Source organism: Bombina bombina, chromosome 6 (genome assembly GCF_027579735.1).
Source record: "Bombina bombina isolate aBomBom1 chromosome 6, aBomBom1.pri, whole genome shotgun sequence".
NCBI lineage: Eukaryota > Metazoa > Chordata > Amphibia > Anura > Bombinatoridae > Bombina > Bombina bombina.
The window spans coordinates 833,861,730-834,005,908 of NC_069504.1; the positions used below are offsets into that span (position 1 = coordinate 833,861,730).

Below are 144,179 nucleotides of genomic sequence, written 5' to 3' on the forward strand. Positions count from 1 at the left end.
TTTATTCAAGAACACTAAAACCAACATGAATTATGAAACTTTTACATTCCATTGTTCTTCACAAATGTTCTATTTATTCTTAAAAAAAGATAATTAACAAAAATAATAATATCCTATATAATAAAAGGCCAGGTCAGATGCAGTCATGCACAGTAGAGACTGCGCGAGGACAAACAAACCTGGCCTTTAGGATCAACTTCAGACATCAATATCAGATCGGCCGTTGCGGGGTGTGTGGTCGTGGTCGGGCGGAGCGGGCGTGATGAGGGGGCGTGACCGGTGAGAGTGCCAAGATGGGGCATGGCCAGCCAGGAGTGGGCATGGCCTGATAGCGAAAAAGAGGGGGGAGAGGTAAAGAGAGCAAAATAAAGGGGGGAGAGAGAGCAAAATAGAGGGGGGAGAGAGAGCAAAAGAGATATGTTTATAGATATATATTTATTTATTTATTTATATATATTAGCGCTGCGGAATCTGTTGGCGCTCTACAAATAACCGATAATAATAATGTATATATATATATATATATATATATATATATACCACCGCCTCTGCCATCTCATAACAGGTAATATTTGTAATCGTCATGTAACAAAGCATCAAGAATTGTAAATAACTTTGTCCCTTTGCTTTTTTCAAAGATATATAGCACAATATATAGATCAATAATTAATGATTACCGGCACTTTTTTTTTTTTTTTTTTAGCAATAAACACACTGTGTATATATTTATTTATTTATATATGAATATGCAAGCATATACACATACCATAAGTTCCATACAATAAAAAACAAAACAAAATGTGAATCAAACTACAGTATTTACAACATTAAGAGCTAGATTATGAGTGGAGCGTGTTAACTCCGCTAGAGGTTAACTTTTTGCGTGCGTCGTATTGCGCTCATATTACAAGTTGAAAGCAAAATGAAACCCATCGCACAAAAAGAGTTGGACTTCAGATATCACAACCACATTAATGTATTCTCCCCATAGACTTCAATGGAGCGAACAAAAAAAAAAAACTAACACCTATACTCGAGCGCTAACCCGCACCAAAACCAACATGAATTATGAAACTTTTACATTATAATGTTCTTCACAAATGTTCTATTTATTCTTAAAAAAAGATAATAAAAAATAAAATAATATCCTATATAATAAAAGGCCAGGTCAGATGCAGTCATGCGCAGTAGAGACTGCGCGAGGACAAACATGTGGCCATGGGCGTGGTCGGACGGAGCGGGCGTGGTGAGGGGGCAGGACCGGCGAGAATGCCAAGATGGGGCGTAGTCGGTCTGGGAGTGGGCGTGGTCGGCCGGGAGTGGCCTGATAACGAAAAAGAGGGGGGAGAGATAAAAAGAGCAATATAAAGGGGAGGAGAGAGCAAAAGAAAGGGGAGAGAGCAAAAGAGAGGGGAGAGAAAGAGCAAAAGAGAGGGGAGACAGAGCAAAAGAGAGGGGGAGAGAGAGCAAAAGAGAGGGGGGAGAGAGCAAAGGAGAGGGGCAAGAGAGAGCAAAGGAGAGAGGGGAGAAAGATCAAAGGAGAGGGGGAGAAAGAGCAAAGGAGAGAGGGGAGAGCAAAAGAGAGGGGGGAGAGAGCGCAAAAGAGAGAGGGGAGAGAAAGCAAAGGAGAGGGGGGAAAGAGAAAAGGAGAGGGGGAGAGCAAAAGAGAGGAGGGAGAGAGCAAAAGAGAGGGGAGAGGGCAAAAGAGGGAGGAGAGAGAGAGCAAAAAAGGGGGGTGAGAGAGCAAAAGAGAGGGGGAGATACAGCAAAAAAGAGAGGGGAGAAAGCAAAATAGGTGGGAGAGAGAAAGCAAAAGAGGGCGAAGAGAGAGCAAAAGAGAGGGGGAGAGAGAAAGAGAGAAAAAGAGAGGAGGAGAGAGAGCAAAAGAGGGCGAGAGAGCAAAAGAGAGGGGGGAGAGAGAGCAAAAGAGAGCGAGAGAGCATAAAAGAGAGGGGAGAGATAGCGCAAAAGAGAGGGGGAGAGAGAGAGCACAAAAGAGAGGGGGAGAGCGAGAGAAAGCAAAAGAGAGGAGGAGAAAGCGCAAAAGAAAGAGGGAGAGAGGTGCAAAAGAGGGGGAGAGAGAGAGCAAAAGAGAAGGGGGAGAGCAAAAGAGAGGGGAGAGAGCAAAAGAGAGGGGAGAGAGAGCAAAAGAGAGGGGGAGAGAGAGAGCAAAAAAGAGAGGGGAGAGAGAGCAAAAGAGGGGGGAGAGAGAGCAAAATAGGTGGGAGAGAGAAAACAAAAGAGTGGGGAGAGAGCAAAAGAGAGGGGGAGAGAGAGAAAGAGAGCAAAAAAGAGGGGGAGAGAGAGCAAAAGAAAGAGGAAGAGAGAGCAAAAGAAAGGAGGGAGAGAGAGCAAAAGAAAGGAGGGAGAGAGAGCAAAAGAGAGGGGGAAGAGAGAGAGCAAGGAGTGGGACCACAGTACCACAAAAAATGGCCCGTTTACAGGCTTTAGGACTAGTATATATACAGTATCTCACAAAAGTGAGTACACCCTCACATTTTTGTAAATATTTTATTATATCTTTTCATGTGACAACACTGAAGAAATGACACTTTGCTACAATGTAAACTAGTGAGTGTTCAGCCTGTATAACAGTGTACATTTGCTGTCCCCTCAAAATAACTCAACACACAGCCATTAATGTCTAAACTGTTGGCAACAAAAGTGAGTACCCCTAAGTGGAAATGTCCAAATTGGGCCTAAAATGTCAATATTTTGTGTGGCAACCATTATTTTCCAGCACTTAACCCTCTAGGGGATGGAGTTTACCAGAGCTTCACAGGTTGCCACTGGAGTCCACTTCCTATCCTCCATGATGACATCACAGAGCTGGTGGATGTTAGAGACCTTGCACTCCCAAACCTTCCGTTTGAGGATGCCCCACAGATTCTTAATAGGGTTTAGGTCTGGAGACATGCTTGGCCAGTCCATCACCTTTACCCTAAGCTTCTTTAGCAAGGCAGTGGTCGTCTTGGAGGTGTGTTTGGGGTCGTTATTATGTTGGGATACTGCCCTGTGGCCCAGTATCTGCTTCTTACTGCTTCAGTATGTCACAGTACATATTGACATTCATGGTCCCCTCAATGAACTGTAGCTCCCTAGTGCCGGCAGCACTCATGCAGCCCAGACCATTACACTCCCACCACCATGCTTGACTGTGGGAAAGACACACTTGTCTTTGTACTCCTCACCTGGTTGCCGCAACACACTCTTGACACCATCTGAACCAAATAAGTTTATCTTGGCCTCATCTGACGACAGGGCATGGTTCCAGTAATCCATGTCCTTAGTCTGCTTGTCTTCAGCAAGCTGTTTACAGGCTTTCTTATGCATCATCTTTAGAAGAGGCTTCCTTTTGGGACAACAGCCATGCAGACCAATTTGATGCAGTGTACGGCGTATGGTCTGAGCACTGACAGCAGTGGCGGATCCAGAGCCTGGTCTCGGGAGGGGCACTTCCAGATTTTTTTGTGGCGGCGGACAGAAAATAATGAGTGCTTATAGAACAGACTATTTTATTTAACCTATCGTACAGCTCTAACCTTATTTATAAACAGTCACATTTGTCTTTCCAAATTATGGATTTAAAAAATTAGAAACAGGTGACATTTAACCACATATAACTTTATTATTTAACAGTTTTGTAGACTTTTTTTATCAGGAGTTTGTATACTGATTATAGAACAGAATATTCACAGACTAACAAACCATACACAATTATGTGCAAAAAGGTAGAAATATACTGATAACAGTGTCACTTTCCAAACACTAAAAGCAACAGACACATAACATTTTTACATTAAATAACAAATTACAGAATCAGCTCAAGTCTTTGTTTACCTTGCTTTGCAAACAGCTCAATGATTCGGTCAGTATTCACAGGAACATCTCTGTGAATGTAAAGCAAACTCAAACCATTTAATCTGTCTTCTGACATTCGTGACCGAAGCCATGTTTTAACACGACGGAGGGTTGAGAATGATCTCTCTGCAGAGGCCACACTTACAGGTAGAGTTGCCAAGACCAGAAGTAAACTTCTTATGGTTGGAAAGAGGTCCTGGTCACACACATCTAAAACTTCAAGGACTGTTTGTGGAATTTCCTAGTTTTGGGATAACTCGCTTTTTCATGAAGTAATGTCTCCACTATCCTCTGGCTACCATCAGCTAGAAGAGGGTGGAAATGGTTTGATAATGAGTGGATAGCAACAGGATCCATGGTTTCCATTTTGTTTTTTACAAGTACTGGTGGCATCAATATCTGAATCTGGAAACACTGCATCGAGTTTTCTGGCAAACGAGCTTTTAAATCGTTAATAATGTTATCCAGCAAAGGAATATACAAATATTTACTGTAGAATTCTTCAGTTGATCCTGCATTGTAATTTGATCTGTGCACTTGTCTTCCTACAAGACGTGGCAATTTTAGTTCCACTCCAAGTTCTGAGGCCAATTCTGTAGCCTCCATATGCAAAGTGGAAAAAGTATGATCAGCGTTACATCGCATATTCTCCAGGGTTCTCATGGTGACATTCAGATGCGCTTGTCAAATCAAGTGTGGGAGATTGAAGAAAACGACTCAGAGGTAGGGTTACTTTCAGAACATTGATAAGTGAAATCAAGGACAAGATAAATTCTGCACTGCACAGAGAATGGATGAGAGAAGAGGCTGATGAACTAGAGCTTGAGCATTTCCATTGAGATATTGCTGATAGTGCACTCACCACTTTAACTAGTCCATCCCTAAATCTTATTAGAGAATCATGGCGCTCCATCCATCTAGTTTCACAAAGACTGGTCAGTTGAGAGCCTAACTCCTGCTTTAAAACAAAATGACGCTTTGCTGATTGATTAAAAAATTAAATGGTTGATTTGACCACTGCTACTGCGTTGCAAACTTCTGAAACTTGTGATGACTTTGAAATTGAATTGTGCAGAGAATGGTTATAGCAAGGACATCTGCAACTGTTGGGTGCTGCTCTAATAATTTCTGAAACAGCACCAGCCACCTCTGAAGACATAACACTGCAACTGTCTGTTCCAATGCCAACACAATGAGTGATGTCCAGGGAGAGGTCTTTGATTAGTTGAATTACCATCTGGCCTAAAACCTGTCCTGTAAGCCTTAGTTCTGAATCTGAATTATCCAATCCTGACTCACTCTGAGTTGCAAATTCATAGGCATCTACGAATTTTATGAAATCTTCACGAATAGATCCATTGTAGACATATCTAAAGTTAAGTGAAAGTTGTTCTATACGTGAAATATCTGTAGTTTCATCAAATATTACACTAAAATAGCAAGCCTCTTTAATTCTACCAACAATGATATTGCAGATTTCATCACCACAACACTTGATTAAACCATTTTGTGTGGATTTTGAAATGTACGTAGCACGTGAAGATGCAGTAAGGAGGTGCTTCTCTAACATTTTGTCTCCAGATGAAACGCGGTATCTCAGCAATTCCCGAAAGTTCCCTTCATTCACGTCCGGTGTGGAGTCATCCATTAATGCACCATCATCTCGGTGGCCACGCAGAGGTATATTTTGTCTACCCAAAAATATAATGGACTCAATGATAGGACGAATTCGCTCTTGGTTCTCCTTCACCTTCTGAAGACGATGAGAATTTATTTGATTGACAATTTCATTGTCAATCAAATAAATAGGTTTTTAAAAATGCTTTTCCTTCGATTACACTCTCCTGGTGATAAACAAGTCTTGCATGGACTTCCAAATCTCCTTCCTTACCCTTAAGCTTTTTAAAATTTGTAAGGGGCTCAGTTACCAATTTTCCAAGGTCCATGCCTTTGTTATGACCACCTTTGTGATGTTGTGCAAATAAAGCACAGTACTTGCAAAACAAACCCTTCTTAACAGCTGAATATACGAGCCATGGAAAACTGTCAATATGTTGTTTTGACAAGTATTGTTTGATTGTCCGAGTTTCTTCATTTTTGGAAGTTATGTTCTGAACAGAGAAAGGTAGCTCATATCCAGGAGGAGGTTGCCATGGATTTTCCAGTAACATGCATTTGGTGAAATCATCAATTGTTTTCCCAAGATGTGTGCCAATGTCATTCATTAGGATACTGAAAGTTTGAGGTGGTATCAACAGACAGTGGCAACACAGAATCAGTTTGACAAGGTATTGGCTCTACGTGTGTACCAGAACACGAAGGGAAGCTAGTGTCAGTTTCTATAGTTGAAGTGCTTTCTAGTACAGGCTGTGCTCCTGTTGACTTTTTTGCACTAGTACTGAAGAAGGAATCAATAGTCCTGCTATTCACCCTTTTCTGGCTCATTTTGCACTTTCTACAAATAAAGCACAAAAGAACACATCTTGTGAAATAATTGGTTTGCTAGGACATCATGCCCACATCCATTATGTTATATCATGATACTTAAATGCAACAGCACCTTGTTTAAAGCACAATAGAGCTAGCCTTCTAATGTAATTAAAGGATCACTATAGTGTCAGAAAACCAAAGCGGTTTTCCTGACACTATAATGCCCTGAGTGTGCCCCCACCGTGGTGCTGAAGGGGTTAAAACCCCTTCAGTAACTTACCTTAATCCAGCGCCGGGCTCCATTGGTGCTGGTGACCTCTCCTCCCCGTCCGACATCAGCGGTTTCTCAATGCTTTCCTATGGACGCTCTGCGCGATGGAGGCGAAATATAGAAGACAGCCACAAGAGGCTGGACTAACCCCAAATGTAAACATAGCAGTTGCAGAGAAACTGCTATGTTTGCATCTGAAGGGTTAAAACCTGAGGGACCTGGCACCCAGACCACTTCATTGAGCTGAAGTGGTCTGGGTGACTATAGAGTCCCTTTAATTTTGCCAATAAAGCTTGCAATCTACTAATTATGCAAACCCTTTAACTGACATAATGTATAGATTCAAATCAAATAATAAAAGCAGGGTCATAATCTTAAATAAAATGTTCCAGACGAATGCCCAAATAAACAGTATTGCATAATTGCTGTTACTTGGCAGTCTGGACACTACAGTATAGAGTGATAACAGAGAATATAGAATATAAGCAAAAAACAGACAGCGCTATATAGCACCATATATAAATAAATCAGAATCACACAATCTATACTTATCTATAAAATATATAAGTTATTAGTAAGTTGAATGAGGACGTCAGAAATGTCACCACTGCATATCAAATATTGCTACACAAATTCAGTGACCTAAACACAGAGTGTAAACAATATATATAATAAGTCACATAGAAAATGCTTACAAAATATCGAATCGAATTTAAATTATAAATATAAACACAATAAACGTAAAAATTAATGATAAGAATTACCTCCAAACAAACACTATCAAAATAGTGTACCTGGCAGGGAAAACAGAGGCTAAGGCGCTTCAAAACCAACGCCTCAGACAAATCACGCTAGCACGGCTTACGGTGTCTGCTAGCACGGCTTAATACCGTGCTGAGTCTGAGCGCCGGCGTGTGACATCACCGGCGCTCAGCAGTGCCACGATAGCTGACAGCCCGCACGTTACCCTGGCGGCGGCGCGCCGCCAGCGGAATAGGAAATAGGGAAGCCCTCTCTCAGTATATTCTCGGGGGGGCAATTGCCCCGTTGCCCCCCCCTGGATCCGCCACTGACTGACAGGCTGATCCCCCACCCCTTCAACCTCTGCAGCAATGCTGGTAGCACTCATACATCTATTTCCCACAGACAACCTCTGGATATGACGCTGAGCATGTGCACTCAACTACTTTGGTCGACCATAGCGAGGCCTGTTCTGAGTGGAACCTGCCCTGTGAAACCGCTGTATGGTCTTACCCACCGTTTTGCAGCTCAGTTTCAAGGTCTTGGCAATCTTCTTATAGCCTAGGCCATCTTTATGTAGAGCAACAATTCTTTTTTTCAGATTCAAGTTCTTTGCCATTAGGTGCCATGTTGAACTTCCAGTGACCAGTATGAGAGAGTGTGAGAGCGATAACACCAAATTTAACACACCTGCTCCCCATTCACACCTGAGACTTTGTAACACTAACGAGTCACATGACACCGGGGAGGGAAAATGGATCTTTGGGCCCAATTTGAACATTTCCACTTAGGGGTGTACTCACTTTTGTTGCCAATGGTTTAGACATTAATGGCTGTGTGTTGAGTTATTTTGAGGGGACAGCAAATTTACACTGTTATACAGGCTGTACACTCACTACTTTACATCGTAGCAAAGTGTAATTTCTTCAGTGTTGTCACATGAAAATCACAGCTTTTTTGGAGTGCTATTTAGCACCCAGGGCTGGATGTTACTGAGTCACAGGATGTGTACCTGATCCGGTCTTGGAGTGCAGTTCCCTTCCATGTTTTGTATTTTCTATGGGTGATTACAGCCACCTGTGCACCCCTTCTTTGTTCTCAGTTTGTTTAGCTTTGTGAGCTCGCATGATGGTGTGCCTGTGTTAGGGACTCAGGCTAAGGAAAGGACCTTGACGTGGTGCCTGAGCTTTCCCATTTGGCCAGATGCGGTGACTAACCTTTCCAGTTGTGATTTTATCTTAGCTGTGAGCTAGCTGGTGAGTGCTGGGTGTTTCTATGTGTTTTATATATATATATATATATATAAATATAAATATCTATTTAAATATCTTTAAACCCTTATAACTTTTTAAATAAATATATATATATATATATCATTATATATATTTTCACATTTTTATCAGACAGTGTTTATATAAGTGTAACTGTACTTTTAAATATATTTATGTTGTTTAATGCAACTTTTTTTCTTCCCCTATGCTTTACACGAGCTCTCAATGAGCGTAAATGACGATTGTGCTCGAGTGAACACGTTTACTTTTAACATGTAATACTCTCAATGTTTCCATCACACACAAAAAGCCAAGAAAAACCTGATATCACTGCCGCACAACAGTTATCCTAATAGAGTAGAATAATCTATTGATCCGCTGGTCCATATGTATCATTACACACTCATCAGAGTGTAATGCCCGTCACTTCATTTGCGCGACCAATATTAGAGGAGGCGGATAGTGTCTTACATTGCGGGAAGCAGGTATGCTGCTTCGTACATGGAGCCCTATGAGTGTTAGGGTTCATATGAGTAGAGTCAAGGTCCTATAAAGGTGAATTTGGAATGCTAAAGTCTAATTTTAACTTCAATATTGTTACAGGGTTTTAATGAAGATAAGTGTTTATCTTTTGCCATTATTATTGCCTCAGGTCAAAGCAGACATGATATATTGTGAGTTTGTATTCAGATACATGAGTTTTACCTAATTTCCATCTAACAGGCAGTTGGGGTGGGCATAGGGGAAGGAGAGGAGAAGAAAAAAACAAAAAAAACTTAATTTTAATCTATTTATATGAATAGGGTAAGTCACAGTCCCCCTATATCTACTCTCATTGTCCAAGGAACATCATGGATGGAGCTCCAGCCAGGGAGACCAGATGTTATAGAAAAGGTAAAGTTGATTGCGTTGTCTATATGCGTATTGTTCCATGGACCTAATGTAGTTCATAATGATAAAGATTTGGGGGATGGAAGGGATGTCTCTGCTCTTTCAATTTCTTGTCATGGCCAATTTAGTAGCCATCATGAAGTAGATCAAAAGTAGTTTGGTAGGCTTTGCCATTGTGGGGATTTCCAAGTGCAGGAGACTCAACTCAGGACAAGCAGGGAAATGAATCTGGAGGGAATTAGCAAGTATAAAAATGTTGTCCCAAAGAGGCTTTATCTTGGGTCAACTCCACCATATGGTGTATGGTTGACCCAGGTGATCTATAGTCTCTCCAGCACAGAGGAGAGGCTCACTCAAATATCCAATGCAGCATTGTTGGGACCAAGTGCCATCTAACCACTATTTTGTAGTGTAACTTCCACATGGTAGAGCAGTGGAGAATTCTTTATGTGAATACAAGTTCTTTGAACCAAATATTAGGCTCCACTAGGCTACCTAGATCTCTTTCCCAAGCTATATGTGGTCCTAATTTAGTCTGTTTCAGGTTAGTAGTAGTAGAATGCTAGGGGTCTACGGAGATCTCCCTTCATCCACTTCTCTTCCCATGAGGTTAAGTTCCGAAGGTCGGATTTAAGGAATCCCCAGGAGTATGTCAAACTTTGTTTGTTGTTATCATATAGATCTTTCAAGTAAGTTATTTGTGAGTCTGATCATGAGTGGAGGTCTATCTCAGGAAGTATAAAAATTGCGCTCATCAATGTGTGTGTCGGAGAAGGCGTGGTGAAACTTCTGGGTGTTGATGTATATGATCCAAAATCTTCAGGGTATCCAATACGATAGGGTGAGAGATTCCCAGGGTTCTACGACTATAAGTCTGGAGCCATGGGAGATCAGATAGTTATATTGCCAGCAGAATAAGGACCTGTTCCACCTTCTGCCATCTGTATAATGTGTTAGTCAGCTCCCATCTTGTAAGATAGTGATAGTGATAGTCTGGCAGTGTCATGGTAGGTTATAAGATTCTGGAGCGCTAGACCTATGTTATGCGTGGGCCTTTGTAGCGTAATTCCCAATATTTGAGGTCTGCGGCCTTTCCACACATAAGAGGACATCATGCTTTATAGTTTTTTTGAGAATGGATCTAGGGACAGAGATGGAGAAGCAATGGATAAGGTATGTGAGTTTGAGAAATTACATCTTGATGGCAGCTATGCAACCTGTCCATGATATTTCCTTAAAGTCCCAGGAATTGAAAAGGTTACAAAATTTGGGTATACGTTCAGCATAATTCCTTTTAATGACCAGGGAGAGTTAATGACTAAGATAAGGCCCTAAATGTTTTAGGAAACAGTATGACCATTGGAAAGGATATAGTTTTTTGCAGACATCAAAAGCTGTCGGCATTTATCATTGCACAAGCATTTCTAGAGAAATGCTTGAGCAATGCTGCCCCCTGCAGATTCTCTGCCAATCGGCCGCTAGCAGGGATTGTCAATCAACCCGATCGTATCCAATCAGGCTGATTGCTGTCCGCTGCCTCAGAAGTGGCGGACGACTTAAGGAGCAGTGGTCTAAAAATCGCTGCTTCTCAACTTATGTTTCAGCAGAAACTGAAACTATGGGGGGTAGACTGAAGCATCCGCTGCTTGTTAAATCTACCCCTATGGATCTGATCTGCTTATTCAAACTTTATCTATATTGTACACAATGTTTTATGTTTATGGTCATATTTATTTTCAATAAAAAGAAAAAAGTTACAGAATCCTTTTTCTGGTTCCTCAAGGGAGCATTAGATAAACATACTTTTAAAGGGATATGAAACTCAAAAAAAAATATTTGTGATTCAGACAGAACATACAATTTAAAAAACCTTTAGGTCTCTATGGCAGCAGTGTGTTGTAGCATAGTTTGTAGCAGTTTTATGTATAAGAAACAGTAATGTGAAAGGATTTTCAGAAAAGTTTCACAACAGACCTTCACAGAAGCAATAAATATGCAGTCGATGCAAACGTAAAGTTTGGCAGTTGATTCAATATTGATGATGACTGCTTAATGTGATTTAATGCAGGTTTTTTCACTTAACCAATAATATCAATTCATGACATATGCGAAATGCCATAACAATTACAATCATAAATTAACCTTTTGGCTTTCTTATTGTGTACAAGTTTCATGGTTTAAAGTGTAATTTCAGCTATAAAATGGTTTAAATCTCAACCTCAATAGGGAACTGTAGAGATTGCTAGTTCAATGTTTAGCCTTGAAGGATGGAGACAAACCAGATTTTTAGAATATTTTTGTGTCTTAAAGGGACACTAAACACAAAGTTTTTCTTTCATGATTCAGACAGAGAATACAATTTCAAACATTCCAGTTTACTCATATTATCTAATTTGCTTCATTTTTTTAGATATCCTTTGTTGAAGAAATATCATTGCAGATGGGTGAGCCAATCACACGAGCCATCTATGTGCAGCCACCAATCAGCAGCTACTGAGCCTATCTAGATATGCTTTTCAACAAAAAATATCAAAGAATGAAGCAAATTAGATAATAGAGGTAAATTAGAAAGTTGTTTAAAATGAAATGCTCTAGGTTCCGGTGGAGGAGGAGCAAGCATGTGTTGCTGAGCTGTCTGCTCCAACCCTACAGCTGCTGGCGGTTGTCTTCGCGCCATACCCTAATCCAAGGGTTAGCTACTGGGATAGCCTGAGCCATTGCTTTTGGAACCAGAACAGCGGAAAATGTCATCTCGCTGTTAAAGCAAGAGGGAATGAATGGAAGCAGAACCCCCAAACCAAACAACTGATATCTAAAGTGTCTCCTGGTACAACTAGCATATAAAGTGTTTGAACAAGGATATAACCCGCTGGGTAATTTACAGATTCTCCACTGGTAATGGAAAGGAAGCAGAGGATAAGCTAAGGAGATTCCGCTGAAACCCTAAAAGATCCCCCTGTTCCCCCCACGACAGAGTCAAGATTATACCCATAAGTCCTATAGAATACGGCGGACATTAAGGAGCTTACAGGAGCTTGGATCTTACCTCCCACTGCCAACCGCGGCCCACGTAAGCTGTCCGGGAATCATACCTGGTGAGCGCACGCTGTTCTTTCTTTCCCCTGGGTGCGGTGGAGCGAGCAGAGGTGAGGACGGGTCTTGCGATGCTGGAAGAGTAAAGGCATCTAATCTAGTGCAAGTAAGCCGGCCCTCCGCGGTCAAAATTTTTTCTGCTTTCTACTTACTTACCTGAGTAGCGTGTGTGGGTCTCTCCCCCCTGGGCGGTTCAGAGCCGTGCTTGGTTTTCGAGGGAGTCCTTCCCCCTGAAGTGACCCGCTGAGGCTTGGCTGCCGTGTTAACTGACCCATCCCCCTCCCACCGGTGCTGCGTGAGGGGGACTGGAGTCAGTGCCATTTCAGTGGAAAGTCGTGAGTCAAGGAAGAGGCCCCTGCGTTTGAAGGGTTGGCTCTCTCACTTCTCCCCCCTCTCTCCCACCGGTGCTGCGCGCGAGAGAGGGAGATTATTAGGCGGCTGAGGCAAGGCATTGAAGGTGGGGAACTAAGCAACAGAAAGCAGCCGTTCACCGCACCTGTAAGGAACCTCACCCTATACGACAACCTAAGCCGCGGAGGGCAGTTGGTGAAGAGAGGTGAGTCCATTCTATGCATAAACTTAGCTGCATACTCCAGGAAAAAAATTAACGCTACAAGCAGCTGTGCAGGCGAAAAAAGGTTAGTAGAGGGGGCTATGGTACAGCTCCTACAGTAGAGATATCAGCCCCTTCCTAGGAAGAAGAGAGAGAAGAAGGGGGGAAGGAAAATTTCTGCATTAAAAATCAAGTGGATTTTCTAATACTTACACAGTATGGGGAAATGTGAAGCATAGCATAGTTCACTCAAGGAGAACATTGTCTTTAGGCCGCTTCTATTTTCTCTAACTGTTGCATTAACTTTTGAAAAAGACCACTCGAATAAGAAAGAACTCTATGTTTGCTATTTAATGAATGTGCTACTAATTTCTCATTTCTATCTTCAAAGAGCCCTTTCTAGCTTTTACTTCTCTTTTTTTTTTTTCTTATTATTATGGTCAAGGATGTGTGTTTTTGCTTGAAAAATAACAAGCCAACAGCTGGATATTCTGTCACCCATTAGAATTGTCTTGCTCTGTACTGGGAATTGATAAGTTCCTAGGAAATTAGAATACCTGTACAATTTGGTTTATTGTCTAGGAATAAGGATGTGCTTCTTTTCTTTTTCTGTTTCGCTAAACATAGGCTGCAATTAATTATTCTGTTCATTTTTTATTTTTATTTTCTTTCTCTAGTCAAGTTTCCTTCCCTATAATTACTATTCTGGGCAAACCTATCATCTGCCATTCTACTCACAATTTAACGTTTCTATCATTTGTTCATAATGGGCCCAGAGGAATAAATTCACAAAGTACTCCTTACTAAAAACATACCTAATTTGCCCAACTTTCCCCAAACAATAAGAAAGAAAATGCAAATAATGTGTTATTAATCTTCATCGGTTGATGCTACTTGATGTTTCTAGACTAGCAAAATCTTTTTAGGACTGTTTTTTTATGTAATAGAAATAGAAATTGAATTGTCTTGTTGAAACATTATTATATAGTCTCAAGAGTCTCAAGATATATAGCATAACTTAAATTAAGGCTCTTCTATCTTAGACACTAGAAAATGTTAATCTTAAACGGGCCTGACTAGGGAACCCCAATATTACCAGAGAAATAGTAGGCTATTTCTTCAAAAACTGTGAAGGATTCAGTCTTAATATAAGCAGGGACCAGCCGGGATCTATCCTCAAGACAAGTCTCTCCAAAGTTAAATAACGTGGGCTCTCTGACTGACGTGGGGACTCTTGTACACAGAATCTATATTTATCACCCTACTAAAACGAGCACGCACTCCCTTTACCCTCACCTTCTCACTCCCTTCACTTCCACCCCATTACCCCCTCTCTATTGAATTCACCGAACCCCCACTACCCACTACCACCACCACTCCTTTTTTTTTTTTTTTTTTTTCCCGGCATAAGCGGATCACTACCTAGACTATTTTTTGGCACATGGACAAATTTCTTCACAGTCACTCGCGGACTCCCCCGCCAGCCATGGCAGCAAAACTAAGAGAGAAAAAAAATAAAAATACTACAGAGACGCTTACTGAGACACAGTCTATTCCCACTAACACTTCAGCCATCAATGAAGCCTTTAACATGCAGGCTTTAGTAACAAGTATTGCAGAAGCCTTAAACCCCAAATTTGATGCCCTTAGAGAAGAGATCAAACAAGAGATCACATTGCTGTCTCAAGAACTGAGGCATTTTACCAGCAGAATTAATGAAGTGGAATAAAGGGTATCTGATCTCGAGGATCTCACTATTACTCACAGTTCAAGTATAGAATCTACAGCAGCTACTTTATCTAGAATGCAAACTAAAATCGAAGATTTAGAGAACAGGGCCAGAAGAAACAATATCCGTATTATTGGAGTGCCAGAGGGAAAACAACCTGAGAATTTAAACTTATTTATCACAGATACCCTAGTACAGCTACTCAAGCTACCACCCAGCAATTCTCAAATAGTGGTAGAGAGGGCCCACAGAATAAGGAAACCACAGGTTGATAATAGAGGCAATAATAGACCTAGGCCAGTAATAGCCAAATTGCTCAATTTTAATGACAAAGTAACCCTTCTTCAATATTTCCGCAAGAATCAACCTATTATGTTTAAGGAGAGCAAGATTCTCCTATTTCAAGATTATTCAGCAGAAACGTCATCTAAGAGAAGAAATTTGGCTCCAGTCTGCTCCAAATTTATTCAGCAGGGTTATCAGGCCCTAATTAACTATCCCTCTAAACTTAAGGTTTATTAAAGGAGAAGTTTATTTGTTTGAAAATGCACATGATGCAGAAAAATTACTGAGCCAATTAAATTCTAGTGAGTAAATGGAGAGGTTATCTGGGATCTTTTCACCCCTGTTGTTATTTTTTTCTAAGTAATGGATTATGGGGAAATTGGCTAAGAATATTAAAGCAGTTTTTTTTTTTTTTTTTTTTTTTTTCTGTTTTGTTTTGTTATGTTGGTGGTCCCCCCCCCCCCTCCTCACCAGTATCAATCTCACTCAATACTAATTGAAATAAATGGCGAATTTTAAAATAGTATCCTGGAACGTAGGAGGTATCACCACTCCTATAAAGAGGAAATCAATTATCACTCAATTAAGAAAAATGAAGACAGCTATAGCTTTCCTCCAGGAAACGCATCTTAATTCAGAGGAGGTATTAAAATTAAAAACATCATGGGTCAAGGAGGTAATTGCCTCATCAGGACAAGGGAGGAAGAGAGGGGTAGCCATTTTAGTGGGGAAAAAGATCAATGCAGAAATACTGCATGTTGGGGTAGATCCAGAGGGGAGGTCGGTGATGTTAAAAATTTAAATTAATAATCGTATGTTCACTATGTGTAATGTCTATGCACCAAACACTCTTGATCCAGACTTTTGGAACCATTTGCAGACTGAGATACTCTCTATACTGGAAGGCAATCTTATTCTCGCAGGAGATTTCAATATGGCTCCACAGTGCCCACTTGATAGGCTGAGACTAGGTGCTAAACAAAAAAAGCATAAAAAAGATAATTTGGAAACTAAATTACTGACCAGACTTATGCAAAATCTGGGCATCAAGGACATATGGAGGATGCAAAATCCTGATGTTAGAGAATACACCTGCTTATCCAAAGCTCACAAAACGCTATCAAGAATCGACTTTTTTTTGATAGACGAGAAATTGTGTACATTCGAGATGAAAGCAAAAATACTTCCGATATGTTTATCCGATCACGGACCGATTACTTTGGATTTCCAGGATAAGCAGCCTAAGTTTAAGCTGAATCGTTTTTTTCCCCCCATGTATTTAGCATCAGACTTGAAATTTAAGAATTGGCTAAGAGCCAAGTTCAATGATTATGATCTCTGTAATTCAGAGTATAGAGACCGTCCTGCCATATTTTGGGAGGCAGCAAAGGCGGTAATAAGAGGCGAAGTTATAGCCTATATGGTCACACTAAATAAAAAGATGAAACAAAGAGAAAAGGAATTAACAAACGCAATAATAAATGCATACAATAGATTTCTCCTCGACCAAAACTCAGACAACTGGGCTAAGTATAATAGAGCAAAATATAGGGAGTGCAGAATTATTAGGCAAGTTGTATTTTTGAGGATTAATTTTATTATTGAACAACAACCATGTTCTCAATGAACCCAAAAAACTAATTAATATCAAAGCTGAATAGTTTTGGAAGTAGTTTTTAGTTTGTTTTTAGTTATAGCTATTTTAGGGGGATATCTGTGTGTGCAGGTGACTATTACTGTGCATAATTATTAGGCAACTTAACAAAAAACAAATATATATCCATTTCAATTATTTATTTTTACCAGTGAAACCAATATAACATCTCAACATTCACAAATATACATTTCTGACATTCAAAAACAAAACAAAAACAAATCAGTGAGCAATATAGCCACCTTTCTTTGCAAGGACACTCAAAAGCCTGCCATCCATGGATTCTGTCAGTGTTTTGATCTGTTCACCATCAACATTGCGTGCAGCAGCAACCACAGCCTCCCAGACACTGTTCAGAGAGGTGTACTGTTTTTCCTCCTTGTAAATCTCACATTTGACGATGGACCACAGGTTCTCAATGGGGTTCAGATCAGGTGAACAAGGATGCCATGTCATTAGATTTTCTTCTTTTATACCCTTTCTTGCCAGCCACGCTGTGGAGTACTTGGACGCGTGTGATGGAGCATTGTCCTGCATGAAAATCATGTTTTTCTTGAAGGATGCAGACTTCTTCCTGTACCACTGCTTGAAGAAGGTGTCTTCCAGAAACTGGCAGTAGGACTGGGAGTTGAGCTTGACTCCATCCTCAACCCGAAAAGGCCCCACAAGCTCATCTTTGATGATACCAGCCCAAACCAGTACTCCACCTCCACCTTGCTGGTGTCTGAGTCGGACTGGAGCTCTCTGCCCTTTACCAATCCAGCCACGGGCCCATCCATCTGGCCCATCAAGACTCACTCTCATTTCATCAGTCCATAAAACCTTAGAAAAATCAGTCTTGAGATATTTCTTGGCCCAGTCTTGACGTTTCAGCTTGTGTGTCTTGTTCAATGGTGGTCGTCTTTCAGCCTTTCTTACCTTGGCCATGTCTCTGAGTATTGCACACCTTGTGCTTTTGGGCACTCCAGTGATGTTGCAGCTCTGAAATATGGCCAAACTGGTGGCAAGTGGCATCTTGGCAGCTGCACGCTTGACTTTTCTCAGTTCATGGGCAGTTATTTTGCGCCTTGGTTTTTCCACACGCTTCTTGCGACCCTGTTGACTATTTTGAATGAAACGCTTGATTGTTCGATGATCACGCTTCAGAAGCTTTGCAATTTTAAGAGTGCTGCATCCCTCTGCAAGATATCTCACTATTTTTGACTTTTCTGAGCCTGTCAAGTCCTTCTTTTGACCCATTTTGCCAAAGGAAAGGAAGTTGCCTAATAATTATGCACACCTGATATAGGGTGTTGATGTCATTAGACCACACCCCTTCTCATTACAGAGATGCACATCACCTAATATGCTTATATGGTAGTAGGCTTTCAAGCCTATACAGCTTGGAGTAAGACAACATGCATAAAGAGGATGATGTGGTCAAAATACTAATTTGCCTAATAATTCTGCACTCCCTGTACAATAAAGATGACTTTTTGCTATATAAAGAAACTCAGAAAGAATTAAAATTGCAGTCTAAATTATATAAATATGGCAATAAATCCGGGAAACTGCTAGCTAAATTGGTCAAAAGCGGAAAAAAAACCCTTGTTAATTGAAAAACTAGTTTTAGGGAAGAAGGAAGTATTTAAACAAGAGGAAATAGCGGACGAATTGGAAAAATACTATCAAGAAATATATTCCTCTAGACCATCTGACCCAGTCCAAGCGGAGGATTTCTGGAGCAAAATATCAGCTCCTAAAATATCCGCTGAGATAGCTGAAACTCTCAATACTCAAATTACAGAGGAAGAAATTAAAAAAACTATCTCAGATCTTGCCCTGAATAAAACTTCTGGGCCGGATGGGCTACCTAACGAATTTTATAAAATTCTATCTTCAGAGATATCAGTACATCTTTGTAATTTATATAACTCTATTTATATAAATGGAGGAGAGGTGACAAAATCTTTTTCATCCTCCTACACAACTTTAATACTGAAAAGCGGGAAGGATCCAACCCTAAGGGAGTCATATAGGCCAATTGCATTATTAAACTCTGACTATAAGATTTTCACATCAATTCTTGCCCAAAGGCTTCAGAAAATACTAGGTGACATCATTCAGAGAGATCAAGCCGGGTTCCTAAATTCTTGAAACTCTGCAGCAAAAATCAGAGAGGTCTTGGTAAAATCGGAATATTTTTTCCATGAGTTGGAGGAGGGGGGGAAGGGGGGAAGAACCCCACCAGTTGACGCTGAGAAGGCCTTTGACTCTGTTCAATATGATCATCTTTTTTCCTCTTTAGAAAGGTTTGGGTTCAAAGGAAGTTTTCTTGATTTTTTTAAAAATTTATATAATCAGCCTCATACAAGGCTGATTGTAAATAACTCACTCTCCTCCCAGATTGTACTGGGTAGGGGAACTCGCCAGGGTTGTCCCCTTTCCCCCCTTCTCTTTAACCTCTGTATTGAATCCTTGGCAATTGCAATTAGGCAACAACTTGAAGGTATTAAAATAGGGGATTTTGAGATAAAGCTAGCTTTATATGCAGACGATATTCTTATATATTTATCAAATAGCAAAATTAATCTTCCTAAATTGCTGCAAATCATTGGCCAATTTGGTTCCTTTTCGGGGTATAAAATAAATACTACAAAGTCAGAATTATTTTGGCTCAGGAAAAACAATTCCTCTCCTAGTAATATTCCTTTTCGTGTAGTTACGGATTCATTCAAATATCTGGGTATTAATGTTCCGAGTGACCCCAAAGATCTATATAAGCTTAATATCTTACCAGTTATATCAATATTTAGAGAAAAACTTAGAAGATGGGAGAGCCTGCCACTCTCTATCTCTGGACGGATAGCACTATTCAAGATGGTCCTCTTTCCTAAATTGCTTTATGTTTTACAGAATACAGCGATAATGCTTCTAGAAAGAGATATACGAGTAATAAACAGCCTGCTTAGGAAGTTTATTTGGCAAAAAGTCAGACCCAGGATCTCATTTAATAAATTAACTTCTTCAAAAATCTATGGAGGCTTTGCATTGCCAGATTTAAGGTTGTATAACTTGGCTTTTTTGGCACGAATTGCAGCCGATTGGATTTTCTCTAAGGATTATGTATTGAATAATAAACTCGAAAAGGAAATATGCTATCCATACCTACCTACAGCCTTATTACACTGCGAATTTAAAGAGTGGCCAATTAATATCAGAGCACTTAAAATGTTCCTTAATCCTCTGAAGGCTTGGAGGAAAATAGGAAAGATTCTGGACATAAACTGTCAGGTATCACAATACTTACCCTTAATAGGTAACCCTAAATTTCAGGCAGGCTTGGACTCACTTGTGATTAAAAACTGGCACACCTCAGGACTGGATAGACTTATATATTTTGTGGATCAAGAGAGAAAATGTATCAAAGCGTTCGATGAACTTAAAAATAACTTTAATCTTTCAAACAAGGAGTTCTTTGCGTATCTACAAACAAGGCACTATATCACAGACATGATGAGGACAGCTAAGTGGCGATGGGACCTAGGCAGTCTGGAGGGGTGGCTCACTTTGGTAAAGAATGGGTTGATGTCAATTTCCCCATGTTGCCATGTACTGGGAGACGGTAAAGGGAAATATCTTCTTGAAAAATTGGCTCAGGACTGGAATCCAGTTCTGCAAGACCATATTGATAGTCAATTCATAAAAACTTCTATCTGCAGAGTGTCTCAGGCTACAATTTCAGCCACCTGGAGGGAGGCCCATTTAAAACTTATTCATAGATATTACTACACCCCTGAAAAAGCATTTAAGCTTAAGAATTCAAATTTTGATAGATGCCCTAAATGCTCTATGAAGGCTGCAGATCTGAGACATATGAACTGGGACTGCCCATTGATTAGACAGTGTTGGTTTAAAATGGAATTCTGGGCAAAGACGTCACTTAAAATCTCCCCTCTGGATCTTTCACTAACCCAGGTTGTATTTTGTTTAAATAACCAAGAAGAACATCGGCCTAACGGAAAATTAACTATCTCAATTATCTTAGCAGCTAGACACTTAATCTCTAAGAAGTGGAAGTCAAGAAACCTACCAACAGTTTCAGAGATTAAGAACTTTCTTTGTTGGTGTTTTTTGTGTTTTGTTTTTGTTTTTGATTGTATACACATATGCTGGAAGGGGAAGAGGGAAGGAACGCTGTTGGTCCATACCCTGGTTCTGTTCTTCTTAGTTTTTATTTTGTACAGAAAAACACGGGGAAGGGGGGGGGAACAGAAAAAGTATAATTCAGCAGGAAAATATTTTCTACTTTTTTCTTTTTGTTTATAGGCATAACATTTTGTGGATCGACTACTGATGTTTAGTTTCTAGTTATTGTCTATTCATTTTCTTTTCTTTTTTTTTTTTGTCTTTTTTTTTAAACTATATGAAAATGTATAAACCTGTTGAAATATAATAATAATAAAAAATTGAAATGCTCTTCCTAAATCACAAAAGAATTGAAGTATTTTTAAATTGTATTTTATACATAGTTTCCATTAGCAACTAAGCAATGCATTGTAAAATATCTGCTTGTAAAATAAATATTTTAAAATAATTAACTGTTGTTACCAAAATGTGCATTTTTCATCCTTACAGTGTATATCTTTTGAAAAATTCACATTGTCTTGCAGTCCAGTTGCATAGCCCTTGAAAAGTATCTTTAATATAGTGATCTTATATCATTTGCCATGGCAATTAGGGAAATAATTAAACTAACTCCTGCTTTTATCAAGCAATAAAAATACATAATACTGCAGGTTTTAATTTCTAAATACAAGCATGGTGTACACCAGCTTCTCAGGGGTCAGTTAAAAAAGCAAACAAAAACACTACATTTCCAAAAGTAAATTACAAAAAAAGCTGGCAAAATAAAGAAAAAAGTACATTTTTTTTTAACTGTGCAAAATTAAAACATTAATGGAGACTTTAAATGTGAGTTTAATATTTTTGTAATTTTCTTCACAAGATAGCACAAAAATCTGTGTCTCCAGCCATGAGGGACAAAAATTAGACAACCCTTCTGTATGGCCAAGTCTCAAACAGAAGGCCCTGTCACGTTTTTTCTAGCTTTTATTTAGTATCTATTTAGTATCTAATGTGTTAGGCCCTGCAAGTGAAAAAAATTTTACTATGACACTTCATAGAATGATAAGATAGATGCTTGATTTGTCAGGCTATACAGACCTACACATACACATTGCCCATAGTAGCAAACATTTTATGGGTTTAACACCTTCACCCAATATGACATATATATATATATATATATATATATATAGAAAAACAACAAGCTTGCACTCACTGGTCTTTTTGTGAGATAATTTAATGAAAAACTGTGACGTTTCGAGGACAAAAAATCCCCTTCTTCAGACAATGTGTAAAACAAACAGCAGTGACTTTATACAGTGTGTAAAACAAAACCCCTCCCCTCAATTAGATAAAAAAACCGCCAAAATGGTAGCCATGGTGACCCATGAGTCACATTGTAAACAAACAAATACTATCATATATTAAAAAATATATATACATGAGCCATCCTGGCTCTAACGTAATAGTGACAGCCCAAGTGTGCAATAGGAGAACTGTGAAGCAATGGAGGCAAACATGAAATACAGACAGATCACAGATTAAATAGAGTGACAGTTTCCAATCAATCATTCATACCGCCATTTACTGCTCAGTATTGTATCTAAGGAAACTTAAAGAGACCGCGGTTAGTAACTCACCAAGTGGAGACGCATATCAGAAACTCTGTGGCTATTCACTGCCGCATCGGTACACAATGCCGGGTAGAAAACCCGGAACTGTACAGGGCTCTCACGTGGGGGGCAATCGGCCAATCACCTCAATTGTTTACCGTTGCCATAGTGATTGCCATATGCTGCTCAGAATTATATCAGGGACTGACAAAAATTCAATTCTGCATGCTACCAGTAACCATCCAGTTGCACTTCTCAAAGCAATCCCGAAAGCCCAACTTTGTCGGACCGTCAGGAATAATAGTGACATGACTAGAAGAGATCAACAACTTGGGGAAATGCAACAACGCTTCACACAAAGAGGATACAATCCCCGCCTGATCTATCAGAGTAGAGTGCTAGCTGAAAATGAGGATAATACCCCGACTACTTCCAGGAACAAGGATGAGCAGAGAATGACTTTCACAACCATTTATAGTCCACTAACAAGATCTTTGGGGAAGTCACTAAGAGAACATTGGCACATTGTACAGGGCGACCCATCATTACCGTTCAATGATTGGCAGCATCCTAGAGTGGGGTATAAACGTGATAAGAACCTTAAAGATCTCCTGATGTTAACTGATCCGATTCACTGCTATACCCCAGAGACATGGCTGTCACGTAAAAAGAAACCAGGATGCTACAGGTGCTTAGGATGCACGACCTGCAATTCTATGATTCCAGGGGCCACCTTTGGCCACCCTCACCGTAACCAGAGATATAAGATCAGACATGTGTTGACCTGCACCACCACTCATGTGGTATACCTATTAAATTGTAGCTGTGGGCGTTTCTACGTGGGTAAAACCACAGACGATGCCAGAACTCGGTTTGCCAACCATAGGTCTTCAATCAGGACAGCCCTTAAAAAGGGTTCGAGTGATCAGCCAGTAGCTAGACACTTTGTGGAAAATGGACATGGACCCCAGGATTTAAGATTCACACTAATAGACCTTGTCCCCCCACTGAGACGAGGGGGTGACAGGGATACACTCCTTCTACAAATCGAGGCCAAGTGGATCTTTCGATTAAATACCTTACAGCCTCATGGACTGAACACAATGTTTGACTGGCATTGTTTTCTATAACCTAGCGACACCTGACTGAAGTTCCCTGCCTAGTGTCAAGTCTTTGGACTCCACATAGATGTATTGGGAGAGTCCACTTATCATTCAATCAACTTTCATTCAATCTCTTTAAGGCCTTTTAGTCTTATCTATATCCCCTATTGGTGATTTGGGCTTCCAACTATGCATATGTCCTTTCTTTTCATTTCTATTTTGAATGTGCCTTGAATGGAAGGTTTATTGAGAGCTTAGGAGATCTTACTTGTAGGTTATAAACTACATTTTCGGTACTTTTGAATGTGAATGTGGATACCTCTTTCTGATAGCGAATATGATTTATGGATGTATGTTAATCTTTGACCATGTTGATTGGTCCCATGAAGTGTGTAGTCTTACTTTACAGCATTTTTAACTCCACAGCATTTTTCTCTTTATTTAAGGCCAGTATACTATTGTAATTGATTATTTAATGCTGTGTGTATCCCTGTGCTGCAGGTCTCATGTGTAACTTGATGCTATTGGTTACTACGGCAATGGTAAACAATTCCGGTGATTGGCCGATTGCCTCCCACGTGAGAGCCTTGTACAGTTCCAGGTTCCCTTCCCGGCGTTGTGTACCGATGCGGCAGTGAGTAGCCACAGAATTTCTTATATGCGTCTCTACTGGGTGAGTTACTAACCGATGTTCCGATTTTGTTTCTCTAAGTTTTATACCATCCCTGATATAATTCTGAGCAGCATATGGCAATCACTATGGCAACGGTAAACAATTGAGGTGATTGGCCGATTGCCCCCCACGTGAGAGCCCTGTACAGTTCCGGGTTTTCTACCCGGCGTTGTGTACCGATGCGGCAGTGAATAGCCACAGAGTTTCTGATATGCGTCTCCACTTGGTGAGTTACTAACCGCGGTCTCTTTAAGTTTCCTTAGATACAATACTGAGCAGTAAATGGCGGTATGAATGATTGATTGGAAACTGTCACTCTATTTAATCTGTGATCTGTCTGTATTTCATTTTTGCCTCCATTGCTTCACAGTTCTCCTATTGCACACTTGGGCTGTCACTATTACGTTAGAGCCAGGATGGCTCATGTATATATATTTTTTAATATATGATAGTATTTGTTTGTTTACAATGTGACTCATGGGTCACCATGGCTACCATTTTGGCGTTTTTTTTTATCTAATTGAGGGGAGGGGTTTTGTTTTACACACTGTATAAAGTCACTGCTGTTTGTTTTACACATTGTCTGAAGAAGGGGATTTTTTGTCCTCGAAACGTCACAGTTTTTCATTAAATTATCTCACAAAAAGACCAGTGAGTGCAAGCTTGTTGTTTTTCTATATTGATTCCTACTAGCACCCTGGCAGTTGCGACAAAGTGAGAGTGCACATCTCTGCTACTGATATATATATATATATATACTGTATATATTTATATATACAACATGCAGTAAGTACAATGCCCTTCGTATTGCATAATGTATCTATACGTTGCAGCTTTAGGAGCCTACAGCAGGCTCAGCTGTAAGCTGACAGCCGAAACTGCTGTTCCTGAAGCTGCAGGCATTTGTCTGGATATGGAAACAGAGCTTTATCGTGGCTCTGTTTTCATATGAAGACAGATGTCAGATCGTTACACACAGTGATAGTCTGTGTCACTGTGAGTAGCGATCATCTGCTAGTGCCGGCGGGAGGTGTGGGAAGGTAAGTAGTAGGTGGGTGGGTGGCAGAGCAGTGGAAGGGGGAGGGAGTGGGAGGGACCCGTTCTCTGATCTGATGCGGTTGGAGGGAGGGACCAGCTCTCTGATCTGATGCAATGGGAGGGAGGGAGGGACCAGCCCTCTGATCTGATGCAGTGGGAGGGAGGGACCAGCTCTCTGATCTGATGCAATGGGAGGGACCTGCCCTTGATCTTATGCAGTGGGAGGGAGGGACCAGCCCTCTTATCTGATGCAGTGTGGGGTGGCAGGGAGGGACCAGCTCTCTAATGCAGTGGGAGGAGGGACCAGCCCTCTGATGTGATGCAGTGGGAGGGAGGAACCATGCTTTTATAGGATGCTTGGGAGGGGTGGGGGGATTTGCTCATATAATGCTTGGGAGAGAGGGACCATGCCCTCATATGATGCTTGGGAGGGAGGGACCATGCCTTCATATGATGATTGGGAGGGGGAGGGATCATGCCCTCATATGATGCTTGGGAGGGGGAGGGACGGACCATGTCATCATATGATGCTTGGGAGGGAGGGTAGAAAACGTGCTCTCATATGATGCTTGGGTGGGACCATGCCCTCATATGATGATTGGGAGGAAGGAACCATGCCCTCATATGATAATTGGGAGCAGAGACAGAGAGAGAGACCATGCCCTCATATGATGCTTGGGAGGGGGGAGGGAAGATACCATGCCCTCATATGATGCTTGGGAGAGAGGGACCATGCCCTCATATGATGCTTGGGAGGGGGAAGTGACCATGTCCTCATATGATGCTTGGGAGGGGGAAAGAGACTATGCCCTCATATGATGGTTGGGAGGGAGGGAGGGACCATACCCTCATATGATGCTTGGGAGGGGGATGGGTGGGATTGCCCCTCACACTGATATTTGGACGGGAGGGAGGGATCCTGATACACTGATGCCTGGGTGGGAGAGACCCTCCATATAGGAATGATGTTTAGGTGGGAGGGACCCTACATAAAGAAAAACATGTTTGGGTGGGGGTCCTACCTACAGTTTTTAGAGCTTCAGCCATTATGTCATTCCAAATGGGCCCTGAACCCTTTGCTATAATGTGTCTAAATATCCTATTTTAGAAGTGCGGTGCACAGGTGCAATTAGCGTCCTTCTAATTACCAAAAGCAATGGTAAACCCATAAATCTCTGCTAATTCAGAACACTGGGGACCCTAGAGAAGTCTTTCCAAGCATTTGTCCAATAACTGCACAAGTTATGTGTACATTATTTCTGTGAGAAACCCAAATTTTGTGAAAACGTTAAAGGGCCATTAAACCCCAAAATTTTCTTTCATTATTCAGAGAAAACTATTTTAAAAAGTTTCCAATTTACTTCTATTATCAAATTTGCTTTGTTCTCATGTTATTATTTGTTGAAGAGATACCTAGGTAGGTAATGTGCACATGCCTGAATCACTACATGACAGGAAATAGTGCTGCCATCTAGCGCTCCTGTTAATGTATAACAGTTGTTAAACTGCTGCCATATAGTGCTGTAGACAAGTTCATAATGATACTCGTAAGCTTACATTCCAGCTTTTCAACAAAGAATAACAAGGAAACAAAGAGAATTTGATAACAGAAGCAAATTGGTAAGTTGTTTAAAATTGTATGTTCTATCTGAATCATGAAATAATTTTTTTTGGGGGTTTTATGTCCCTTCGCCCCTTGAGTGCTAACACTCACCTACCTTGAAAGCAATCTGGGGGCTCCCATCAACTCCCACCCCGGCGTTCGAGCCTGTATAGTGACAGGCATCGCCGGGGCTTCCCGTTATGTGCGGTAATGTCACGCTCAACTTTATTTAAAAATTACAATGGACAAGATAGGGAAAGGGGGAAGACTGCTTAGAAGCCTGTATCTCAGGCATCTAAGCAGCTACAGACCCCCAAGACCCACTGTTGGAAATGTAATCGCCTAACCTTTCCAACGGTATAGGTCTTAGGGATCTGGGGTAAAAAAAAAGTCAAAATAGTAAAAAACAAAAAATGAATAAATTCAGCTTAGCACTCAAAGGGTTAATGATTTTTTTTTTATATGACCGTAATTTGCAAACATCTAACTACCAAATAGTTTCATGAAATATACCAAATTGCCCTAGATCAATACTTTTGGTTGTCTACTTTGAAAAAATAAAAATAAATATATATATACATATATATATATATATATATATATATATACAGTTTTGGGGGGTCAATTTTAGGAATTTGGGCAGTTCTGCTGTACCAAAAGAGAGTAACCCCATTGCATCATTTTAGAACATGTGACATAGCTGCAGATAAAAACCTTACAATTATCAAAAATAATGCAAAATATATATGTGTGATGAGGATGCAGATGAACAAATTTTTAATCTTTTTTTCTACAGTTAGAAAGCTACAGGTTTTTTTGGCCATGTGGTAATTTATATTTTATATACTTTTTGGGGGGTTAATTTACAATAATTTCTTAATTATGTGAATAAATAGCCACTGAAAGCTTTTTTTCATGCCAAAAAATAATATATATATATATATATATATATATATATATATATATATATATATATATATATATATATATATATACTAAAAATTCTCTGATACTTTGAGCAAGTTTTCCTCTAAAATTCCTGGTAGTGAAGGGGTTAAACAATTCCAAAGACCATTTTTCCCCCCACAATGTGTGTCTCTCAGTACCAACTGGCAGAAAACACAAATCAGTCATTTATTATTGAAAAAAACAGTTCCTAACTTCTCATTAGATGTGCATATGTGAATAGTATATACAGTTAAAGAGACATGAAACCCAACATTTTTCTTTTATGATTCATATATAGCTTACCATTTTAAACAACATTTCAATTTTCTTTATACAGTATAATAACAATATAAAATATGAATAATAATAATATAAAATATTTGATATGTTCTCTTGGTATCCTTTATTAAAAAGCATACCTAGGTAGGCTCAGAGCAGCAATGCACGACTGGGAGCTAGCTGCTGATTGGTGGCATTAGCTTCTAGTAGTGCATTGCTGCTCCTTCAACAAAGGATACTAAAAGAATGAAGCATGTTTGATAACAGAAGTAAATTTGAAAAGGTGTTTAAGTTGCTCTATCTGAATAATGAAAAAAGGGCTGTATATCCTTTTAAATTAATTATTAGAAATGTTTTTCCTATGTAATTTTAAATAAAATAGTTATTATAGTCTAATTTTATTTTGAGATGTTATCTTTTGCATAAGTGTGAGTATAATGCAATCTAGTCCCTGGCCAATCCTAATGATGGGCCTTCCATATAGAAGAGTTTGAATGCCCCTAGTTAAAACATTATTATTTATTTATATTGAATACACCACTATATGTACACAGATACATATATTATCAACATTTCATTTGTATATTTTGCAATATGCATATACTGTCTCTTGTACAGTTCCAGACACTGTATTCCAATTCAGTTTTAGCTGAGTAATTCTCCAACTGTGATAAAGATTATATATATATTTTTTTTTTTTATTTTTTTTTTTTTTTTTACAAAACCACTTGTACAGTAACATAGGCATCTCCAGGGGTCTGGACATCCTTCATAATGGGAGACCCCTCTCACTATAGACATGATTGAAAAGAAATATTAATGACCCCTATACTTGGAATTCTGTATGCCCTTATATATGGTTCTTGGAGACGCCTCTGTACAGTAATATCCTGTAACCTTGTATTATGCAAGTAGTGTTGGTTATCTGCTAAAAACAGCTGATCATGTGCACAGCCCAGGAGCACAGCAGCAGAGACTGGTTGGGTTTGGATTCTGGAGTGTGCTGATATATACTAATGTATCAGTCACTCCTTTTCAATGGCAGGTCTCTTATCATTTCCAGGATACATTACTTGGCCTTAAAAGTGTAAAATGGAAGCAGGACAGCCCAGTCCATGCAAGCTCAGGGGGGAAGCTTCAGCGTCAGTCACACTCTCCCAAGAATTTGACAAATTTGTGGCTCAGTAAAAATAACGTGAAGGGGGTTGGTTACTGCACTCTGACACCTTCTTATCATGAGGGTACGTCGCTGCAGGGCTGAAAACATGGCAGGTGACACACAGCAACATGAGATAAGAGATAACTCTAAGGTTCTGACAAGAAGAAAAAGACAAAATAAATATCTTGATAAAGATAAAATGAAATAAAAAAAAGCTAGCAACATAGCTTTAGACTTTCTTTATTAAAGCAATCCAATATCTCATAGAATACCTTGCATTACCTATAAGCCAAGACATCCCATTTTCCTTTAAAGGAACATTAATGCAAAAATGACATACTCTAATTAGGTAGTGCAGGTTAATTTTTCATTACTGACTCAAGCTTACCATTTGTTTAATCCCCACAAAGGGGTTAAACGGCTGTCCTGCTGTTCCAAGCTGTTGATTGGCGGCTACACAACAGCTCCTAACCAGGACACATGGTGATTGGCAGCTAGGTTTCACAGTCATTACTGATTGGCTTAATGATTATTTTCTGCTCAGAAATGTGCACATATTCTGAGCAGCCCTTTTACCTATTTGTTTAATCCCTTTGTGGCGGTTAACCTAAAGTAAGGTTCAGAGATGCAAAAATGACATGCTCTTTCTCAAGAATTAGGACATGTAATTTTACATTACAATGTTTCTTTAAAGTGATGGTAAATCCTAGCATTTAAAAAACGCTAGGATTTACCAGCACTAAAAATGAAGGCGACCTTCATTCATCAGTTTCAAACAAAACTGTGTGAAAGTTACCTTTATTTCACCGTTGCTTCAGCGGTAAACTCCAGCTGGCCACGCCACAGCTCAGTTTTTTCAATGAGGTGAGATTTTCACCTCTTAGCCAATAGCAGTGCAAGCTGTATGGTACTGTGCTGTATGCTAGCATGGCTATTGGCTAAAAGGTGGAAATTTCACCTCATTGAAAAAACTGAGCTGTGCAGTGGGTGGCTGGAGGCAGTTAGGTTAGCACTGAAGCCACAGTGAATTAAAGGTAACTTTCACACCATTTTCTTTAAACTGATGAATGAAGGTCACCTTTATTTTTAATGCTGGTAAATTCAAGTGTTTTTGAAATGCTAAGATTTACCATTACTTTAAAGGGACACTGAACCCAATTTTTTTCTTTTGTAATTCAGAAAGAGCATGCAATTTTAAGCAACTTCTAATTTACTCCTATTATCAATTTTTCTTCGTTCTCTTGCTATCATTATTTGAAAAAGAAGGCATCTAAGCTTTTTTTTTGGTTTCAGTACTCTGGACAGCACTTTTTTATTGGTGGATGAATTTATCCACCAGTCAGCAAGGACAACCCAGGTTGTTCACCAAAAATGGGCCGGCATCTAAACTTACATTCTTGCATTTCAAATAAAGATACCAAGAGAATGAAGAAAATTTGATAATAGGCGTAAATTTGAAATTTGCTTAAAATTTCATGCTCAATCTGAATCACAAAATAAAATTTTTGGGTACAGTGTCCCTTTAAGTAGCATTAATTTATACATAAATAATAGTGCTTTTCTTTTAATAGAGAAAAAATACCAATAGCTGAATGACTAGTTCATAAAACATAATCACCTAGATAACAAGTTTGTGCGTTTGTCTTTTAAAGGGATAGTTAACCCAAAAAATATTTTACCATTTTTCAAAACATCTTTTTCTGTTATTGCATTCAGTTAATGACACCTATTAGCCATTTTTTATCATTTACATGCAATTTACAAAAGAAAATATAAATGCTGCCAAAGCCCTTTTTTGGATTATTATGCAGCCAAATCGCAGAGTTCTACCTAGGTAGAACAAATATGGCGTCACGCATGCGCATTTTCAGGAACTACTTACAACAGATGCACATATGTTAATTGTCTTCTGCTGCTTCATCAATATTGAACTGGATGCTGACGAAGAGGCGCATGTCGTAGGACTGGGCGTGGCACACTAGATGGCTAAAGATTGAGGGACGCTGTGGTATCAGTTGTCAATAACATATGCGCATTTGATATTGCAGATACACAAAAATGGAAGACTGTAACTTCACAGTGCATTGCGCATGCGAGTGCTCACAAGTTACAGTGCGCATGCCGAGACTGAGGACCGTCACTTATTTAAATATTAAAATTACAATATCATTGTTGCAGCGCAATTTAATGAAGGGCTCACATAGAATATCTGAAGCTACAGCCTACATTTATGGGCGGGCGTTAAGGCCTTTTTCAGGGGTAAATAAAATATATTTTTTTAACTCATAAAAGCTTTGTTTCAAGGTAAGAAACAGTACTTTATAACCTGACACCTTAACTAAGGGATTATGTATTTTGTACTACGTTCCAAAATTAAAGATTTCTAACCCTTTAACGCTGAAAATATGGTATTTTCAGCGTTAAAAAAGCACCGCCGCCATTACAAGTCTTGTCGATATAGCTGTACTGTAAGCCTTTTAGCCTGTACCGCAACGTCAGTCCCGCATTCCTAAAAATTACATAGCGCCGGTATTACGAGTTTTGCGGTGAGGCTAAAAAGCGAGCATTACCGCCTAAAATGACAAGATATGTACCGACATCAAAAGTCAGTTGTTATGAGTTTTACATTACAAACCCGTAGCATAAAATTCATAACTAAAGTGTTAAAAAGTACAGTTACACCCATAAACTACCTATTAACCCCTAAACCGAGGACCTCCAGCATCGCAAACAGTATAATAAAATCATTAACCCCTATTCTGTCGCTCCCCGACATCGTTACCACTATAACAAACTTATTAACCCCTAAACTGCCGCTTTTCTGCATCGCAAACACTATTTAAATATTATTAACCCCTAATCTGCCGTCCGCCCACATCGCCCCCACTATACTAAAGTTATTAAACCCTACACCGCCGCCACTATAATAAACTTATTAACCCCTAAACCGAAAGTCCCCACAACAAAATATACTAAACTATTAACCCCTAAACCAAAAGCCCCCCACATCGCAATAAACTAGTTTAAACTAGTAAGCCCTAAACCTAACAACCCCCTAACTTTATATTAAAATTACAATTTCCCTAGCTTAAATTAAACTAACATTTACCTGTCAAATTAAAAAAACTAAATTTAAACTAATATAATTATTAAACTAAAATTAAACTAACTACCAATTAAATAAAACTAAACTACACATTAAAAAATCCTAACACTACTTTAGTATCTAATTATAAAAAAAATACTAAGTTACAAAAAATAACAAACACTAAATTACGGAAAATAAAAAACGAAATGATCAAAAATAAAATAGAATTAGACCAAATCTACTAGCCCTATCAAAATAAAAAAATAGCCTACAATAAGCTACCAATGGCCCTTAAAAGGGCCCTTTGTGGGGCATTGCCCCAAAGATATCTGCCCTTTTACCTGTAAAAAAAACACATAGACCCCCCAACAGTAAAACCCACCACCCAACCAACCCCCCAAAATAAAAAAAACTATTTTTAAAGAAAACCTAAGCTACCCATTTCCCTGAAAAGGGTATTTTTATGGGCATTGCCCTTAAAAGGGCATTTAGCTCTTTTTATTTTTTTTTATTTTTTATTGAGGTTGAGAACAGACTACAACATACATGCTATGTTACAAGAGGTATACCAATACAGAAAAGAACAAAAAGCAAAATCATATCTGATATACATTTAGGGATATAGCCATAGCCATTGTATCACAGAAAAAATTTAACCATACAGGATAAACACCTCACATTTTCAGATTTAGTTTTGCTTATAAGACATTCTACAGATATGCATGACTACTTTTATAACAGAGAGAATTAAGGGGTCCCCTGACATCTTGGAACATTCTAGAAATATATACCACTTATGATACAGCATAAATGAATTCAAGAAAAACTACATTAATAATTAATACTTGTAAAACTTAGGGGAAACATTCTATAGCCATGCATAACCAGCTTTGCAATAGAAAAAAAAAATGACATATATAACTTGTGTTACAGCATAAATGAAATAAAGGGATGTCACAATAATACTTTCAATATTTAAGGTTGCGGTACAAATAAGATAGACCTCTTAAGTAGCCCTTCCAAACAGGAAGGTACATTATATGGAAATGGGGGGGGGGGTGGTCATTTAGGCATGGTAGATAATGTAGACTAAAAGTTATGGCAGTGAAATAATAGATGATAATAATCATTAATAAGGATAGAGCTCCTCCTACAAGCAAGCTAAAATGGTCTATAGTATGAGTGTATACCTTATGATAGGATAGAGGAAACCAATTATAATAAAAGTTTACAGTGAGAACTTGACGGGACAAATCGGGCTTAAGTTTATGAGAATATGTAAAAATGGGAACTGATTAAATGGCAGCACATTGGATATGAAGTGGAGTAGCATTGGAGACATATGTATTTGCCGTAACTACTTGACAGCCATATATAGTACATTGACACCATTCCTAGAACCCTGTTACAAGATAATAGCATCACTTATATAGGGTAATTGTTATTGCGATGTGAAGCTAGGTCCAGAACTCTTCCATAGAGTCATACACTAATATAATACAGGCTTCACGCTGCCCCGGCCGCAGACAGCAATGCGCCCCATTTAGGAGCTATATCCAAGCTCCAGGAAGAAATGTAATACATAAAATTTTCTTTGAAACAGTGACCTAGCTAGGGGGGTGGTATTCAAACCTTACATAAGTCAGCATAAATTCATATTTAGATAGTGCTAAATTTAAGTTCCATTAATATCACGATGTGCGCTAATAAACTGTAAATAATGCCAACACAGGTAGCCTCGACCAAACAAAGTAAACATTATCATAAAGAAACTTTTAAAAAAGGTCCCGGTGTCCACATATACATGTCTCATTGCAAGCACGGAGGCTATGTCCAGATTAACCAATGCCTCTTCGATGGCCACATGGAACATATTGCCCTTGCTGTACATGTCCCAGCAATAACCTCCACTCAGCAAGGGAATCAAAGCCTAAAGTGCAATGCACTAATGGTCTCTCACATTTATGGTACTGCATCTCTTGGCCGGTCCTCTCCAGCATATACATCTAGAAGCGCCATGAAATGGAAAACAGTATCCTTTTGCCAGTGTCAGCTAATTGTCCTGTCGCCTGTAGAGTGACATAGATCTCGTTCTCGGCCATCAAACTTCTATGTCGTGTGTCTGGTATGCGATTGTTAGGAAGTTGCAGACCAATTTGCACCTCACAAATGTCGGGCTCCGTTCCTGATTTTCTGGCCTCCCTTGTGGAAAGAAGAGTTCCGCTCTGAGCTGAGTTGTCAGGTTGCACCAGTTTGTCTGAGAGCAAACCATCCCGTGCCACTCGAGCCATCACTGGAGGACCTATAGTAGGTACATCTAGAGCCGCTTGCAAAGACTCTGTAAAAGCAATCTGGTAGCTCAGTAGTAGCTCCCTGATGTCATCTAGTAAATGGAAAACAAGCTCTGTATTAATCCTGGGCGCCATGATGCAACGACTCTCCGCCATTAAGTGCATAAAAGAAGAGGGACTAGGGCTCAGTTTTTGTATAGTGAAGCCTTATGGTGTCTCCGCTGCCAGTAATTTAAGTCAGAGGCTTTCGGTACTTACACCGTCGTTACAATGTGGTAGATCTTTGATGCTTATTAGGGTCTTTCTTCTCATATAGTTAAAAGATGGCCGCTCTCAAAAAGGCCTCACCCCACATCGGCACCAGAGCAGGCTGGATTCCTGTAATCCTCGATGATCTTTTAGCTGCAGATTTTGTAGTTGAGGTCTGTGGGCTATGAGATGCCCGGTAGCTGTTAAATGAACTGAGCTGAACGGCCAAATATAAGAATATTAACAATAAATAGCAGGAGCTATAACCTCTTGCCACCGTTCAGGCTCAGCGCTAGCTCCACCCCCGGCATTTAGCTCTTTAACAAGCCCAAACCCTAATCTAAGAAAAAACCCCACCCAAAAAAACCCCCTTAAATAAAGCCTAACACTAACCCCCGACGATCCACTTACAGTTTTTGAAGTCCCGCTTGAACGATCTTCATCCCGGCAGCGACGTCCTGATCCAAGTGGCGAAAAGTCTTCATCCAGACGGCCTCTTCAATCTCTTTGCATCTTCTATCTTGATCCCGGAGGCGCGGAGCAGGTCCATCCTGAAGACATCCGGCGCAGAGCATCCTCTTCATACGGTTGCCGCCGTACACTAAATCTTCAATGCAAGGGACGCGATTCAAGATGGCGTCCCTTGCATTCCTTTTGGCTGAAAAATTTGAATCAGCCAATAGGAATTAGGGCTGCTAAAATCCTATTGGCTATTCAAATCAGCCAATAGGATTTAAGCAGCTCTCATTCTATTGGCTTGTATAGTGGGGGTTTGTATAGTGTTAGGGGGTGTTTGTTTGTTTTTTGGAGCAAAAGAGCTGTTTATCTCAGGGCAATGCCCTACAAAAGGCCCTTTTAACGCCCCCCCCCCCCCAAGGGCCCTTGGTAGTTTATTCTAGATTAGGCTTTTTTATTTTGGGGTGTTTTTTTTTTTTAAAAGGGTATTAGAATAGGAATAATCTTTAATATTTTGGATAATTTCGTTTTGTTTTTTTGTAATGTCAGGTTTTTTTATTTTTTGTAATTTTAGTGATTTTTTTTTAATGTTAGGTTTTAGTGTAAGGCAGGTTACGTTTTATTTCACAGGTACGTTTGTATTTATTTTAGCTAGGTAGTTAGTAAATAGTTAATAACTATTTACTAACTAGTCTACCTAGTTAAAATAAATACAAACTTACCAGTGAAATAAAAATAAAACCTAAGCTAGCTACAATATAACTATTAGTTACATTGTAGCTAGCTTAGGTTTTATTTCACAGGTAAGTATTTAGTTGTAAACAGGTATTATTTAGTTAATAATTGTAAATTTAATTTAGATCTATTTTAATTATGTTAAAGTTAGGGGGTGTTAGGGTTAGGTTTAGGGGTAGGGTTAGGTTTAGGGGTAGGGGTTTATAGTATAATTTAGGTTGTTGCGATGTGGGGGGGCTGGCGGTTTAGGGGTAATAGGTTTATTTAGTTAATAATTGTAATTTTAATTTAGCTATATTTTAATTATGTTAAAGTTAGGGGGTGTTAGGGTTAGGGTTATGTTAGGGTTAGGGGTTAATATAGTTTAATTTAGGTTGTTGTGATTTTGGGGTTTAGGGGTTTATAGGTTTATTTAGTGGTAGTGATGTGGGAGGCCAGAGGTTTAGGGGTTAATAACTTTATTTTGTTGCAGCGATGTTGGGGAGTGGCGGAATAGGGATTAATAACTTTAATATAGTTTGCAGCGATGTTGGGGTGCGACGGAATAGGGGTTAATAACTTTAGTATAGTGGCGGCAATATTGGGAGCGGCAGATTAGGGGTTAATAGTTTTATTTAGGTGGCAGCGATATCAGGAGCGGCAGATTAGGGGTTAATAACATTATGTAGGTGCCGGCGATGTTGGGGGTGGCAGATTAGCGGTGTTTAGACTTGGGGTTTATGTTAGCGTGTTAGGTTTAAACTGTATTTTCTTTTTCCCCATAGACATCAATGGGGCTGCGTTACGGAGCTTTTGTTTCCGCAATCGCAGGTGTTAGGCTTTTTTTTAGCCGGCTCTCCCCATTGATGTCTATGGGGAAAGCGTGCACGAGCACATCAAAACACTGCTTGTATTTGGGTGCGGCATGGAGCTCAAAATCTCCATATCGCACACGCAGCGCTATAGGGGGTTAAATAACGCCACTTTTGTGGCGTTCTTTACTTTCCCTATAGCGCTCAAAACTCGTAATCTAGGTGAGTGTGCATTATTTATGACCTGTATATGTGGCTTGAAACTACAAAAGTTATTTTTTTTTCATAATTCTTGGCTATTATCTCTGTTATGTGTTTTTGTTGTATCTGCTATACCATTCTGTATCAAATATTTCCACATTTATTTCAATCAAGTAAATATTTTGAAAAGGTTATGTGTTTTTTCCCCCTAGTTTCCCCACCCCTGTATTTTACAAAGTGGTGAGAATTATATGCAAATCCTTGGGTGAGCATCTGTATTACATTATCTAGCACAATATAAATGTAATTATACTGCTGACAAACAGAATACACGTGCGTAGCATCTTTGCTGTAGAGCATTTAAACTGAAAGGAAAAATAGAACAATCCCATTTGCTGGGTAGGAGGTAGCCTGATAAAAAAAAATCAAAACTCTAGGGAAATCACTGCAAAAGCACCAAAACTAACAAAAAAATGTAATGGTTTATTTTGCAGTTGTTTCTTTGATAACTGTATTTTTTTTAGACTTTTTGAAATCACTTGTATAATGCTAAATATAATGAAAATAATGAATTTACATGCTCTTTTTCTGATTAAAATCCTCAAATCACAGATTATCTTGGTGTATTTTACTGGAAATATAATGGGTCTTTGGTAGATACAATCCCAGATATGTGTGGGTGTTAATAAACCCTCAGATGAGGCAGTAGAAGGGTTAATTGTTACCAATTATTCAGATTGATTTATTGGTCCCAATTTATCAAAGGTATTGCGGACCTGATCCGACACTGCGGATCAGGTCCGCAAGACCTCGCTAAATGCGGAGAGCAATACGCTCTCCGCATTTAACATTGCACCAGCAGCTCACAAAAGCTGCTGGTGCAACGCCGCCTCCTGCTGACTCGCGGCCAATCGGCCACCAGCAGGGAGGTGTCAATCAACCCAATCGTATTCGATCAGGTTGATTTCCAGCGATTCCTGTCCGCCTGCTCAGAGCAGGCGAACAGGGTTATGGAGCAGCGGTCTTTAGACCGCTGCTTCATAAGTTGTGTTTCTGGCGAGTCTGAAGACTCGCCAGAAACACGGCCCTTCAAGCTCCGTACGGGGCTTGATAAATGGGCCTGATTGACACCGTTCTTTGACATTACTAAATAGCAGCCTATTTTGGCATAGCCCAGCTATGGGCTAGACTACAAGTGGAACACAATCAATAATGAAGAATAGTTTTATAAATGTATGGTAAACAAGGTTTACAAATAAAGCAAAGATACTTAACACGGCCAACATTTCAATTTTAATGGACAGCACAGGGGTCATTAATAATGCTTGTATTACAAGTGATAGTGCTGAAAAATAGTGCTCTTTAGGGGGCCTGATTTAAAGTGTTTATGCTTAAAAATATGTATAACAAAACTTCAAAATATATTAAAACAATGTATTTCATTTATATTAATGCATATTGAATGCAAAATAAAGTTTATTATTGAAAAAAAAGTGATTTAAAGGTAAATGAAACCAAAAATATTTATTTTATGATTCAGATACAGAATACAATTTTAAACAACTTTCCAATTTACTTCTATTATCTAATTTGCTCCATTCTCTTGCTACCCTTTGTTGGAGAAGCAGCAATGCATTACTGGGAGCTAGCTGAACACGTTGGGTGCAGCCACCAATCAGCAGCTCCTAAGCCTACCTAGGTATTCTTTTCAACAAAAGATACCAAAAGAACAAAACACATTAGACAATAGAAGTAAATTGGAAAGTTGTTGGGTTTCATGTCTATTTATAGAGATATGGTTCATGACAAGGTGTGGGACTGGGAAGGCCTCAAATGTGTGTATAATTTATATACATGTGTGTAGTGTTTAATTCATGTTTCAACACTATAATATATAATTACTTAATTTGAGGTTTAGCACACCTTTAGATTAGTGCTTTTGAAATAGTTCTACAGCGTGACCCCATTGAAGTCTGTTACGTAAAAGTGCTACCCAACATCCAGATATTAGCGAACCCAAGACTTACGCTAGAGTGATAATGAAATTCTTTCAGCTTGCAATATGAGTGCAAAAATAACAACATTTCTGGTTTAACTTGAGTGATCTTTGCCCTCTATTTTGATGGATAATTATATGGCATTATGATTTACAGGTCCTAAGGTTACCAGCTGATTTATTCATTCATTTTATTGCTGTTCAAAAAATCCCTGGTTGTCTAGTGGGGGTGCCATGTGTCACTGAACTGACCTATCAGGAAATAGTTCACAGACCAAGGGTCCGTGGTTGAGTAGGGATCCACAACTGGTCTTAGATTAATGTGAAATAGACGCAAGTTTCTATTTTACATCAAACATGGCTGCTTCTAGATGTCAATGTGGCGACCATCTTTAAATGGCCCTGCAAGTATTTTAAGGAGACACAGCTGGCAGGTAAGGGGATTGGGTGAAAGTCTACCCCTGACACTATTGCTCGCTATTGCTTATTATGCAACGTAGAGCTATTGAGACGAGGTAAGTTTGTGATCTACTTACACATGTGCTAAACATAAGAAAATCTAAGCTTGTATGTGAAATTTATCTTACTGTAACAGGACATAATATAGAAGCAGTTTTGCAACATATTTGTGCTATCACTGTTTAAGCGGCATACACACATATGCTGATAATAACCTAATTTGAACACTGTTGCCACTCAGAGAACAAGTAATGGTGACTACTGTACCAGCAAGTGTAGATCATATAAGTCACCTCTGATTCGCTAAGCAGGCGTAGTGTTTGAATGTTGGTGTGCAGAGCATTCACAGCATATGTGCATATACCACTGAAAACAGTAATTACTTTCATTTGAAGCATTTTGTTAATACAAATATATTACATAGATACATCTATTCTATGCTCATTTCAAATTTGACCAAAATTTGACTTGTGCTGAATCCCCTGTGGTGGTGCAGGATATAATTGTGCAAAACATATTTTTACATTTATTTGAAAGTTGTATGTAAGTCAAAATTGAACTCTCATGTTTCAGATAGAAAATGCAATTTTAATAGGCTTTTCAATTTACTTCTATTATCAAATTAACTTAATTCTCTTGGCATACCTATGTAGGCTTAGGAGCAGCAATGTACTACTGGAAGCAAGATGGTGATTGGTGGTTAAGCACATATGACTCTTGCCATTGGCTCACCACTTGTTTAGCTAGGCCCTAGGGGGCCGATTTAACAAATGTAGTGAATCATGTCCGCCTGACATCGCTAAATGCCAACAGCATACGCTGTCAGTATTTAACATTGCACAAGCATTTCTGGTGAAATGCTTGAGAAATGCCGCACCCTGCACATTCGTGGCCAATCTTACGACCGTTGCTTCTTAAAGGGACATGCCACCCACATTTTTTCTTTTATGATTTAGAAAGAGAATGCAATGTTAAACATCTTTCTAATTTACTTATATTATCTAATTTGTTTTATTCTCTTGATATTCTTTGATGGAAAGCATATCTAGATATGCTCACTAGCTGCTGATTAGTTGCTGCACATAGAAGCATTATTTGATTGGCTCACCATGTGCATTGCTTTTTCTTCAAATAAGGATATTTAAAAAATGAAGCAAAATAAATTATGGAAGTAAATTGTAATGTTGTTTAAATTTCTATTCTCTATCTGAATCATGAAAGAAAGATTTTGGGTTTAGTGGCCCTTTAACTTCTGTTTCCGGGAAGCCGGAAACTTCGGGTATAGATTGCAGCATCCGCTGTTTAATAAATCTACCCCTAGGAGTGCATTCTAGCTAGTAATATGTAAGCAATAATACAATAACCGTCTAACATATTAGAACATTTTCATTTGGAATGCTATGTGCCTTTATCTTAAGCCCATACTATCACTATTTGAGAGGGAAATTGCAAATCACACAGTCTTGTGGTCTTCTGGCCAATGCTTAGATGTCTAGTGAAAGAGCCCTTTATATCTTTCGGACACACCTGAGTAAGTCATAATAAAGATAAAAATATGTGGTGCTAGATGCAAGCAAAGCTAATTTTAAAAATGTGAAAGAAAAGTACCATTAAAGACTGCCTTTCACAAAGCCACAAGCGCAATGCGCGTCAGGCGTTTTGTTTGTGTCTCCCCTAATTCGGTTTGTATTGTGCCTTTGTTTTTTTTATGTAATCTTGCAACTGTTTTGCTGTTTATTTTTTTAAATAGCTTTTTTAAATAAATGATTGTGTCTTGATACATCAGACTAGTTAGTGGCCGCCCAATTTGGTTCCTTATTTTAGGGATATTTAACAGTCATTGATTGTGATTTGCATAGCATTTTTTATATTCATGTTGTAGGTGCCCATTTAGATGTCTAGCTCTCTAATTGCTTAGGTTCAACATAGATTTTTTTTTGTGGCTATATATTATTTGCATGCACAAGTAATGAGACTTATAATAGATACTGTTTATTCTGGTAAAATGTTGTATTTGAAACCATCAACATTTTAATTGGTTGCTATTTAATGTTATGTTTTAGTTTCACACTCAGTGATATTGTAGTATATATAAGTTGTTATAGAGATTACATTTGATTAAAGTGCCCTTAATGTGTTTCCAATGACTAGTTATACCAGAAACAGAGTATAAAATATATGAGAATGTGCTCTTTAAATTTTATTTTTTATATATGAAATAGCTGGCATTGTTCTTTTATACCACAACATATTAAAATGAACTGAGCTTGCCAGAAACTCAGATCTCCTTATTTTATAATTTTTTCTACACACGTTTCATTATCTTATCTTTGTCTGTATAGCAAAGCCCAATACTTAGACAGAACTATTAAAATTAACATCTGCTACTAGGAGTGTAACTTCTGCTGGCCATGTTTACATATCTTGGGGTCGATCCGATAAAAATCGTCGCCCGCAAAAGCCGGCGACGCCAATATTTACGCTGGTTTAGTATCACATATACGGCGTAACCTAGAAGTTACGCGCGTATATTTCTGCCGTCGCCCGTAGTTTTTTGGGCCATAGGCAGGTATACCAAACCAGCGCAGTTTGGTATCCAATATGCAGCGTAAGGACTTACGTGGCAAAAATGGAGAAATCTTACTCCATTTTCACCTCACCACAAAAAGCAGCCGTAAGAAGCCTTACGCTGACTATTGGAGCCCCGTAACTCCCTAAACTAACTAGAAAAGAAACCTAACACCTAACGCATGCGCAATGTCTATCTACCTGTCACCCGCGATCTGCTAAATAAAAACCTAACACCTAACGCATGCGCAATGTCTATCTTCCTGTCAACCGCGATCCCCCCCCCCCCCCGAAATCCCTAATAAAGTTATTAACCCCTAAAACCGCCGCTCCCGGACCCCGCCGCCATCTACATAAATTAACCCCCTACTGTGAGCCCCTAAAACCGCCGCCATCTACCTTATCTATCCCCTAATCTGACCCCTTACACCGCCGCCACCTATATAAAAATTATTAACCCCTAATCTTATCCCCCTATACCGCCGCCAGCTATATTAATATTATTAACCCCTAATGTAAGCCCCTTACACCGCCGCCATCTCTATTAAAATGATTAACCCCTAATTTAATCTACCTACCCCGCCGCCAGCTATATTATCTATATTAACCCTAAGTATATTATAGTTAGTATAGGTATTACATTATATATATTAACTATATTAACCCTAATTATATTAGGGTTAATATAGTTAATATAGTTACTATAGTATTTATATTAACTATATTAACTCTATCTAACCCTAACACCCCTAACTAAATTTATATTAAATTAATCTAATTCATATTATAAACTAAAATATTCCTATTTAAATCTAAATACTTACCTATAAAATAAACCCTAAGATAGCTACAATATAATTAATAATTACATTGTAGCTATGTTAGGGTTAATATTTATTTTACAGGTAAATTGTTAATTATTTTAACTAGGTATAATAGCTATTAAATAGTTATGAACTATTTAATATCTACCTAGTTAAAATAATTACCCAATTACCTGTAAAATAAATCCTAACCTAAGTTACAAATACACCTACACTATCAATAAATTAAATAAACTACAAATATCTATCTAAAAATACAATTAAATAAACTAAACTAAATTACAAAAAACAAACAAACACTAAATTACAAAAAATAAAAAAAAGATTACAAGATTTTTAAGCTAATTACACCTATTCTAAGCCCCCTAATAAAATAATAAAGCCCCCCAAAATAAAAAAAATTCCCTGCCCTATTCTAAATTAAAACAAGTTCAAAGCTCTTTACCTTACCAGCCCTTAAAAGGGTCTTTTGTGGGGGCATGCCCCAAATAATTCAGCTCTTTTGCATTTAAAAACATATACAATACCCCCCCCCATTACAACCCACCACCCACATACCCCTATTCTAAACCCACCCAAACCCCCCTTAAAAAAGCCTAACACTACCCCCCTGAAGATCTCCCTACCTTGTCTTCACCACACCGGGCCGAACTCCTAATCCGATCCGGGCGATGTCTTGCTCCAAGCAGCAAAGAAGAATTCTTCCTCCGGCGATGTCTTCCTCCAAGCGGCAAAGAAGAATTCTTCCTCCGGCGATGTCTTCCTCCAAGCGGCAGCAAAGTCTTCTTCCTTCCGGCAACATCTTCCATGAAGCGGCATCTTCAATCTTCTTTCTTCGCTCCGCCACCGCGGAGCATCCATCCCAGCCGACGACTGAACGACGAATGAGGTACTTTTAAATGACGTCATCCAAGATGGCGTCCGCCGAATTCCGATTGGCTGATAGGATTCTATCAGCCAATCGGAATTAAGTTAGAAAAATCTGATTGGCTGATTGAATCAGCCAATCAGATTCAAGTTCAATCCGATTGGCTGATTGGTTCAGCCAATCGGATTGAACTTGAATCTGATTGGCTGATTCAATCAGCCAATCAGATTTTTCTAACTTAATTACGATTGGCTGATAGAATCCTGTCAGCCAATCGGAATTCGGCGGACGCCATCTTGGATGACGTCATTTAAAGGTACCTCATTCGTCGTTCAGTCGTCGGCCGGGATGGATGCTCCACGGTGGCGGAGCGAAGAAAGAAGATTGAAGATGCCGCTTCATGGAAGATGTTGCCGGAAGGAAGAAGACTTTGCTGCCGCTTGGAGGAAGACGTCGCCAGAGGAAGAATTCTTCTTTGCCGCTTGGAGGAAGACATCGCCGGAGGAATTAGCTTAAAAATCTTGTAATCTTTTTTTTATTTTTTGTAATTTAGTGTTTGTTTTTTTTTGTAATTTAGTTTAGTTTATTTAATTGTATTTTTAGATAGATATTTGTAGTTTATTTAATTTATTGATAGTGTAGGTGTATTTGTAACTTAGGTTAGGATTTATTTTACAGGTAATTGGGTAATTATTTTAACTAGGTAGATATTAAATAGTTCATAACTATTTAATAGCTATTATACCTAGTTAAAATAATTAACAATTTACCTGTAAAATAAATATAAACCCTAACATAGCTATAATGTAATTATTAATTATATTGTAGCTATCTTAGGTTTTATTTTATAGGTAAGTATTTAGATTTAAATAGGAATATTTTAATTAATAATATTAATATTAGATTTATTTTAATAAGAGTTTAGTTAGGATGTTAGAGTTAGATAGGATTATTATACTTAATATATATATATAATTATAATAACGATATTAACTATATGAACCCTAATATAATTAGGGTTAATATAGTTAATATATATAATATAACTATATTAACCCTAATATAATTAGGGTTAATATAGTTAATATAGCTGGCGGCGGTGTAGGGGGATTAGATTAGGGGTTAATACATTTATTATAGGTGGCCGCGGTGTAGGGGGATGTAGATTGTAGGCAAAAGAGCAGTTTACTTTGTGACAAAGCCCCGCCAAAAGCCCTTTTAAGGGCTGGCAAAAGAGCTGTTACTTTGGGGCATGGCCCGCAAAAAGCCCTTTTAAGGGCTGGTAAAAGAGCTGTTACTTTGGGGCAATGCCACGCAAAAAGCCCTTTTCAGGGCTATTTGTAGGGTTAGACTTAGGTTTAGTGGTAGGGATAGTTTAGTATTTTAGGGGTTAAATAATTTAATACAGATGGCGGCGGGGTAGGGGGATTAGATTAGGGGTTAATAATTTTAAAATAGGGGCGGGGTAGGGGCTCACTTTAGGGGGTAGGTAAGGTAGATGGCGGCGGTGTTAGGGGCTCACTTTAGGGGGTTATAGATTTAACATAGCTGGCGGCGGTTTAGGGGTTAATACATATTTTATTGTTAGGCTAGTGAGGGGGGATAGCGGATAGAGGGTTAGACGTGTCGGGCTATGTTAGGGAGGCGTGTTAGACTTGTCGGGCTAGGTTTGGGAGGCGTGTTAGACAGTGCGGGTGATTTAGACTTTAGTCAGGTTTTGTAGGCGCCGACAGTTTCTAACGTGCCGTAAGTCACTGGCGACGCCAGAAATTTGTACTTGAGCAGATTTCTGGACATCGCTGGTTTGTCAGACTTACGGCACGTTAGCATCTGACGGCGACTTATATAGGATAGCTCGAGTTGCGAGCTGAAACTGCGGGCGACGCCGGTTCCCTCGCTTGCGCCGCAAACTACGATCTATATCGGATCGCGCCCCTTTTTTATAGCTAGTACTTAAGCATTTAAATGTTCAGGAGAGACAGGGATACCACAGGCAACATCAGCTATGTGAAATACCAAAATAAAGGTAGAGATATTTTTTACACAATTTAATACACCCCAGAAGGTCAAATGAATGACTGGGATCAAATTAAAGGGGGAGGATTTTTTACAGCACACTGTCCCTTTAAACTTTCATGATTTCGATAGAGCATTGAACCTTGAACAACTTGCCCTTTTCCTTTTACTTCTATTGTTTAATTTACTTTGTTCTCTTAATATCCTCTGTTAAATAGCAGACATATGTAGGCCCAGGAGCAACAATGCACTACTGGGAGCTAGCTGATGATTGGTTTCTGTATGTATATATATATATATATATATATGCCTCTTGTCATTGGCTCACCTGATGTATTCAGCAAGCTCACAGAAGAGCATTGCTGCTTCTTCAACAAAAGATAACAAGAGAACAAAGCACATTTTATTATAGTAAATAGTAATAATAGTAAAGTAAATTGCATATTTGTTTAATGCTGAATCATGAAATAAATTAAATGCATTTTTGAAGTTTTATATCCTTTAAGGAGCGGTATGGGGGTGCTACAATTTATTTCATATTTATTTTGTCTGAATGAGATAAACATAGAACAGTGTTGCCCTTGGTACAAATATGCTAGTCATTAAAATAAGATCTGCTAATGCTCTCAGTGACAAATAGAGCCATACAGAACTGATTGAACACACAGTATAGGATCATCTATATGTGTTTTGCCACAATGACCTTGCAGAATTTGTAACGTTATCATTATTGTGTATTAATACAGCAAGACCAATTTGCACATCATTTAGCATGCAGCACTTTCAATATTCTATTTGATAATATTAACCCAAGGACCAGTGCCAATTTAACATGAATATATCCAATAAAATTCAACTACAAACACATTTAACAGCAGGCTGTTAATATTTCATTAATATAAACTTCTGCTTTCAAATGCCACATAAAAACATTTTAATTTGTTTCAAAGCTTTATCAAGCATTAGCTGAATTTACTTTTCAACCACCAATGTGATATGTACACATACAGGGTTTTGCACTGAGCTATAAATAAAAGAAAGATTTGTGTGCCAAAATAAAATGAAACATTACAAACACAAGCAACAGCTGGTCACAAAAGATTTATATACATCACAGTTAAAGTGATACACATTGGATTTGTTTGCTACTTAGCATATTGCTGTTGGTTTATTTAATGCCATATCATTTATATTATATCCAGTATAATCACAGTATAATCACATGATTTGTCCAGAATTGATGGATTTAATGCCATATCATTGATATTATATCCAGTATAATCACATGATTTGTCCAGAATTGATGGATATGGAGGTTTACTCATATTTGTCTTTATTGAATAAAAAAGAGCATTGCAGAAGTTAAAATTCATTATCAACAGTGGGACTTAGTTCCTGAGTGCATTGTAGTCCTGAACTGCTATCTAAATCAGTCTGCTTCCAAATTGTTGGGTGGCATATATGAAGAAGATTACTAGCAGTTTAGCCTGTTTATAAATGTATCATCATTATGAAGCTGTATTTTACAATAGTGCACCTTACAGTTCACATCTTGATTTAATTAAAGGCACGATTTGAACTCTATTAAACAATTTTAAAAACATATATTATCTGTACACACATTCTTAAATAAACTCTTTAAATAAGGAAATACAAAATGTACATATTTACACAAAACAAAAACTTGTGTACACATACTTTGTTACTACTATCTGCAACCACACTCTGACACTACCATGCCTTCATATTTGTACTTGTAGGTAACCACTCCTGCATCCAAGTAGAGAATGGATATTGGGTCGAGTTTTGTTGCAACACAACAGGCTTTTGATGCCCTCTGCGCATTCTTCATATGGACTAGTGTCTGCACTATTGCGTGTTTTGTTGGTGTGACATGTTCCGTTAGAGGGTAAGAGCAAACACCTCGGCACTCATAGGCCTCATATCCTGATGGGGCAATAATCCAGGAGTCCCATCCAATCTCTTTGAAGTCGATGTAGAGTGAGGTCTTTTTGCAATAGTTACCCTTGGCATTCCTCCTGATTCGGGAGCTGGCATCATAAATGATGTTGGATCTCATCTGCAGTAATGACTCCTCGCTGGGCATATTGCCTAAGTTTCCAAGATTATCATTATCCTGACCAAGTTCCTGTTCATGACTGATCATGTCATTTAATTCCTCTTTTTCTTCTTTCCGGTCACTGCTTTGGTCATCTGAAAAAACAATAAGTAGTGGTTCTTGCTTTGTCTCTGGCCTTATATCTATGTCTAGGTTCCCGTCTCCAGTTGCTTCTATATCAACATCTGAATTTTGTAAATGTATTTCTAACTTGTGAGTAGTCAATTCTGATCTACTCCAGCGTCGAACCACCTCTGTGATATCAAACATTTCCCATTCACTTTTGGTTTTGTAGACCAACCTAGATGCCAGTTCAGATGCCTTTCTCGTACCATCTTGTTCAATATGTATTTCATAGATGGTGACTTTCCTGTTCACACCATCATACTTCATCCTGGCATTTGGTACAAGCATGTAGAGTTTCAATTCAGCCATTACCATTTCCTCATGGTGTGGAATAGACATGTTAAAAAGCAAAGGGTATTTTCTCACCCCAATTACATCGCTGTAGGACATGGAGAAATCTGCAAAAAAATAATAAAAGCAAAATTAATTATTTTAATTATATAAAAACTTGGTCATACAGTTTAAAACATAACTATATAAGTAGATCTTTTGGGTCACTCTTTTCTATCTGGGTTATTTCATGAACACTCCACTCAGTTTGTATTATCTCTACCCCAAACAAATTTTCATTTTTATTTAAATGTTAGTCTTTTCCACAACCCTATAATATATATATATATATATATATATATATATATATATATATATATATATATATATATTATTTTTTTGTATTATTTTTTTGTATTATTTTTTTGTTTAATTAAATTGAATGAAACATTAACAATAACATAACTATGCCAGAAAATGTCATTCTGAAGAGAAGGGAAAGTATTTCAGCTATGATAAGAACTAGAACAGTGGGTTATATTATGTGGACATTGATTGGCATGCCTAGATGGAAAACCAGGAAGTCTCTGGACATTTAAAGAGTTCTAAATGAATATGTCCTCTGGAAATGATAATGAAAATTATAATAAATATATAAAATTAAATGAATGTCAACCTGTGTGTGACAGATACATTTGTTGATATATAAAAACAACATTGTGTATGTAAAGCAAAGTTATAATCTGAGATGTAATACTTTTCCACAATAAAGAAATATACAAAAGCAATATATAATATAGATAAACAATGGTAAATATGTTTATTGATGTTTCAAGGATGGCTTTTACCTCATCTAATCTCTCATCATATTATACACACATAACTCCCTACTCATCTCCTTCCCCCCATACACATCTTTTTAGTTGTTAAGAACATATACCCTGAAATAGACCTGCTGAGTATTATATATACCAGCTGAGCAGGGAGGTCTGCTTAGCGTCTCCTCACACTGTTTGCAGTTCAGTCCCGTGCTGTTAGCACCTTTCCTGCTTGGGAACTTGTGGTCAGAACATTCACACACTTGTCTGAAGTGGAAGAATATATGAATTTAGAACATAACGTGAGACTAAATCAGGTTAAGCATCTAAAGACTGCTGTTTAAATGTCAGTGGCATAAAATTACCTACCAAAAATTGGTTATTTTCAAAACTTTATTTAAAACCTCTTCATTAACGTAGTAAAGATTAATTAAAAGAACAAAAATATAGTGAAAATAAATTAGCTTTTTTACAATTGGGTATTAGAGGGTATTGCTTAGGGATTTTGGGGAGAATAAAAATATAAGTGTATAAAAATGGGGTATAAAAAAGAATATGAATCGGTTTAGTGAACGCTGTGTGTTATTTTGTAAGAAAACAATGCATAATTAACTGAGAATAGTTAGTATTCCAGTTAATGTTTGCAATTATAGTTCACATTTCACCACCTTTCTAAGTGCAATTAATGTCATATGTATTTGTTTATCAATAAAGTTAATAACAACAATGTCTTTATGTCACTGTTGATTTTGCTGACATACCACAAAAGCCCAGTCTTATGTTTGTTACATATATTATCTGGAAGTGATTGTCAAAAACAATATACTATTGCAATACAAAGTGCATTAAAAAAAAAAAAAAAAGGTTTAATTAATAAGCTTTTTTTAAATGGGACAAGTTACTTAACATAAACTTTAATTTATTCTTGAAGCAGCTATGAGAAAGTCTTATGATATTCTTTATACCTAGGTTTTTCTTTATATAAAACTAAAATCAACTCACCAGGGTAAATATAATGTAAGCAATGTTCTTTATCTACATGGTACAAAAACAGCCAATCAGCATTACAGCAGAATTCACACTTTGCTTTACTGTGATCGAGAGGGACTTCATCATATGTTCATGGGATTTCACCATGACCTTGTGTGGTTTCATAATAAACTTTCTTAAATATGTGCATTGTCTTAGCGCCAGTCTTTGAGCTTACAATGGAATTAATTGATGGGTACACAATATGCACTAGTTTGTTTTTGTAAATCCTGCTAGTACTCAGTAGCATACCTAACAATCAGTGGGTAAATACACTCTCAGGCACATGGGGGAGTTTTAGAGGTGCAGATTTCAATGTTAAAAAATGTCTAAACCATTGTAAAATTATTTGTAATAATAAACAGTGCATATACGGCACACTTAATTTATATGTGCTAGAAGCATTTAAAGTGATGGAAAATCTGAGCATTTAAAAAAATGCTAGGATTTATTACCATCACTAAAAAAAAAGAAAAGAAACATAGATATTGATGGCAGATAAGAGCCATAGGCCCAGCAAGTCTGCCCGATATGTTTATCCCAGGCATGCTTAAAGTACCCCACAGTGTTTGTCATTACTACCTCTTGTGGAAGTTTATTCCATGAATCAATCACCCTTTCTATAAAGAAGAGCTTCCTCAAATTACTCCTGAATATACTAACCTTCAGCTTGAGATCATGATCAGTGATCACTCAGTAAAAAAAAGGGTACTAAACTCACCCTTTAAGTGCCACAGCTCCTCGCTAAAGTTAGAGGCTTCGGCCACCCACGGCACAGCGCTCTTTACCAATGAGGTGATGTTTCCACCTCTAAACCAATAGCCATGCTACCATACAGAACACTGTAAGATGACTAGCAAGGCTATTGGTTTAGAGATGGAAATGTCACCTCATTAAAAAAAGTGCGCTGTGCTGTGGGAAGCCGGAGGCGCTGATTTAAAGGCGCCACGGCACAGAAAAGGTGGGTTTAGCACCATGTTTTTTTTTACTAAGTAATCACTGAAAGTCCTCTTTTAGTGATGGTAAATCCTAGCATTTTTTATACGCTCAGATTTACTGTCACTTTAAGGCACATGAAGTTCAAAATTATATTTCACATAAAGGGCTAGATTGCGAGTGGAGCGTATACTTTGCACCCGAGTATTAAGGGGTTTATCATGAGGGTTTACGCTCATCGGGCTTACTGCTCGTATTACCAGTTAAAAGTAAACGCGATCGTGTTAGTGCAATTGCGATATAAACTAGAATGATTACCGTGACTTCAGAGCCCTGGTTAACTGTTTTGCAAAACTAAAACGTTGCACAAAACAAATCAAAAATACATTACAAAGTATAGTTACACTCATAATGACACTGTCTAATAATTCAATAACAATATTGCACACAAAAGTTATAAAGGCTCAAAGATAGGAGCACTAAGCCAGCTTTAACATTGAGATACATACATACATATACATATATATAAGTCTACAAAACACGGAAGGGAACTGCACTCTCATACCGGACCGAGTACACATCCCATGACCCTGCAACATGCTCAGCCCTGGGTGCCACTGGCACTCACAGGAAGCTGTGCTGTCCCCAGAGCCACAAGCAGTTAACCCCAGACAGGTCTGGGTGCAAGAACCATAGGGAAAATTACAAAACAAATTAATACAACACACAGAGAAAACCCAGCACTCACTTACAAGCTCTCAGCTAAGATTTAAAAGCAAAAATGGAAAGGTTAGTTACTGCATCTGGCCAAATGGGACAAGCTCAGGTACCACGTCAAGGTCCTTTCCAATACCTGAGACCCTAAAACAGCCACACAATGCAAGCTTTCAAATCCAAACAAACTGAAAACAAAGGAAGGGTGCACAGGAATATGTAATCACCCTAGACATATACAAAACACGGAAGGGAACTGCACTCTCTTACCGGACCGGGTACACATCCCATGACCCTGCAACATGCTCAGCCCTGGGTGCCACTGGCACTCACAGGAAGCTGTGCTTTCCCCAGAGCCACAAGCAGTTAACCCCAGACAGTTCTGGGTGCAAGAACCATAGGGAAAATTACAAAACAAATTAATACAACACACAGAGAAAACCCAGCACTCACTTACAAGCTCTCAGCTAAGATTTAAAAGCAAAAATGGAAAGGTTAGTTACCGCATCTGGCCAAATGGGACAAGCTCAGGTACCACGTCAAGGTCCTTTCCAATACCTGAGACCCTAAAACAGCCACACAATGCAAGCTTGTAAGTGAGTGCTGGGTTTTCTCTGTGTGTTATATATAAGTCTATATATGTGTACATATGTATTAATAGGTGTATATATGTATTTACAGACAAATAGACACATATAAACATATAAATTCATATGTATACATATACATATAGAAGTGCATTGGAGCCTTTTGCAGTTAAGTAGATGAAAACATGTAAAAGCATAGTTATGCAATATTCATATTTAATAAAGGTTTTAGCTATGTATTTACTGTAAATATTTCACATTCCAATGTTCTGCAGATAGAATCTGTTCTATGTATTTATTAATAGATATTCCTATGTATATTTCTGTATTTATCTATACCTATATATAGTTATATATATTTTCATATATATATATATATATATATATATATATATATATATATATACTGTGTGTGTGTGTGTATATATATATATATATATATATATATATAAATAGGTAGAGATATATTGTATCAAAAAACATCAGATATATGAAGAAATATTGATTTACGAATGAATAGAACATATATTCATATTTTCATGATGGGTTAGCACAAATGAGAATATGCGATTGTGTTTGTGCAAGAGTGGGGTATTGTTTTTTTTTTTCTTCAATGGCTTCTATGGGGGCATACGTAAAGGCGCCAGCGATATTCTAACTTAGGATTTTTGTGCTCATCGGGTTACCGGTAGATCGAAAACAGTTTACTTTCAACTGATAATATGAGCGCAACCCGACTAGGGAAAAAATCTTACTTCTAGCGCAATTAATGAGCAATCAGGAGCGTTAATTTGCTCTCCACTCGTAATCTGGCCCAAAATGTTTACTTATGTATAGTGAAAAAAAATTCAAATACCACATTTTATATTTTGACAAATTTTGTGTGTAATATAAATCTGTAAAACTAATGTTTTACCATGAATTTTGTGTGAGATGACTTCCATATTATATATAATCTGCTTTACATTATCCTCAATTTCCATAAATAGACCATGTTTTTAGAATACTTAATATAGGTTCATCAATCAAAAAGGATGAGTCACTGGTTAAGATGGGAAAGGTATTAATGATTCCAAAAATTGGACATGGCACATAGACCACACAGTAACTACAAATTCTTTTATTTTTGTCAAGCAATTACACTGTCTAGATACATTTATTATAAGTTGCAGTTTTCTATTTGCCAAACAATCATACAAGCACAGCAATTAGCTGCAGGTAATTTTAGAAACAAACTCTTATATTAATAACAAGTGCTTTGGAGATAATTCACCACTATATCTCTAAATCAAATCACATTAATTAATGACAAAGTTCCCATTACAAAACAAAAAGACAGGGTCATTCCTTGTTTCAGTATTCTCTTAAAGGGAGATAAAAACCAAAACATTTTCTTTCATGATTCAGATAGAGGAGCAGTTTTAAGCAACTTTTCTAATTTACTCCTATTATCACTTTTTTTTGTTCTCTTGGTATCTTTATTTGAAAAGCAGGATTGTAAGCTTAGGACCGGGTCCATTTTTGGTTAAGCATCAGGATAGCGCTCGCTGATTGGTGGCTAAATGTTTATATGTATGTATATCTATATGTCTATATATGTATTTATATGTGTATATATGTATTTAAAGACACATATAAACACATAAATACATATGTACTTATATATAAATATATATATATATATATATATATATATATATATATGTGTGTGCATTAGAGCCCTTTGCAGTTAAGTAGATTAAATATATTACATTTCATTATTGCATAAATAAGATATTACAGAAGCATTATAGTGTTTATTTACTGTAAATATTTGACATTCTAATGTTCTGCACATAGCAGAATATGTTCTATATATTTCTAAATACGTATTCCTATATATATCTGTGTATATCTATACATATATATATATATATATATATATATAAATAAATATATATTTATACATCAGATTATGTATTTATGAATAAACAGAACATATTCTGCAATGTGAAGAACATTAGAATGTAAAATATTCATATGTTCATGTCAAGTTAGCGAACTTGAGAATATGCAATTGTGTTTGCGTGCAAGTAGGGTGTTACACACAATATTCTAAGTTCGGCTTTTTACATGCGTCGGGTTTACAGTTTACTTTCAACTCATAATACGAGCACAGTGCACAAAGCTTACTTCTAGCGCAGTTAACGCTCGAGTGGGAGCGTTAAATAGCGCTCTACTTGTAATCTGGCCCTTAGTGAGATAAACAGGTCTCATTCTAAAATGTACCTTTCTAAAATTCATTGAGGGACCTCATATTACTCTCGAGAATTCTTAGATAATCTCACCAGATAGGAGATAATTGGACTATGATACATGATTATTAAAATAAATAATCAGCCTCTATTAGGATTTAAATATGTGACACTCACCAGAGTGTTATAACTCCTATATTAGTTTACAATTTCATAATTGTATCACATAGGATAAAGGTGTTCTCTAAGCAAATGATATAAAATATGTTTGTCTCAAATGTACAAATAATACCTTCTTTAGCTTCTATAAATCTTACATTTCTACATTCCCTACATTAAAATTAGAATTGTATTAGCATGAAATACCCTAGGCTCTCTCTGATGTATATTCACCCACTTTTAGCGGCTATATAAGCCAACATTTTTATTATTCTCAGATGGTCTGTCCGCATCATGGCAGGTCTCTAAAAGTATGCAATTTTTTTTATATTGCATTTAGTCTACAAAAAAGACTATCTACTATATTACTATGGAGCTGTAATCAAATTAGATTTGTATAGGTTGAACTCAATGGACTTCTGTTGTTTTTTTTCAACCTCATCTACTATGTTACAATGTTACCATGACAATACAGTATTAAAATATTTTTTTTGCATATTTGTGCACACTGTTATATAGCAATTGTGATGTTTCTAAACTAGGAATCCTTTTCCCTTAAATGAGCCATCTTTCTGACACATTTGATTAATCTGATCACATGACTATTTATTTATTATTTATTGACTTGCATTTTAGCCAATCAATGCAGTCTCATCCACAACCCACGGGCATGAGCACAATGTTTTCTATATGGCCCACATGAACTATTAGTCTCCTGTTGTGAAAAGTAAATAAAAAAGCAAGTGATAAGAGGCGGTCTGTAGTGGCTTAGAAACAGGCAGACATTTAGAGGTTTAAATGTTATAAAGTATATTAATATATCAATGTTGGTTATGTAAAGTTGGGGAATGGGTAGTAAAGGCATTATCTATCTTTTTAAGCAATAACAATTTTGTTGTTGACTGTCCCTTCAAGTTGCATTAGGCTTGGTTGTAGCCTTATTTAAAAAATATCTGCTCTCTCCCATTTTAAAATTGGATTTTGTAGAATAACAACTAAAAAACCGACTGAACAAATGTATTTTTAAACTGTTGACATTTGCTATATAAGCATACTACAAAATGCATTATTTCAGCCAAATTAATTAATCTATTCTTTAAAAGGTTGTTTTAAACAACTTCCTGATTTACTTATATTATATAATTTGCTCGGTTCTCTTGGTATCATTTGTTGAAATCATACCTAGGTAGGCTCAGGACCAGCAATACACTTCTGGAGGCTAGCTCCTGATTGGGGGCTGTGCATATATGCCTCTTTTTCATTGGCTAACCCTATGTGTTCAACTAGCTCCCAGTAGTGCATTGCTGTTCCTTCAACAAAGGAAACCAATATAATGAAGCAAATTTGATAATTCAAGTAAATTGAAAAGTGGTTTAAAATTGTATGCTCAATTTGAATCATGAAATATTTTTTTTTATCTAATTTGCTTCATCCTCTTCATATCCTTTGCTTAAAAGCATATATAGATAGGCTCAGTAGCTGCTGATTGGTGGCTGCACATAGATGCCTTGTGTGATTGGCTCACCCATGTGCATTGATATTTCTTCAACAAAGGATATCTAAAGAATTAAGCAAATTAGATAATAGAAGTAAATTTGAATGTTGTTTAAAATTGTATCCTCTACCCGAATCATTAAAGAAAAATGTTTGGTTTAGTGTCCTTTTAAATCTCCCTAATTCTTGAACAATGACGTTGTCAAAATTTGGTAAATAGTGCCAAATACATAACTGGCAAAAATTGGAAGAGTAAAGATCTTCCATATGTGTAGCAATGGAGCCTTAGGGGCTGATTTATCAAGGGCCGCTTCTCCATAACTGGTCCGCCTGCTCTGAGGCTGCGAACATCAATCTGCCCCATCCTATACGATCGGGCTGATTGACACCCCCGGCTAGCGGCCGATTGGCCGCAAATCTGCATGGGGCGGCATTGCACAAGCAGTTCACCAGAACTGCTTGTGCAATGTTAAATGCCAACAGCGTATGCTGTCTGCCTTCAGCGATGTCTGTCGGACATGATAAGCTGCAGCGTATCATGTCAGACAGACATTGATAATTCGGCCCCTTAGGGTGTCCAATTTGATTGAATTTGCTGAATTTCATTATCAGAGGTAAAACACGATATTAATTTGCAGAATTTATGGGAAAATTATCTTGCAAAGGAGTTTCTTTCTTCAAAACTCCACAAGCCTTAAGGCAATTTAGCATATTAAAAGCTTGTATTGTGGATCCAAATAAATTAGCTTGGCAGAGAGAGTGTGTGTTACATCTTTTGATAATGATTAGACAGAGCTTTATATTACAGATTGGATTCAGGCCATTTAATAACAACATAGGAAATACAAATCTGCTATTCAGAGTTAGTCAATGAGAATGTGATGTCATATTATGACTGTTTTTCCTATGTTCTAAATTATTTGAACTTCAGTAAAGCATTTTTTATGTGTGATTACCAATAATATCATTAATGACATAACATGAATTAACTACATCATAAATATATTCTGACATCACCAACCGCATCATCAGTGACATAATTGCTATCAAAATACATTATGCAGTAAAAAAATAGTACCATTGCTTATGTACAGCAATAGAAAGAGAATAACTTAAAGGGATAGGAAAGTCAAAATTAAACGTACATGATTCAGATAGAGCGTGTCATTTTAAGACACTTTTAAATTCACTTCTATTTTCAAATGTGCTTTGTTCTCTTAGTATCCCTTGTTAAAAAATGAATATGCACATATCATACATTATTGGGAGCTGCTGCTTATGTTCTGTCTGAATCATAAAAAAAAAAAAAATTGGGGGGGCTTTACTATCCCTTTAATACTTTTCACTTTGGTAAGCAATACAATATTTTTAGTTAGGTGTACCAATGTTAACAGAAAGATTCATGAAACTTATAACACACATCATATTCAATAATAAAACAAATACTTATAGAATTAAAACATATTAAAGAAATAGTAATAATTGCTTAAATTATTTAATTTAATTGTATTTATTTATTTAGCAGAAGCTACTAATAATAATATAAACCTTATAATATATATATATATATATATATATTTAAAAAGTAATAAATTAATAAAAGTATGCTAACGGCATGATATTACATTTTGATGAAGGTTTGAGCATGCCATCCTTTAAAGGGACATTCCGGTCAAAATTTAAATGCACATAGATTAATTACATCTTTGAACAGAAACATATTTGCAATATACATATATTGGCAAAAATGCTTCTAGTAAAAGTTAGCACTATTTCAGTGTTAGCATTTTTCTCTGCATGTGCATGTGAAGTATACCTAAATATTCTCACTGCACCTACATTTTAAATATTGCAGGTGCTCAGATCATTAGTGAGATCATTAGTGACGCTTGTATCATGTCAGCAATTAACACATTGGGGGGTAGTTATCAAGCCGTCTACTTTTCTGCCTTCGCCGGCCCAATACGCCCGCCTAAGCTCGCCTACCTTCGCCGCCGCGGACCTTGAATACATTCGCCTAAGTTATCAAATAAAGCTGTCAAAAAGCCGCGGGGCGATGAGCAGCGGACTGTGAGAGTTATCACTCATCCGATCTCGCTGCTCTTCGGCTTTTTCCCAGCTTTATTGCTAGCCTGTCACTAAGCACCCACACTAAACTACACTGTTCTATCCCTATACCGGCGCCCCCGGAGCCTCCCACAACTCAATAAAATTACTAACCCCTAAACCGCCGCTCCTAGACCCTGCCGCAACTCTGATAAATGCATTAACCCCTAAACCGCCGCTCCCGGACACCGCTGCCACCTACAGTATACCTAGTAACCCCTATCCTGCCCCCCCATACCGTCGCCCTCTATAATAAAATTATTAACCCCTATCCTGCTGATCCCGCACCTCACCGCAACTAAATAAATAGTTTAACCCCTAAACCGCCGCTCCCTGAACCCGCCGCAACCTATATTAAACTTATTAACCCCTAATCTGCCCCCCCTACACCGTCGCCACCTATAATAAATTTATTAACCCCTATCCTGCCCCCCACTACGCCGCCGCCACTGTAATAAAATTATTAACCCCTAAACCTAAGTCTAACACTAACCCTAATGCCCCCCTAACTTAAATATTAATTAAATAAATCTAAATAATATTTCTATTATTAACTAAGTTAATCCTATTTAAAACTAAATACTTACCTTTAAAATAAACCCTAATATAGCTACAATATAAATAATAATTATATTGTAGCTATCTTAGGATTTATTTTTATTTTACAGGCAACTTTCAATTTATTTTAACTAGGTACAATAGCTATTAAATAGTTATTAACTATTTAATAGCTACCTAGCTAAAATTAAGAGAAATTAACCTGTAAAATAAATCCTAACCTAAGTTACAATTACACCTAACACTACACTATACTTTAATAAATTATTCCTATTTAAAACTAAATACTTACCTGTAAAATAAACCCTAATATAGCTACAATATAAATTATAATTATATTGTAGCTATCTTAGGATTTATATTTATTTTACAGGTAACTTTGTATTTATTTTAGCTAGTTAGAATAGTTATTAAATAGTTATTAACTATTTAGTAACTACCTAGCTAAAAGAAATACAAAATTACTAACCTAAGTTACCATTAAACCTAATACTACACTATCATTAAATTAATTAAATAAACTACCTACAAATAACTACAATTAAATACAATTACATAAACTAACTAAAGTACAAAAAATAAAAAAAGCTGTTACAAAAAATAAAAAAATAAGTTACAAACATTTTACAAATATTACAACAATTTTAAGCTACTTACACCTAATCTAAGCCCCCGAATAAAACAACAAACCCCCCCAAAATAAAAAAAATGCCCTACCCTATTCTAAATTAAATAAAGTTCAAAGCTCTTTTACCTTACCAACCCTTAAAAGGGCCATTTTTGGGGGCATGCCCCAAAAAGTTCAGCTCTTTTGCCTGTAAAAGAAAAATACAACCCCCCCAACATTAAAACCCACCACCCACATACCCCTAATCTAACCCAAACCCCCCTTACAAAAACCTAACACTAATCCCCTGAAGATCATCCTACCTTGAGTCGTCTTCACTCAGCCGAGCAGCGATGGAAACGAAATGGACATCCGGAGCGGAAGAAGTTAATCCGGGCGATGTCATCTTCCAAGAGGCGCTGAAGAGGTCTTCTATACGGGCGATGTCATCTTCCAAGCCGGGTCTTGAATCTTCCTCCCGCCGACGCAGAACATCCTTCTTCACCGACGGACTACGACAAATGAAGGCTCCTTTAAGGGACGTCATCCAAGATGGTGTCCCCTCAATTCCGATTGGCTGATAGGATTCTATCAGCCAATCGGAATTAAGGTAGGAAAAATCTGATTGGCTGATGGAATCAGCCAATCAGATTCAAGTTCAATCCGATTGGCTGATCCAATCAGCCAATCAGATTGAGCTCGCATTCTATTGGCTGATCGGAACAGCCAATAGAATGCGAGCTCAATCTGATTGGCTGATTGGTTCAGCCAATCAGATTGAACTTGAATCTGATTGGCTGATTCCATCAGCCAATCAGATTTTTCCTACCTTAATTCCGATTGGCTGATAGAATCCTATCAGCCAATCGGAATTGAGGGGACACCATCTTGGATGACGTCCCTTAAAGGAGCCTTCATTCGTCGTAGTCCATCGGTGAAGAAGGATGTTCCGCGTCGGCGGGAGGAAGACATCGCCCGGATAGAAGACCTCTTCAGCGCCTCTTGGAAGATGACATCGCCCGGATCGAAGACTTCTTCAGCGCCGCCTGGATGATGACTTCATCGTATGGAAGATTTCTTCAGCGCCGCTTGGAGGATTAACTTCTTCCGCTCCAGATGTCCACTTCGGTTCCATCGCTGCTCGGCTGAGTGAAGACGACTCAAGGTAGGATGATCTTCAGGGGATTAGTGTTAGGTTTTTGTAAGGGGGGTTTGGGTTAGATTAGGGGTATGTGGGTGGTGGGTTTTAATGTTGGGGGGGGTTGTATTTTTCTTTTACAGGCAAAAGAGCTGAACTTTTTGGGGCATGCCCCCACAAATGGCCCTTTTAAGGGCTGGTAAGGTAAAAGAGCTTTGAACTTTATTTAATTTAGAATAGGGTAGGGCAATTTTTTATTTTGGGGGGGTTTGTTGTTTAATTAGGGGGCTTAGATTAGGTGTAAGTAGCTTAAAATTGTTGTAATATTTGTAAAATGTTTGTAACTTATTTTTTTATTTTTTGTAACTTAGCTTTTTTTATTTTTTGTACTTTAGTTAGTTTATGTAATTGTATTTAATTGTAGTTATTTGTAGGTAGTTTATTTAATGAATTTAATGATAGTGTAGTATTAGGTTTAATTGTAACTTAGGTTAGGATTTATTTTACAGGTAATTTTGTATTTATTTTAGCTAGGTAGTTATTAAATAGTTAATAACTATTTAATAACTATTCTAACTAGCTAAAATAAATACAAAGTTACCTGTAAAATAAATATAAATCCTAAGATAGCTACAATGTAATTATTAATTATATTGTAGCTATCTTAGGGTTTATTTTACAGGTAAGTATTTAGTTTTAAATAGGAATAATTTATTAAAGTATAGTGTAGTGTTAGGTGTAATTGTAACTTAGGTTAGGATTTATTATTATATTATATTATATTAATTAATATTTAAGTTAGGGGGCGTTAGGGTTAGTGTTAGACTTAGGTTTAGGGGTTAATAATTTTATTACAGTGGCGGCGGCGTAGTGGGGGGCAGGATAGGGGTTAATAAATTTATTATAGGTGGCGACGGTGTAGGGGGGGCAGATTAGGGGTTAATAAGTTTAATATAGGTTGCGGCGGGTTCAGGGAGCGGCGGTTTAGGGGTTAATACATTTATTATAGTTGCGGGAGGCTCCGGGAGCGGCGGTTTAGGGGTAATAACTTTATTTAGTTGCGGCGGTGTAGGGGGGACAGATTAGTGGTGTTTAGACTCGGGGTACATGTTAGGGTGTTAGGTGCAGACATCTCCCATAGGAATCAATGGGATATCTGGCAGCAGCGAACTTGTACTTTCGCTATGGTCAGACTCCCATTGATTCCTATGGGATCCGCCGCCTCCAGGGGTGGCGGTTTGAAAACCAGGTACACTGTGCCGTAAAAGTGCCGAGCGTACCTGCTAGTCATTTGATAACTAGCAAAAGTAGTGAGATTGTGCCGCACTTGTGTGCGGAACATCTGGAGTGACGTAAGAATCGATCTGTGTCGGACTGAGTCCGGCGGATCGAAGTTTACGTCACAAAATTCTACTTTTGCCGGTCTCGAGCCTTTGATAACTAAGGCGAATCAGCCTCGCCACAAATACGCTGCGGAATTCCAGCGTATTTGAGGTTGACGGCTTGATAACTACCCCCCATTGAGTCATTATCAGATGGTACATGCATGTTAGGCAAGTCCTGTGTTTAAAATGCTGGTGCACGGTGCATACTTAAATAGTCTTTTGAAACAGCTATAGTTTTTATTAGAAGCATTTGCGCTAATGCATGTTTATTACAAAAATGCTTCTGTTCAATACTGAAATGCATCCATGTGGTTTTCATTTTTGGCTGGAATATTCCTTTAAATTATTGCATCAGTATTTTGTGGGATTTCGTCCAGCCATTGAACGTTTCAGTGAGAATTTAAAGGGACCATAAACTCCAAATTGTACTATTCAAAAAACATTTTAATCATGCACAGTGAAAGAAAAAACAAACTTTCCAAAGTAAATCTGAAATGTGTTGTTTTTCACTCCCCTGAGGAGCAGGGCATTCTGTGGAAATTCAGAACCTGGCCCTTGTAAATGCTGAAAATGGACTGGTTAAAGGGGCATTAAACACGGAATAAATGCTAGATAGAATGATGCATTCAATAAAATGATTAGTCTGAGAATATAATGTAGATGTATTTTTTTAAGTTTCATTTGATGTTTAAATATTGACAAAATAGGTTTAATCTTTTAGTGTTTATATAACAATGGGAGCTGCCATGTTGTAACTTAGGTTACCTTCTCTGCTGTGGCCAATTAGGGACAGTTATAAATAGGTCACTAGAGTGTGCAGCCAATGGCTATGTGGAATATAACAGTGTTCTGCACTTCCATTTCTAACAGGAACTAAAAAGCTCCCAATTTCAGGATGGAATTACAGGAAAAGGGGACAAAATAAATAATAAAAGTATATTGCAGAGTTTTTTTTATATATACGATTTATTATTTTATATTACCATCTCAAAGTGTTTAATGTCCCTCTAATATATACAGGAGCTCACTAATATCTGTTCCTCTTTGGCCACAGCAAAGAAGAAGAAAAATAAACTATCAAGAAGCTTTTTTGATCACAAAACAACAATTTGAACTGTTTTAAATGCAAGTCTTTTAAAGTACAGTGATAAATGTATAATGCACATATACAACATTATTTAATTGTACCCCTTGGGTACAATGCATTATTTTTTACTTTGCTCTTTCATTGCTTGTAATATACTTCCAGTTTGAAGCACCCAGCAATGCTATTACAATCCATTAGGAAAAAAACTAAATGTTTCACATGGATTTTAATAGGTTATTCAGTTTTCTCATTCAAAACCAACACTTGTTACATATTCTAAATAAATGTTGGTAATTTCCTTCCCCCCCATACCAACCTATATGAGTTTGCCAAGCAAAAACATTGTATTTAACTGAAGTGGTTTTTCATTTCTTTTTTTTTTATGGCAGTGTAATTAATCATCACTGCACCAATTTGAGTTAAGAGAAAAAAGATTAGTATGCAAATATAACAATAATAATTATGATCTGCAGGGCCTCAAATAAACCCGGAGTATGGTTTTTTGGGTATTGTCAAATACTGGAAAGTCCATGAACAAACGTTCAATTAGATAAGTATCTTGTCATGGATTCCTGGAGTAAAGCAGTGTTTTTAAGTCTCTGGTAATGAGGCTGAGTCCAGACAGCTAAGTAGAAAGTATCAGTACTTATCTTATCCCTTCAGCTGCGTGCAGGAAAATCGCAACGGTGGCGAGTATATAGATCGTTAATCCCTTCTATGTATCCGATTGGTACGTCTGATGTACTGTGGAGTGGACAACTTCTGTAGGTGGTCACGTTCTGGCAAGGAAGCCCTCTGGTCCCATCCGCAGGAAATATCCACTGTAAGCAGTCATGGTCCGTGATCGCAGTAGACATGCCACTCTCCTCGCACGTTGCAGGACCTATCTGATGTCAGCATGTACCGTGCCTGTGATAGGCATCAAATCTTGGGGTCAGCTATAGTAGTAGGTGAACTGCATCGGCCAGCTTCAGGCCGGACTTAAGGCTTCTGGTAGCAAATAGCGGTATTTCCAACTGCTTTGTCAGCTATAGTATCCAAAAAGGGAAGCAGAACAGGAGCCAAAAGCTTGGATTCAGGTGGTTTATTCAGCAGGTGTTAAACAGGTATAGGGAAGACAATCACAGACACCTGAGGCTAATGATTCTAAGAGCATAGAGGATTAAATAGGGTGAAACAGCCAATCGTATCTGTAGGTGATTTCACCAATAGTAGAATAATGTGGAAAATGACCATTATGGGAGGCAAATAAGCCCTATGTAAGATTTAAGCAGACAAGGGAGGAGCCATTATACTGTTGAATAAAATAGATTACATTTCAGAAGTATACTCACAACTCAATGATACTAATTTATACACCAAACTCACATTCAACCCCACCTCCTCATTTAAAAACAAACTATCACATTTATTAGACCATGCAGTTGAACACCAATTTATAGACAAAGACCTAGCTGACTACCTACAAACTGATGAACCAACTACCCCATACTTTCGGATAGAGCCAAAAATCCACAAAGCCTGACAAAACCACCAGGCAGGCCCATTGTGGCGAGCAATGGTTCACTGTGCGAGAGGCTGGGGGGTTGGCTTGACCATAAACTTCAACCAACTATGCTAGCCCTTCTGGGCTATATCAGAGACAGTGCACATCTAATTACCCAATTGAAAGAAATTGATGGAAGGATACATATACTTGGGTCACTTGACGTAACAGCACTTTATTCCAACATACCACACAACCAAGGTTTGGAAGCTATCAATTACATGCTACATAGACATACTAACTATAATGATGACTTCATTCTGTTCATAGTCGAAATAACTGAATTCTTGCTGAATCACAATTTCTTTATGTACCAAGGTGAATACTTCCTGCAAAGATGCGGTACAGTCATGAGGCAAAATTTGCTCCAGCGTATGCTAACATCTACATGGGCTGGCTAGAATTTAACCGCATCTTTGCAGAGAGTTTTCCCTACAAAACGAACATGATTTTATACGGTCACTATATAGACGATATTGTGATTATATGGCAGGAAGACAATTCACACACTGTTCAACCTTTCATAGACTTCAAACAAAACTGAACAAAATAACAGCAGTATAGATTTTCTTGATCTTAAATTAGAAGCTAAAGATAACAGAATAGTGACATCCACTAATCGTAAACCTTTAGCCCGCAACAAAATACTAAGAGCTGATTCCTGTCACATAACACATTCGAAAAAGGGAATCCTGAAAGCACAATATCTGCGGCTACGCAGGAACTGTTCCGATTTATCTAAATCAGGAACAAGCACAAGAATTAACTTCAAGACTCTCAGAGCGAGGTTATCACATAAAATCTCTTAATAAACTAGAAACAGAGGTTGCCCAAATGAATAGACAGGATCTTCTCACTCAATGTACTAAGAATAAAAATAAACAAAAAAACAGTATAAATCCCAATACAAAAAAATGTGTTTACAGATAATATTCTATTTATTACGCAATTTAGTAGACAATACCAACAAGTGTGCAATATAATAAAGAAGAATTTAATGATCCTAAAGGACGATTACATTTTGTCTTTTGACTAAAATTATTTCAAATGGAATAAAATGTATAGCAAAGAGGGAACCCACTCTAGCCCGATATCACGAGAAAGAATTTTGCTGGAAAACCTCAGCCCAAACTAAACTGGCTAAATTCAAAAACTGGCTCCTTTAAGTGTGAGCATGTAAAAGCTGCCATTACACTTCGGCAACCAACACCTTTACTTCACACACCACAGGCCAAACATTTTACATCAGAAATAGAATAGACTGCACCTCTCAATTTGTAATTTATCTGATCATTTGCCTATTTTGCTCCCAGCAATATGCTGGTATCACAACCCGACTTCTTAAAGACATAATTTGTGAACATCTGCTATCTTTAGATGAGAACGAACCAAGAACCCCAGTGGCTAAACATTTTAGGTCACATGGATTAGGAGCCAAATATTTCTCATTTATTGCTATCTATTGCATTAATAAACATCCAAGAGGGGGTGACAGATTATAAAGACTTCTTAAAAAGGAAGTCTTTTGGATAGTAAACCTGCAGACCAGATACCCAGATGGCATGAATAAGAGGATGGATGTAGATCTCTTTATCGAGTGATTAATCTAAAGTTTCCACACTTATATACATCATGAGTTCCATACTATTTGAATATTATGCTGATATAATGAATTTTAATCATGTTCAGACTTTTTAGCTTTTTCTGAAATAATTACTCTGTCTTGTACCAATAGGGGATTTGGACACGATTTAATGACATTAGCTTCATTTTAGGGAATGAGTAATATACTGACATTTCATCAGGCAGATATTTAAAAGGCCTGACAATATCATACATTTGCAATATTGTTATAGCAGTTTTGGTTTACTGATTCCCTATTTGAATATCCCCAAGTATAATATAGGATTAACATTCTATATTTACACTCATTATTATGTGCAAATAATTGTATCGAGTCACATTTATATACACTTGTATTTTCTTATGAATGCAAATAAAATATTTTTACTTATGTATACTATTAGCGTTAAAATTTGTTCTTAGCATTTATTATTTTTCATTTATTCAATTATATAGGGGGAGATAAAAGGCGAGTTTAAAATCCTCCACTACACACAAAATATAGAAAAAATAACTCATTGTGTAGTTCATTAACAAATCTAGACAGGCCCAGAGGCTTGTTTTCCCACAGAAAACCTCTGAATTACATTGTTTCCAATACAGCAAAGGATTCTGGGTAAGATATGCAAATTAAGTACACAATGACACACCTTTTTACTTCAGTCTGCTTTTCAGCAGGTTCCCTTTACGCCAAAGTATCGCTGTTCACACAGCTTATAAACTTAGCTAGGGTTAGTGCAGTGATTCATAACCATCCCAGGACAGACTGTTTCATGTTTTTTGCCACTCATCAGCTGGGAGAAGGTTAGAATCACTGCTGGGTGATCTAGATTTGTTAATGAACTACACAATGAGTTATTTTATATATATATATATATATATATATATATATATATATATATACAGGGAGTGCAGAATTATTAGGCAAGTTGTACCAGCCCAAACCAGTACTCCACCTCCACCTTGCTGGCGTCTGAGTCGGACTGGAGCTCTCTGCCCTTTACCAATCCAGCCACGGGCCCATCCATCTGGCCCATCAAGACTCACTCTCATTTCATCAGTCCATAAAACCTTAGAAAAATCAGTCTTGAGATATTTCTTGGCCCAGTCTTGACGTTTCAGCTTGTGTGTCTTGTTCAGTGGTGGTCGTCTTTCAGCCTTTCTTACCTTGGCCATGTCTCTGAGTATTGCACACCTTGTGCTTTTGGGCACTCCAGTGATGTTGCAGCTCTGAAATATGGCCAAACTGGTGGCAAGTGGCATCTTGGCAGCTGCACGCTTGACTTTTCTCAGTTCATGGGCAGTTATTTTGCGCCTTGGTTTTTCCACATGCTTCTTGCGACCCTGTTGACTATTTTGAATGAAACACTTGATTGTTCGATGATCACGCTTCAGAAGCTTTGCAATTTTAAGAGTGCTGCATCCCTCTGCAAGATATCTCACTATTTTTTACTTTTCTGAGCCTGTCAAGTCCTTCTTTTGACCCATTTTGCCAAAGGAAAGGAAGTTGCCTAATAATTATGCACACCTGATATAGGGTGTTGATGTCATTAGACCACACCCCTTCTCATTACAGAGATGCACATCACCTAATATGCTTAATTGGTAGTAGGCTTTCGAGCCTATACAGCTTGGAGTAAGACAACATGCATAAAGAGGATGATGTGGTCAAAATACTCATTTGCCTAATAATTCTGCACTCCCTGTATATACTTATTTATCTTTCTCTTATTCATTTTTTTCTTTGCCATTTTTTTTTCTTACATATCTTTGCTCTGTTACATAACGGAATATGTATCTGATGTGCTATCTATTGTTCTTTTATATATTTTGAAATTAGATACTCTGTTGAATAATAATTCTGAAGTGTTAATCCTTATTTCCACTTCACTTTTTTTTGTTGATTGCTCATCAGACTGTAAATATACATAATATTTTATTGTTAATATACATGTTTATCAGTGACTTAATCAGTTACAATTGCTGTATCAGAAACTATTTGAGCATAAATCTTACATAGGGCCTATTCACCTCCCATAATGGTCATTTTCCACCTTATTCTACCATTGGTGAAATCACCTACAGATATGATTGGCTGTTTCACCCTATATACCCTATTCACCCTATTTAAGCCTCTATACTCTTAGAATCATTAGCCTCTGATAAAGTGCATGTGCACATGCGCAAAACGCATCAGCTGCCTGTGATTGTATTCCCTATACTGTTTAGCACCTGCTGAATAAACCACCTGAATCCAAGCTTTTGGCTCCTGTTCTGCTTCCCTTCCTTTTGGATACTATAACCAATTTGAGTTAAGTAAGATACCCCTGCACAAATTTAAATTACACAAGACACCTAAATTGAGCATCAGGTATAACTGCAATTCATAATTTAAATAAAATAGAAGCTATAAAACAGAGTTTGCTAAGGCTTATTGCACTAGTCAAGGCTATTTCTTAGATACAACTAAAACACATTTGAAGTGTGTTTTCTAAGAGATTGGAATGCTCTCAAATTTAAAAAAAAAATCTCAAAAACTACCAAACCAATTAATGTTGAATCGTCTAATTTGTAGTGATTGGTTGACTAGGTTAGACTAAGGGCTAGATTGCAAGTGGTGCGCTAACGTTAGCGCGCATGACATTAAAATATCGTGCCCATTTTAACTTGCGTGCATATTACAAGTTGAAAGTAAAAGCACATGAGAGCAATCCAATTTTGCACTTGGTGAGTTAGCACAAGTGAAGTCCTCATTTAAAGGGTTAGGGCTTAAAAAAAAGTTGCACCAAACACAACATAAATACATGAACTATCTGATAAAAATGATATATATATATATATATATATATATATATATATATATATATATATATATATATATATATCCAATTAGCAGATCCACCCTCTGAGGGGCAGCTACATGGACTCTCAGGAATTAAGGATAAAATAGAGGTCAAATATTTATTGACGCTTCAGGGAAATTTACATCACCGAAACATCAATAAATATTTGACCTCTACTTTATCCTAAATTCCTGAGAGTGCATTTTATTTTATATATATATATATATATATATATATATATATATATATATATATATATATATATATATATATATATATATATATATATTAATAAAAAAGTTATAAGGGTTCAAAGGTATACGGTATATGACAAGGTGTTTGACTGCAAAGGGCTTTAATAAATATATATATATATATATATATATATATATATTCATACAAATGCATATCTAAATATGTGCATGTATGTATGTATGTGTATATATATATATATATATATATATATATAAATCAATAAAAATTGTTGCATAGGAAATTAGCACATCTAGGCAAGTATCCCCGGTTGCTTTTACCCAGGTAAACTTCATAAACACTGTTACCAATGCACAAGAGGATTCTGGGTAAGATATGCACATTAGATATCCAACATCTCTGATTTTTTGCTTCATACTGTGTTAGCACACAGCTATTCCCAAATAGGGAGAGTGCAGCAAATTAGGGAATTTTTATTAGGGAATCGCTACATTATTAGGCAGAAATGAGAATAGAAATAGTAAATATAAAACAGTGCCTTTGAAAAGTTGCTGTTTAGAAATTAAAAAAAAAACACCTCATTATATTAACATTATTTGATGCTACTAAGTGGGAACTAAGATTTCATCTATCCATCTATCACTTATATAACATTACAGTTTATTTAATCTTTAGAGTAGCTTTTTAACTTATTTAATCAAAATTCTTGACCATTTTTGTTGTTAAATTAAGCTCTTTGGAGCAAGTGTAAGTGTATATTTGTTACGGGTAAATTAAGAAATCTGGGTCATCCTAGGATTACCCGGGTAAAATGGACAATACCCAAGCAGCTGTGGGTAAAGCCTGATGTACTGTAATTCCCCCCCTACACTATCTCTTTTGCTTCCGCCTGGGGGGTTCAAGGAAGGCGCCCCACCGATCCTCTGGCATCCACACCTAGTGAACCTTGGGAAATTAGGTTTACAAGGGGGGCTTCGCCCACCTTAAACCCCCCAGATGGAGGCAAAAAAGTAGTGAAGATGGGGGAATTACAGTGCATGCTATATATGTTTGATGCAGTGACTCCTCACTCTGAGGGGATTTATGATCATACATCGGGCTTTACCAACAGCCACTATATATATAAACAGTTTTAAACACCAGTTCTAATTAAAAAAAATTGTATTTTGATGGCTGTTATAAAGTATAATTTTTGATGATGAAGACCTGTAAGTGGCTATCTATGGACTGGTGTTTTATATAAAGTATTTATTTGATAAGGCCACCCAGGCAGATGTGTATTGGAGCAGTGAGTTCAAGATACATCATAATTACAGAATATATATATATATATATATATATATATATATATATATATATATATATATATATATATATACAGGGAGTGCAGAATTATTAGGCAAATTAGTATTTTGACCACATCATCCTCTTTATGCATGTTGTCTTACTCCAAGCTGTATAGGCTCGAAAGCCTACTACCAATTAAGCATATTAGGTGATGTGCATCTCTGTAATGAGAAGGGGTGTGGTCTAATGACATCAACACCCTATATCAGGTGTGCATAATTATTAGGCAACTTCCTTTCCTTTGGCAAAATGGGTCAAAAGAAGGACTTGACAGGCTCAGAAAAGTAAAAAATAGTGAGATATCTTGCAGAGGGATGCAGCACTCTTAAAATTGCAAAGCTTCTGAAGCATGATCATCAAACAATCAAGCGTTTCATTCAAAATAGTCAACAGGGTCGAAAGAAGCGTGTGGAAAAACCAAGGCGCAAAATAACTGCCCATGAACTGAGAAAAGTCAAGCGTGCAGCTGCCAAGATGCCACTTGCCACCAGTTTGGCCATATTTCAGAGCTGCAACATCACTGGAGTGCCCAAAAGCACAAGGTGTGCAATACTCAGAGACATGGCCAAGGTAAGAAAGGCTGAAAGACGACCACCACTGAACAAGACACACAAGCTGAAACGTCAAGACTGGGCCAAGAAATATCTCAAGACTGATTTCTCTAAGGTTTTATGGACTGATGAAATGAGAGTGAGTCTTGATGGGCCAGATGCATGGGCCCGTGGTTGAATTGGTAAAGGGCAGAGAGCTCCAGTCCGACTCAGACGCCAGCAAGGTGGAGGTGAAGTACTGGTTTGGGCTGGTATCATCAAAGATGAGCTTGTGGGGCCTTTTCGGGTTGAGGATGGAGTCAAGCTCAACTCCCAGTCCTACTGCCAGTTTCTGGAAGACACCTTCTTCAAGCAGTGGTACAGGAAGAAGTCTGCATCCTTCAAGAAAAACATGATTTTCATGCAGGACAATGCTCCATCACACGCGTCCAAGTACTCCACAGCGTGGCTGGCAAGAAAGGGTATAAAAGAAGAAAATCTAATGACATGGCCTCCTTGTTCACATGATCTGAACCCCATTGAGAACCTGTGGTCCATCATCAAATGTGAGATTTACAAGGAGGGAAAACAGTACACCTCTATGAACAGTGTCTGAGAGGCTGTGGTTGCTGCTGCACGCAATGTTGATGGTGAACAGATCAAAACACTGACAGAATCCATGGATGGCAGGCTTTTGAGTGTCCTTGCAAAGAAAGGTGGCTATATTGGTCACTGATTTGTTTTTGTTTTGTTTTTGAATGTCAGAAATGTATATTTGTGAATGTTGAGATGTTATATTGGTTTCACTGGTAAAAATAAATAATTGAAATGGGTATATATTTGTTTTTTGTTAAGTTGCCTAATAATTATGCACAGTAATAGTCACCTGCACACACAGATATCCCCCTAAAATAGCTATAACTAAAAACAAACTAAAAACTACTTCCAAAACTATTCAGCTTTGATATTAATGAGTTTTTTGGGTTCATTGAGAACATGGTTGTTGTTCAATAATAAAATTAATCCTCAAAAATACAACTTGCCTAATAATTCTGCACTCCCTGTATATATATATATATATATATATATATATAAAAGGCCTCTCTTCTCTCACATCGACTATAAATTGGAAAGTCATAAGTCAAGGGCATTAAAAAAAAAATAACAAAGCAAAACAACTCACAATATTTTCTATGCACTGCTATTCTGTCCCTAAGGTAACTTGTCTGCTTTATTGACGCAATGCAGGGGCAACCTAAGGTAACTCCGAATCTCTTGGACCTCATGAAAGGCACAGTCAGTTAAACAATGGTATAAGTACAAGCATTTAGAGAGCACATTTAGGGCATGATGATATAAACTTCTCCACTCTAGCAAGATGATCTAACACGTCTTGTCAGTACTGCAAGGTCCCTCAAATACTTTTAAAAAGGCCAACTTTACTTATAAAAGGTTCTTCGACCGAATCTTCAAAGATGTCCAATTTCCCCACTCCTTTTTAAGCTAGCTATTGAACCCTTGGCTATAATACTTAGACAAGTGCTATGGGGGATACCTCTGGGAGGTAAAACGCTTAAAATTGCTGTTATATGCAGATGATCTCCTCTTGTTACTTAATAATACGAATTTAGAGATACCCAAGATCTTAAATATTATCTCTGAGTTTTGTTCCTTTTCCGGTTACAAAATGAATGCTTCTAAATCGGAAATCCTTTGGATTAAGAAATCATCACAAGCTGATGTCTCCTTTCCATTTAAAACTGCTTCAGATTCCATTACATATCTTGGGATAAAAATTAGCGCAAACTCTTCCAACTGGTATAAACTAAATGATCCCCTTCTAATAGGGAAAATGCTGTTATATGCAGATGATCTCCTCTTGTTACTTAATAATACGAATTTAGAGATACCCAAGATCTTAAATATTATTTCTGAGTTTTGTTCCTTTTCCGGTTACAAAATGAATGCTTCTAAATCGGAAATCCTTTGGATTAAGAAATCATCACAAGCTGATGTCTTCTTTCCATTTAAAACTGCTTCAGATTCCATTACATATCTTGGGATAAAAATTAGCGCAAACTCTTCCAACTGGTATAAACTAAATTATCCCCCTCTAATAGGGAAAATGAAACAGGACCTTATAAACGGGTCCAGTCTACCAATCTCTATTACTGCTAAATTCAATCTAGTGAAGATGATTGTTTTGCCCAAATTTCTATATTTAATGCATAACATACCTATTCTTATAGCTATACCTATTCTTATAGCTAAACAAGATGTTAAGGCCCTGGATAAATGTATTAGGGCATTTATATTGGGGTCAGGAAGAAGTTGCGTATCTTTGTCAAAGATCTCATCTAAGACAGTATGGAGGGTTGGCGCTTCCCCTAATCTCCAATTATAATAATATTTGTTTAGTTAAAGTAGCGATGGACTGGCTTAGCGGTGGAGAATATGTTCCTTTTCTGGAAGCGGAACAAAGATTAGTCTATCCTTTTACTTTAAGTGTCTTACTACATTGTCCTATTAGGCTAATTCCCCAAAAAATTAAAAAATGATATACTATATTGCATATTATTAAAGCCTGGCAGAACATTAGACTAGACCTAAACAGTAACCCATATATTTCAGATCTCGTACCCATTGCGAATAATCCGTATTTTATCGGGGGGTATAAATAACAAACTATTTAATCGATGGGCCAAGTGTGGATTGGTTTATGTGTGGCAAATCAATGAAGTGGATACATCTAGAGTATTTACCTTCGAAACACTTAAAGCGCAGTATGGTCTAAGGAATTCAGATTTCTATGCATACCTGCAGGTACGGCACTGGTTTTATAAACTAACTAAGGATTTTAATATGGTATGGTCGCATTTAGGTTTAAAGATGGGCTTATCTTTGTTTAAAATGGGCAAACACTCTATTAACTATTGGTATAATATGATAGTATTTATTTATAAAATATTTTACCGGGAAGGATACATTGAGATTTCTCTCGTTTTCAAGTATGTATTATCTAATAGGGGGGGGGGAGTGTAATCTCCTAGATCTTGGTCTAAAATGGCGGGCCGTCTCGGAGGTAATAGAAGTTGATAAGGTGAAGCGTAGTATTACAAATGTAGAGAATGCTACTCTTTCTGCGGCATGGCGTGAGTCTCACTTTAAATTGATTAATATGGTATATCACCCTCCTTCTCGAATAAACAAATGGTATCCTTTAATGAATAATTTATGCCCTCGGTGTAACCAGGCCGACCTGGTTCACATGTTTTGGAGCTGTCCCAAAATACAACAATTCTGGCAACGCATACAATATTGGCTAAGGAAAGTCTTAAGATTTAATATTATAATTGAGATGAAACATATATTTTTTCTCTATGATAGAGAGAACGATTGTGGAAATATTGATTTCATAAATACATCTATTTTAGCGGGGAGATATCTTATTCTTAAGAACTGGAAGAACAAAAGAGAACCAACTATTAATAATCTAACTTTTTTGTTACAAACTCAGTATATAATTGAACAGTTTGATAGCTCCAATGGCATAGAATCTTGGCAGGATACGTTTTGTACAAAGTGGCAGGACTTTATTAAAATATATAGGAGTAACTCCCAGAGGCAACTCATGACTCTGTTTTCAAACTTAGGGATTAATGATTAAGATGGGCAATACGCGTCAGCTCCTAAAGAAAAAAAAAAAAAAAAAGGAGAAAAGGGGAATTCGAAAGAAGGAAGGAAAGTTTCTATATATATGGAGGGGTTTAATTTTTTTTTCTTTCTTTCTTTTTTCCTCTCTCTTTCTTCTGTTCTGCCCTTTCTCTGAATTATAAAAATGTGGTCATAATATACAAGCCTTCACTAAGGCATTAAGGTATTTTTTCTCTTTGTTTATTCTGATGGTCTACTTATGAAATACATCTAGAGGTATATATTTTGGTTATGATTATACTTATAAATATGAAATTTGGTAAAATTAATTTATATTGTTTTTTTCTTTTTCCTGATATGTTATATATGAATATCTCGTATTTATTGTATATTTGTTTTTTGATGTCTTTTTGTAAGTTCATTTAAGCTGTTTTATGATGTATGACCACAATAAAAAGAAAAAAAAATACTTTTAAAAAGGCTTCTGGATGAGAAGGGGAGACACTTACATTGCAAAATAATTCTCAAAAAAGCCCCCAAAAATTTGGCAAAGATTTCTCTTCATGCTCGCGAGGTTTTGATCATTAGGTCCTTAGAGAGTATAAAACACAGGCATTTCCTATGCCTGTGAATTTATTAAAAGTTTGGGGTTAAGGACTTCTCTTTTCTTCATTTCAGTGTAAGCCAAGACAGATAATTAACTCTTTGAGTTTTTTTTTTTTTTGGATCCAGGCCAGTCTGGAATCAAATAATAATCCCTAAAAAATATTTCTTTATACTGAAACTATTGACATAAAGCAAAATTAAAACATTAATTTACATTTGACAATTCTGAAAATTATAATCCTTTATTTTAAATCATGATCTTATTGATATTGTGAAAAAATAGTGTGAAAAATGGTTGGGTTTTTCTCTTGTGTTTATTGGGTTGTCTGACCTAAAATCTATTAGGACTCTCCTTGACAATAGCATATGCTGGTGTTGAAATATTGACTTAATAAACACTGAATCTGTTAGTGCTGGCCCCTGTGATATTGGACTCCAGTATCTGCTAGCACTCTATTATAGTTTTAGTGATAACATATGGGTTATTTGAGAGTAAAAACTATTTTATTTGGTTTAATTTTTAAAAAAATATATGAAATAAAATCTTAATTGATGTACGTCAATTTACAATGAATAATTATAACATTTTATTTTTAAACAAATTCCTGTCTTTTAGTATGTGCTCCCTCAAAAGGGTTAGGCACAAAATTGCACACCTGGAATCGAATGGAGGTATTCTATTTTATTCCAGAAGAAGGTATGAGCAGTGATTTGAGTTTACACGTGCCCCTGTGGCACTCTAGATGATGATAAAGCTGGTGAGCCATTGATAAGCAGGAATACCACTATGACTACGTATTTAACCACTTTGCAAAAGCTAAAAACAATGGTCCCTATTTATAAAACTGTGAAAGCAGTTTTTGGGGCTGTTTTGGTAAAGGCGAGCTGAAAGCTTCTAAACATAACTGTAAATTTATAGGCTGTGAATGTCAAACATTTCTAACTCATTCTTCTGGGTGACTGGCAAGACCTTGTCTCGCACAATTGGTTCTGCAACAGCAGAAAGCAGGGCCATTTAAGTGTTTGCTTGTGCAACCATTAATTCCAGTAGCTAATGCTGAAACAGAGGCCCTGTGAACAGGTTTTCTATTTGGAAACATTGTCCTCATGCACCATGATAAATGGGGGCCATATTACAAGAAAGCAATTTCCCTTTATGTTATTGGGTACACCAATGAGAACAATTATAAGTTAATAACGAAAGAAAACGAAGAAGCAGAAAGGAAACATATACTGTAAGCAGATTCAATATATTGAGTCTTCATGTTCCAACCAGGAGTACCATATTGGTATAAAAATGCTGCGGTTTAATGCTGCACATATAATAGTATAGAATGTGATCATTGGGGCATTTCCATGGATAGTTTCAATTTATGAGCAATACATAATTAGGCAGAAATGAGAATAGAAATAGTAAATATAAAACAGTGCCTTTGAAAAGTTGCTGTATATAAATGGAAAAAAAAACCTCATTAGTAACTATTTTAGCGGGGAAAAAAGTCTAATTTTGTGTTCTAAGACTGTAATGCCCAGGTCTTTATTGAGTTGTGGCCACCTTATTTGCCCACCCACTGGAAATTCCAAAGCACAATTTTAGTATTGCATTTTTCAGGGGCCACAAACTCATGTACACATTTTTGGTTCTGCATTTTCCCAGGCTGCAAAAGTTAGTGCAGAGGGAAGAACGTGGCCCTCAGGTCACTAGTTGACCAGTAATTTTTCCAAGTTTTATAAAATTGGGCAACTTAACTCCTTTCGATCAGAATTTTCATGTGCAAATATTGTAAACAAGCTCAGTAGATGTTTGCCTCCTTTTCCTAATTAATTCAAATCCATTAAAATATTTGAATGAATAAAACTGCTCATTGTATTTCAAAGGTTTGTCCTCCGGGGGTTTTCAAAGAGCTACTTGGAAGCAAAACACAGCCAATGTGAATATAAATGTTCAATAAGTATTGATAATGACTGCATAATGTGTTGTCAATGGTTATGTGACAATACACATGTTATAAAATTAATTTTACAATTGAGCACATTCATTTATTTTTGTTTTGGAAAGTGCTATATCCATGTGATACACTCCTTTTAGCATATTCTGATCAAAATCAGACCTGTGAGATCTTGAAAGCTTATGGAATACAAAACCTTGATTTTGTTGGTCCATTAAAAGGTATCACAATCTACTAAAAGGAACCTTCTCTGTAGGACCAATATGGCTATAACCCTTTTTCTGTTAGCATTTGATAGAATCAACTCAGTACATAGACATGTAGAAATCACATGATAATCAAGTTGTCTTTTAAACTGACTGGAAATTATGTCAGTTTTGACTCCCCCCCCCCCCCCAAATAAAAAAATAAATAAATAAATAAATGTATTGACTTTATCTCCTTGACTAGTATTATTAAAAATATGGACAAGTAAAATACATTTCATAACTCTATGCCACTCACTGATAGAGATCTATAAAGTATCATGGAACATGTCAAGTTGCTGCTTCATAATACAAATTACCATTCAACATAAGGATAGCCACAAAAGACTTATTTTGAATGTTATACACTAGTATGTGTAGAAGCATAATGGTTTGGATCCTGTTGACTTAATAGTTGTATAAAACCTGCTTGAATTGTGGATGCTTATTACACTTTAGCTCTGTATTTATTTAATTTTTCTCAATACTATTTGTCTGTAATTCAGTTTCATCCAAAAATATTTTCTCAGAAATTGATTTGTAAAGAGGGATGCTGTTAAAATAATAAAGTATTAGCACATCATTTGTAATACAAGTAATAATATTATGCAATAGTATTAAACATGTTTTTTAAAACGCAATGTAAGATCATCTGGGAATATTGCACTGGAAAATTTCAAGACATAAAATATAAGGATGACTTGGATATTTAAACTTTAAAGTTGTACAAAAGTGATTTTTAAATAAAAAAAATAAAATTGTAAGTTTCAAAAGAGCTTTATTGTAATAAAGTAAATATACATTACAGAATAATGTAATAAAACAATCTTTAACATTAAAGTGAATGTAAATTTTGATGCTAAAGTGCGCAGTGTTTAAAAATTTGATTAAAAACAGGGGCACTTTAATTCATCAAACTTTACATTTCACTTGTGTTGTGAAAAAAAACCTACCTTTTAAACTTGACAGCAGCTCCAGCTTCCTCCGGTCGTTGCAAGCCATTTTTGATGTCAGAAATGATGGATAGGTCATCCTCCAATCACGGCTTCCCCCCCCCGGGGGAATCAGTGTTTGATTCAATGCCGTGATTGGAGGAAGCCGGATTCGTCATTTTAGACCCAGGAAGAGGCTTTGCGATGGGTGGAGGAAGCTGGAGCTGCTGTCAAGAGTAAAAGGTATTTTTTTTTCACAACAGGAGTGAAATGTAAATTTTGATGAATTAAAGTGCCCCTGTTTTTAATCAATTTTTCAAAAACCTGGCACTTTAGCATCAAAATTTACATTCACAAGTATAGATAGAGGTGGATAATAAACCAATGTCCAAATGGTTTAGTTAGTGGTTTGGAATATCTGGAGTCCAGTTTGAAAGTCTCAGAATGTTACTTCAAGGTCCATTTTGGGTAAATTCGGTATCAATACAATAAGTATTGCTCTATAATCTTATATAATTTATAAGAACAAATAAACAAATAATCTGTGCAATAACATATCCTAATAATGTTCAGCTTAATGATACATTCTAAAATAGTACAATGGTTTAAATTTATAGTTAATAATCAAAAGTGTTTGAAGAGGCTTCAAGAGGTGAGGCAGGTAGGGTTTTACTAACCCGTGTATGTCTCGGACATATTCATTGAATAGGTCATTTTGTTTGTTTATCCCAAGTTGTCTAGAGAAGGCAGGGAATAGATATATTCATCCCAAATTATACGAAGGGATAAATAGTCATCTAGTTTCTTTAATCTTGAGTAGTGATATTGTTCTAATTCTATAGCGGTAGTAACTCTATCTCTCCAGAATTGTTATGTGGGTAGGGTAAGTTTCTTCCAGTTACATGGGATAAAGCATTTGGCCGTGTTTATTATGATGGTTAGCAGACGGAGACGAAGTATGGATTTTTGAGGGGGGGGGGAAGTTAAATAGGAATGTCTATGGTTTGAAGGGAAGGGGGTATTTATGAATATTTCTATTTATTTTCTAATGTTTAACCAGTATTGTTGTGCTATCGGGAGGAAAGTCAAAATTAAACTTGCATGATTCTGATAGAGCATGTAATTTTAAGACACTTTTAAATTCACTTCTATTTTCAAATGTGCTTTGTTCTCTTGGTATCCCTTGTTGAAAAAGATTACGCACATATCCTACACTAGTGGGAGCTGCTGCCTGCACACATTTGTCTTTTGTGATTGGCTAACTAGATGTGTTCAGCTAGTGATCGATAGTGCAATGCTGTTCCTTCAGCAAAGGATAACAAGAGAATGAAGCAAATTTGATAATGGAAGTAAAGTTGTTTAAAATTGTATGTTCTATCCAAATCATTAAAGAAATGTTGGGGTTTTCTGTCCCTTTAAGAACGCAAGTAATGTTCAGCATGCATATTCTTAACATTAAAGTGACTTTTCTGTAGTCTTACAATGAATTACCTTACCAGCTGCTTTATTTGGAGCTGCCAATCCAGATTTATTACTTGAGTAAATAAGGCTTGATATGGTCATTTTTTTAAGCAAAGCATTGTTATGTATTGTATATTATTACAACGGCAAAGGTCAATTAGGGACAGACATGTAACAGTGTTAGGCTTGTTGTGAAGTCTGCAGAATGCAATTCTAATTCTCAGAATTGGAAAACCCAAAATTTCCAGAGTTAAATTAAAGGAAAAGGGGGAAAATGAATAGTGAAATTTATTGCAAATATTATTTTACTTTATATAATACCCCCCCCCCCCCCATTTATCAATTGAGGAACAGACAAGGTTCCCAGCTAAGGAACTTGTCCTCCCATCTTCACAGACAGCTGACACATTGTACAAGAAACTTTGTGCAGTGCAACATAGTGGTATAATAGAATCAGTAAAAGTAGACTTAAGTTTGCTTTTTCATTATGATCATGTTCATTTTAGCCTTTATATGATGCTTTACAGAGTATGGAATTTATGCAGTTGCTTTTTTAAGCTTATGATAAGTACTCTCTTTTTATTTTCTTTAGTTTTAGAAAAACCCTGTAATTAAAAACCTCTCAGCACACCAGATGTTGGCTATTAGATACATTATATGGCCAATAATATGTGGATACATGGCCATTGTTGTGGGAGATCCCATTCCAAAACCATGGGCATTAATATAGAGTTAGCACCCCCTTTGTGGCTATAACAACAAGCTTTCCAAAAGTGTTTGGAATGTCTGTAGGAATGAGTGGCCATTCAGCCAAAAGAGCATTTGTTATGGAGGCACTAATGTTGGATGTGAAGGTCTGGCTTGCAATCTGCATTCCAATTCATCCCAAAGGTGTTCAATGGGGTTGAGGTCAGCGTTCTTTGCAGGCTACTTGAGTTCCTCCACTCCAAACTCATCAAACCATGCATTAATGAACCTCGCTTTGTATACAGGGGAACAGTCATGCTAGAACATTCCCCAAAACTGTTGCCACAAATGTTGAAGCACCCAGCTGTCTAAAATGTATTTGTATCCTGTAACATTAAGATGATACTTCGCTGAAACTTAGGGGTCTAACCCAAACCCTGAAAAACAGTCCCTTTCCATTATCCCTCTTTCAAAAAACATTACAGTAGGCACTATGCACTCTGGTAGGTAGTGTTCTCCTGGTATCCATCACACATAGATTCTACCATCAGACTACCAGATAATAAATCACGATTCAACTTGGATCTGATGTTGCTTCCAGAGGCAGTTTGGAACTCTGTAGTGTGTAATGCAACAGCTGATGGGCATTTTTTACAGAAGCTCCACTCTGTAAGTTTGTGTGGTCTAACATTTTGTGTCTGGGCTGTTTTTGCTTATAGATGCTTCCCTTCACAATAGTAAGTTCAATATTCCACAGCACCAAGGGATTAAACCATTTTCTCTTCACAATAGTAGCACTTACAGTTGCAGTAGACACTTCACATATTTTATCGATATATTTGTGATTTCAGTGGACTCTTTGAGGTTCAAGTGTTTTTAATATCACGTTGCTGGTATGAATGGTTTTGTGTACTAATAAAGATACAGTATGAATGCATTTTATTAATAAGCCATATATTATCCTTGTTAATACCTTTATGGAACAGTAGTCTTTAACGTTCCAACCCAGGGGTGAGCTATACATTTTGAGTTATATGCTCTTTTTATAATTATATGACAATTAAAGGGACAGTCTAGTCCAAAATAAACGTTCATAATTCAGATAGGGCATGTAATTTTAAACAACTTTCTAATTTACTTTTACCACCAATTTTGCTTTGTTCTCTTGGTATTCATAGTTGAAAGCTAAACCTAGCTATGCTAATTTCTTAGACCTTGAAAACTGCTTCTTATCTGAATGTATTTTGTCATTTTTTCACCACTAGAGGGTGTAAGTTCATGTGTGACATATAGATAACACTGTGCTCATGCACGTGGAGTTACCTAGGAGTCAGCACTGATTGGGTAAAATGCAAGTCTGTCAAAAGAACTGAAATAAGGGGGCAGTTTGCAGAGGCTTAGATACAAGGTAATCACAGAGGTAAAAAGTGTATTAATATAACTGTGTTGGTTGGGCAAAACTAGGAAATGGGTAATAAAGGGATTATCTATCTTTTAAAACAATAACAATTCTGGTGTAGACTGTCCCTTTAAAAATACACCAATTATTTTATAACAGCAATAGAAATACTTTACAATTTATTCCTATACACTAATCATTTTGAGTAGAGCTCAATTTTATATGTTACACTCAGAAATCAGGCTCAGTATAGCAAAGTAAGATTTGATAGCAATTAATCAAAACATTGCAATAGTTTTAATTTAATACATTTATCATCATGCAACTCAGCGACCTAATAAACTGTATTACTTGTTGATCTACTTTGTCGATGCCTGAGGGCAATAATGTGTGAAGCATATGAGTTGTTTGTGCTGCAAGTGATAGCCAATGAGGAGCATAAGTATGGATCATCATTACACATTGATATTAAAGGGACATGAATCCTAAAAATGTTCTTTCATGATTCAAATAGAGAATTTAATAGAGAATACAATTTTAAACAACTTTCCAATTTACTTCTATTTTTAATTTGCTTCCTTCACTTGTTATCCTTTGCTGAAAGGTGTATCTAGGACAGCTCAGGAGCAGCAAAATAAGCTAGGTTCTAGCTGTTGATTTGTGGCTGCATACTATATATATATCAATTGTCATTGGCTCACCCATGTGTTCAGTCAGCAACCAGTAGTGCACTGCTGCTTTTTCAACAAATGATACCAAGAGAATGAAACTAATAAAACAATAGAAGTAAAATGGAAAGATGTTTAAAATAAAGGTCAATTTTCATGTGAAAATGCCTGGTTTTTAAAAAAAATATTAAAAACAGGGGAACTTTCATTCATGGAAATTGACATAGCACCGTATTTTAAAAATACTTACCTTGTTCTTCTGAAACGCCGGATCGCCGTTCTGAAACGATGCCCCGCCTGCTTCTTCCTGGTTTACTTACCCAGCAATGACAAAACCGGCTTCCTCCAATCACGGCGTTGCCTCAGGCAATGATTACCCCGGGGGGGGGGGAAGCCGTGATTGGAGGATGCCGGAATCGTCATTGCTGACGTATGAAGAGGCTTGTGACGGGCCGGTGAAGCACTGGAGCGGCTTCAAGAAGAAAAGGTAAGTCTATTTTTAAAAAAACGGCTGTCAATTTTCATGAATGAAAGTGCCCTTGTTTTTAATAGTTTTTTTAGTTCACATGAAAATTGACCTTCACTTTAAAATTGTATGTTCTACATAAGTTATGAAAGAAAAAAATTGGGCTTCATGTCCCTATAAGATTCTGCTATTTAAACAAAAAATATTGCATTTTATAACATTTCCTGTGATATCTAAACATAAAACAATGAAAAATGCAATACTACTAACTACATATACTGTATGTTGCTTTAGTTGGCCTATTGGTAACTTTTAAAGAAGCGCTACAGCGAAAGGGAAAAGGACAGACTTTGTGTAACACGATATAATGTCAAGTGCTTTGTTTTTAAAGAAAGCATTCCTTAGCAAAGTGGTTTACAATTCTAACCATCAAAGACTGCAATTTAAATAAAAATGTGTTATAAAGGAACACCAAAAAAAGAAAATGTTGAAGGGATATGAAACGAAAAATCCGTCTTTCATGATTCAGATAGAGCATTCAATTTATAACAACTTTCTAATTTTCTTCTATTATCATTTTTTCTTTGTTCTCTTGGTATCTTTTGTTGAAAAGCAAGGATGTATGCTTAATAGCCGGCCCCTTTCTGAAGCACTATATGGCAGCAGTTTTGAAAGAGCTCTAGATGGCAGCAATATTCCCTGTCTACCTAGGTATCTCCTCAACAAAGAATATCATGAGAACTAAGCAACTTTGATGATAGAAATAAATTGGAAACTTTTTTTAAATGGCATGTTCTGTCCAAATCACAAAAGAAAAACATGTTGGGTTTCATATCAGTAAGCTTGAGAGGCACAATGTTTAAAGGGACAGTCTAGGCCAAAATAAACTTTCATGATTCAGATAGAGCATGTAATTTTAAACAATTTTCCAATTTACTTTTATCACCAATTTTGCTTTGTTCTCTTGGTATTCTTAGTTGAAAGCTTAACCTAGGAGGTTCATATGCTAATTTCTTAGACCTTGAAGCCCACCTCTTTCAGATTGCATTTTAACAGTTTTTCACCACTAGAGGGTGTTAGTTCACATATTTCATATAGATAACACTGTGCTTGTGCACGTGAAGTAATCTGGGAGCAGACACTGATTGGCTAGACTGCAAGTCTGTCAAAAGAACTGAAAAAAAGGGCAGTTTGCAGAGGCTTAGATACAAGATAATCACAGAGGTTAAAAGTATATTATTATAACTGTGTTGGTTATGCAAAACTGGGAAATGGGTAATAAAGGGATTATCTATCTTTTAAAACAATAAAAATTCTGGTGTAGACTGTCCATTTAAAGCTTTATTTATTTTATCCAAATGAGAGTTTATTTCTTGAAAAACAAATAGTACTATGCTGAATAAGCCCACTTTTAAAAGGCATGTATAGAATTGTCTCTGTCCAGCACTGCAGCAGGAATTGTTGTTATTAGCTGTTTCATTTTAAGAACTTTTATTAAAACTTTAACATTTCTACTTCATGTATGTGTAACTATATATATATAGTTTTGCCTACGAAATGATAATACAAATGATTAGAGATGTGTTGCTGAGCAGAAATGCTTTATAAAAATTGTAGAACATGCAACGTGCTGATATCACTGTCATGTGCCAAGTTTTATGTAAACCCCAGTCTAAAAGATTTTGCTTGGTCAAACTTTTAGTATCTAATCCTAAAAATGCATTTAGTCAGAAGGTCACATGTATGAAATGAGAAGTTACTTACATGGATATAATTACAAGTAGGCTCGGAGCTAAGGCAGAGAGGCTCTGTGTTGTAATTGTTTATATACATATTCATTTTCAAACCAGTTGTATCACTCTAAACTTAAAGGGACATTCCAGCCATTCCAGGTATTGAACAGAAGCATTTTTGTACTATACGTGTATTAGCAAAAATGATTCTAATAAAAGCTATAGCTGTTTCAAAATTGTAATTAAATATGCACTTTGCACCAGCACAGCACTTGCTTGTACCATCCGGTAATGACTTGATTAGCTAATTACTGACATAATACGAGTCTCACTGGTGCTCTAAGCAAATGCAGGTGCACTGAGAATATCTAGCTATGCTTCAAAAGCACATGCAGAAAAAACATTTTTGCCAATGCATGTTAAATCTATGTGCATTTAAATGTTGACCATAACGTCCCTTTAAATTATTAGCAGGACTGTGTGGATTTAGACAATAATTATCAAAATAGGACTGAAGTGTATATTTTAGCTTCTGCTTTAAATCCCTTTAGTCATTGCTCATACTAACTAGTGTTATTTGTGATTGTGTTAAAGAGACAGTAAACACATTGTAATTATAAGACATTTATGTGGTGCTGCTAAATAATAACATATCAGCTTTAACATTTTTTTTAAAACAAATTAACATCCTTTTATTTTACTGCAATTATTTTTCAATAGCTAAAATCCACCGACCATTTGCTTTATTTGGAGGAAACAATCTGGGCTACAGTCCACAGACAACAAGGCTAGCTACAGGCATAGTTAGAATATAATACATTGCTTTGCATTTGCTATATGATAAAGCCTATTAGGGATATGTATGTTGCAGAGTTAGCCTTGAAAAGACAGCAGGGTGCATTTCAGGTCATGAGAATTAGAAATTGCTCAGTTTTCATAGCTAGATGACATGAAACATTAATCTTACTCTGCTTCTGCAGCCTAATACCAGTCCCAATCTTTTATTATTTATTTATTTTAAAAAGTAAACTACAGTCATTATTCCCAAAGGCACCATATTGGTGTTGGTTGCCTCAAGTGAGAGAGAGAGTCACTGCACGTGAACTCCCTAAAGATGACAATCGTTTGAAAACGTGTGGTATTTTGGACCTTGGACGTAGGGATGGGCGAATGTGTTTATATTCAAATTCAAATATTAGAACGAATGTTATTGTAGAAATTCGATTTACATAATCGAAAGTTGATAAGAACGAATATTCATAAAAATTCTATTATCAAATGTTATTTACAGTTTTCGAATGTGACATTTAAATGTGACATTCAAATTCGAATATTACATTTATAAAACACAGTATTAGACTAGAAATACTATTTTGAATTTGAATGTGACATTCGAAGATGACATTCGAATATTACATTTATACAACACATTATTAGACTAGAAATACTATTTTGAATTCAAATGTTACATTCAAATTTGAATGTAGCATTCAAATTCGACTATTGCATTTATAAAACACATTATTAGATTAGAAATACTATTTCAAATTAGAATGTGACATTCGAATTCGAATGTAGCATTCAGATATTACATTTATAAAACACAGTATTAGACTAGAAATACTATCTCGAATTCGAATGTGACATTCAAATTTGAATGTGACATTCGAATTTGAATGTGACATTTGAATTTGAATGTCACATTCGAATTTGAATGTAGCATTCAAATTCGAATATTACATTTATAAAACACAGTTGTAGACTAGAAATACTATTTCGAATTCGAATGTGACATTAGAATTTGAATGTCACATTCAAATTCGAATATTACATTTTGAAATTGAATGTGATATAAAATACATAGCTAAACATTTTATTATTCAAACGAACATTTTTGAATGTTATTGAAAAATTTGAAAACGAAAATTCGAAAATAGAATGTTATATAAACATTTGAAATTCGATTTGAATGAACAAATGTATCAAAATTCATTTTAAATTTCGAATTTTTAGAAACATTCGCCCATCCCTACTTGGAGGCACCCGTAGCACAGAAAATGCTTTTTCACTTTGAGATACTTTGGGTTTCATATACACTTGTTATATATGCAAATACCTCATTGTCTTGGATACCAAAAGCTGCGTAAATATTGTAAACAAAGCAGCACATGTACAGCTCAATATTGTGAGTTGTTTGTTCACAGAGTACTGTTGATGGTACATATTATATAGTAGACGTGCATGTCTGCATTCATTCACAACAAGAAAGTCAAAATGAATTTCAAAATGGCACTTGGCTCTTTTGGGCATTGGATATATTTTTAAAAAGTTCAACACACCTATCTAACTTTGTGTAAATATTTGTGTTTTGTATTATTTTAAGAATATATCTGGAACCAAATTCTGTAAATTGTAGCCATTTTCGGCATTTATTCACAAAACATAAAAAAATGCATATCTATTATTTAGTATTAACTTATAATTGTAGATTGCCAGAATACCATCTGTACCTAATATATGGTGTATAAAAAGTCATCTAAAACATTTATTTAAAAGACCATTAATGGGACATTAAGCACTTTCAGATGGTAACATAAAATGATAAACCATATATAGAAAAAAACTCAGCAATATATTTTCATTATTTATTTTGTCCTCTTTTCCTCTAATTCCATTATGAAAATGTGAGCTTTTCAGTTCCTGTTAGAAATGGAAGTGCAGAACACTATTTATAAATGTCCATAATTGGCCACAGCAGATAAGGTGATCTAAGTTACAACATTGCAGCTCCCATTGTTTTATAGACACTAAACATTACACTTATTTTGTCAATATTTAAACAGCTAATGAAACTTTAAAAAATACATCTAGATATTATTCTCAAACTAATTTTTTCATTGAATGCATCATTCTATCTAGCATTTATTAAGTATTTAATGTCCCTTTAAATACAGTAGAATTGCATAATCAATACAGGCATACTAAAAAGACAATGCAAAAGCACTTAGTTAACAAAAGTTAGTTCCATTTTCCTTCCCCTTGCATCATGTGACAGCCATCAGCCAATCACAAAATACATGTGAGCTCTTGCACATGCTCAGTAGGTGCTGGAGCCTCAAAAACTGTGCATAGTAAAAGATTGTGCACCTTTTGATAATGGAAGTGAATAGGAAAGTTGTTTAAAATTGCATGTTTTATCTGAATCATGAAAGTTTAATTATGACTTTATCAATACTTCTTTAACTATTTATAAGTAACAACCAAAGGAGGAATTTTCACAAAAGTGGACATGTCACACCCTTTCCATGTGAAAGTCTTTTTTTTTACAAATCAATCTGTTGTTAAAAATATTAAGGTATTCATATTCATTTATTTAATATTTCATTTGTTCTCCATGCCCTTTTTTCTTTTGAGCTAATTCTCAATAGGTTGATGTCATTAAAATTAATGGCTTGGATACTATGGCCTATAATATACATAATGCATCACTCCTATATAATCTAAGGCAGCTATGGTCACTTGGCAGCCTGAGGAATGGATACAGCCCTCTGCATTAATTCCTGCAGCCCCAGGAAAAGCAGAACATTATAACCAATGCAGTGATTAAAGGGACACTAAACAAATGTTTGCACCTCCCTCAAATCATGGGTGCTGCCATTTTGGAACCTAGGTTAAACTGCAGGTATCTGAAGGAGAGTTGCTGCACATGTGCAAACAGGTCAGCACTGCAATGAAATGAAAGATAGATTTCAACATGGCGGCATCCATGACTAGAGGGAGGTGGGGAATAACCACAATACTATGCTTAATATTTAGTGTTTAATGTCCCTTTAAGTGTCAGACATCTCAACTCTCCCTGAAGTTCAGGGAGTCTCCCTGATTGTAATAGTGGCTCCCTGATGCCAGCAAATGGAGTGCAATCCCCCTGAAACTCCAAGTACCATGAAATGTGTATGTGAAAGATGGATCTTATTAATTAGAAAATAATCTCTAAAAATTAAAAATAGATGTAAGACCAGAAATTGAGTTGTCACTTAAACTGATTAAATACTGATTAGACAGTGCATAATGACTAATGTAATACTGTCTGTCTGACTATCCATTTATTTGCCCTATATATTTATATCTATGTACAAGCTAAGCACACCCACAAATGTTTAACACAGCGAATGTAATAAAATGTGCACACATTGTTTAGGCCAAATAATTGTAAATGCCTTCCAATGATATTTGCTTACTCATTTATGTGCACTTACTTTCCAAAAATTATAGGGAACATTTGTCTGGCCAGGTGTCAGCCTATATAGCACAGAAACATGGTATGCCCTACTTTTATTTATGAAGAATATGATTACAAGGAAACCCATGAAGAACACATCAAATAATGAGAAAAATAAAGATGTTTGAACAGACTAGTCACAGTGGAATCATTATATTTTGATCTGTATTCTTCTAGTCATATAATCTTTTTTTATATTTTTTGGCTCTGCTACAACAATCCAAGATGGCAGCCAAAAGAAGAATATGCTCTAACTTGTGGAAGCTGGAAAAACTCATCTCCTTTACTCATGTTTTATTAAAAGACAACCTGTGCATATTAAGCAATCAGTTTGCATTTTTTAGATGTGTGATGAGAAAGGATGGCCCCATCAATGGGAAACGACATGAATTTGCTGTCTAGTGATATAACAATTCCAGATAACACCTCATCCAAATTCAAGGATTACACGCCAACTTCTTGCAAATGAATCCATTGTTAATATGATGATCCTGACAGAATCTGACAGAATGTCCTGTTACTATTAAAAAGAACTCATTGGGAATAAAGTAGAATGATTATACTTTGTTCCTCACAATTTCCCAAGTCCTTTAAAATGTAAATTAATGAGCTGCAAACAATATCTCTATTACAGAAACCAGATTTGAAGCCTCATCCCTAGAGTATAGATTCATTTAAAAAAAATATTATTGTGTGTAGGGATGTCACTGAGGTACTGTAGATAAGCAAAACAAAAAATAGTAAATCCCAGTTTTTAATCAAGACTATGGACCCAATTTATCAAGCTATGAAAGCAGCTTCAGGGCAACAGGGTTTCAGGCTTGCGATAATGAGCCTCAAGCGCTTCTTAATCTCTTCACAACTAGAATGTGGCAGAGTGAAATCATCCTGATCCGATTGTTTGCACGCAAGCAGGGGCATCATTGCAGTAAGGCCAGTCGGATAGGTTTGAGGTAGCACACCTTGTCTGTTCGGCCATTAATAAATGGGATCATAAGGCTCCTATTTATTATAGTGCATGCAGACAAGGTTTCCTAAAAGGAAACTTGTCCGCATACCTTTTGGGTCCCCAGTGCAGAATCAGCTGTCAGAATTAAATATTACACAAGTGATTGCTCATGCAGCCATGTCCCTTACTTTATCTTTAACCAATTGCATTTAGATCTTGTGTATAATATTAGACAATCATTCCAGGAAGTTTGGCATCTACAACCTCTGATATTAGGGTTATCAGTCACCTCTTTACTTTCAAAGCAAACAGATGGCAAGGGGGCCTCTAAGTGCAGTATGATAATGTAGTGTAGCGCCAATATAACACCAACACATCCAAGTGCTAATACTGCATGCAGAGCTATTATAGTGGCCCAGCTCACTAAACTTCAGTAAGGCAGTATAGTCCAGAACTGTTCATTACATGTCGGTTAGATCAAAAGACTACAAAAAATACCGATAATGAATTAGTGGTAAAAAGTTCATAGTTGAATAAAAATCAAAGGTATTACAATTAAAAGTAATGCACATAAACAACATATGGGACTCTAGTTATCAAAGTCTGAAGGACCTGATCCGACAGTGCGGATCAGGTCCGCCAGACTTCGCTGAATACGGCGAGCAATACGCTCACCGTATTCAGCATTGCACCAGCAGCTCACAAGAGCTGCTGGTGCAACGCCGCCCCCTGCTGACTCGCGGCCCGCCAGCAGGGGGGTGTCGATCAACCCGATAGTACTAGATCGGGTTGATTTCCGGCGATGTCTGTCCGCCTGCTCAGAGCAGGTGGACAGTTTATGGAGCAGCGGTCTTTCTGACAGCTGCTTCATAACTACTGTTTCTGGCGAGCCTGCAGGCTCACCAGAAACACGGGGCATCAAGCTCCATACGGAGCTTGATACATATGCCCCATGGAGTCTTATTTAAACACAAACTATATGCCTGAGGAAATGGTGCAGAGATGCCGAGAAATGCGTTGTAGCTTATGTGCATTACTTTTAATTATTGCTTTTAATTGTAATAACTTTGATTTTTATTCAAATATAAACTTTTTACCACTAATTCATTATTGGTATTTTTTTGGAGCTTTTTGAGCTAACCGACATCTTCTAAACGGTTCTGGACTACACTGCCTTACCGGAGTTTAGTGAGCTGGGCCACTATAATAGCCCTGCATGCGGTATTAGCACTTGGATGTGCTAAACAAAGTGTGAGTATATCATCTCTACTTGTTATTATATTGGGGCTACACTACATTATCATACTGCACTAAGAGGTGCCCTTGCCATCTGTTTGCTTTTAGAGTCTGTTTTTGACCTTCGGAATTGAAAGGAACAGCCACCATATGAGTGCAGTGCGCTGAGACACTGAAAGCTATCAGCCTGTGTGTCTAGGCATTACCTCTGCCTTTGGAGATTGTGAGTATTTTTTTCCATCTTCACAAAGAAATCACTTGATTGGCTACACTAGGAGGCGCGCTTCCTGTCCACTTTCTTGTTGTTTCAGACTTCTTTACTTTCGGTTGCAGGCACGCATGAGTACTGAAAAAGTGCCAGAATCTGCTTATGCAGCTTCATAAATGGGGTCTTTATCTACACATAATTGCATAGATTAAATAAAACCTGTTTTTGAAATTAATATCTAATAAAACATCACAGCTAATTGCCCCCTCATCACATCCGCAAGTTATGACTGACTCCATTATACCTAAAAGAGAAGCAACTATCTCATAGCTGTTCACCTCTCTGCTCATAAAATGAGCTCCACTGTGAACGCTACCAGCACCACAAAAACATGAGACTACTATTTTATAGGAAAACAGATATGCAAATATTTTACACTCACATTTACTGTGTTTAAAACATGTTTCTGAAATTGTTGTGGTTGTAATTGTTAAAACTGCTTAGCAGGAACTATTCGGTTCATGTGCAAGATATCATGTATTTGGCCATTAACAATGTTAATGGCAGGATTACCAATTAATAAATCTGTAGAACGTGTCTTCAATACAAGGCTCGTCTGCAATGTTACAAATGTTTATGAATCTAGGTCAATATTTTTTTTCTTGATATTAGTGGCAAATTCACTGAACAGACTTCAAGAAAAAGCACTGTAAATTGGGCAGATACCAAGGAAAAAGTGGTAGAAGGATGAAATTAATTTAGGACAGACACAACTTTTTTTTTTAACGGGGTGTAGCTTAGTCTTCTACTAGAGGCTAAAGCCCTGAGTGTTATTTAGATAAGCCACAGATTCCATAAGGCACTCCGCAGCCTGCAGGCGCATTATGATGAGCTATTCTCGTCATGCAGGGTGATCGCTGTTAAAATACTGTTTTCAGGAAACGCCCTTGGGGGTGTGTCGCTGATGTCACCATGTACGCGCATGATGACATCACATAGGGACTGAGCCAGGAAGCTCAGTGTAGCTGCTACTGAGCTGGATGGGGGGGTCTTCAAACCCCTCAATCTCAGCTCTCATAGAAGCTACAAACCTCCAAGACCACTCATTTGAAAGAGAATTGCAACACATGTTTTAAAAATAAAGTAAAATAAAACACATGGGAACTTGATTGGAAATGGGATATTATATACATAACAGAAAAAAATCTAGTATGTCTAGAGACCCCAATAAAGTTAATTTTCTAGTAGACAAGTCCCTCTCTTAAAAAATATATTTATTTTGTCTGTATAGTCAGGTGAACACTGTAGTAACAGTGAATACCTTGCAAAAAAACATGCTTTTATTTCTGTACTGCACAATGTGCCTCTCTAATCTATATTATAACCCTAAAAGCCTATATGGGCCCCAATTTCAATGATGACAATTTAGTAAGGTGATTACAGAAACAGCAGTGGTCACTGGGCAATTTTCAATATTATTTACTAAAACCTAGGCAGCAATTATACATATTTCTTTTACAGTTTTTGCTGCAGCTATCTCACATGCCATGAATTATAAATATAATCATGGCATACTATGAATCTGCTGGGCCTGCTTAAAAAAATATATATATATATAATTTGTGTGGGTCACTCACTGAAATTCGACTTACAATAGGGTTTAAATGTGGGTAGCCAAAAACATAGAATTTGATGGTAGATAAGAACCAAAAAGGCCCATCAAGTCTATCCATATTACTTTTTCCTTAGGATAGCCTTATGCATGTCTCGGGCATTTTTTAATTCCTTTACAGTCTTTGTGTTAACCACCACAATTGGAAGCTTGTTCCATAAATCACCACCCTTTCTGTAAAAAAACGCTTCCTCACATTTCTCATGAATCTGCTACCCTCTATTTTAAGATTGTGACCCCTTATTTTGGCATTTGTTTTTTTTTTTTTTGTGGAAAAAGCTTTCATCTTCCACTTTATTAAGTCCTTTCATATATTTGAAGGTTTCTTTCATGTCACCTGTTTCCCTTCTCTCCTGTAAACTGTACATATTTAGGTTATAGAGCCTTTCTTTGTACGTTTCATATTTTAGACAGTGTACCATTTTAGTTGTCCTCCTTTGGACAGTTTCTAGTGTATTTATATCTTTCTGAATATATGGTCTCCAGAACTGTCCAGATGTGGCCTAACTAATGATCTGTAAAGTGGCATTAGAACCTTGCTATTTCTGCTACTAATACATCTCCCAACAAAACAATGTATTTGACTGGCCTTACTGGCTGCACTGCTGCATTTTGTACCATATTTTAAATCATCTGAAATAATCATTCCCAAGTCCCGTTCCTCTTTGTTACAGTCAGTAATGTACCATTGAGACTATAATCAGCCATTGGGTTTTTGCATCCAATATGGATAATTTTGCACTTAGCAAAACAGTACGAAGAACTGACCCTTTGGGAACACCACTAGTAACTTACTCCTTATTTGAATGTACTCCATTAATTGAAACCCTTTGCCTTCTATCCTTAAAGGGACATAATACTCATGTTAAATCACTTGAAAGTGATGCAGCATAAGTGTAAAAAGCTGACAGGAAAATATCACCTGAGAATCTCTATGTAAAAAAGGAAGATATTTTACCTCACAATTTCCTCAGCTCAGCAGAGTAAGTGCTGTGTAAACAGTTATACTTCAGCTGCTGTCTTGCTGCAGGTAAAAAAAAAAAGAAGGAAGAAATGAACAGCAGCCCATCAGCATCAGCAGTGCTGAGGTCATGAACTCTTTTACTGTGATCTCATGAGATTTCACTTAACTCTCATCAGATTTCATAATAAACTTCCTTAAACTGAATAGGGAAATAACATGAGTGTGCATAAGGCAGGCTCCCTTGCAGGTCCCGGGACAGGCATACTGATTTGCTGCTTAAAGTCCTTTACAATTGGGTGTGAATACTTAGGACGTTTTGAGGTAAAATATCTTTCTTTTTTACATAGAGATGTTCACATGATATTTTCTAGTCAGCTATTTACAGCTATGCTGCATCACTTTCAAGTGTTTCAACATTTGGGTATCATGGCCCTTTAAAACAACATTCTACCCACTTTCACTTAACAATCTTAGCATCTACTCCAAGGCAATACATTTTGTGAATGTTTGTTGTGTGGGATAGTGTCAAATGCTTTGCTTAATTTCATCCTTCTACCACTTTTTCCTTGGTATCTGCCCAAGTCTAAATATGCAACATCTACGGCTCCTCCCTGGTCTATTAGTTTAGTTACATGGTCAACAAAATCAATTAGATTAGTCTGACATGATCTTTCAGCAGTAAAACCATGCTGTCCTTTGTCTTCTAAGTTGTTTTTCTGAAGGTAAGACACAAGTCTTTCCTTTAAAAGATGTTTCATTAATTTCACTGCAATTGAGGTCAAAATGACTGGCCTATAACTAGCAGAATCTTCCCTACTACAAATTTTATGAAGAGGGACTACATTAACAATTTTCCAGTCTTTTGGAGCAACTGACTAATTAAATAAATCAGCTAATGGAGTAGCTATAATGGATCGAAGTTCTCTTAGAACCCACAGATTTATTTACTTTTATTTTTTATAAAGCCCTTGAAATCTCTTCTTCTGTAAAAAGAAAAATACTACTCATATTATCATTTAAAGTAACACCCCTTAATAGAATCTCACTATATTTACAATCTGTTGTAAAGACTGAACAAAACTAATCATTTAGACAGTTTGCTATTTGTTTAGCTCGTTCCACTACTCTATAATCAGTCTTGAGTCTCACTATCTCTCAATTAGTTTTTGTTTTTTCACTAATATATCTAAAGAAGATTTTGTCACCATTTTTTTTACAGATTGTGCAATTTTCTCTTATGCATCAGCTCTAGCCTTTCTGATTAACTGCTTTGTCATCTTTTGTTTTCCATTTTTCCTTATCCTCTTCTGAGCCAGTGAGTTTGAATTTTATTATATACTGTCTTTTTTGTCTTAACTGCGTGAGCTACTTCTCTTGAAAACCATGTTGGTTTTCTTTTTCTTTTACAAACAAGCCGAATACAGTGTCTATTTGCATCTAGAATAGCATTTTTTTTTAAATATTTCCACTGTTCTTGTACTCTCTGCCATACCTTTTAGAAATTAATTTAGGTATTTGCCCATGTAAGAAAAATCAGTTGTTCTAAAGTCTAAAACTTTTGTTTTACTATGATTGCACAGTACCTTTGCCTGAATATTAAACCATATAGACTGATGATCCCTAGAGCCTAAGGGTAGATTTAACAAGTGCCAGGCGGACATAAATCTGGGCTGTAACAAATCATGTCAACCCTAGATCGCTAAATGACGATAGCATACGCTGTTTGCATTTAACATTGCACAAGCATTTCTTGTGAAATGCTTGTGCAATGCCGCCCCCTGCACATTTGCGGCCAATCGGCTTCTAGCAGGGGGTGTCATTCAGGGGGAGCTTCTTAACTAAAGTTTCAGACGAGCCTGAAACTTCGGGCGTAGAAAGCAGCATCCGCTGCTTGATAAATCTACCCCAAAGTTCTCAACCACTGAAGCGTCAGATACTATATCACTGTTTGTAAGTACTAAATCTAATATAGCTCCTTTACGTGTTGGTTCTTTTACTAGTTGTTCAAGAGATTCCCCTTGTAAAGATTCCAGAATACACTTACTTTTAGTTGATTTAGAAACGGGTACTTTCCGGTCTATATCAGTCATATTAGCGTTGCCCACTACTATAACCTTTTCTTTCATTGTAATTTTGTCAATTTTTTTATCAATTAATAGTTGATCTGATGCTTCATCCTGTAATGGAGGCCTATATACTACCACTATTTTCAATCATTTTCTGTAGTTACCCAAACACTTTCTACATTGTCATTGGTTTCTGCAGTTTCAGTTATTTTAATATTTTCTTTCACATACAGAGCAACTGCCCCCCCCCCTTGTTTTCATACTCTTTTTTTTTTTTATTTATTTTTTAAACAAAATGTAAAAGCTCAAAATTGGCTCAGCACTTGGATATAGAAAAGGCTTAGCAGTGAAGGGGTTAAACGATGAACCTCCAGACTAGATGTTTAGAATAAGAAAGAAATGTACATACTACACACTAAAGGCATTCATTTTAAAGGACATGAAACCCAAATTTGTTCTTTCATGATTCAGACAGAACATACAATTTTAACAACTTTCCAATTTATTTTGATTATTAAATTTGCTTCTTTCTCTTGTTATCCTTTGCTGAAATGTTTATCTAGGTAAGCTCATGAGCAGCAAAAAACCTAGGTTCTAGCTGCTGATTGGTTTCTGCATATATATTCCGATTGTCATTTGCTCACCTATGTGTTTAGTTAGAAACCAGTAGTGCATTGCTGCTCCTTCAACAAATGATACTAAGAGAATGAAGCAAATTTGATAATAGAAGTACATTGGAAAGTTGGAAATGTAGGTTCTATCTAAATCATGAAAGAAAATGTTTGGGTTTCAAGTCCCTTTAAATTTGAAGCATCACATTTTAATTAATTCAGTTATGAATTGCATTACATTTTAAGATGCTATTATCTGTAAAATAATTCTACAAAATGTTTCCAAAAAGCTTGAAAAGATAAAATCTTGTAAGTGTAAGTGAGGTCCATAAAACTGAGTTTCATAATAATGGAAAGAAATGTATATTCCATTATTTTATGTAAAATTTAGACTTCTACAGGTTTTCTTTTTAGTCCCACAGCTAAAAAGTGTTGATGCTATCAGGAGAGATGTACAAAAGTACCTCTTATGTTGAGTAGATGCTACGCTCAATTTTGGATGAATTAGTTTAGAAGTCGATGAAAGCTAAAGATACACTGGGAAGAAAGAGTTAAGTTAATGTTACATTAAAGGTAGCAGGTGTTCCCCTTGTAATTCTTTATATACTGATACTTTTTTTAGTGATGGAGAAAAAAATGCATTGAGCTATAGTAGTTTTTTTTTTTTTAAAGTTAATTTTTTTAATTTAATCTTCTGGAATTTCAGAAAGGCTCTAAATATTCAACAAATGGTACCAGATTTTGATAAATACTAGGAGTTAATGACCAGACTTCCACTAGCCTTGGGTAGATGACCTGGTTTACATGTTAGATTAATGAAAAATACTTCTTAAAGGGACAATCAACACCAGAATTGTTGTTGTTTAACCAGAATTTTTGTTGTTTAAAAAGATAGATAATCTCTTTATTACCCATTCCCCAGTTTTGCATAACTTACACAGTTATAATAATACACTTTTTACCTCTGTGATTACCTTGTATCTAAGCCTCTGCAAACTTCCCCCTTATTTCAGTTCTTTTGACAGACTTGCATTTTAGCCAATCAGTGCTGACTCCTAGGTAACTTCACGTGTGTGAGCTCAATGTTATTTATATGACACACATGAACTAACACCCTCTAGTAGTGAATAAATGTGAAAATGCATTCACATAAGAGGCGGCCTTCAAGGTCTAATAAATTAGCATAGAGCCTAACGAGGTTTAGCTTTCAACTAAGAATACCAAGAGAACAAAGCAACATTGGTGATAAAAGTAAATGGGAAAGTTGTTTAAAATGTGCATGACCTATCTGAATCATGAAAGTTTATTTTGGACTTGACTGTCCCTTTAAAGATATATTGAGACCCAATGGGAAAAGAGAATTTCTCCATTTATCGGCTTATTTTGCTTATATAATCACCTAAGCAATATTATTTTGCTCTTGGTTTAATAAAACAGAACCTATACTAGGTAGAGAAAAAAATGTTTTAAGTGAACTTTATTCCGATCTCTAGGAAAAAATATTTGCATATGGAGTAACCTGGAATAAAAATGGTCTAAAATGGTAATTGTTTATCTTGACTCGTGCTAACATAGAAAATTCTAAAGAATACCTGTTATAGAAGATAGGGTGAAAGCTTTTTAATTATTTTATTTTTTTCGAGAAAGGTATTAATTTAAAGGGACGTGAAAGACATTTTTTTCTTTCATGATGCAGATAGATTGTTAAATTGAAAGAACATTTTCCAATGTATTTCTTTAAAAAAAAAAATACTTTGTACTCTTGTGGAAAATCAGGTAGGTAGTTTCTGGAGCATTTATGTTTCTGTACCACTATGGCAGCAATTTTGTATACTTGAATACTTTTAACAATGTTATACATTTGCAAGATCCTATATGGCAGTAGTATTTGCAGCAATATAGTGCTTATGACACATACAGACTACCTACCTAGGTATGCTTTTCAACAAAGAATACCAAGAGAAAGAAGCAACTTAAAGTAAATTGGAGGTTTTTTTTTTAACTTTGTATTGTCCCTTTAAATGGTCATGAAAACCAAATGTTTCCTTTCATGATTCAGATAGAGCACGTGGTTTTAAACAATGTTCCAATGTACTTCTATTATCTAAGTTGTTTTGTTCTCTTTCCTTGCTGAAAAGGATACCTAGGTAGGCTCAATAGCTGCTGATTGGTGGATGCACATACTGTATATGCCTCATGTTATTGGCTCACCTAATGTGTTCAGCTAGCTCCCATTACTGCATTACTGCTTCTTCAACAAAGGATACCAAGAGAAGTAAGCAAATGAGATAATAAAAGAAAATTGGAAAGCTGTTTAAAATCGCTCTATCTGAACCATGAAATAAAAATGTGGGTTTGCATATCCCTTTAAGTCTTCTTCAGTAACTTTTTGTCTAAGATAGACAGATAATAGAACACTTAAAACTACAAGAATTGTATAAATTCATCTCCTGTGTTTAGGTGGTCACCAAATGGAGACTTTGCATTTAAACTTTGCACCTGCATGGAATCATAAATGAAATTATTATTAATAAGGCTAAACACATGCTGTATAGGCAGGAGCAGACCACTTTATTCAGCAACAGCACAAACATTTATTATATAAAAGATTAAAAGTTGTCTTTAGCAAAAGTTTAGACAAATTGAGAAACATTAGTTCCACTACCACCTAAGATAAGTAGCTTATCCATGAAAGTACCACATTTTCTATAACAATGTATATGTGTTATTGGGTTTGGGATTGCCGAGATACATTGGTCATACACAACACCAGTCTTACTCCACTGATAGAGTCAAAGGTCTGTTTTTAAGATGCTGACCAACTAAAAAAAATAAACACACTAATGAGATTTCTGTGGACAAAAAAAAAAAGAAAAAGAATGATGATCATGTTAAAGATTTATCGACTGCAGTTTTTCAAAATGTATAGCCCACTGGGAGATAGGCAAGTTTAAAGATAATTAAAGACAGACGGTTTGCCTGTATATCGTACACTAACAGATTTCTTCTGGATGCAGCCAGTTTAGCTGTTTAATACACACCCTTTGCACTACAAGGGTTTTTAGAACTAAGAACTTAACCCCCGGAGCCTTGCATATTCAAACTAATAAATTATTGGCTATAGTTATCAAACAAGAGGAGGGTAAATTAACATCAAAATAAAGGCTTTTCACGGCACATAAACAGCATTTAGCGGACACTCAGCAAAATTCTGACTTACTGAAAAATTCATACATTGAATACTATAAACTTTTTTAACTTCTACCAATTCTACTAGAAAAATGTCCATGTATCAACTACTATTTAAAAAAATGGACATTTCTTTTTTACATTTCTGCTATATATCCTCAGCAATATATATATATATATATATATATATATGTATATAAATATATATATATATATATATATATATATACATATATAGTAAAGCAGTTATGGATCCCACGGACGGACTCCGTGTTGCAGCAAGGACCCAAATGAAGCAGGCACACAGGTTTTTTCAAAAACACTCCGGTTTATTGGCAAAGTTGTTTACCAAACGTTTCGGCTCACACCAATGGTTTTGTACACCATTGACAAAGGCTCGTGTGTGAGCCGAAACGTTTGGTAAACAACTTTGCCAATAAACCGGAGTGTTTTTGAAAAAACCTGTGTGCCTGCTTCATTTGGGTCCTTGCTGCAACACGGAGTCCGTCCGTGGGATCCATAACTGCTTTACTGTTTGTTTCTCCCCAGTGAGAGCACCAGGTAGCTGACATACTCGTGAGTGCCGTTCACCTCTGCAACTTTATATATATATATATATATATATATTATTCTTTACCACCTCTACTGGTTGTCTGCTCCCTACATTTTTGTGTGGTGCAGAATCACAGATAAAGTACTCTATCATGCTGCAAAGTGATCTGTAACCAACCAATAATATACACCACAGTCAAAAAGGAGAATTAGTTCAATTGCACAAACACTAAGTTCATTAGAATGACATACTGGACAAATGTCAAATAATGTTAGTTTAATTTAGTACAATTAAAGGGACAGGAAACCCCAACATTTTCTTTTGTGATTTGGATAGAATATATAATTTTAATCAACTTTCCAATATACGTTTATTATTACATTTGCTTCGTTCTCTTGTTATCCTTTGTTGAAAGAACTTTGGCAGCTAGCTGAACACATCTAGTTAGCCCAAGAGACAAATGTGTGCAGGCACCAATCAACAGCTAGCTACCAATAATGTAGGATATGTGTGTATTATTTTTCAACAAGGGATACAAAGAGAACATATTTAAAAGTGTCTTAAAATGACATGCTCTATCTGAATCATGCAAGTTTAATATTGACTTTCCTATCCCTTTAAGACAAATAAATCTTGTTTAGACTATGCACCAATGTAAAGCAGTAGCAAGCCTTCTTAAAGGGCCACTAAACCCAAAATTTTTCTTTCATGATTCAGATAGAGAATAGAAATTTAAACAACATTACAATTTACTTCTATTATTTATTTTGCTTCATTTTTTTAGATATCCTTAGTTGAAGAAAAACAATGCACAGGGTGAGCCAATCACACAAGGCTTCTATGTGCAGCAACCAATCAACAGCTACTGAGCATATCTAGATATGCTTTTCAGCAAAGAATATCAAGAGAATAAAACAAATTAGATAATATAAGTAAATTAGAAAGATGTTTAAAATTGCATTCTCTTTCTAAATCATAAAAGAAAAAATGTGGGTGTCATGTCCCTTCAATGTCACCCATCGCTTGTCCTTCCAAGAAAAATTAAGATTTTCTTCAACTTAAACCTTATTTTTTATTTTGTATTTGTTGTTGTATTTTCCCAACTGCCCTCTAACCCCCATCAAGAACTGTAGGTGAGGCCTTTCCCACAACAAAACCTTTTTTATATGTCTCTGGAGAGGGATGAAACAATATCAGAGATGAAAAGCAGCTGGAACTATTGTATAAAGGCAGTAATATGTTTAAAGTTTATGTTTTATGAAGGGAAGATTCTGAAATGGTACAAATGTTTCTTTCAAGTTTTTTTTTTTTCTTTTTCTGGAAAACTCAGAAACCACAGCATTTTTTTTTTTTCTTCAAACATATTAAAGTATGCTGATAAAATGTGATTATAACAAATAGGAAGACAAACGTGATGAGTGTGAATCAGTGTTGAAGACAGTAGTAGATTTTACCACAATGCTTTCTGAGCCAGACTTGTTATGGTAAATGAACTTTATTTGCTATTAATATTATTTTACTACACAAATATGTAAATGACGACAGAAATGGAAAATAAAGAAAACATGATTTAGATCTATAATTATTTAAATGTATATTTTATTATATATATATATATATATATATATATATATATATATATATATATATATATATATATATATATATATATATTGTTATTTTAAATGTTTCTTGTTCTGATTTTCATTGAATATGTTGGCTTGATGTGTCGAATTCCTGTTGAATACTAAAATGGTTTATTTCTCAAATCTATTAAAAATCTACAACATTATAGATACTATGGTTAGTCTATAGTTAGCATTTTTCTCCCCTTATTTTTTAATGCTATTTCATAGTTACCACATCTGCTTGAAGGCCCTTTCATGTACTCTCCACCCTCTTTCATACATCTAAGACTTTAGTCATTGTGCGAGACAAACAACTAAAATCCCCTCTTTAATTGGTTAAGTACCACAGAGGTATAAAGAATTCTGGCACGAATAACTAACCTAAGAGAAGTCACAAAAATTTGAATTGCCACATAACAAGACGTAGTACACACTGAAAACAGCAACTTCTGGAGTTAGGGCTCGTGAAGACAGGGAATCTGCCTGTTCCCCCAATCACATATCATTGAAACAAATGTCCACAACACTGAAGATTCTTGTACACCTTTATTGTAACAACATAGAAAAAGCTTTTTCTATGTTGTTACAATAAAGGTTGTACGAGAATCTTCAGTGCTGTGGACATTTGTTTCAATAACAAGACATAGATTGACAAAGTTGCATTTATAGTCTATGCAAGTTCTACTAAATTCAATACTTGGATTTAAAAAAAAAAAAATATATAGTTTTCTGTATGAGGGTCCTACAGTAGAAGACCACAAACAATAAAAATGGTTAAACAACACGAAGGCATAGCTATAGTTTTCATGCAATTTAGAGTGTAAGAGCTGAAAATTAAATGACTGTCCTATGGAGATTTTAATAATATGATGTGGGGTGTGAATGGGTGTAAACATCAAATTGACAGCTGAGCTACCCATTCAAACCCATAAGGCTTAGCCCTCAAGTTCTTACCTTCGTTCTTAAAGCTACGGACAATGTTGGCGGAAGGCATGCTGCTTCTATCTTTTGCAAACCTGTTGTACAGTTTCCATCATGTATTCTGGTGGCTCTACCTTGACCGGTGCTTGAACGGGAATACCAGAAAGGTTAAGGGTTTTCAAAAAATCATCTTTCATGGTTTCCAGAAGAGAGTTGAAATCAAACCCATCTTGTTCTGACATAACTTCATCAAACAAAGGGAAGTCGTCTTCAAAGGGTTCCTCCAAATCCATAATGGGGCTGGCCGAAATGTGCTGCACCAATAAACTGAAGGCCACAAACACCGGTAGAGAGATGGGATCCATGGTCGTAAATTCACTCCTGCTCAGATTAATCTCAGCTGACAGTGGACTCCTGTGTGGCTGTTTTATTCTCCAGAGACTAAACTGCTTTTGTCATCTGCAGTTGACAAGTTTGGAAACACTCGCTTGTAACTTGTGATCATTCTCTCTCTCTCACACACACACACACACTCCTTACTTTCTCAATCTCCCTCCCTCTCGTTTCCCCTCTCTAAAAAGCTAGGTTTCACTAATTGGATAACATATTCCTACAGCATCCCTGATATTCTTATCTCCCACCCTAGAAGCTTCTCACCAGATTTTACTGCTATCTCAGAATCCCACTTCTCCTAATGAGCATTTTGTAAACATTTCTATATTCTGACACTGCCTGCAAGATAGGCCAATTTTTCTCTCTGCTAAAGAGGAAAAAAAAAAGTTTGCCCTTATTCTGCAGCTACACTTCCCTGATGTGAGCTGCCAAAGTTTCTCTCAGAGAAGTTTTATGTGATTTTAGCTAACATGCAAGATGCATATAGGCTGTGAGTAGATGAATATATTATAAAACAAATGGTCCAGAGAAGTTGCTAGCTGCCTCCAAGAAAGAAAATGATAAAACTGTCTGTAAAAACAAGATCTTCCTAAGAAATAAGGATGCAAAACTGAATAGTTTTTTTTCCCTCTTTGCAGTAATATTATGGAGGTCACAACCCTTTTCAGGACTAGATGGGCCTGCAAGTAATTTTCAACAAATTAGACTTTTTATACAATGTATTTTCAGCAAATGAGATTCTGTTATATAAGTAAATTGATTCTCTGGAGAGACAGAAAACTGCCTTTGTGGGTGAGTCTTGCCTCATGTTGAGTGAGGCCCCTGTCTAGGAGTGAAGCTGACTTAAACAGTGAGTATGACTTAGAGTCAACATCCTGCCATGTGTGTAAAACTGGTTTGTAATGAATTCTGTTAATACTCACTGATTATGTGAATGTTGTATGGGACACATTCTTAAATGGAAAGTTATTTAACATTCTGGTAAGTTTATTACTAGTGAGTATCACTCCCAATACAAATCACTTCCAATCATTTTGACTGTGCTTCTATTTATAAGGATTAAGCTAAAATAAATTATATGCACTGACTGTGAGTCAGCCTGATTTAAATATATTAAGGTTCAATCCGTATATAAAAGGTTTGCTTTACACATCCCTGCTGCACAGATTGTGTCCCTGACCTCTTGAACCTTCTGAAACTTTGTATTACTATCTTTGTCTATGTTATGTTTTCTGTCCACAAGTTTTGACCTGACACTCCTCCTTTGTCCCTGTGTTGTGTCCATGTCAACAGCACACACTGTATATAGCATTTATATATGTGTGTGTGTGTGTGTATATATATATATATATATAGAGAGAGAGAGATATACATATATATATATATATATATATATATATATATATATGTGTGACGCATGCGTGTATGTGCATATATATATATATATATGTATATATACACACACGTCTATATGTGTGTATTGTGTGGAGATTTTTTTTTATTAGGGTCCTTAATAAAATGTATTAACAAATCCATTGTCTTCTCCTTTATTTTTTTTGCACTTGGGTAGTTGCAGTTATAATTATGTGAGAGTAGAGTATTCCCATTGGAAATATATATGTATGTATGTATATATATATACTATATGTAAACACACACACATACATATATATATATATATACACACACATATATACATAGTATTATCAGTAACACTTGAATTTAATTAGCTTAGCATATGATTATGTTTGTATATTATCTGTGTACACTATATTAAAAAAAGAAACTTGTGATGATTAAGATATGCAGTAGCATTGTATTCTATTATTTCCAACTTTAAGTTGTGTATCTATATTCCTTACTTCAAACTTACAGTAAAGATTTCTCAGTGTGTTAGTTTAATGTGATGCTGTGCAGTAACCACTGCTTTTTACTGCAGGTGAAAATGATTTTCTTCCGCTACAATTTTCCCTAAAACGTTTCCATATGTCGCTTGGCAGGTCATCTAAGAGTTAACAGTGAAGAATACCCTTCAATTCTTCAACAAAGTTGGCACATAATGTGATGCCCAGAGTTCTCTGCCAACGCTTATCACCTCTCTTACTGACAGTGGCACTTGTCTGCTTATTAAAACTTCTGCGCCATAGATATGGAGCTTTGACGTTTCCGTAAAACGCAATGTTTTTTTCCAGTTGTTTCTTTGTCTATAGCCTGTATAAAAACAAGCTGTTAAACAAAGCCTTAGCAAAAAAAAAAAATACTTTTAGGGGTATGGTACTACTCATCAATACAATATATAATATACTGTATATACTGGCTAATTCTAAATGTTATAAAATTAGAATGATTTTATTATTATTATTAGGAAACTTATTTTTTAGTAAGATAAAGGTGTTAGAAGGGACAGACAATATAGAACAAAAGAGGAGTTATAGAGTGGCTTTATAGAGTAATAGATGAAATACAAGCATACATTTGACCCCCTAATTAGGTACTATGTTACTCCAAATAAAACCAACACAACATTTTGGGGTATAAAGGCTGCAGCGTGTTTTATTAACCAACATGAATAACAAATAAATATAACAAATAAATATCCCCAAATAACAGTAATACTTGTCACTCCCAGATACAGAATCTTCATACAACCCACCCCTTGACCTAAGTTTCACCCCTCTTCTAACTCGTCCTGCTTTGGGGTTAAGGGCCCCTCCTAAATATTTATTCTACAGGGCTTCATGACCCCCTAATTAGGTACTACGTTATTCCAAATAAAACCAACACAACATTTTGGGGTATAAAGGCCGCAGCTTGTTTTATTAACCAACATAAATAACAAATAGATATAACAAATAAATATCACCAAATAACAGTAATTCACATGAACAACCCGCAGGGCTTGCCAAGTTAACCCTTCGTTCCTCTGTTCCAACAATCTCCTCAGAACCTTTCAAGACTTCTCCTGGCTATACCGACTGTACCCCAGCAGAACTCCACAATCCACTAAAGGAAAATCCCCTCCACAAGGATGGCTTAAAGCCAGACCCCGCCACAACCCAAGGCCTTTATAACCCCTTCCCTCAAATTAAAATTAAACAAGTGAAGCCCCACCTCGTTCAAATGTATACCATCTCTCAAAAAGAAGCATTTTCCTGATTCCACTCTCAAATTCCATGTGCCGAATAGATACCCCCCCTTTCTTCTCACAAAGTTACTCAGAATTCTATTGACCTTTCTTCTAGAAGCCTCCAACCTGTCTGCATCCCACACAGCCCTCCACACTGTTCTAGGCTCAAATCTCAGACCAAATGAACACCAAACCCGGAAATAGTTCCCATAACCTGAGCAAATCCCTTTTCATACCCATTATAAAGTCTTTTTGAGAGACAAAACCCAAATCATTGCCCCCAGCATGGATCACCAACATACCTGGGGGCTTAAAAAATCTGGCATATTCAACAACCTTACAAGTAACCTGGTCCCATCTTAAGCCTAGAACACCAAACCATCGAAGACGAACAACTTCGACATCCAGGCCAGCTGATTCCCAGTATCTTTTATCATTGCCGCTCACCTGGCCCAATAGATGTAAGAGTGGCCAATGATCCAGCATTCAATGGGACCTAAACAAAACAAGAACATAAAACAAAACTACAAAACCAAGTCACTTCTCACATAAGATCTAAATCTGTTCAAGGGCCCACCTCCCTATCCCCTTAATACTTTCATCCGACACATCCAACATTCTTGCTTCAGTGGCTGCCCCTAATCAAAATGAATGTGAACCAAAATCAGAGGCGGGGAGCCCCAAGGCCGATATCACTTTCCTGAAAACTGACACAAATTGAAAATGAGACAATGTGTTCCTATTCTGGTGAATTAGCAAAGGGCCCCCAAACTCCGGCTATATTCTAATCAATGCTGATACAGACCCCACTGGGCAACACTCCCCTCCGATGGCTGCTAAGCTAATTACCCTGCCCTTACCCTCTTGATCAGCCTTGGATTGCCTCAACCAAATAAACAACCTCTTTCCTGAATCCAAACAATCGCCCCACTGAATACCCCCTCCATCCCGTTTAGTTGCCCCCACGACCTCCGATACCCTAAATGCAGCAAAAAATGCCAACACAAAGGCTGTACGAAACAGAAACCACCTCATAATCATAAACCCCTAGCTGCCATCCGAACCAAAAAGGATTTTGTTTGTCCTCCCAACCTAAACATTGGCAAAGAAATGCTATCGCTGCCAGCCTGCGCCTCACCATAGCTCTGGACACCCTACCTCCCCTCCAATCCGCCATCCAACTCAGCAACACCTCCAACCAGCTCCGGGCCATACAGCCCCCCCCCGGACCCTTGAGTACTTTAAGCCACACCGCCATACCTGTAAGTAAGCTTTCCAGCTAATGCAAACCTCACCATCCTCAACAGGCCAGGAAAGCCACCTTCCACAAGTCCCATGGGCAGTGCATCCACGTCTCTTCCGCCATTGGGGCCAGTTCCCGAAACCTGTCCCGCGGAAAATGGGAAAGAGAGTCAGCAATCCCATTCAATTTACCAGGCACGTGAACAGCCCAAAACAACACATTGCATCTCAAACACTCCAGGACAAACAACCGAAGGAGAGCAACTACCGGTGGGGGAAGATGCAGTCAGATTGTTAAGAGCCAACACCACCCCCATAATTAACCACTTTCTTGTGCCTCAGAAGACTCGGCCAGATTGTCAAAGCCACCAATATTGGGAAATAACTCAAGAAACACCAAGTTCTTGGTCAGGCCACCGACATGCCTTTCCGCAGCCACGAGTCAGACGCACTACTTACCTCCCAAGTATGCCCAGAAACCATGGGCCCCCTAGGCTTCTGTAAACAAATGTACATCAGGGTCCTGCCAACCTACCAGCTGAATCAAGGACCTCTCATTGAACTCTTAGCTCAACCAAACCGTTAAGTATTTCTTTAGTGTTTTAGCCAAACGTACATGATGGAACGGCTTATTAACCCAAACAGTAGCCAATGACAGTCTTCGACAGAAGACCCTCCCAACAGGGATAATCCTGCAGGCAAAATTCAATTTACGTAACAAGGAGTTGAATTTCCTTCAAAGTAAGCTTTTTTTCGAGACAACGCCAGCTTCAAGACACCCCTCAGTTCAATCACCTTTTCCTGCAGTAAGCTGCATTCAATCTTAACCGAATCAATATGGATCCCCAGAACTCAATGCCTCAATTGGACCTTCCGACTTTTCCCTAGCTACAGGAATGTCGAACTCCTTTGACACCTACTCAAACGCCTCCAGCAAATACAGACAATCATGTGAATTAGGAGGACCCCAAACAAGAAATCGTCCAAATAATGGACTAAAGAACACAAACCTGAAACTTGCTTAACAACCTATTTAACTAAACAACTAAACTTTTTTAAATAAGAACATGAAATAGAACACCCCATGGGGAGACATAGGTCCACATAAAACTTCTCATCAAAAACCCCAACAAATCATGACAGGAAGGGTGAACGAAGCGACCAAAATGCAGCATCAATGTCCACCTTCAACCATTAGGGCCCCACGGCCTGCGCTCCTCACCAAGTCCACTGCATCATCAATGACGCATACCACCACTGCCGACAACTCTGAATCGACTCCATCATTTACCGAAAGACCTTTCGGGTACGACAGGTGATGGATCATCCTGACACTGGCCCGGCACCTTCTTTGGGACCACCCCCAAAGGGACAACCGCAAGTTAGGCAAATGGTACAGATGAAAAGGGGCCAGCCATACGCAGCAGGAGACCTCCTTCCCCAATTTGTCCCGAACTACCCCCGGAAACTCCCTTAGCCGACCTCAGTTCCCTGTCACCCCTGACCCGCTCATTTCCTGGAAGGGGATGCAAAAACCTGAACTAAAACCCACTAAAAGCATCTCTGGGTCCCCCTTTTTTTCCCCTCATCTCAGCATAATGCCTTAGCCATGAGACCATCCTTCTGATGTCCACCGGTGTCCGGGCCCAAAACACCAACTTCCCCTGCCTTAGCTCTTCCTCTCCTGAAACACTTAGAATAGGGATAGACTCTCCTGCAGCCCGAACATTCATGCTTATACTTGCACAAGGCCCCAAAGCAACACTGACCTCCCTTAAACTGGAAACATAGCCCTTTCCAGAAGGCAACCACTGTACTATTTTCGGAATGACCCAGATAAGCCAATTCTCCTGGACTGAAATGAATGAACCCCACGCAGCGGGGGTCATAATCTCCAACCAAAATCCCCATGTCCCTATCGTCCCATCTCATGTCAGGGCGAACTGCCTATCCTCTGACGAAACTGCGCTCATAACCTCCGCCAAGCCATACTCCATAACTATGGTAGGCTGCGGAAATCTCATCCAAGATAGCAAAACATTCCCATCTTAAGCCTCAAACACCGAACCATCGAAGACGAACAACTTCAACATCCAGGCCCAGGTGATTCCCAGTATCTTTTATAATTGCCCGCTCACCTGGCCCCAATAGATGTAAGAGTGGCCAATGATCCCGCATTCAATGGGACCTAAACAAAACAAGAACACTAAAGCAAAACTACAAAACCAAGTCACTTCTCACGAACCTTCAGAGTTTCACCCCCCCGAACTCCCGAGCCAGCACCCGAGGCTGTGACAGTCGCTGTAAGCTGCAGCATCAGCCACCACCGCTATGGCTGCGCTTGGTGCTTTGTACCAATGTCATCTCAGCCCCGTTCCCTGAGGACCCCCTTGCATCCCCCGTTGACACTGGTTGCCGTTGTTCCCGAAGTCCCCCACCACTGTTGTAGGCTACCCATGCCCCCACTGGACCCCCGTTTTGCTAGTGCCCCCCAAAGACTGCTCCACCCGTGTCACCAACCTCCTTCAACCCTTAAGCAATACATTCTGCAACCTCATCCACTCTCTCGCCCTGAATGACAACTGCACTCATCTTTTTGACGTCTCACCTGATATCCTCTTGCGCCGTCACAGCTCCCGATTCCCTGACCAGATGGACCACTCTCTGGTGCCTCATATCCCCTACTAGCAACTCCCAGTGCCTTCCTGGAGACCCTTCTTCTAGTTCTGGAATCCCTCCTCCTGTCGTCCACTCCCTGTCCCTTGCAGTTTGTTTTATGTGCGTCCATGTAGGCGAACCTGACCTCCATGGCTGATCCTCTTCCAAATGGGCGATCAGGATCTTCCTCTTCTCCGACCCACTTCAGGCCTCACACTAGGAGACTGATTTCTCTGTCAACCTCCACCAACCTGAAATGGTACATCAAAAACAGACCCGTAACATCCCGTTCCTTCTAGGACCCTCTATCCACCCTCCTTACCCCCTTCTTCCCTCCCAAATCCCAGAGTGGGAGAAATGGCCCCAATAGCTGCACCAGAACATCTAACTCTCCACCTGGCCATGTGTAGACAGTCCTGAGTGTCGCCATCCTGAGGCCCGCCATCATCAAACTCACTAGGGATATCCTCAATCACCAGGGAATCTCTGTCTCTCTCCTGCCTCCCGCCGATGCTGTGCTGCCCTCCTCCTTCCTGGGTATAGTCCTCTCCAGACGATGTTTGCAGCACTGCTGCAGCAGCAGATGCAACTTCCCCTACTGCCTCCACTGCGGGCCGACTGGCCGGTCACGCCCTAGATGTGACCGCAGTCATCCTCCCTGCGGTTGCAGAGCAGAGTCCCCTGCTCGCTGCTGGATCTGCCGCTCCTGCTCCCATTGGTTTGCCTCTGCCACCCTTAGGCCGCACCTGCTGAAGGCCTACCCTCCCGGACCACCACCTCAGGACTGAAGTGCCCCGTGGCCTTGATCTCCGTGCCGGTCTGGCCCTTGGGGTCACCACCTCCTCTACCGGCTGCTCTTCCACGCCACTGCTACCAGGGATGGCCCCAGCAGCCTGCAGATGTGCCAGCAGCCAGTGCGATCCTCACTCCCTGGCAACAGCTGCAGTCAACAGCTCCTGAAGTCTCTCCATGCGAGCAGGTAAGACCTCTGACATTCTCTCCGGGCTTGATGGAAGTGAGAAGAGGCCACAGGAGCTTCTTCTCACCGTCAGGTCCAGATAGAAAGAGGCTCTGAACTTCCTGTCACTCCCAGATACAGGATCTTCATAGAACCCACCCTTTGACCTAAGTTTCCCCCCACTTCTAACTCGCCCTGCTTTGGGGTCAATGGCCCCTTCTAAATATTCATTTCTACAGAACTTCAGTATGGTGCAACCGGAAGAGGTATAAGGAGGGACTATGCAAGGGTATACCTCTCTTTGTTATCATATGTAATCATATGCTTAAAATGGCCCTGAAGTCATCCCTAACCCTTTGAGTGCTAAACATTTTCCCACCTAGGTGCTAAGATTTTTTTAATGTTTTTTTATTTTTTAACAATTTTTTTAACTTTTTTTAAAAAAATTTCAGACCCCCGCAACTTACACTGGCGATTGCTTATCCCAATGGTGGGTCTAGGGGGTCTGTAGCTGCTTAGATTCCCTGAGATACAGGCTTCTAAGCAGCATGCCCCCTGCTCCTTTACTTAACATTGTTAAGTATAAATAAAGTTGCGCGGTGACATAATCACGTTATTGTGTGTGACGTCACCATGCAAAACAGGAATTCTACAGGCACGATCGCCGGGGTAGGAGCGGGTGGGAGCCCCAGATCTCCCTCAAGGTTGGGAGAGTGCTAGCGACGGCTCTGAGCCGTTGTTAGCACCAGAGTGGGAAACTCTGCAACGGCTCAGAGCCGTCATTAGCACTCAACGGGTTAAAGGGGATATTCCAGTCAAAATTGAAATGCACATAGATTAATTACATCTTTGAACAGAAACATATTTTCAATATACATGTATTGGCAAAAATGCTTCTAGTAAAAGTTACCACTGTTTTAGTGTTAACATTTTCTCTGCCGTGCATGTGAAGCATAGCTACATATTCTCAATGCACCAGCATTTTTAAATACTGCATGTGCATGCGTGTTTTGTGTGCACAACAAATGCCGAATATGACCACTGGCTGCTGCATTTGGCTCTTTCTGCATCGGATTTGTTTTGTGAAAATGGCACACATCTTGTGTGCCATTTTCACAAATGGCACACAGATGTGTGCCATTTTCCACAAAACAATGATCTTTGTGAGTTTCACTTTCACACAAGAAATCTGCATCGAAAAGAGACAAATTGCGCTGCATGCAACCATATTCATAATTTATATGCACACTAAAAAACAAAATAACACATCTACTTTTGACATAACAGCTCAAGAAATAATACTTGTAAGACTGCAACTTCCTATCTCCTTTCCCTCCACCTCAGAGTGGTGTCCAGGCCCAGCGCTTGCGTAAGCCCGCTAGGCCGCCGCCTTATCGTGCCCAAGCAGGGGGGCGCAAAGTTACAGAGGCAATGCCGGCAATTATATAATGATGATATTATTTTAAAAAAAATATTAGTTGCTTGCCTGCAATCTGCAGAGCACAAACTGCAGAGCGATAGAGCCCGGGGGCCAAGTCAGCACATCATTCTGTAGTTTGTTTGTATATTTGTCTGATGTCAGACTGCAGAGCCCAATGCCGGAGCTAAAGTGTAAGGCCCCGCACACCCTACGACCACCAGGCTCCATGCAGCAGCAGAGATGCTTGTATCTCTGGCTGCAGGTCGGTGTTATACGTGCAGCGTGCTGCCCTTCCTCTACTCTGTGCAGTGCATGCTAAACCAGGGCTTGTATTTTACAACTTTCTCTGGATACCTAACAGCAGCATGATCCGGGGGACATCTTGCAGCCTGGGCTCCACGGAAGGTGTTGCAGCAACAGCAGGGTGCACCATGAGGAGGTCATCACCCCTGCTACGACCCAGATATGGCTGTAAGTATAATGTTGTACCTTCACACCTGCGTGATATCACTGGGAGCACATGCGGGCCCCTGGTTAAACTTGCAGTGCCAGACACGCATGGTGCCCTTCTTACTTTTATTTGTCTCACTTTTTGTCATCCATGTGTTAATCTGTTGGTTTTGATGTTGCTGGATTATTCATTCATGGGTTAAAGCAGAAAGAATACTAATAAGACAATCAAAAACAATAGAAACTGTTTATTCCTGAGTGCAAGGATTTGTCTTGCTCCAACCTTTATATGGTGCATATTAATCTTGGATGCACTAGTAAATATTAAATTATGATATGGAGTGGAGGATTATGGTTGGGGTTCATAAGAATGCAGGAGACCAGGGTTAATAACAATAGTCTGGAGGTTGATTTTAATGGAAGCAGGTAAGTGGCAGTAGCTGCATGGTTTAGGGGAACGGTAAGTACTTGGAGGAAATAAGGACAGATGACGAGTAAAACGTGCATTAAAACAACCTTCATGTATGAATAGTATATCTCTCCTCCTCTAACACAACTGCTGTAGCCTCTCTGTCCTATGGCGGCCTGCACTTCAGTCACACTCCCAGGCCTGGAGACAAACAAGGAGGAGGAGTAGGAATTCTCCTGTCTCCACACAGTACCTTTCACTGCATTCCTTCACCTCACTGAAACTTGGCTCTCCTCCTCTAACACAACTGCTGTAGCCTCTCTGTCCTATGGCGGTCTGCACTTCAGTCACACTCCCAGGCCTGGAGACAAACAAGGAGGAGGAGTAGGAATTCTCCCTGTCTCCACACAGTACCTTTCACTGCATTCCTTCACCCCCCTCTCTTTCATTTTCATCTTTTGAAGTTCCACGTTTCCGCCTCTTCTCCCCTATAGCTCTTCGTGTTGCCAGTTATCTATCGGCCCCCTGGCCCAGCATCACAATTTCTGGCCCACTTTGAAGCCTGGCTTCCACATTTTCTCTCTTCTATCGTCCCTTCTTCTCATCTTAGGGGACTTCAAACATACCCCTTGATAAGCCTAACACGCCTGCTGCCTCTAAACTTCTATCCCTTACCACCTCTTTAGGCCTGTCCCAGTGGACAACATCTCCAACACACCTGTGAAAGGCAACTCAATAGACCTGTCTTCACAAATCTCTGTGCTGTTTCCAACTCTCTTAACTTCCCCTTTCCTCTCTCTGACCACCATCTATTAACATTCTCTCTCACTCTACCTGCTACATCTTTGCAAGCCCCCAAAAAACTGCTACCTCACAGGAATTTAAATGGACTTGGATCTCACAGACTTTTCACTCACTGAGTCCCTCTGCTCTCTGACATTTCATCCTCTCTTGCCCAACCCCTCGTGAGCTACTACAGTATAATTCGGCACTAAAATCCAACACTTGACAAAACTGCACCCCTCCACTCTTCGATGTACTCAATCACTCGACGGCAACCGTGGCACACTAAACAGACCAGATATCTTCAGCGATGCTCACGGGCCACTGAACGGCAAGTGGAGGAAATCACGCACCTTGCTGATTTCCAACCATTATAAATTCAACTTAATTCCTACAACTCTGCGCTCAGCCTGGCAAAACAAGTCTATTTCTCCTCCCTCGTGTCATCTCACGCATCCAACCCCAGACAAAACTGTTCTCAACCTTAACTCCTTCTACATCCGCCTGCCCCCCCGCCCACTACCAACCTCACTGCTCAAATTATTGCTGATCACTTCATAAATAAAATTGACTCCATTAGAAAAGAGATCTGCACCTCGCACCTCACACCCCGCAAACCCAGCAATCCTACCCACCCCTTCTATTAACAAAAATCTATGCTATTTCCCTCCTGTAACAGAGGAAGAAGTCTCTGCACTCCTATCCTCGGCTCATCTCACAACCTGCCCACTTGACCCTATTCCTTCACTAATTATTCCCCTTCTCTCTGCTTCACTAACCCCTACCCTAACTCATCTCTTTAACCAATCCCTCACTGCTGGCACATTTCCTCACACATTGAAGCATGTGTCAATCATACCAATCCTAAAAAAGTCCCTCGCTTGGACCCCTCCAAGCCTTCTAACTATCGACCGCGTCTCCTTACTTCCCTTTGCTTCAAAATTATTAGGAACGACTAGTCTATAATCGACTACCTCAATTTCTCACAACTAACTCCTTACTTGATCCACCTACAATCTGGTTTCCGCCCTAAACACTCAACAGAAATCGCTCTTGCTAAAGTAACAATGACCTGTTATCAGCCAAAGCAAAAGGCCATTACTCATTACTAATCTCTTCTTGACCTGTCCGCAGCTTTTGAACACAGTTGACCATCCTCTCCTCCTAAAAATACTACATTCATTTGGCATCCGAGACACAGCCCTCTCTGGTTTGCACTCATATCTTTCAACCGCTCATTTTCAGTTTCTTTAAACAACATATCTTGTGATCCTATGCCTCTCTCAGTTGGAGTACCGCAAGCTCTGTCTTGGGTCCCTTGCTTTTCTCTCTTTATACATCCTGCCTTGGAAAACTTATAGCCCTCTTTGGATTCAGTACCACCTATATGCTGATGATACCCAAATCTATCTTTCCTCTCCTGATATCTCTCCCTCTTTACTCAACCAGATATCTGACTGCATCTCTGCAATTTTCTCTTGGGATGTCTTCACACTACCTCCAACTCAATCTGTTCAAAACTGAGCTGCTTCTTATTCCCCCCTCTTCGAGGACATCCGACACTGACATTTCTCTGATGGTTGGAGACTCTATTCTCAACACCTCACCCCAGGTCTGCTCCCTTCGGGTCACACTAGACTCAGAACTCACATTCAACCCACATATACAAACGCTTACCAAATTCCTGCCAGTCACACCTACGCAACATTTCCAGAATTCGTCCCTTCCTTACTCAAAATACTACAAAAATACTTATTCATTCCCTCATCCTGTCACGCATTGATTATTGCAATCTACTCTAATTGGCCTTCCAAACACCCGCTCTCTCCTTCAATCTATATGAATGTTTCTGCTAGACTAAGCTCACCACCTAAGTCGACGATCTACATCAGCTGCTACCGCTCTGCCAGTCTCTACACTGGCTCCCCATACACTCCAGAAGTACAATTAATGTATTAGCCCTAACCTACAAAGCACCTCACAGTCCTAACTCCCAACTATATCTCCTCTCTCATCGTGAAATACTCCCCATCCCGTCTCTTCGCTCAAACTCTGACCTACGTCCTCTACACTCCTGTTATCTCTACATCCCACTCCCGCCTCCAAGACTTTGCACGTGCTGCACCTGTCCTCTGGAACTCTCTGCCCCCGCTCCATCAGACTGTCTCCAACCTTGTATAGCTTCAGAAGATCCTTGAAAACCCACCTATTTCAGAGAGGCTTACCATCTCTCCTCCATCCTGCATCCGAACCAAGCTAATACATGTACATGAACAGCCTGACTCACTGCTGCAAATACAACCGATGTAACAAGCTACCTCAACCTTATGTCTCTGCACCCTAAACCTATAGACTGTGAGCTCTCCGGAGCAGGGCCCTCTTCATCCTGTGCTAGATTTGTTTAGTCTTGTATTGTTTTGTATTGTATCACAGATCTTTGTCATTGTATACCCCCATCGTTGTACCCGAGCGCTACGGAATTTGGCGGCGCTATACAAATAAATGATAAATAATAATAATAATAATATGAGGCAATGGGGCCCTATTTAACAAAGGTCTGTTGGACCTGATCCAACAGTGCGGATCAGGTCCGACAGACCTCACCGAATGCGGAGAGCACATACGCTCTCCGTATTCAGCATTGCACCTGCCCACCGACTGCAGATTTGCGGCCAATCGGCTGCCAGCAGGGGTGGTGTCAATCAACCCGATTGTTCTCGATCAGGTTGAATTGCGGGCAATGTCTGTCCGTCTGCTCAGAGCAGGTGGACAGGTTATGGAGCAGCGGTCTTTAAAATCACGGGCCCTCAAGCTTCGTCCGGAGCTTGATAAATGGGCCCCAATATGTGCTGCATTGAATACTATTTGCATAATGAGCCACTTTTTATAAGCATTTAAAAACTGCTACTCAAATGTTTTGTAAACAATTCAAAACTGCAATTTTATTTAGTAACATTTACCTGGTTGGCTGTTTTAGAGCCGTCTAGAGACCCCTTAAAAGTTTCTTAAGTAGGTTTAATGGGTTTTGTGTGTGTGGTTTTTTTTTCTGGGGGGGGGGTGGCAAAACGTATCCTTGCCTGTGTGGCCAAAAATCCTAGCACCGGCCCTGGTTGGTTGTCGATGAATCATCCTGGATTGACTCTTCCAGGATAATTGGCAAGCCCTGTTGTCCAATATTAAAAGGAAAATTAAACCCAAAATGTTTCTTTCATGATTCAGATAGAGTACGCTTTTTTAAAGAAATTTACAATTTACTTTAATTGTATATTTTAGTTAATTCCTTTGGTAATCCTTTGTTGAAGGAGCAGAAACGCACTACCTTTAAATTAAATTAAACACATTAGTAAGCCAATGACAAGAGGTATATATGTACACGCCACCAATCAATCAGCTAGCTCCCATCTTCTGAGCCTACCTAGGTATGCTTTTCAACAAAGGATATCAAAAGAATGAAGCAAATTATCTAATATAATGGTTGTTTAAAATTTGATGCTCTATGCTGAATCATGAAATAATTTTTTGAGTTTCATGTCCCTTTAAATGCTGGCAGCAGATGATTTCTCACTTGTCCAGAATGCGGGCTGACACAATCGCTACCTAAGAACCTTGTTTCCAGGCAGCTTGATTAGTGGAGCTTTTAGTGTGCTCTTCATTCCAATCCTAGAGTTAAAAGAAGGCTAAAGGGACACCTAAAGTCAAAATAAAAATTTGTTATTCAGATAGAGCATGCAGTTTTAAGACACTTTCCAATTTACTTCCATTAACACATTTTTCCCCAGTCTTTTCTATTCACACTTTCTGAGGAGTTCCTACTGAGCATCGTGCACAAGCTCACAGGGTACTACGTATACTAGTCTGTGATTGACTGATGTCTGTCACATGATAGTGCCGAAAAATGGGTAAAAAAATTGATTTGCCAGAAAAAAAAAATCTACTGCCTTATTTGAAATCCAGAGCAAGTGTTAAGTGATTGTCTCTCTTTTTTTATTTGCACCTGTTAATTATGTAATTCTACTGCATTAAGTGGTCCTTTAAACAGTTTTATAGACCAAGAACAGTTAGCACTATATGTCCCTTTAAGATGAAGTTGGTGGTATGGTAGTAAGGGCTAGATTTATTAAGCCCCTTACGGCAGCAAGTTCTCACAGAACTTGCTCGCCGCGATTTAACAAGCAGCAGTCACCAGATCGCTGATTCCCTAAACTCTTCGCCACCTCTATACTGGCGAAATTTCAATCTCTCGGTCGAGTCCGACCGAGGAGATTGACAGCTCCTGCCCGCCGCGTGATTGGTTTGTGCGCGGGCAGGGGGCGGGATTGCACGCGAGCGCAAAATTGCACTCGTGTGCAATGTTAATTCCCTACGGGTAATTTCGCCCAGCCACAGGCGAGCTGAGGCATACAGGGGCGCGTATTACATGCCCCTGTACGCCTCAGCTATGATAATCTAGCCCCTAAGTGCGGTATCAGAGTTTGGGAGACTAAAAAGTAAACAAATTGCAAGGATTTAGCTAGCAAATGGAATATTAAATAGATGCAAGTTTGGTACTTGTAATAAAAAGCAATGATAGGTGCGAAGAGTCTGCAAACATTATGAAATATTATTATGGACTGGTAATTACATAGCAGTAATAGTTAATAAGGGAATGTGATGTAAATAGTACTCTCTAAAGATGAAATAGTGGGGTAGCAATATTAAATAATTAGTTAATTAATATAGTTAACCTCTAAAATGTCTTTGCAATTTACTGTCATTAAGTATTTTTCTCACTTTTCTTGTAATTTAATTGGATTTCCCACTGCCCCTAGTGAGCCTGGCGTGCATGTTAAAGTATCTAGAATCTGTCCCAGCGACAATCTACACAGTGCTTGCTTAATCAGTGAGGAGCTCATTCATATTGGTTTCTAATTGGCTACAGCAAAGGAGGTAAGATAAACATGCAAGATGCTTTTTCCAGGAGTAAGGCCTCTTTTGCCAACAAAAGTTTCCTAATATATACTATGTATATGTAAAATATGTCAAGATTATGAGCAAATATATGAAGACAGCTGTGAAGAATGTTGACTAAAACGTATAGAGAGGTGATTGACTGGCCCATCTGATCTCAAATTTACCCCATATCTAGTTTATTTCTAGACATATAACCATAGGCTGACCATATTGCCGCTTTAAAAAGGGACACATATAAAAATACATATGTCAGGGCTGTTTTCAGGGCTGTTTAAAGAAATGTTTTGTATAAAAACCCTGACATATGTATTTTTCATACTGTGTTCCTTCTTACAGCGGCAATAAGGTCAGCCTATATAACCAGCTCTTTACAATTGCAAATTGCTGTTTAATATCAATCTGCTTTGTTGTGTATTTTATTCATTTCTATGCTATCCTTTTTTTTCTACTGCTTGTCTTTCATTTCATAACTAGTTTCTCAACAAATTATTTTCTTTGCTTTCGCCATAACAACTTTCCCACAGTCCCCTGTAGTATGGTAACCAACCCAGAATAGAATTACTTGCGCAGGTGAGTTACTTGAATAATGATGCATATTTGTGAGTGAGCCAGAATCTTTTGTTCTGCTATCAGACTTAGAGCTACAGGTTCCTGTAGATCTGGGAGAGAATGGGTTAAAAGTATAAGCTAGATGACTATGTTTAGTTTTTTTTCTGTTAGTCAGCTTTTATACTTGACTCCAAGGGGAGGAGTCAGCGCCTGCGTATGAAAGGGGGAAGGGGGGTTGAACAGGGACTTTTGGGAAAACACATCTCGTTTGAGTTTCTCACCGGTGTTGCCAAAACTGTTTAATTTTATTCATGTGTTTCGCGATGCAGAGTCAGCATGAACTGCCAGAACAGGGTTTGTACGATACAGAAAGTGAAATCAGAGAGAGGACGGAATGAGAAGTTTCCTAGCTCTTTTTAAGGCAGAAGGAACCCCAAAGGCTAGCAGTCCTCTTGCCTGTCTTTATGTTTAGAAATAACTGCCAAAACATTATTAAAGTACTTTGTACATTCTATCCATTGACTGTTTGGCTCATTAAAATGACATTTTAATTTGTCTCTTCGTGTTCACCAGAAATAATACCTTGATCCAGACATGTCTAATCTAAGGCTGGGGGCCACAACAATATGGTCTTTTACAGCATTAGATCCATCTTCTATTTCTATAAACAAATTAATGTGTCGGATTTGATATCTGAATTAATGAGGACTTTACAGTTTTATAGTCATGTATTAGCAGTGTTCCACTTTTAGCATTAAAGGGACATATTGTACACTAGATTTTTCTTTGCATACATGTTTTGTAGATGATCCATTTATAAAGCCCATCTGGAAGTGTTTTTGTAACAATGTCTAGTTATGCTTATTTTTAATAACATTGTGCTGATTTTCAGACTCCTAACCAAGACCCAAAGTTTCAGATGTATCACCGCACGTTTACAGACTCATGCTTGCTACTATTTGTGTAATCTGTATTTTCATATGTTTGGGTAGGGTGTGTATGCTCTTCCTGCTTTCAATGGGTGTCCTAGCCCAACCTCATCAACAGTGCTAAACCGGGAGCTTCCAAGTTAGTTTTTTAAAAGGTTTATACACTGGATTTTTAGATCAGTATCATGTGCATATAATTCTTTATAAGTAGTGTCTGTTACATGCAGTTATATGAAAATTGGTGTCTACTGTCCCTTTAAGTGATTCAATTAACAAGCTCTAACCGGCAACCGCAAGTTAAGAAGCAGTGGTCTTTGAGAAGGCGGAGTTAATCATCCAGGACTGATTCTTTTTAGGATGATTCGTAGGCTCGCCTCATGCATAATTAGCTGCATGTGAGGAGACAGAGGGACTGCACAAGTACTTAAAGGGACACTGAACCCAAAATGTTTCTTTCGTGATTCAGATAGAGCATGCAATTTTAAGCAACTTTCTAATTACTCTATTATCAATTTTTTCTTTGTTCTCTTGCTATCTTTATATGAAAAATAGGCATCTAAGCTTTTTTTTTCTTGGTTCAGAACTCTGGACAGCAGAATTTTATTGGTGGATGAATTTATCCACCAATCAGCATGACAACCTAGGTTGTTCACCAAAAATGGGCCAGCTCTAAACTTACATTCTTGCATTTCAAATAAAGATACCAAGAGAATAAAGAACATTTGATAATAGGAGTAAATTAGAAAGTTGCTTAAAATTTCATGCTCTATCTGAATCACAAAAGAAAAAATTTGGGTTCAGTGTCCCTTTAATCATGCAATGTTAAATGCATGCTGCGGATGCTGTTTTGCTAATTTGAAATGGACAATTCTCTATCATTAGGTGGAACATTTCTCTATCCATCACTTGCTAAATGGGGGCCAAATGTTTACTCGTGAGATATATATGTAAGAGATGGAAAATGTTTTTTGGATGTAAAAAAATGAATAATAACAACAAAGGTGTATTATTGTACTATGTTGCCAGAAAATATTGGCCATTGTGCAAGTTAAAACAATAGCATATACAGTATCTAGTTAAATCAGTTTTTTCATGGTTTATAGTTTGCATGTATATTTTTCTTTTTAGCTTTCTAAAATTTGCTCTTTGACCCTCAAAGTAAAAAATAAATACATTGTTTATTCCGCTTTAAAATACCTAGCCCATTATGGTTATTAAAGTGACATAAGGAGCCTTGGCTAGAGCTTTTTATTATTGTACTATAATATAAAACTGAACTATGGGCACTAAATTATCTCGCTCCTGCAAACGAGCAAATTTACTCATTTGTGGGAGCGCGATAATTAACCAGCCATTACAAGTGGCTGGTAGTGCTTCCGCAAGCTTGTGTTAGCAATTAGTGCTCAGAAAATAAACCAGAGATCTGATCTTTGGTTAATTTTCTAAAAGTGCCCCAAATGCCCTCAAAATAGAGGACAATAGGCAGTTTTGGGGCTTTAAAGTTCGTGGGAGTGGGGTGTAGTAGAAAAAGAAATGCCACCTGAGAAAGTGCCTTTACATTGCAGTCTATGGGAACTGTGTGTTCCCATAGACCGCAATATAAATTACTGTATATGCATATAATTATATACATATATATTTATGTGTTACTATGTGTATATACACATAATAACACATAAATATATATGTAAATATTCATACACACATATATTTACTAAATTCTGCCATCTTTGCACTACTTTACCGCTTTGCTGCGTGAGGTTCTGATGTGACGGCATCAGAACGAGGCTCCCATATGAAGCCTATGAAGCGCACCCTTGTGAGCCACAAGCCTTCCAGCAATGCGAACGTGAGCTCATGTTCGCATTGCTGTAAACTTGTAATACCAGCGCACTTTAGCTAAGCGATATTTTACGCTCCATTTGTAATCTGGCCCAATGTGTTTAATCCACTCAAAGTGGGTATAACACATAGTTAAAATTAAACTTTCATGATTCAGATAGGGCATGCAGTTTTAAACAACTTTCAAGTTTACAGTTATCATCAAATTTAGTTTGCTCTTTGTTGAAAGCTAAACCTTGTACTCACTCCTGTGGATTTATTTATGAGTCAGCACTGGCTAAAATGCAAGTCTGTCAAAAGCACTGAGTTAAGGGGCAGTCTGCAGAGGCTTAGATACAAGGTATGAAATTCCAAACGAGCCAAAAGAGGTTAGAAGCAACAGCCCAAGAGTAAAACTTAAACTTTTATTCAGTAAAGTATAAAATCCAGGGAGGATGAAGGCACAAGGTAGAATGCAGTATACGCGTTTCGGCTGCACGCCGTAATCACTACTGATTGAGAACTGATACACACATGTGCATTTAAAAAGGGTGTACTCAACACCCATTGGTAAGGGGGGGTAGGAGAGGGGGAAGGGAGGGGGGAAGAGGAAGGTAAGGGAAAGAGTGGAAAGGTGTTCTCAAAATGTAGGAATGAAAAATTCAAATTAAATGTATATAATTTTGGCTATGAGAGTAATAGGAAACAACAAATGATCATACATTTATTCCCAAAAATTTATGAGGTCAAACTCTGCATTCAACCCTAATGGAATTTTAGTTGATCTTCTAGATCGCTTAACTAAAAGGGGGTATCCAAAACAAGTGCTGAACAGAGCAGTCAGAGAGGTAAAAACAATTGACCGTACATCTCTATTAGAGGATAGGAAGAAGAGTAAACTTACCCATTGTGACAACAAACAGGTAACATTTGTCACCGACTTTAGCTCTGACTACCAGTCAATCTGTGAAATAGTGAAGAAACACTTCAAGTTGCTCATAGCAGATGACAAATTGATAGATTGTGTCTCAGAGGGCATGAGATGTTCTTATCGCCGGAATAAGACTATTGGCAACTATCTTTCCCCCACTATTTTGAGCAACCCACAAACATCTGGAAGCTCTTGGCTTACGAACAGAGGCATGTACAGATGTGGAAGTAATAGGTGTAAAGCCTGCGATTATATCATCATCGCAGACACCTTTACCTCTACTGTTACACATAAGACATATGACATAAACTACTGTCTAAATTGTACTTCACATCATGTGATATACTTAATAACTTGTGTCCATTGCAATTTCCAATATGTGGGTCTCACTACAAGAGACATCAGGTCCCGCATTAGGGAACACTTGTCCACTATTAATGTGGGCAAGTCCACCTCACCTATAGTACATCATTTTGTAAACACACACCATAAGGATGTGTTGTCTTTCAGGTGGCTAGCAATAGACCATATTCCATACCCCAAAAGGGGTGGAGGCAGGCAGAGATTATTGGAAAAGCGAGAAATGCTTTGGATTTTTAAGCTCTCAACTAAAATTCCATTAGGGTTGAATGCAGAGTTTGACCTCATAAATTTTTGGGAATAAATGTATGATCATTTGTTGTTTCCTATTACTCTCATAGCCAAAATTATGTACATTTAATTTGAATTTTGCATTCCTACATTTTGAGTACACCTTTCCACTCTTTCCCTTACCTTCCTCTTCCCCCCTCCCTCCATTCCCCCTCTCCCCCCCTTGTCCTTTTCCCCTACCCTTTCCCCTTTTCCAGGTTTAAATCATATTCTATTAGAAATGGTGTTGACATATCACTCAATATTAGTGCTAAACATTATTTATTCATAACATTGGAGACCGCTTACTTAGGATAGTTGAGACTAATACATACTTCGAGTTGTTTTGTCCTGATCTCATTCTTATGGCCTCTCCCTGTTGCTCATGCCTATTTATACACTAGTTAAAATCTTGAACATTGTCTCTGTCCCATTTACAATACATGACTCAAATACGTATACATAGACTTTCATTCTATGCCATATGTGACAGCCTTTTTTGATAATCAGCAGTTCTGTATATTTATGTATATGGATTGTACACTGTTTGTGCCAGTATGCTGTTGATTATTCATATTCATGGTTAATCATCTATTTATTTGTTAATCATGGATTTATACAGTGTAATATCATACATGTCATCCTGCTACACCAGATACTAGGGCGTTAATTGTATAAGGGCTCTACAGCCCGGGCACTGAGCAAAACGTCATCATAAAGGTGTGTTTTTGTTTTACCAATGGGTGTTGAGTACACCCTTTTTAAATGCACATGTGTGTATCAGTTCTCAATCAGTAGTGATTACGGCGTGTAGCCGAAACGCGTATACTGCATTCTACCTTGTGCCTTCATCCTCCCTGGATTTTATGCTTTACTGAATAAAAGTTTAAGTTTTACTCTTGGACTGTTGCTTCTAACCTCTTTTGGCTCGTTTGGAATTTCATACCTATTTTGAAGCAACCCCCTCCTTCCATGTGATTTCCCTTTGTGGGGTTCTACCGGGACTTTATCCAGAACCGTATTGCAGTGGATTGAGATTCCGCTACTTTGTTCCGACCTGGGTCCTTTGGCTGTGTGGGAAGCTTCTGGTTGTTTGCCCGCTGTGAGCGGAAGTACCGGATCTAGCACACGGATACCGTGACTCCACCCGGACCATTGATACTGAGGAGCGACATTTACGGACGCCTTGCTTGGAGCTACCGGAACTTACCCAGTTTAACAGGAGCCACACTGACATCTCAAGCCGGCAACATTTGAGCTGCAGAGGGAACGTAACTGCAAGCTGTGGGAGCCGCCAACTGTCAGGTACTACTCCTTTTCCTTGTATCCACTGCAACGGGTCTTTGACTGACTGACACTTTGTTTGTTTATGCCTATATAGTAGGATATTCTTTTGCATGCTCTTTAGAGTTTGGAACTGCAGGGGAGACCACACTACAAGCTGCAGGGGCCGCAAACTAAATAAGATTTATATCCTGCTGCCCTATTTTAGGTATCAGAGTGTGTTTGTCGACATTTCACCTGCCTTGGCTTACATAGTGGGTTCAGTCTTTTCTACTCAGTTGTCCCAGACACAGCATTTAAAGCTGTATGCATCACAACATCTAGCCCTTACCTTATCCTTCATCCTTTCTGGTTCTCTATGTTAGATACAAGGTAATCGCAGAGTTAAAAAGTATATTAATATAACAGTATTGGTTATGCAAAACTGGCAAATGGCTAATAAAGGGATTATCTATCTTTTTTAAACAATAACGATTCTGTAATAGACTGTCCATTTAAAGTTAGTCCAAGACCTGCAACACACCATTGGCCCTGAGCTGATAATGACCACTGAGCTAATAAGGGGTTGCATATGTGCATAGCTATTAATTGCCGACCATATTCTGCAGGGATTAACCCCTTTGTTGCTGGTCTTTTAATGGAGATTGCATTTTTAATAGCGCAGTCTCGCCACCAGTGGCGAGACCACACTATTTTTGGTTACCAGAAGGATGGATGGAGGGTACAATAGAGTGGTCCTGCCACTTACAGCATGGCCCGCGCTATTATTAGCAAGGAAACCCTTAATGACCTGCGACGTACATGGTATGTCACGTTGGTTAAGGGGCTAAACAAATAGTTCTGTTCAAACAACAGTGCAATAATAACAATTTTGTAGTCCATTCAAGCATTTTATTACTGCTCCTTTATGTCCATTTATGTATGCAGAAGTAAAATATAATTTCACAAAGCAACACATTACAATTGTGCAACTGTGACTCTTGTAATTTATTATGAAGTGAAAAAAAGAAGATTAGGATGATATTAGCATCAATTAAATCTCCACACTCTTAAAGACTACAGGATTACCAAGAAGTATGTAAAGTATGTGATCCCTCCTGCTCTAATATCATTGTTGCATGTGTCATCTTCATAAAGTTAAGATTAGCTCTTCATTAGTGGCCCCTGGCCTTCTGACTTCCTGTGATAACAAGCTAATTCCTGTCTTGTTTCGCTAATAGGCCATAGTCTATATACAAAGACAGCAAACTGCAAAATTGTTCAACTGTTTTGCTAATATGATGGCGCTCTGGTAGCAAAATTGAATTGTTTATTCGTAAGTAGACTTTATGAAGACATTGTGTGGTTAATACTTTTTATTACATACTAAAACACATTTACGAGGGGGAAAAAAGGAATGGATAAAATAGGCTAAAACAACTAGTAAAAAGACAATAAAAAACATTCACAAACAGCACTACAATAGCACCATGCCAATACTACTAAGACATTCTTTAGAAAAGCTAATCAAATTATTTATTTACAAAATATCCCCATAGAATCTAATGGTGAATTTTATTGAAAAATCATTTGAAAACAAATTTGAAAATTTTACTTCTAAAGGATTATGATTGGTTTAGAAGGACGGGAAAATATCAAGTGTGTAACCCAGGTCAACAGACAGCCAGCAGAACTTTCCTAGTCATTTCAGCAAAAAGACTTTCACAAGGCAATGAAAATCTTTTAATACCAAATTTTCATCAACAAAAAAGAAATAAAAAGCAGATGAGATCTAGGAAGCTGTCTGTAGATAATGTTATTAATTAAGGCAGTGGTGTCCAACTTCCTAACAGATGGGGTTGAAGATTCATATTTTAGAAGCCTTAAAGGGACATTAAACACTAAATAAATGCTAGGTAAAGTGATGCATTCAAAGAAAAGATTAGTCTGAGAATAACATGTAGATGTATTTTTTAAAGTTTCATTAGATGTTTAAATATTGACAAAACAAATGTAAAGTTTTAGTGTCTATAAAACAATGGGAGCTGCCATGTTGTAACTTAGGTTACCTTGTCTGCCGTGGCCAATTATAGACAGTTACAAATTGGTCACTAGAGTGTGCAGCCAATGGCTGTGTGGAATGTAACAGTTTTCTGCACTTCCACTTCTAACAGGAACTGAAAAGTTCCCAATTTCAGAATGTAATTACAGGAAAGGGGGACAAAATAAATAAAGTATATTGCAGAGTTTTTTTGATATATATGATTTATCATTTTATATTACCATCTCAAAGTGTTTAATGTCCCTTTAAGAACTGCATATAAATATATGGCTACATTGCAGAGCACTCTCTTTCTGTTTTTCTACCCTCACTTTAAAACATTAAGGAGACAGGTTATGTTGGCTGCCTTCATGTGCTAAGATGGGTTTAACAGTGTAGGTGTCATGCAATTTCTGCATGTCTCAGGCAGTGAAGCATACAGAAATAGTGCATTCTAACTGCTGTCAGTAAGACCTGCGCTATTAAAGCTCCCATAGTGCAAAAGATGGTTGACATAAAGGGTATGCAGCTGTTGTTAAGGGGTTAAGCTGTGGCCACCTTCTTTTTCCGCACACTAGTCCCAAACCAGTGGTGTATTTAGGTTTTGTGCTGCCCTAGGCACTCAAACATCTGCTGCCCCAATATCCCCCTCCCCTAGGTTTTATTCCTTTTTTGGTCATAATATTTTTTGGTGAGGGTGTAAAATGACTTTTTCTCATGGCATTTCCAAAGAAAATGTTCATGTTCAGGTTCACGTGTGTGTGTGTATGTCTGTCTGTGTATATGGTGAGTGTGTGTGTGTATGTGTGTGTATGTCTGTGTATATGGTGAGTGTGTGTGTGTAGTGAGACTCAAAAAGTGCCACCCCCCAAAAAAAATCTGCCACCCTAGGCAAGTGCCTTGTTTGCCTAGGTTAAAATACGCCCTTGCCCAAAACACATTTCTAGGTCCAGGTTTTTTTTTTTTTTTTTTCAATTATTTTTATTAAGGTTACAGAATCATACATGTAATAACAGTGAATCATAACATAGTAAATGAGAAAGAAAATACATTACAGGTAAGAAATACTGTCATATCATGAGAACAATTTCCATAGTAAATTTTCCTCATGAGGGTTCACTATACCTTAATAACCAGATGGACATAACAGTTGTTCTCATTCCTTACCTTATTTTTATTTAAGTTAGAGCATATAAACAACTCAACTGCTTCTCTCCAAAGGACAAAACAACCCTAATTAACAGAAATACACGTAGGATTACATTTCACCTATTGGGTGATAACCTTAATAACCGTACAGAATAATATCTTTATCACACATTATTTCTGCCAATATTTGAGACATAGAGAGATTGACTTTATAGTATATAATTTATCTTGATAATACATATAACAGACCCGTAGTAGTCGTTAATAACGGAAAGAATCCTGTGTTTGGGGACTCTGAAATCTTACTTCCCAAGTGAAGACGTAGGGCATGAAGGGGGAAAAAAAAACATCGGGAAAGGAAAAAGAGGGGGGGGGGGGTATGCTAATGTACGTATTTATGTACAACAGGGGATAATCATGATTAATCTTGGAACATTTAATTCCACTGAGACCAAACTTCATAGTGAACAAGGAGCTTATCCTGAATTCTGTAAACATATTCTTCCATTTTTTGGACATATGCTATCTGTGTGATAACAGCCTGGATTGTGGGTGGCATAGATTGTTTCCACTCTCTCGCTATAAATAGTTTAGCTGACGTCAAAAAATAGGTGAGAAACAATTTCCTAGGTAGTATCATCTCTGCAAAGAACAAGTGTAGTAAGCTTAGCTCGGGTATTCGAGGTAAATTAAAGTTCAAATCTCCTAGCAATTTAAAACATTCTCTCCAAAATGGTCTAAGTCTAGGGCACTCCCACCATTATGCACCCATGAACCTAACTGGCCACAGTTTCTCCAACAAAAAGGTGATGTGTTTTGAAAAATCTTGTGTAAGCATGTAGGTACTAAGTGCCATCTCACAGCGATCTTGTAGTGTAGCTCCCTCAAGGCAACACTCTGTAAGGCCTTCTAGCAAAAGCTAGTTCCCTATTCCAGTAACTGATGTCCACCGAAAAGCCAAGACCTTTCTCCTACGCCTTTTGAGGATTGGACATAAGTTCTATCTGAACATTGGTTATATTGTAGTAGTTAAAAGACAGGATTCAACCGGTCCTTCGACCTCTCAACAGAAAGCTCTCCAATCTAGTTAACTCTCTCAGGCCTTCTTTTTGGAAGCCCAAAAGTCTTAATAAGCTGAAAAATATAGGTCCAGTTTTTTTATTGGGACAGTAAAAAGCAGAACTGAGAATTATTTAAGTGAGCCATGATGGAACAAATACTGGACGTGAAAAGGAACGTGAGGATGAAAATTTGGTGCATATAAATAGTAGTTTGTAGTAGTTTCCCATCAGATGTCTTCTTTTATCTAATTTGCTCAATTCTCTTGATATCCTTTATTGAAATGCATATCTAGATAGACGCAGTAGCTGCTGATTGGTGGTTGAATATAGATGCCTCTTGTGATTGGCTCACTCATGTGCATTGCTATTTCTTCAACAAAGGATATCTAAAGAATTAAGCAAATTAGATAATAGAAGTATATTGGAATGTTGTTTAAAATTGTATTTTCTATGTGAATCACAAAAGACATTTTTTGGATTTCATGTCCCTTTAATAGTCAATAGTACCATAGTATATGAGGTTGAAAAAAGACTGAAGTCCATCAAGTTCAACCTATACAAATCTAATATACCTACAAAAACATAATTTATGCTCACCAGATAAATTCATTAATTTCTTACTGTTGGGAAATACAACACCTGCAAATCTTTTCTCCCGAAAGCTGCTTCAACCGAAGCAAACACATCAAACTTGTAAAATTTAGAAAAAGTGTGTAAGGAGGACCAGGTAGCCACCTTACAAATCTGATCCATAGAGACTTCGTTCTTAAAAGCCCAGGAGGAAGCCACGCACTGCTCTAGTGGAATGAGCCGTTATCCTCTCAGGAGGCTGTCGCCCCGCTGTCTCATAAGCTAAGCGGATGACACTCCTCAACAAGAAGGATAGAGAAGTCGTAGTAGCCTTCTGCCCCTTATGCTTCCCCGTATAGATGACAAACAAAGAGGAAGATTGTCTGAATTCCTTAGTAGCCTGAAGATAGAACTTCAAGGCACGAACCACATCCAGATTGTGAAGCAAACGTTCCTTCGCTGAAGAAGGATTAGGACACAAGAAAGGAACAACAATTTCTTGATTAATGTTACGATCTGACACCACCTTACTAATTTAGTATGTAAAACCGCCTTATCAACATGGAAAACAACATATGGGGAGTCACATTGCAAAGCAGAAATAAAGAACATTCTAAAATAACAATTTAATGTCAACAGTATGCATAGGCTCAAACAGAGCCTGGTGCAAAACACTAAGAACAAGATTTAGGCTCAAAGGCGGAGCACCAGATTTAAACAAAGGTCTGATCCTAGTCAGAGCCTTAACAAAGGACTGCACATCTGGAAGCCCTGCCAATATCTTGTACAGTAACACCGACAGGGCCGATATCTGTCCCTTCAGGGAACTAGCAGATAGACCCTTCTCCAGTCCATCCTGGAGAAAAGATAACATTCTGGCAAACTTAGCCTTATGCCAGGAAAAGCCACGCTCTTCACACCAGTACAAGTAAGTCCTCCACACTTTATGGTAGATATGATGAGTAACTGGCTTAGGAGCTTGAACCAGAGTGTCAATAACACTCTCAGAGAACCCTCTCTTGGCTAAGACTAAGCATTCAATCTCCACGCAGTCAGCCTTAGAGAATCTAGATTTTGATGAACGAAGGGACCCTGTATCAGCAGATCTATGTGACAAGGTAACCTCCACTGAGGAGATGAGGACATCCCCACCAGATCCGCAAACCACATCATTTGTGGCTACGATGGAGCAATCAGAATCACTGATGCTAGCTCCTGCTTTATGCGAGCCACCACACAAGGGAGAAGCGGTAATGGAGGAAAAAGATATATGAGTCTGAATCTCCATGGTACTGATAGGGCATCATCAATTCCGCATGAGGATCCCTTGACCTCGATCCATACCTTGGTAGCTTGGTATTGAGGCAGGATGAAATGAGATCTATCTCTGGCATCCCCCACTCACTTCATATCTCTGCAAACACTTTGGGGTGGAGAGACCATTCCTCTGAGTGAAAGGATTTCCTGCTGAGGAAGACCGCTTCCCAGTTGTCCACACCGGGAATGTGGATCGCTGACAGCATACATCTGTGAGTCTCCGCCCACTCTAGTACCTGAGATACTTTTCTCATCGCCAAGGAATTTCTCGTTCCCCCCCTGATGGTTGATGTAGGCAACCAAGGTTATATTGTCTGATTGGAATCTGATAAACTGGGATGAACCCAGAAGGGGCCAAGCCTTCAAGGAATTGAAGAGTGCCCGGAGTTCAAATATATTGATCGGAAGGGAGGACTCCTCCTGAGTCCACAGTCCTTGTGCCTTCTTGGCACCCCAAACGGCTCTCCAGCTGGAAAGGCTTGCATCCATAGTCACAATCTCCCAGGACGGTCTAAAGAAGCACGTGCTTTGGGACAGATGATCTAGACAGAGCCACCAAGAGAGCAAGTCTCTCGACAGGTTGTCCAGCACAATCTGTTGAGATAGATCTGAATGATCACCGTTCCATTGTCTCAGCATGCATAGTTGTAAGGGTCTGAGATGGAATCTGGAAATAGGAATGATGTCCATACAGGACACCATGAGTCCGATCACCTCCATTCACTGAGCCACTGAGGGTCTCAAGGGCAAGACATGCAAGACATGCAGTAGTGTGTTTGCAACGTCTCTGATCTGTTAGGAATATTCTCATGGATATGAAATCTATTATTGTCCCCAGGAAATTCACCCTTGTACTTGGAGTAAGAGAACTCTTTTCCAAGTTTATCTTCCATTCATGTGACTGAGAAGGGACTCTGAATATTCTTCTACTAGACAAAAAGATGGTGCCTACACCAATATATCCTCCAGGAAAGGCGCTACTGCAATACCTCATGTTCTGGCAATGGCTAGTAGAGCCCCCAGAACCTTCGAAAATACCTTTGGAGCAGTAGCTAGGCCAAACCGAAGAGCTATGAACTGCAAGTGCTGGTCCAGAAAGGCAAACCCCAGGAACTGAAAATGTTCCCTGTGTATAGGAACGTGAAGGTATGCATCCTTCAGGTCTATGGTGGTCATAAACTATCCTTCTTGAACCAGGGGAAGGATTAACCTATTGTCTCCATCTTGAAAGAGGGAACATTTAGAAACTTGTTTAGGCACTTTAAGTCAAGAATTGGACGAAAAGTTCCCTCCTTCTTTGGAACCATGAAAAGGATTGAATAAAACCCCAAACCTCTTTCTGCTGTGGGTACTGGGACAATTACTCCCAGACTTAATCCAGGACTGAGCCGGCTTCCAAGTACTCTTGAGCTGCTTGGACTTGGATGAGGATTGCTGTCATTGTGACTTGTCAGAACGAAAGGAACAAACATTAGACAATTGCCGTCCCTAAGGCGAATTTTTCTTATTCTGCAGTAGGAAGGCACCTTTCCCTCCGGTAACAGTAGAAATAATGGAGTCCAGTCCTGGACCAAATAAAATCTTCCCTTTAAAGGGAAGAGAAAGGAGTCTGGATTTAGAAGTCATATCCGCAGACCAAGACTTCAACCAGAGAGCCTGGCGGGCTAGGACCGCAAAGCCAGAAGCCTTTGCATCTAGGTGAATAATCTAGCCTTAATTCTCTCCACCACAATGAGCTCTGACAGAGTGTCACACCAGTAGGTAGCTGCTCCAGCAACCATGGCTATAGCTGCCGCCGGTTGAAATAAAAACTCTGTATGTTGAAACATCTTCCTCAGAAAGGTTTGTATTTTCTTATCTATAGGCTCTCTAAAAGAAGAACTATTCTCCAGAGGGATAGTAGTACGCTTAGCCAGTGTAGAAATAGTGCCATCCACCTTAGGGATGGAGCCCCACAAATCCAATTGAGATTCAGGGACCGGGAATAATATTTAAAACGAGGGAAAAAAAGAAGATCCTATTCTTTCCCATTCGTTACTAATAATTGGCTAGATTACGAGTTTTGCGTTATGAGTGGCTCGGTAATAACTTGCAAGTTATTGCCACCGCTCACCTACCTATATCGCTGCTATTACAGGTTTTCATAAACCCGGCGTAGGCAGGCAATATTGCAGCGTTGAGCAAAATTGAGCTCCATACCGCACCCAAATACCAGCGCTACTGTGAGCCGGCTAAAAAATAAAGGAGCGAAAAGCTCCATAACGCAGCCCCATTGATTCCTATGGGGAAAGAAAAGTTATGTTTACACCTAACACCCTAACATAAACCCTGAGTCTAAACACCCCTAATCTGCCGCCCCCGACATCGCCGCCACCTACATTACACTTATTAACCCCTAATCTGCCACCCCCGACACCTACATTAAAGTTATTAACCCCTAATCTGCCACCCCCAATGTAAACGCCACCTACATTACACTTATTAACCCCTAATCTGCTGCCCCTGACATCGCCGAAACCTACCTACACTTATTAACCCCATAATATGCCACCCCCAATGTCGTTGCTACCTACATTACACTTATTAACCCCTAATCTGCCGCCCCACCTACATTACACTTATTAACTCCTAATCTGCCGCACCCAACGTCGCCGCCACTATACTAAAGTTTTTAACACCTAAACCTAACCCTAAGTCTAACCCTAACAGCCACTAACTTTAATATAATTAAAATAAATCTAAATAAAAATTACTATCATTAACTAAATAATTCCTATTTAAAACTAAATACTTACCTGTAAAATAAACCCTAAGATAGCTACAATATAACTAATAGTTACATTGTAGCTAGCTTAGGTTTTATTTTTATTTCACAGCTGTTTGTATTTATTTTAACTAGGTAGACTAGTTAGTAAATAGTTATTAACTATTTACTAGCTACCTAGTTAAAATAAATACAAATTTAGCTGTAAAATAAAACCTAACCTGAGTTACACTAACACCTAACATTACACTAAATTTAAATAAATTACATTAATTAAATATAATTAACTAAATTACAAAAAGCAAACAAACACTAAACTACACAAAATAAAAAAGAAATGATCAAATATTTAAACTAATTACACCTAATCTAATAGCCCTATCAAAATAAAAAAGCTCCCCCAAAATAAAAAAACCCTAGCCTACAATAAACTACCAATGGCCCTTAAAAGGGCCTTTTTGCGGGGCATTGCCCCAAATAAATCAGCTCTTTTACCTGTAAAAAAATAATACAAACAACCCCCAAACAGTAAAACCCACCAGACACGCAACCAAACCCCCCAAATAAAATCCTATCTAAAAAAACCTAAGCTCCCCATTGCCCTGAAAAGGGCATTTTTATGGGCATTGCCCTTAAATGGGAATTTAGCTCTTTTTCAGTGCCCAAAACCTAAGCTAAAAATAAAACCCACCCAATAAACGCTTAAAAAAACCTAACACTAACCCCCGAAGATCCACATACAGTTTTTGAAGACCGGATATCCATCCTCAACAAAGCCGGGAGAAGTCTTCATCCAAGCGGCAAGAAGTGGTCCTCCAGACTCCATCTTCAAGACATCCAGCGCGGAGCATCCTCTTCTTTCCACGCCTCTTCAAGAATGAATTCTCCTTTAAATGACGTCATCCAAGATGGCGTCCCTTAAATTCCGATTGGCTGATAGAAATCTATCAGCCAATCGGAATTAATCCTATTGGCCTAGCTTAGGGTTTGGGCAAAAAAGAGCTAAATGCCCTTTTAAGGGCAATGCCCATACATACAAATGCCCTTTTCAGGGCAATGGGGAGCTTAGTTTTTTTTAGATAGGATTTTATTTGGGGGTTTGGTTGTGTGGGTGGTGGGTTTTACTGTTGGGGGGTTGTTTGTATTTTTTTACAGGTAAAAGAGCTGATTTATTGGGGGAAATGCCCCGTAAATGGCCCATTTAAGGGCCATTGGTAGTTTATTGTAGGCTAGGGTTTTTTTATTTTGGGGGGGCTTTTTTATTTTGATAGGGCTATTAGATTAGGTGTAATTAGTTTAAATATTTGTAGTGTAAGGTTAGGTGTTAATGTAACTCAGGTTAGGTTTTATTTTACAGGTAAATTTGTATTTATTTTAGCTAGGTAGCTAGTAAATAGTTAATAACTATTTACTAACTAGTCCACCTAGTTAAAATAAATACAAACTTAGCTGTGAAATAAAAATAAAACATAAGATAGATACAATGTAACTATTATAGCTTATGGTTTATTTTACAGGTATTTAGTTTTAAATAGGAATTATTTAGTTAATGATAGTAATTTTTATTTAGATTTATTTTAATTATATTAAAGTTAGTGGGTGTTAGGGTTAGACTTAGGGTTAGGTTTAAGGGTTAATAACTTTAGTATAGTGGCGGCGATGTTAGGGACAGCAGAATAAGGGTTAATAACAGTAATGTAGGTTGCAGCGATGTTAGGGACAGCAGATAAGGGGTTAATAAAATGTAAGTAGTGTTTACGATGCGGGAGTGTGGCGATTTAGGGGTTAATATGTTTATTATAGTGGCGGCAAGGTCCGGAGCGGCAGATTAAGGGTTAATAATTTTATTTTAGTGTTTGCGATGCGGGAGGGCCTTGGTTTAGGGGTTAAAAGGTAGTTTATGGGTGTTAGTGTACTTTTTAGCACTTTAGTTATGAGTTTTATGTTACGGCTTTGTAACATAAAAGCCATAACTACTGACTTTAAGTTTACGGTACGGATCTTGATGGTATAGGCTGTACTGCTCACTTTTTGGCCGGACAGGCAAACTCGTAATACCGGCGCTGTGGAAGTCCCATTGAAAAGGTAGTTACGTTGCGTTACGGCCAAAAAAGTGTGCGGTACAGATATACCTGCAAAACTCGTAATACCTGCGGTAGTGAAAAGAGCCATAACGCTGCTTTTTCACTCATACCTCAAAACTCATAATCGAGCCGATAGTTTGCCATCTTAACTGGCAAAGAAAAGGTCAGAGGGACCTTCCTGTCTTTATAAACCCTTTCTAGTTTAGGGATCTTAGGTTCCTTAGGGAGTGTAGCCTCTGGAACCTCTAGCGTACACAGAACCTCCTTTAATAAAAATACGCAGATGTTCAATTTTAAATTTAAAGGAGGGTTCCTCCGCTGAAGGAGGTTTAGAAACTGAAGTCTCTGACTCAGAAAGTTCACTCTCTGAAGCTACAGAGGTTAACTCATCCTCGGATAGCTGGGACATAGTAGCTAAATCCGACAAATATTTAAATGTCTCTAGGTCAGGGGAACTATGTTTAACCTTTCTCTAATGTTTGCTAGAGTGAGGTAAGGCACTCAGGGCCGCAGACATCGCCAATTGTAACTGCATGGTAAAGTCCACCGGGAAAAAATCCCCCTCCAGATGGAGGATTAGTTGAGCCACGGGAACTGCATGTGGAGCGGGTAGTGTAGAAAGGGTAGTAATCTCTCGTGACACAGATTTCTGAGAGGTAGACAGCTCAGAGGGTCTAACAGCATTATGAGTATTTGCAGGCTTGTCTCCCTTCTTAAACTTTATAACAGTGATTAGGCAAATGGAAAAAAATTGAGCAGTCGGGCAAACCACGGCCTCCTCACAATATAAACAGGAATTATTAATCAGTACAGAAGGAGCGGCACCTTCTAATGTAATATCAGAGTCCTCCATAGCTAGGATATATTCACAGAAGGACAGACAAAAAGTAAACGCTTGTATTAAAATAATGGCACCTTATAATCCCAATGGCTGGGGCACTCACCACCTCCTAGACCCAGACAGCTAACAGTGAAAACGATCTTCTTAGGAGTGATGTCTGCAGCAAGATCGTAGGAAAATGAAAAGACTGCATCCGGTCACGTGGTGCGTAGGACAGGACTTCCCCTGCTATGAAAAAGGCGCTAAGCTATTATGAGCTGCACAACACACCAAAAACGAAAGTGAAACCTGTTTATTCCAAGCCAAAAGCACACAGTCTATGAGCCCAGAAACTCTCACATTAATGCAGTTATAAATAACCCCTTGCTGTAGAAGATATTAACCCTTGATACTATCGAGGTGCAAAGGAGCCACACTGTGACCCTGTATAGCAAAAATATATATATAAAATGGTCTTACCTCCTGGATCCATGCTGTAGAACAGGCACAGCCTCTCAGGTGTGACAGTCTTGCAGCAACGCTTTTGACATGGACTTAAGTATGTAATAGCAAGCAGTGAAACTCGTCAACATTGATTGCTCAGGAGCTGTTAGACAACAGTCTGGATGGGTTGGCAGAAAAACTTTCCCTGCATCTCCAGACTCTAACTTTCATCAATACTCTCCCTGAGAGGTTGACATGATTACTTAAAACTCTAATCCTTTCTTGAAGGGAACATACCCATTAAAAGAATATCCAAATCTTCTGACACTTCTCTGCCCCCTCCTATAGTGACGAAAGGCAAAGAATAACTGGGGGATAGGGGAAGTGGGAGGAATATTTAATGTTTTTGCTGGCATGTCTTTGCCTCCTCGCCTCGTCGTGGACTCTCCCTGCCTTATGGAAGAAAAAAGCTCCAGTTGAGCTTGTTAATCCCATTAAAAGGTGACCCATTTAACACACGCAATGATATCCCTAAATTTTGTTTTTAGCTAGAAATGTATCTAAACCTTTTTTAAATTTATCTAAGGTATTGGCATTCACTACCTCCTTTGGTATTGTCATTCACCACCTCCTTTGGTAATGAGTTCCAAAATGTTATTGCTCTTAGAGTGAAAAAATTTGGTATTTTAGTATTTTTTATATATATGTGCAAACTATTTATAAGAAATTGAGAACTGCATTGAAACAATCAACCCTATCATTGTACACGATTTTGCAAATCAAGAGCAGTTTAGGGATACAGCCTGGAGAAATGCCTGTCCCTACACTCCATTGCTATGGTGAGTTAGAGACAGATGTTAATGATCATGTGCTCTTGTAAGCAATCACTGTGTGAAATGTTGTACATGTTTAAGTATTATAGTGGCACTCAAACCTCTCTGGGGTTGGGGTGAAAAAAACGATGTATTTTACAGGAAACACAAGCAAGTTAAATCATTATTTATACAGCAATACTGTCATAAAGTCAATAAAACGTAACTAAGATGTACAGAGAATATATATGCAAATTAAAACTGCTGTATTGTCAGTAGAAAAAGCTATAACTGATGTGGTCATGTGATAAAGTTACCCTAGCAATTTAACTCTTAATTTACTGAATCAGGACTTAGCATTATAGAAGCACAATACCCTACCTATTCAATGGCAGTGTACACTGTCCCTTTAATGCAACTATAGATGTTGATGGCAGGAATACCCATTAATGATGGGGCTTGGAAAGATAAATGAAGCAAGACTTTACAACATTGCCCTTCGGTAACTTCATCAGCATCTGTGAATGCTTTATTTTCCTTAAAGGGACAGACTAGTCAAAATTAAATGTTCATGATTCAGATAGGGCATGCAATTTTAAACATATTTACTTTTATCATCACATTTGCTTTGTTCTCTTGGTATTCTTTGTTGAAAGCTAAACCTAGGTAGGCTCATATGCTAATTTTTAAGCCCTTGAGGGCGACATCTTATCTCAGTGCTTTTTGACAGCTTTAACAGACACTGCTAGTTCATGTGTGTAATATAGAAAACATTGTGCTCACTCCAGTGGAATTATTTATGTCAGCACTGATTGGCTAAACCGCAAGTCTGTCAAAAGAACTGTGATAAGGGGGCAGTCTGCAGAGGCTTAGATACAATGTAATCACATAGGTAAAAAGTGTATTAATATAACTGGTGAATGGGTCATAAAGGGATTATCTTTTTAAACAATACAATTTCTGGTGTAGACTGATCCTTTAATTAATATGTATAGGGGATTGAATTCTGAGTTTATTGTCTATTTATTGGGTTGGTATTAACATGCACCTAATGCATATGCAGCATACAGAAGTCTGACAATAACTGATACGAGAAAAGAGCAGACTTAGTACGGTATACCATTTAACTGTCTTCAAATGTCTGTGTTAGAACATCAGTTCACTCTCCTTGTCCTTCAATGTCATTCTATTTCTAGTTGACACCGTAGACTCATCATTTGCACATTTTATGATGATGTATTCTTCTTTAACCTATCACCTTCTAAATAGTGATCATGTCTCTGCAATGCCAAAGGCCAGAAGAAGCAAGAAAATAATGTTTTATGTTGGATAGAGGAGGTTGACACAGATAAGAAAGTGGATGACAGATAATGAAGACTCCCATTTGCCCTGGAATGTGCAAATTAATTTGAGAAACTATGGCACTTATTCGGGGTATTATGAAGTCATGATAGGGAGTTCAATTTCAGTGAAAGCTTCAAATACCTCTGATCTCATTGTAATAAGTTAAATTTAATGACTGATACTCAATAAAATCAATCAAAATCCGTATCTTGCTGCCACATAGCAACCTAAAAATTGCAGATTTTAAAGAGACAATCAAGTCAAAATTAAATTTTCATGATTCAGATAGAGTATGCAATTTTAAACAACTTTCCAATTTATTTCCATTAACACAATGTGCACAGTCTTTTATATTTACATTTTATCAGTCACCAGCTCCTACTGAGTAGGGATGGGCGAATGTGTAAGTTTTCGAATTCGAATGTTAGAACGAATATTATTACCGAAATTCGAATTACAAACCCGAATGTTGATACGAACGAATATTCTTAAAAAATTTATAATCGAATGCTATTTACAGTTTTCGAATGTCACGTTCAAATTCGAATGTTTATAATTAGATTGAATGTCCACATTCAAAAATTTTTATTTAACATTCTATTTAACAAATACTATTCAGAAGTTCAATAGTTCATGTGGTAGGGAATCTAGTAAATTGATACATAATAGATACAAATATATCAATTTGAATGTTTCTATTTCGATCGAATATTGCATAATTCGAATATTACATTTAAATAAAGCATTATAGAAATACTATTACAAATATATAAATTCGAATTTTTCTAATTCGAATATTGCATAATTTGAATATTACATTTAAAGAAAGCATTAGAAATACTATTACAAATATATAAATTTGAATTTTTCAAAACAAATATTTTCGAATGTAACTGTAAAATTTGAAACAGAACATTCGAAAATCAAATGTTAGAATGTTATGTAAACATTTGAAATTCGATTCGAACGAACGTGTTAAAATTTGTTTCATTCACCCATCCCTACTACTGAGTATGTTCAAGAATTCACAGAATATACGTATATGCATTTGTGATTGGGTCATGGCTGTCACATGGTACAAGGTGTGTGGGAATAGACATTAGTGATGTCGCGAACCTAAAAATTTCGGTTCGCGGATGGCAGACTCGAACTTCAACAGGCACAACATCATGAAAGACCACATATGCCTTCCTTTTGCACAATCGAGTACAGGTATGGCATCGATTTTAGGAACCCGGAGATAATTTTTAGGAACCGGGAGATGAAAAAAGATGCTTGGACACCCAGTACAGGTCGTTCTCTTTCATCCTTTTTATACGAGGGTCCCCGACCCTCAACAGGCACAACAGCATGAAACACCACATATGCCATCCTTTTGCACAATCGAGTACAGGTATGTCATCGATTTTAGGAACCCGGAGATAATTTTTAGGAACCGGGAGATGGAAAAAGATGCTTGGACACCCAGTACAGGTCGTTCTCCATCAGCCTATTTATACGAGGGTCCCCGACCCTCAACAGGCACGACAGCATGAAAGACCACATATGCCATCCTTTTGCACAATCAAGTACAGGTATGGCATCGATTTTAGGAACCCGGAGATAATTTTTAGGAACCGGGAGATGGAAAAAGATGCTTGGACACCCAGTAAAGGTCGTTCTCCTTCAGCCTTTTTATACGAGGGTCCCCGACCCTCAACAGGCACAACAGCATGAAACACCACATATGCCATCCTTTTGCACAATCGAGTACAGGTATGTCATCGATTTTAGGAACCCGGAGATAATTTTTAGGAACCGGGAGATGGAAAAAGATGCTTGGACACCCAGTACAGGTCGTTCTCCATCAGCCTTTTTATACGAGGGTTCCCGACCCTCAACAGGCACAACAGCATGAAAGACCACATATGCCATCCTTTTGCACAATCAAGTACAGGTATGGCATCGATTTTAGGAACCCGGAGATAATTTTTAGGAACCGGGAGATGGAAAAAGATGCTTCGACACCCAGTACAGGTCATTCTCCTTCAGCCTTTTTATACGAGGGTCCCCGACCCTCAACAGGCACAACAGCATGAAATACCACATATGCCATCCTTTTGCACAATCGAGTAAAGGTATGGCATCGATTTTAGGAACCCGGAGATCATTTTTAGGAACCGGGAGATGGAAAAAGATGCTTGGACACCCAGTACAGGTCATTCTCCTTCAGCCTTTTTATACGAGTGTCCCCGACCCTCAACAAACACAACAGCATGAAACACCACATATGCCATCCTTTTGCACAATCGAGTACAGGTATGGCATCGATTTTAGGAACCCGGAGATAATTTATAGGAACCGGGAGATGGAAAAAGATGCTTGGACACCCAGTACAGGTCGTTCTCTTTCAGCCTTTTTATACGAGGGTCCCCGACCCTCAACAGGCACAACAGCATGAAAGACCACATATGCCATCCTTTTGCACAATCGAGTACAGGTATGGCATCGATTTTAGGAACCCGGAGATAATTTTTAGGGACCGGGAGATGGAAAAAGATGCTTGGACAACCAGTACAGGTCATTCTTCTTCAGCCTATTTATACAAGGGTCCCCGACCCTCAACAGGCACGACAGCATGAAAGACCACATATGCCATCCTTTTGCACAATCGAGTACAGGTATGGCATCGATTTTAGGAACCCAGAGATAATTTTTAGGAACCGGGAGATGGAAAAAGATGCTTGGACACCCAGTACAGGTCATTATCTTTCAGCCTTTTTATACGAGGGTCCCCGACCCTCAACAGGCACAACAGCATGAAAGACCACATATGCCATCCTTTTGCACAATCGAGTACAGGTATGGCATCGATTTTAGGAACCCGGAGATAATTTATAGGAACCGGGAGATGGAAAAAGATGCTTGGACACCCAGTACAGGTCGTTCTCTTTCAGCCTTTTTATACGAGGGTCCCCGACCCTCAACAGGCACAACATCATGAAAGACCACATATGCCATCCTTTTGCACAATCGAGTACAGGTATGGCATCGATTTTAGGAACCCGGAGATAATTTTTAGGAACCGGGAGTTGGAAAAAGATGCTTGGACACCCAGTACAGGTCATTCTTCTTCAGCCTATTTATACGAGGGTCCCCGACCCTCAACAGGCACGACAGCAAGAAAGACCACATATGCCATCCTTTTGCACAATCGAGTACAGGTATGGCATCGATTTTAGGAACCCAGAGATATTTTTTAGGAACCGGGAGATGGAAAAAGATGCTTGGACACCCAGTACAGGTCGTTCTCTTTCAGCCTTTTTATATGAGGGTCCCCGACCCTCAACAGGCACAACAGCATGAAACACCACATATGCCATCCTTTTGCACAATCGAGTACAGGTATGGGATCGATTTTAGGAACTCGGAGATAATTTTTAGGAACCGGGAGATGGAAAAAGATGCTTGGACACCCAGTACAGGTCGTTCTCCTTCAGCCTTTTTATACGAGGGTCCCCGACCCTCAACAGGCACAACAGCATGAAATACCACATATGCCATTATTTTGCACAATCGAGTACAGGTATGGCATCGATTTTAGGAACCGGAGATAATTTTTAGGAACGGGGAGATGGAAAAAGATGCTTGGACAACCAGTACAGGTCATTCTCCTTCAGCCTTTTTATACGAGGGTCCCCGACCCTCAACAGGCACAACAGCATGAAAGACCACATATGCCATCCTTTTGCACAATCGAGTACAGGTATGGTATCGATTTTAGGAACCCGGAGATCATTTTTAGGAACCGGGAGATGGAAAATTATGCTTGGACACCCAGTACAGGTCGTTCTCCTTCAGCCTTTTTATATGAGGGTCCCTGACCCTCAAC

At 37.9% G+C, this 144,179-nt stretch overlaps 1 protein-coding gene across 1 annotated transcript; it reads right to left on the reverse strand.

Annotated features, from left to right (window-relative positions):
* Nucleotides 1-47,552: 47,552 nt before the first annotated feature.
* Nucleotides 47,553-103,806, reverse strand: BMP10 (bone morphogenetic protein 10). Its single transcript, XM_053716098.1, is given in 3 exon segments — nt 47,553-48,487; nt 103,423-103,495; nt 103,497-103,806. Coding segments are annotated over 3 exon segments (1,266 nt in total). The 5' UTR covers nt 103,755-103,806.
* Between the last annotated feature and the right edge of the window lie 40,373 nt (nt 103,807-144,179).